General features: G+C 41.7%; 10 protein-coding genes across 16 annotated transcripts; 5 read left to right on the top strand and 5 right to left on the bottom strand.

Annotated features, from left to right (window-relative positions):
• The first annotated feature begins 12,485 nt into the window (after positions 1–12,485).
• LOC306710280 (aquaporin-3-like) lies at positions 12,486–19,596 on the top strand. Its single transcript, XM_079178714.1, has 6 exons — positions 12,486–12,646; positions 14,394–14,520; positions 15,759–15,896; positions 16,014–16,132; positions 17,975–18,192; positions 18,923–19,596. The coding sequence occupies exons 1-6, from the start codon at positions 12,539–12,541 to the stop codon at positions 19,098–19,100; spliced, it is 888 nt and encodes a 295-aa protein (XP_079034840.1). The 5' UTR covers positions 12,486–12,538; the 3' UTR covers positions 19,101–19,596.
• A 12,045-nt stretch (positions 19,597–31,641) lies between these two features.
• On the top strand, positions 31,642–36,295 carry arid6 (AT-rich interaction domain 6). Of its 2 annotated transcripts, XM_079179537.1 has the most exons (7): positions 31,642–31,687; positions 31,799–31,847; positions 32,663–32,819; positions 33,331–33,383; positions 33,548–33,645; positions 33,741–33,897; positions 34,774–36,295. In XM_079179537.1, exons 2-7 carry the CDS (start codon positions 31,836–31,838, stop codon positions 36,130–36,132), a joined length of 1,836 nt encoding a protein of 611 aa, XP_079035663.1. In that variant the 5' UTR covers positions 31,642–31,687; positions 31,799–31,835; the 3' UTR covers positions 36,133–36,295. The 2 variants fall into 2 exon arrangements, with proteins under 2 accessions (XP_079035663.1, XP_079035662.1); XM_079179536.1 differs by lacking the exon at positions 31,642–31,687 and having other exon boundaries at positions 31,711–31,847.
• Positions 36,296–38,426: 2,131 nt separating this feature from the next.
• LOC306710667 (rhotekin-like) lies at positions 38,427–47,906 on the bottom strand. The gene is made up of 12 exons (XM_079179309.1): positions 47,710–47,906; positions 47,159–47,205; positions 47,022–47,075; positions 46,703–46,820; positions 46,351–46,590; positions 46,162–46,256; positions 45,957–46,063; positions 45,725–45,853; positions 44,775–44,937; positions 41,148–41,246; positions 39,944–40,031; positions 38,427–38,547 (listed from the first exon to the last, which is right to left on the bottom strand). Exons 1-12 carry the CDS (start codon positions 47,868–47,870, stop codon positions 38,541–38,543), a joined length of 1,308 nt encoding a protein of 435 aa, XP_079035435.1. The 5' UTR covers positions 47,871–47,906; the 3' UTR covers positions 38,427–38,540.
• Positions 47,907–50,581: 2,675 nt separating this feature from the next.
• LOC306710666 (uncharacterized protein) lies at positions 50,582–63,342 on the bottom strand. The gene is made up of 29 exons (XM_079179308.1): positions 63,250–63,342; positions 62,197–62,390; positions 61,501–62,116; positions 61,276–61,379; positions 61,062–61,127; positions 60,513–60,692; positions 60,154–60,287; positions 59,948–60,042; positions 59,779–59,833; positions 59,531–59,665; positions 59,162–59,398; positions 58,948–59,011; positions 58,654–58,855; positions 58,466–58,569; positions 57,942–58,329; positions 57,615–57,749; positions 57,108–57,144; positions 56,894–57,007; positions 54,365–56,807; positions 54,082–54,236; positions 53,771–53,937; positions 53,225–53,288; positions 52,977–53,130; positions 52,762–52,891; positions 52,638–52,680; positions 52,436–52,543; positions 52,095–52,344; positions 51,604–51,916; positions 50,582–51,524 (listed from the first exon to the last, which is right to left on the bottom strand). The coding sequence occupies exons 2-29, from the start codon at positions 62,382–62,384 to the stop codon at positions 51,414–51,416; spliced, it is 6,792 nt and encodes a 2,263-aa protein (XP_079035434.1). The 5' UTR covers positions 62,385–62,390; positions 63,250–63,342; the 3' UTR covers positions 50,582–51,413.
• A 496-nt stretch (positions 63,343–63,838) lies between these two features.
• On the bottom strand, positions 63,839–72,985 carry dab2 (DAB adaptor protein 2). 5 transcript variants are annotated; one of them, XM_079179618.1, is made up of 15 exons: positions 72,812–72,985; positions 69,896–70,207; positions 69,669–69,808; positions 69,074–69,172; positions 68,837–68,968; positions 68,672–68,755; positions 68,341–68,367; positions 68,213–68,263; positions 68,064–68,126; positions 66,617–67,231; positions 65,944–66,073; positions 65,158–65,832; positions 64,901–65,067; positions 64,708–64,797; positions 63,839–64,605 (listed from the first exon to the last, which is right to left on the bottom strand). In XM_079179618.1, the coding sequence occupies exons 2-14, from the start codon at positions 70,035–70,037 to the stop codon at positions 64,726–64,728; spliced, it is 2,397 nt and encodes a 798-aa protein (XP_079035744.1). In that variant the 5' UTR covers positions 70,038–70,207; positions 72,812–72,985; the 3' UTR covers positions 63,839–64,605; positions 64,708–64,725. The 5 variants fall into 5 exon arrangements, with proteins under 5 accessions (XP_079035744.1, XP_079035741.1, XP_079035742.1 ...); XM_079179615.1 differs by having other exon boundaries at positions 64,708–64,800; positions 72,812–72,983; XM_079179616.1 differs by lacking the exon at positions 72,812–72,985 and adding an exon at positions 72,077–72,130 and having other exon boundaries at positions 64,708–64,800.
• Positions 72,986–78,754: 5,769 nt separating this feature from the next.
• c9 (complement component 9) lies at positions 78,755–84,583 on the top strand. Its single transcript, XM_079178728.1, has 11 exons — positions 78,755–78,839; positions 78,952–79,042; positions 79,521–79,671; positions 80,653–80,794; positions 81,213–81,351; positions 81,480–81,710; positions 81,795–82,035; positions 82,115–82,240; positions 82,877–83,052; positions 83,727–83,961; positions 84,057–84,583. The coding sequence occupies exons 1-11, from the start codon at positions 78,766–78,768 to the stop codon at positions 84,212–84,214; spliced, it is 1,764 nt and encodes a 587-aa protein (XP_079034854.1). The 5' UTR covers positions 78,755–78,765; the 3' UTR covers positions 84,215–84,583.
• A 6,750-nt stretch (positions 84,584–91,333) lies between these two features.
• On the bottom strand, positions 91,334–93,372 carry gas1b (growth arrest-specific 1b). The gene has a single exon (XM_079178666.1). It carries the CDS (start codon positions 92,981–92,983, stop codon positions 92,207–92,209), a length of 777 nt encoding a protein of 258 aa, XP_079034792.1. The 5' UTR covers positions 92,984–93,372; the 3' UTR covers positions 91,334–92,206.
• Positions 93,373–101,962: 8,590 nt separating this feature from the next.
• On the bottom strand, positions 101,963–104,640 carry LOC306710351 (fructose-1,6-bisphosphatase 1-like). Of its 2 annotated transcripts, none has more exons than XM_079178827.1 (8): positions 104,395–104,640; positions 103,694–103,856; positions 103,489–103,581; positions 103,140–103,280; positions 102,855–102,992; positions 102,583–102,702; positions 102,292–102,481; positions 101,963–102,190 (listed from the first exon to the last, which is right to left on the bottom strand). In XM_079178827.1, exons 1-7 carry the CDS (start codon positions 104,562–104,564, stop codon positions 102,293–102,295), a joined length of 1,014 nt encoding a protein of 337 aa, XP_079034953.1. In that variant the 5' UTR covers positions 104,565–104,640; the 3' UTR covers positions 101,963–102,190; position 102,292. The 2 variants fall into 2 exon arrangements, with proteins under 2 accessions (XP_079034953.1, XP_079034954.1); XM_079178828.1 differs by having other exon boundaries at positions 101,963–102,187.
• Positions 104,641–109,723: 5,083 nt separating this feature from the next.
• LOC306710665 (KN motif and ankyrin repeat domain-containing protein 1-like) lies at positions 109,724–117,337 on the top strand (the record flags this gene model as incomplete). The annotated part of the gene is made up of 10 exons (XM_079179307.1): positions 109,724–112,373; positions 113,081–113,236; positions 113,685–113,781; positions 113,874–114,050; positions 114,152–114,239; positions 114,893–115,112; positions 116,125–116,267; positions 116,682–116,882; positions 117,092–117,190; positions 117,275–117,337. The coding sequence occupies 10 exons, from the start codon at positions 109,724–109,726 to the stop codon at positions 117,335–117,337; spliced, it is 3,894 nt and encodes a 1,297-aa protein (XP_079035433.1).
• A 5,162-nt stretch (positions 117,338–122,499) lies between these two features.
• LOC306710664 (putative global transcription activator SNF2L2) lies at positions 122,500–127,655 on the top strand (the record flags this gene model as incomplete). Its single annotated transcript, XM_079179306.1, has 6 exons — positions 122,500–122,595; positions 124,418–124,647; positions 125,462–125,567; positions 126,916–127,017; positions 127,170–127,314; positions 127,537–127,655. The coding sequence occupies 6 exons, from the start codon at positions 122,500–122,502 to the stop codon at positions 127,653–127,655; spliced, it is 798 nt and encodes a 265-aa protein (XP_079035432.1).
• Between the last annotated feature and the right edge of the window lie 3,284 nt (positions 127,656–130,939).

The following is a 130,939-nucleotide window of genomic DNA, read 5'->3' as shown; positions in this document are numbered from 1 at the left end:
CTGCTTTTATACATTGTCATTCATAAGAACATGGGAGTGGTACGTGGCACCATCCTGAGGAGAATACTCTAACCAGCGTTTTCATCTTTTTTTTTATTTTGCGAATTTGACAAAGGCCTCATTGTAATTGATGTTGTTGTTCTGAACATGAGCCGGATCTGTTGGATTTGGTAACCGTCGCAAAAAAATCGAATCCTGCATTCTGTCGACTCTGGTGAACTCTGATGTTGCTGCCTCTCTCTTCATGTCTTCCCTCTCAATCTCAATATCCTCCCTTATTGTCTCCTTGTCTTCCCTTTCTGTCTGGGTCCTTTCTTTTACCCTAAAACATCTACAGCGAATGTCGTAAAATGGTAAATGGACTGTACTTGTATAGCTCTTTTCTAGTCTTTCCGACCACTCAAAGCATTTTCACATCACACATTCACCCGTTCACCCATTCACACACTGATAGAAGGGGCTACCATGCCACTTGCCCATCAGGATTTGGGGTTAAGTGTCTTGCATAAGGACACGTCGACATGCGACTAGTGGAGCCGGGGATCGAACCGCCGATCCTCTGATTGAAGGACGGCCCTGCTCTCCACTGAGCCCCAGTCGTAAAAGTCTTGTTAATTAATATGTTATTGTTGAAAAGTGATCAAATAATAGAGGCATTATTACAGTTTTTGCGGTTTCTTACGAACGCTTACACCAAAGCATCAAAACCTTCACTTGTGTAAGCGTTAATCAAAAGGCGCCAGTGCAACACACATGTGGCAAAACACGCCACACATAAAAACACTTGCGCGCTAATTGAACACAAAATCCATCTGATCCTTAGCACTACAGACAGGCATCAGGTAGAATAACCTTTTTGTCAGAACTTTGCAAACCTGGAGGCATGGAGAGAGAGAGGAAGCACAGTAACATTTTGTATCGAGTACCGTACTGCAATTCCACCTTTCTTTGTGTTTTTCTTGTTGTTGTACAAAACTGCATTAGCAAAACAAAACAGTAAAATCGGTTTGTTGTTGCAGCCGTCAAAGAGGAATTGAAATGGCGCATGTGTGCATCATTTTGCTGCAAAGATGCCACTTCGAAAACGGATTGTTCGGTTTTGATTGCAGAGATTCAGTGTGACATTAAAGTGAGATGTTGATCTCCAAGTGTTGTGTCTTATTGTGCCGTGTCGTGATTGGCTCGCAGGTCGAGTTTTGATACAATGAGCCAACTTCCTCGACACAATGTGTAGGCAATCGCAGCTAAACTGTATCATTGTGCTCAAGGCAAGGTCTATCTGTCTCCTAATCGCACTATCAATGTGCAAGCTCAGCAGACAGTTCGGATGATGCAGCTGTCTCCGAAAGAAACCTTTTAATGTAATTCGGCGTAAGTTCCATGATGTACCTTGAAGAAGACCATTGTCCACAGCATCTATCTTTCTCTTTATCCCACTCTCACTGGCATGGCCCTTTTATAGTAACTCTGTTGAACTGGGCCATTACCAGCCTGTCTGACACATCAGACAGCTACATATAGTATGCGCTCCTTCACTCTCTGGTCTGGAGCCTTGTGGTCGTATCTTGAATTGAATCACTGGAATCTGAATGAAGAGCATGCCATTGTCCGCAGCATTTCACATTTAAAATTAGCTTGGACATGGCATAACAAGAACGGTATGTACTTTGAAGATTCCTTTGTTTTGATTACCTTGGAATGGAGGACGGCACAGGGTGTGCGTTTTAAATCACATTTAATTATAGATCTTGTCATTCTTATGAATGGTTTACTGTTGAAGTGGGCGTGGCTCTTTTTCTTCCTTTGAACATTTGTGTTTGCTTGTAACTTAGCACAGCTAAACTTAAAATAGCGAATGATTTGGTATTTTGCAAGTCTACATTGAATAGACTTTTATCACACAAGACACTTTGATGGATTATTTTAAATCTGACAGACCTAAAACCATCATTGGAGACATTACTGACTTACCTTAAAGATGCCTCAGGTGAAAGGTGGCTCATCTCACTGCACTTTCTCCGACACCGTCCCCTCAGGCAGTGTCGGAGCGGAAAGCTCCATCGAACCCTGATGGCTCGTATAATGTGATTTCTCACAAGGTAAAAGCTTATAATCTATCCCCATGTTGGCTGAGGTCAGCCCTACACAATAGGGCTTTTCGTTTGCACCGCTCTCAGTTTAGTCTCAGTAACAGCATCTGAAACTGCACATAATGGAGCCACGTCGGACCATCTTCAACGCACAGGCACTGACTTTAGGTCGCTCTCATTGTTTTTAAATGCTGTCTAATGTTATGACATGGCTATCCAAAGGCTACTTTAATAAGACACACACCATCTAAAGGACCTGGGGTTATTTTTGATTTGTTGTACTAATTGATTGTATATTCATAAGTGTGATAACATTATGATTTTATGCTGCAATGGAAATGTATTGGTTTTGGCTTTTGTCCTTTTATATTCTTTTCTTTTTAGATTTTTTCTTTATCTTTTTTTCTCATAACTTCACATCTTAACTAACACAAATAAAACTAAAATGATCCTTTACAAAAAGCAGAGAAACTCGTTGAAGAGAATCATAGAGTCATAAAGCAGAAAGCAAACGAGAGGGTGACATGATAATTTCATTATGTGATATTTCCCTCAATTCAGATTTGGGTAAAAGGACACCAAGAAAATATCCAAAATAAAAGTAATATTTAAAAAAAAAAAAATGTTTCCGTATCCATACTGCAATTCGTTTGCAAAGTGATGTTCCCAACACATTTTTGTTGTTTTCTATCTCCCGCCCCGGGTGACGCCTGTGACAGCGACGGCTGACAGTGATGGATTGACATGGACAGATTAAACACTGGCTGTCAGACGGTCGCTTTCCTCTGCAGAAGAGCATCTATGCAGTGTTCTGCCTCTCTGCCTCAGTTGATTCCACAGGTTAGAGAGAATAAAACCTCTAAATGACTTCAGTAAGTGCGGGGACATGTTCAGGGGACATGTTCAGGCTGTCTTTGATCATTAGAAGGCACACAAAGCTCCGACACACAGAGGCTGAGCAGGGCAGTGAAATGATTTGGATGTCAGAAAGAGGTCATTCTCGGGCCCCCATGATGTTGGCTAACAGCTGGTCAGCTCTTCAAAGAGAATCATGCACTCGCTTTACCTCTAAAAGTTTCAGTTTGTAAAAGTATTGGAAGAACAAAATGTAGACTGGACTAGCGTGTGGTGGGCACAAAGTTTTCTACGGATAGGAAGCTATCAGAATTTAATCCAGGACAAGATGTGCAGTCATCAAAAGAGAATGTACAATGTTTGCATCCACAGTGTTGTTTGAAAGGAAAAGCATAATGTATGTTCTTATTTCAAAAGATGATGAAGATGGATTTTCTTAATATTGAAATTCTGGAAAACGCTGTATTTTGAAAGAACACATTTTTTTTATTTTGAAGTTTGGGAAGTATATTTCCGAGAACAAATACGAATTGGCAAATGTTTTACCATGTCAAGAACAAAAATAGTTTTTCAAAAATTTCAAAAATTTCTCAACCTTCACATTTGAACCCCTATTACTGTAAATAAGCAGGTTTATAAAATGAAATGTATTAGTTGTTTAATGCAGTTTCTGTCATGGTTGCTCATAAGTTTTATGAATATTCTTTAGCTTTTGAGGCAATTTCCACTCAAACATAAAGACTACTCGACGATGTTGGCGGTGAAGAATAACATGCCAGCCTGCTGGACGACAAAATCACAATATCCTTCAGAGAAAATCATAAAACATAGCTTCAAGGCCTGTGTGGATGTTTGAGATGCCTGCCAAGCAGCGAAACAATATGGCGGGACACTAGGCTAAGCACCGAAATGACACTGAGCCTCGCAAACAGCCAGACATTGTTATATACAGTCGCTTCTAGACAGCTTAAAGACTGCGAAGCAATAAGCATTGTCTGCCAGGAGGCAAAGCTGCTGTGCAAGTGGCAGGCGGACATGTAGCTGTTGATCCTTTTAGGCAGCAAAGTGGCTTGACGTGTTCGTTTGGCTGCCCGGCGCGCTGCCCCAGCATGCTTTGCAGCCTGGAAATGTCGTCACCATTACCGGGTTATGTGAGTTCAAAGTCTGGCTTATTATTATACATTGAAGAATCAATTTTTTTTAAGGGGGCTTTCGTCAAAATAATTGGATGTATCTCGTACCTTTTAATTATAATAACAGCAGCAAGAACGTAGAAAAGGCAAAGAGAGAACCTTAGACAGCAGCAGGATGAAAGGCTGACAATGAAAGTGTGTTACTGTGCTATTGGATGGAGGAGTCCAGCTGATTGACAGCCCCAAACAATGAGCAGGAAACTATAGGTGAAGGAATCATGTGTGAGAGGAGTGAATCCCAGGATGAATGAGAATTAGACTTCAGGCATTAGCTTACAAAATAATAGTCTTCCTGACTGAACTTTCGCTAGAGCTTTATTAGTATGTGGTAAAACATTACAAACATAAAAACACACATAAATGTATTCACGAGTCCATTTAATAATAGTTTGGTTATAATAGCTTTTCTGTCATATCGAAGTAAATGATTCAGCAACAAAAGCAAAGTGGAAAACCTTTAATAAAACATTGTTTCTGCATATACATCAGATAATAAATCATGCATGATGCCTAATGCAATGTCCTTTAATTGACCGCAAGAGGACTTTTTTTACTTACCAGGATTAAAAAAAAAGAAAAACACTGAGACAGGTCTGCCCTGCTGTTCCATCCTTCCTTTGTAGTTGCAGCCAGGTGTCCGTTAAAATGTGTCATCAGTGGCAGAGAGAGCCGGCTGGCTTCTTCTTTTGTCATCTAAAGTGGAAACTCACAGAAGCTGCGTAGCCTGCGCTCTCACAGCACTCTGCTGCCTACATGCCCTCACAGTACAGTATGTTAAATTCACAGGCCAAATGACTTAAATAGATGAAAACCTATTTATTCATCCCCCGAGGGCCGAATGAAAAGTAGGAAAAAAAATAAGTAAATGAATAACTATAAATAAATAATACCAATATTGTGACCTCAGCAATAAATAAGTTCGTATACATGATAAAATGCTAACGTGCTAAGTACTGAGCACTGCTGAGAGTTTTCAATAAGCGCCGGCTGCCGGCCAAACAGACGACTAAGCTCAGATTCAATGGCTGTGATTCGCTACATTTTACGACCACTCGGCTACATTTAAAAACAAAGCGAGCATGATGATAGAGAAACAAGTCACCCCCACATGCTCTATATTAGTGTGTGTGTGCGCTCAGCTGAGAGTTTGTGTCCTTGCAGTGGAGAGCGGAGAGTCCTGCTCAGTGAATGACAAATATTAGCAAAATAATTGATGACAAAACACAAGAAGAATTGCATTGATTGAACAGACAGGGGACATCCACGGTGTCAATAGATAATTAGAAAATAAACAAGGTCTAATGATTCTTAATTACAAAAGTTCTGATGAGTCAAGAAGAGGCGTAGTTTTGAATATGAATTGCTATTTCATGACAGTGTGGGCTTAAAATGCACAATAAGCCTAATTCTCCGTAACAACATGTTTACAGGTAAGCAACCTCATTAAAAAGGTCACCAAATTTGGGCCTTTAGGGCCTCTGGCGGGGGGGACATGCCTCCGGACCCCCTCAGCTCACCTTGGTTCTTACACATTGGCCCACTTAAATTCATATTTCTGTCTACGTGGTTGCTGCGCTCTCCCAGCGTTGGATGGATGCGCCTCAGATCTTTGAATATATGGGGCCAAATATTGCAATGGATTACAAAGTAGTAACTGCCACTACAGTAAGTGGTGTGACGTTTCCCTTTGTTCTACTCACACCACAAGACAACAACAACAGAAGAGCTGGAAACACGAGGGCTTTACCCCATTCTGGATGTTTCCCTGAACGGACCGCCATCAGCATATCATATAAAAGGTCAGCACACTCTCTGCTCATGAGTATATGCTGCTTTGCATTTCTGAAAGTTGCTACGCAGCAAAGATGCACCGATGCGGCATGTTTAAAATCGCTATATGAATGTTTTTTTTCTAACATGCCGAACATGCTTTACATGGGTACGGCGAAGGCGTTGCTTCGGCTATTCTCTGATTGCATTGCATTCTGCATGAGTTGCAAATCATTGTCTGCATTATACATGCATACTGTAATAGGCAGCCTATGGGAGTCAGTTAGGTCACTTACCTGCACCACATATAGTAAAGTGCTTCTGGGAGGTGTTGTTATACATGGACCATGATTCAACGCTAACGTCCTGTAGATCCTCATATTCTTCACATTCTCATATCCAATTCTATTCAACTCTCTGCGGTTGCTCCTATTAGTTCAAATGATTTGTCTGCTATATTTGATAAGCAGCAATGATGACCAGGGAATATGTGGATGTGCTGCTTACTTATTGTTTTTTATATTAAGGTAAAACTACTTTTTTTATCCCTTTTCCAGTTGCTTTTTGACTCGCAGTTTTTCACCACTGTCTTGTAAATGAGGTCAACTTTTCATGGGCTAACAAAAACAGCACCGTCTTCAGCTGTGTTTGAAAAGAGAGACAAATTCCTAAACCATGAAGGAAGTCTTTGGTTTATTTGAAAATATCTAAATCACCAAGTCTGGAGAGACATGGCGTACACATGGTCAGTGGCTGCATCAAGGATCATCATAGTTTTCCTCCACACTTTCTTTCCTATAATTTTGGTCAGAGTGAAATGATTGGACGACAGCCACAGATACCAGTTTTCCTTTTTCTTGTCAGAGCATTCGATTTATTGATTGCTGTCAGAATAAAAAGATACTTTCAACAAATATAACAAAAAATGTTTTTGAAGAAGATCACTTTAAACCCCTTTTTGACCGAGCTTCCCTCGTGGACTAGGAACTCATTGTGTTGGACAGCAGGGACCAGGGTCTTAATTAGGTTTTACCCATAAAGAGCATGAGTAGTGGGCACTACTGACTTTGTTTGTGGGGTTTGCAGGGACGACCGTCACTGATTGGTCAAACTAACAGCGTTCAACTTCAACTCGTGTACTGCTTTATTCATAGATTAAGGAAGTTGATTTAGAACCATTTAAGGACAAAGGTAAGAACATTTCTGTTTGTTTGATAATATTAAAAGCAAAGTAGAGCTTTGTCGGCTTCCTGACTCATTTAAAAAAAGAAAGAGAGAAAATGAGAGAGAGACAGCGCCGAGAGTAAAAGAATGTGGAGACTTTGCATGAAATGATGCGTTCGTCACTGTCACCTTTTCACCCAACCGTGCAATCACAACGGAGGAGGGGTGGATATACCACAAAGACCAGCCATCACATTTTACATAAAGGCTAAAAAAGCTCAACAACAATGGAGGATAAATGAATGCACATAAATCGACGGGTCCGTCCTCTCTCCTAGCCTTCCCTTCACCCTGAGCAAGTTCTCTCCTTTTCATTTTGCGGATACTCAGTGCGATCATTCTGTATCATCTGCATAACGCTAAACTGAGGATATATGAAAACAAAAACGGCAATAATACCACATACTGCGCTGTTGAGCCAAAACATTATCACTGCAGGGGGAATTCTTTCACTGCGACAGCCCCTAGTATCATTATCTTCCTCGGCATTTCATTCTTTACTTCCAACTTGCATCAGTAAATAATATGCAGCAGTAAATGTCGCAGCGAGACAAAACCCAAGGTTTATGTTTTTTATCATGTTATTTTAGCTGAAACTGCCAGGAACGCTGAACTGCACGCTGCAGGGTGTGCTTACCCCCCGCGACCACCTGCAGCTTCGTCTCACGTCATGTTGCTTTTTCGTACGCCAGCGGACTAATTTGCCTAAATCTTCGCATGTCTTTACATTGCTGTGGAACAATGGGCTGAAAGGACCTTTTTAGTAACTTGAAAAGTACAGTGGGCATCCCCTTTACCAGCCTGTGCACGGTCATTATTTACCCTTGTGGACAGGTGCATTTTCATATTTCTCTGAAAGTCCATTAGAGTGTGACTGCAGCGTACATGGGTATGGCTGATTGGTGGTAATACCAGATACCTGTATGTTTTAGATTCTGAGTGCCACACTTATATGACAGCAGGAATACTGATTAGCTCCATTCGGGGATGTAAGCTTCACATTGATGTTATGCTAATGCAGTGCCACTCTCCTGACTGTGTCCACACACACCGAGCACCTTCTAGCATTAGCCGTACATTTTCATACAATCCCCCCCGATAATGGAAAGTAATTTTATTCAGACGAAGCGCTAGAGGACACCATGCATAATCACGTTAATGTAAATAACATACCTATTCATTGTCTCTTCTAACTCATCCACATAAGCATGCAGCGCCACCCACTCCGGAAACACGGTAAACGTTGTCTCACAAAGAGCAATATATTATCTTCACTGTCCACAGAACGCAAATTAATGCATTATGAATCCAGCGAAGGGATATACGATATAAATCAGCATTAGTGTTACATTTTAAAGTGCAAAAAAACAAGATTAACCCTGCCCTCACTGTGGTTGGTGGTGGAAGGTCAATAACGGGGAGACAAACAACTGTAATCAGTATGACCGAAGCATCACTGGGGTAACCAGAGTGAGCATTGCTGTGATTTGTGTTTTAAAAATCAATTCATCTTGCACGCATGAGGCTCCAGCTAAACAAACCCAGCATTGTAGTAGAACTGACAGCCTGTGGGTTGGGACATGCTGCGCCTTATATGTCCTGATGGAGGACAGTGTGCGTCTGTGTGTGTGTGTGCGTGTGTGTTTGGCTGATTATTTGTGTGAGTGAGCCTGCCTGCTCAAAAATAAAGAACCCTCTTCCATGAAAATTAGCTATTGTTTTCACCTTGTGAGTGTGTGTGCGTGTGTCTATCCTCATGGCAAAACTGTAGCAGGGACTATACCTCAGAGGCGGCTTTGAGTTCTTTGCCAGCTGTTTATATTTCTGTCAGTCTGTGGGCAGATTTTGAGGCCATGATAGCGTCACAACCGTACAAGATGCAGTCACAAAATTATACAAATGTGTAGTTCAGATCAATAGAAGGCGATACCCATCTTTTTAGGATGGGTGCAGTCTGAGCATTACCCTTTACTTTACACTCTGGCCCGATTTGGCATCACAAAGCTTTGCAGGTGTGTAGTTTGATCAAAGCGAAGGGTGAGTTTGTAGATGGAAGTTGTCTTGAGCGAGGGCACTGGGATGGGAGTAGGGGGGTCAGAAGTGGGGAAGGCCCCCCGGACCAATTAAGGCGTACTTGGCTTGTGACTTCACTGAAGTTCTACCAGGGGGATACCATTTCGCTTTGGTTGTTGAAAATCTAAATGACTCATTTTAGGAAAATATTCATATGGCCCCTTATTCCAGAACACAAGATAAACAAGAAGCAGAAATAAAAAGGCAGCAGTCTGACGAGAGAGCACTTTGTGAAAACATTGGTCAGGAAAACAATCTCAGATGAATCGCTTCATCTCTAAATAAAATCAGTATTTGAATAAATATGTTAATTGGTATTATCATGGAGGTCGTTTTCTGCATTGTTCCAAAACAGCGAGTCAGTCCGATTTTAACTAACCTCTACGATAAACCATCAACGTTCTCTCCTCTGGCCATTCCCATCGCACTAATACGCTGAGCGAAGCACGAGATGTGAACATCCTAATTGCGGTGGACTCCGAGATAATGATAACACTGGCATTAGCCTGCTTGAACAAATGCAAGTGCACACACACACACACACACACACACTGAATGGCTGAATGTTACAGCAAGGTGAAACATCTTTGAGTAAACACTTCTTTGGGCTTTATTCCTGCTTTCTTCGTAGATTAAAACTGACAAGGTAATTTTATAACTGAAGGTTCAACACTTTAATCGTGTTACATCAAACAAATTAGTTGCAAGGTCAAGCTCAACCTTCATCACCACCAAACCCCAATTTTCTCCACAGATAACCATGATGTACACGGGCGGATTATTTGAAATTGGACGCTTATTTCCAGCCCTCTCTCTGTGTGTATATATAATCTGTTGCCTCCAAACTCCCATCAACTGCAGTGCACACCGCAGACTATATGCGTTCATGTTCACTTTGTGTCGTGGTACTTTGTGGTAATTTGAGCACAGCTTTATTGAGAATTTGTGCTGTGTGAGCACAATATAAACTGTACTGCACTGATTTAGCTTTTCACTTCCACAACACTGTCAGACTCGCGATCGATGGACAGTTTAAAAATCTAAATCGATGTAGCGGAATCAGAGATATCGTCTTCCAGTATTTCATACATCCCTCTTCCTTGTCAAAACCTGTATTACCCACAATGCTTCTCAACCGCTGACAGTTTGATCAGAGGAAATAGGTTTTGGTAGTAGCAGCTAATGTAGCCCCGAGCTGCTTGTGGTCTTCAGCCTGATCTAATAATGACTCAAGTGAGGTGGAAATATGCCAAGAAGGTTTTGTATGCAGCAGTGCAACTAATAAAACATAGTGGTCAAAATAAAACTGACATTTTTGGGGGAAAAGCGGTTGACTGTGTTGGGAAAAGCCTAATAATTGGCCCTGACTGGTGTCATCACACCAATTTAGAAACGCTAAGACAGCAACTAAGTCTCCAAAAGAGTTTCCATTCTGACAACATCTGCTGAAATGAGGCTTGCATTAAGAGAAGGGAGGATCAGAATGCCATGAGTGTGCAGTTCCTGACCTCTCTTAAGCACTAAAGAAAGGGCGATGTCCCACTCTGATTGGCCCAGAGGTGAAATGCACCAAGTTGCTCTCAATATTTAATTAGGAGCCAGGCCCCCACGCCCTGCGCAACAGGTGATCTGAATTATCTTCTAATCTACTCAGGGGAATTGTAACATTCAGCTAATACGTACCACACACTATACAAGACTTTGAAAAGACTTTGAAAAGACTAAGAGTCTAAAAACTGCGTTTCTTTTGAGATTATTTCACACCCTGCTCCTGGTGGAAATTTACAAGGAGAAAAACTGTTGGACAATGGAGCGGAAACAGAAGCAGCTTTCGGCCACAGCTGCCCTTGAGTGTGCAGTGACACAAGAAGAGGCATTCTAGTTCACTCTGTAACTCCACCAGTTTCTCCTTTCTCTTCCACAGTCCAAGAGAACCGAGACGTTGACCTCCGGCTTTACTGTCTACCTGGTTGTTCACGCCCTCTTAGCAACTTTATTTCCAAAAAGCAACTGAATTGAGTTAATTACTAGTTTGTACTGAGTACACAACCTAAGTGGGAAATATATTCAAACATATCATATTGTAATTCATTGCCATGCACACTACTCTAGAGTAATCACAGTGAATGGCTCTTCTGCCGACAGCTCAGCTCAGTAGGTGTGGAGCCGGCTGGAGGACGCCGCTCGCTGCAGGAGTGGGAGTTAATATAATATAATATAATATAATATAATACCTTCACCTTTATAGGACGGGCTGGAGACAATCCAGCCCCTGGACAATGTTTATGTCATCGGTCCTCACTATCTGCATGAGTCAAGACAAAGAACATATGATAATGTTAAACCTGTTTGATTTTATCAGAACGTTAAGATGAGAAAAGCACAAGTAACTACAGTGTAAACTTATTCGCATCATTGTGAGACGCTCAGAGACAACGCTCCGGGAGTGTGATGGCGTAGTATGAGTCGCCAAAGGTTTAAGGCCGGCATAAAATGAATTAGGAAAAGGGAAATGACAGCAAGTACAAAAGAATGAAGGACTGCTACACATTGTCATTAATTTGAAAATGTTTTGCATTTAGTGAAACAACAACACATCTTTTCTTCTCCAGTCCCAAAACATCGACACTCTCCTTTCTACGTGTATTATCATATTGGGTACAGTGCAATGTTTCAAGCCCACATTGAGCATTCAGCGTGGAGCTACTTTAGGTCTAAATGCTTTTAGGAAGAGAGGAATTAGTTCATTTACAGTGAGACATAACGAAATAGCTCTAACAGCTGCTTAAGCACGGCATCTATCAGTATCCATGGGGACGGATGCTTCCGACGGTTTACCTTCCTGTGAACACGTTCCTCCATGATGTGGAGTGTCTTCCGCAGCTTGTGCAGGGCTAGTGAAGAGGGATCGGTTTGGGAGAGGGCCTTCGTCATCCCACGTCCCTCAGGATGAAGTCCTTTGCTTGATGAATGTGCACAATTATGTACAGACAGACTTGCATTTTAATTGGGTGTAATTTTAAAGTAGGGCAGGAAAACGGTGAAAAACAACCATGCGTTAGCTACAAGAGTAAATGTGCAACTTTATAGCTTTATTTTTCATGTTTGGCTGCGCTGTGGTGAGGGAAATGCTGAAAGTATAAGTCAGAGCAGGAGTTCAGCAGCCACGAACGCTGTGAGGAAGAGATGGGTGTAAATGTGTTTGGGAGTGGCAGGGAGTCCAAAGGGAGGGATCCGATGGGAGACCCCTAAAAGCTGATGCACAGCCCGCAGACTCACATTGGATGTCAGACCACAGAGCCGACCTCAAGGTAATCTCATAATAACTGCATCATGGGAAACCAAAGAGACATTTTGGAGAAACTGGCGGGGACCTTTCGGATCCGACATGCGCTCCTCCGCCAGGCCCTGGCCGAGTGCCTGGGAACCTTAATTCTGGTGGTGAGTAGAGAGCGTGTAGCGAGTGAGTGCTGAGTGGATCATTGTAAACAAGGACAATAGACTAAATTGCCAGATGTGTACTGTACTCGGTACAAACTTGTTATTACCTCAATTTAAAATTGAATATGTGTTTTTCAGATGTTGTCTGCTACCATTCAATTAAATGAGACTGAACGGGAATGCAAGCTGTGCTGTTGTGCTATTTAGGAAACGGGGGGGAAATAATTGTACCTTTGGGTAATTCAAATCTGTAATATTTGCATGTTTAACATAACAGTTTGCATGCTTATTATTGTATTGTTTTTGCCATACTATGCTATTTTTCACTTAAAATATACACAACGACTTTATATTTGAACCGTGTGAGCTAGTTTGGCGTTTTGGTAAACTAAACACCTCCACCACAAAAAAATAATCGTAACTAATACCTGCGTGTGTGGATGACCCAAACATATATTAAGTCCAGTGCAGAGCATATAGAGATGTAATAACATTTAAATCAACACATTATAGTTTCTACTGAATCTGCCTGAAAGAGTAAGTGTGCCATTTGTGTGATTCAACAATCTAATGAATCCAGCCGACAATTAAAGATGTGATACGGCGAGCAAAGCACATCAGGAGAAACGGTTCACAGGTTGCAAGATTTTCTCACTGAGATATATATTCTGAAGCTTTCCAGCACCTTCAACGTGAGGAAAAAGAGAAAAAAAAGACCTTTTGAAAATCCCCCGGGGGATTCTGTCTCCTCGTCCAACATGTTTGTGTGGAGAGAGAGGTGAGGGTGTTGTGGGTGTCTGGCAAGAGTTTAGTTGTTTGTTGGCACATAATAAATACTTTTTGTTTGTTAGGTTCTCCAGGTGTCTCCTGTAAGACTGATTTGATGTTCAAATGCGACTTTTAAACTTGTGCTATAAGGTAAAGAAAGCTTATCTGCTGCTCTGCTCTCAGTAAATTGTTGCTTTCACAGATGTCGATAAAGCAAAGAAACACTGAATAATTCCAGCTATATTCCCAATTACTTTAACACCTTCATTAATTATCTTTTGTTACTTACTGACACGAAACCATATTATCTCATATCCTTATTCTTTGCTAATGATACAAGACTTCATACAGCAGCTGCAGTCTCCACGGAAACCTGTTTCAACACTCGAGGTAAGCCACGATACTATTTTAAGCCCCTAAACCTCCGCTTCTCACGGTAACACACAGACAACACAAATATCAGGAAAGGGCGCCGACGGTGAAACGCCGGGCCATTTGTTATTCTGCTGCCCAGCTGTGACTGATCTGTTAATTCCAGGAGACCTTTCACTCCGCTGGCAGCGTGGTCCCCCCACGGTGGTCAGAGCCGGCCCTCCGTGGAGGAAGGCCTGGCGGGGGGGGGGGGGGGGGAGATTGTTGTCGCCATCAATAGTGCCACACACAGCCCATCCGTAACATACACATGACCTCGTAGGTCAAAGAGACACACCCTGGAAAAGACCAAAAGCAAGGCTCGGCTAGACACCTGACCCGGGGTCAGGCCACTGTGCGGCTTTATTTTTCTCTTTGATGGTGTTCTACTACTGTCTGTCTACAAAGATAACTTAATCTTCACTGCATATTTTTAGGTTGGCGCTCCAAAAAAAAAAAAAAAAAAAAGTGGATGGTTTGGAAATTTCTGAAAGGCTTAAAAGGTAGATGTGTTCAGTAAATAATTCCAGGTTGTTTGTCTGAAGTATCGCCCCCCTCCTCTATCCAGATGTTTGGTTGCGGTGCAGTAGCACAGCTGGTGCTGAGCAGAGGCTCCCACGGCACGTTCCTCAGCGTCAACTTCGCTTTTGGTTTTGCTGTGACCCTGGGCATCCTCGTGAGCGGGCAGATCTCAGGTGAGGATATACTGCAGTGTATTTTAAGGGGTTACTGATCCTCCCACATCATTAAAGTCTAAATAAGTCTATTTTGATTTACTTATTAGAAACTCTGTCAGCAAATGTCTTTTAGGCACAAATATTTTTTTCTTACATAGCCCATACATACAAACATACAAAACAATGTAATGTTTCCTTATTTGGTGTAATAACAAGGCTTTGTGGTCAATCATGTTCATTAAATGTGCAAGCCCAGTTTGTGGAGAATAGATCCACCACTTCAATGCCTTTTCTATACATTTGAACGAGGTTAGAAGAAAAGAAAACACAGTTGATTTTGCAACTATCATTATTAATATATATTCATACATACCAGCCAAAGGGTAGACTGAGCAAAAAGGGAGGAAAACTTTATCTTCATCAAGTAAAAATCACACACAGTAGAGCTACAGTCATTAGCATCACTGTCATTCACAGATGCATCAGCATAACAGGGAGTCATTTTCATTGATGGCTTGACAGACACTAAATATCAGCAAAGGGTAAACTGGCAGTTATCTGAGACGCAGTATTTACCCCACTGTGTTTGCCTGAGGAATGACAGCTAGAGGCAGCAGGGGAAGCAGGACGGGAGGCAGTGGACGGAGGAATGCAAAGTTTAAAAGAGACGCACACACAGAAGGAGGGGGGCACTGAACTTAAAAACTAATGTGGTCTGTAATTGAAAGGAAAGTGAGAGAGTCGATCCTCAATCACGGTATCCTCTGTCAAAAGCAGCAGCACTACAAAGGGTTCCGCAGTTCACTCATACTCACTTCTCCAATGCCTTTATAATGAGGCTGTCCCCCTCTAACACACATTGCAGCTGAGAAAATAAGCTCTTATAATTAGATAGCTCCTACCCTGACACGATTAAGGTGTGAAGAGAAGCGAGGCGCCCACACGAGTGTGCCATCAGAGCAGTTATTTCCCCCTTCAAGGTTAGAAAAAAAGATACTTTTTCAGAATCTTTCCCTCCAATTTAAGTTGTGTCGCAGAGACCTTTCATCCAAACAAGACTTTACTGAGACACCATCGAAGGCCTACAGTAGGACTACAGCTCTCTTCTGTCTCACTGAGGAAAGGGGAGGGGTTGGATGCAGTAGAGATAAAACAGCCTCCATGTGTTTTTGTTTTCCTGGGTTGAATCACATAGAATCTGATCATAGATGTATGAAAGAACCCCAAAGTTTTAAGATATTTTTCCTCATCTTTAGGTGGTCATCTGAACCCAGCGGTGACCTTCTCACTGTGTTTACTTGGGAGAGAGCCTTGGAGGAAGTTCCCGCTGTTCTTTCTCTTCCAGACCCTGGGAGCCTTTCTGGGTGCAGCGATTGTCTTCGGCATGTATATTGGTGCGTGAAACTGAAGAGAAAGAATCAGATTAAAACAGATGTTTAACAGGACACATAGCTGTACTCTTTAGACAAATCAGGACTGTTGTCTACTGAATTGTACATTCTTCCCACCAGATGCATTATGGGACTTTAGCCCCGGGGAGCTGATTGTGGTGGGGACAAATGCCACTGCTGGGATATTTGCCACATATCCATCCAAACATCTCACCTTGGTTAACGGAATCTTTGATCAGGTAACGGTGATTTTCTTTTAAGTATTCCACCTCTACTCACTGTACGAGGTGGCTGCATCTTAAGCAGCACGCTCCCTCTTGAGGCCATATACACTCTAATTAATGTAATGGTACAAGTTGAAGCACACAGACTATTCTCTGTTGTGTTAGGCAACAGCCTCAGTTATATATGTTTAAAGTAAAAAAAGAACACAATCACAGACTTGAAAAGATGCTTGAAGTCACAGTGACGCATGTCTGGTGGCGCTGAATAGACCTCGTCTCGACGGGGGATTGAAAAACATGGCTGAGTGACGTTCATTGAAGACAAAGTGTACTGGACATTTCACGGCGTGGGAAAAGGCATTGGCTCCACTGCTGGAGCCCCAAACTCTTATTGCTACATGGAAATATGGCACTCCAGTCATGGCTTAACAGTAAATCCCAAAACGTCAGCTCCTGTCATCCTCTTTAACCATTTAAGAGCAGCACACGGTCTAATGAGCAGGACAGTGTCACTATCCATTTGATATGGTTGCCTAAACCTGGAATCTGTGTGGAACAGCTGGAACAGATGATTAGATCCCGCTCTGTCGGAAGATTCAAATAATTAATGAAGGTACCCTGTGCGTAAAATGACACACTGTGCATCAAAAGTCTGGACAATGCAGCTACAACGCAAATAATCCTGCTGCTGACGGCTACAGGTATTTATCTCAAACAGAGCTTTTATTCCTACAACAGGGGTGAGAAGTTTGCCGGTTTGTCTGAGCAGACAGAAATGCAAGTAAACAATCCATTGACAACACGCGAGGAGCTTCTGCCACCGCAATTCGTTCGTATTATCTGTGCTCTAACAGACGGGAAGACCATCAACAGCTGTATATGCTAGCTGTTGACTTTGTCACTTTATCCTTTCAAGACCCCCGCTGGCTCTGAAACAGCACTTCCTGCAGGCTGCAATGCAATCTCACAAGAACTGCAGTACATGTGCAGGCCAGGGTGGCCACTAGCCGGCATCATGTAGGTCCTGACATGTCACAGCATATGGGGTCATATTCTATACAACATCGACTGTCAAGTCCAGACCTGTGATGACGATGCAATCCTGCTAATTGAAGAAAACATCCAGTGTATCCAATGATGTCAGGATACTTTACATGGACAGTGGGAGATATGTACTGTTTTCTGATGAAAAAGTTGACAAGATTTCACGATTTGACATTTATTTTCCTTCAAGAGACGTTTCCAGTTTGACAGCTTGCCAACGTCTTCAGAACAAATCCCCTGTGAATATCAAAACTTCTTAGAGGTGATTAAACAAACCACACAGGAATTATGAGGCAATTGCATTCACAAGATTGAGTTTTGTGGGATGAAAGCCAGGTGTCCTCGAAATTATGTTCCCATATTTCCACACCCCGTTTTCAAATATGTTTCGAGGGAAAGTATTTTCTCCTGGATTATGTTACTTTTGACGTCATTTATTATTAACAAACCATGATCTTTGACTAAACCTAAACGTAATTTAGTTTTGAAACACGAAAGCCTAACAAGCAGTTAAAACACTACAACGTTGATACATGCGTATCTAGAAATGTTTCAATGATATGAAACCTATTTTTGGTTCAGACACGTCGAGTTTCAATGCATCCTTGGTTTGCAGAAATGTACAATACCCACATTTTATTCCGGCAACTCAATGGAAGGAATATCAATAAGCTGTTTGAGATGGATTTAAAGACTCTTGATTGTTCATGCATCAGCAGGAATATTGTCTTATCAATGAAAATACTGAAGGATCACATGAAATAAATGCAGCAAAAGGCATTCATAGATCATTCTCCCTGTACTGTTCCTCAGATTATTGGAACAGCTGCGTTGATCGCGTGCATCCTGGCCATAGTTGATCCAAACAACAATCCAGTCCCTCGAGGTCTGGAGGCCTTCACTGTTGGCTTCGTGGTGCTGGTCATCGGCCTCTCGATGGGCTTCAACTCTGGCTATGCCGTCAACCCGGCCAGGGACCTGGGGCCGCGCATCTTCACGGCTCTTGCGGGCTGGGGTGGAGAGGTGTTCACGTGAGTATAGCACAGGACTGAACTGCAGGGATATCACGGTGCATCCGCTTCGAACGTTATCAGCCCAATTGAATGGGAGTTAACAGTAGTTATCGGCCTCAAACATCAAACATTTCCACCAAAACACACAGTACAAATACAAATGAATACAAAAATACATTACATACACAAATTGTGTTTCTTAATTAATTGCTTTGTGGCGGCAGAATCATACAGCGCAAGTGAAACTGGAAATATTGTAGCAATTTAGCGTCGTGCTTTCATGAGGGGGAAATCACACGAGACAATATCTTTTCTTAAATCAATATTAAAGTAGCAGAGGCCAAGATGTCCTGACTGTTAGCCCCTAGATTAATAAAACGCCAAAAAACACTGGACACTACATTTCCCATAATGCCACTACGTAGCATCTTTCAACCCTTCCTACTTCTCCAAAACTCGACTCCTCCACTTTGTAACGTGGGCTCCCTCAGGGACCACAGCAGACAGGCAGTAGTTCTCCTCCCGATGAGTAAACCAAACTTAATGTGTAAAATCGGTGCACTGCACCTTTAAATATATTTAAATTAGAATTTCTCTATATTGACATGGTTCACCCGCTCTCTGACCCGTAACACTTCTGCTATGCACTCATATTGTATTACAGCCTGCTACAGTATAGGTGAATTGAATAAAAAATGTAAAATGACAACATGCATTACAGTATTTCTTCCCATTTATTCTCTTGCAGAGCAAACACCTACTGGTTCTTTGTGCCCATCTGTGCGCCCTTCTTGGGTGCAGTGGTGGGTGTGCTGATTTACCAGCTCATGGTTGGAAACCATTTAGATGGAGAAGTCCAAGAGAAGCAGAAGGAGGAAAAGAAAAGGTTCAAACTTTCCAGTATTACAACCAACGAAGACGCATGAGCACCGCTGAATTTCTTTTTTTGCGATTATAGTCGCAGAAAGATGACATTCTTGCCTAACAATTATATCTTTTGCCGTGAAGGAAAAGCTTTTTTGTTTTCACATATCTCTTTAGCTAAAATCAGCTTTTAGATCGCTTCAGCCATCAATCAATAATCATGAAGATATCTAGTCTTATGACATTTTCACGTAACTCCAGTAAGTCCTTCATGCTGCGTGTCGGACAAAACAAATATATCAGCTCACAGAAAAAAAGCCAAACAATTAGGTGTTTAAGATGAATCAGTCAAACTCACCCTTTTCTGTTACAAGTTCTTTCATTTGTAAGAATTGTGTAAAATGCCACCACTGAAGGGCTCCTGGGTCAAAGCGGTACATGTACTTCCTACCAAAATATAGATAAATCAACACAATTCATCAGAACTGTTACAACTTGTCTTTATGTGTGTTGACTGACTGGTATTTGTCTAATTCAAAATAAAAACATGTAACAGTGTGATCTTGTCTATTATATCTATATCTATATAATAAAATATAAATATATTCTGACTTGCAATGATTTTTAGCAATATTTACATCTCCAGTAAGCAACTTCTTATAGGCCCACTGCAAAATACCTCATTATCTTTTGATTGTTGACAACTGTTTCTTGGATTTTTCGATTGCCAAGAGTAGCTAAACCACGCAGACATGTGGTCTGTTTTGTCTAGTTCTATAGAATTTGTGCCTCTGCTTCCAAAGACCTCTGACAGTTCCACAACCGAAGCTCTGCTGTCACCGCTTACCACATTCTGCCATCGATGCAAAGTGCTGTCTGTGTGTAGGAAATTTGAGAATTTTCTGACTTTGGCGCCCCTTCGTGAAGGTCTAATACACACAGAGGCCTATTTTACACCTGGCGCAAAGCGAGTTTCCGACCGACGTGGTTGTCATTGTCACGCCAAACGCCCACTTTGTGCAAGTAGCTTGCGCTCATCTGTGCGCCCATTGGCTTGTTGGTCTTAAAATGAGGTTTGGTGCATTGCTATCTAGAGGCAGCAGAAAGCAGTTTCATTATTGACCAAAAAAAAGAAAGAAACTGTATTTTGCTTTTTAAAGGTCTAGTTATAGTAAGATAGGCCTTCATAGGTGGGTTAGGGTTAGGTTGATGAATTTTTCTGTGTTTATTAATTTGTATTGTATGGATGACGTTGCCATTGTCTCATTAAGGCAAGCCCCTAGAGATAGCATTTTCCTAAAAATAGAAAAAGATTGATCTATATATTTTCAAAGCCTTGCCTTTGAGACTCATGCAAATAGTGACATTTGCTACATTATAACTTTCCTCCAGACTGTTGCTATGCCCCTTTTGGTTTATAGTGCCTCAGGTGGTTATCACTGCTAGAAATTCGATCTTGGTTTGAAAGGGCACTGAGGGCAAAAAAGGTCAGGGGTATTTGCTCAAAATAACGCTTCCCCGACCATTATACCACACAGTACACACACACACACACACACACACGCGCACATGCACGTGCACATCTGAAGTTCATATCTTCCACAGACGTCCATCAATGATCAATTACCGTCAGAGAAGCAAACGCATATTCTGCATCAAAACATCAGTAATGACATTTTTGGTGTCTGGAAGAGAATATCAATACGTCAGATGTTACAAAGGCTTAAACTTCAGAGACGGGTGTTTGACATTTGGAGTCCCTCTTTGGCATGCCCTTTGCAGCAGTTCACCAGACATATCTATTGTCAATCTAAGCATTTGCCTCTGAAATTATAATTAACCTGCCGGCTGACTCGCAGAGAAAGAGATGCAGAGCAGCAGGATCATAACTTCAGAGAAAATCTGTATTCGCTCTTCATTTCCTATGCATTAGGGTCAGTCTTCTATGGGTGCTGAGGTAGAAACACGGCAGAAATGAAAAATGCTATTTGTGACCAGAAGAGGAAATCAGCAACATCAACTGCAAGAGTAATACCAACCTAAGAACCCTCTCCATGGTCGACACATTTGTTTGTTGCCTACCTCAGATCACTGTCAACATGTGCAGGCCACAATATTGAGGTTATATATATAAGCAGGTTTTCATTTAAGATTAAACACGAAGGATATGAAAAGCCATATTCTGCCTTACCTTCATGTCATGTCACACGTGGCATTTCAGTGCAGGCAAAGAAATATGAAAGTTTGAGCCACAGCTCCACTGTGTGGTGAGGTCAGGACACTTCAACACTTTAACCACTGCGTAGTATTGTCAGTAAACTATTGGTAGATTAGAGGGCCTGAAGTACAATCAAGCACAGCATTTACTCTGCTTGTGTTTTGACCAATGCAGTGCAACACTTCAATAAAACTAAAACAGATTTCCTGGCACGGCTTTCCAAATTCTAATAACCAGAAAGTGCAATTCATGTTCATCTCAGTTCATCTTGTTGCAAAAGAAATATCTACTTACACTGGGGAATAAAACATATTACAATCCCCAGTAACTGACTGCACTGGTTGCATACACAGACTAAATGACAGCATAGTGAAAGAATTAAAAGAAAGGCGCATTGTCTTCATGCTCATTTCATTTGATTTTCAGTTCCTTGATGCACCTTCCCCTTCACTGTCTCACATTGCAACAGGGCGGCCTATTTCTAGTCTGCAACAACAAGGTCCTGTAATGGAACACTACTCCGCTAAACACTGTGCATGCACCAGGAAACCACATGTTGCATGCACTTCATGGGATTAACCTGGTTATCACCTGCTGTGTTGTTTCCTGCTTCCGTGTCTGACTCACTCAGATGATTCCAATGAATTGTTTAGTCATTACATTTATTTTTAGTTCAGAGTTGCAGTGAGTGTAAGACAAAGAAATCTCTTACACTATGCACACGATTCACACAAACACCAGTAACGGAGTGTGTTATGTAGAGAACCCTGGATGATAAAAAATAGGATCAATAAGATGATCAGAAAGGCTGGCTCAGTGATCGGCCTTACCCCAGACTCACTTGATGTCACTTTAGAAAAGAGAACAAAGGCCAAGTTCAGAACGATTGTGTACTTTGAAGGCCATCCATCACACTGTGTGTTAGTGGACTCAGAAGCTCATCCAGAGAGCGGCTCAGGATGCCTCAGTGTTCTACTGAACGACTCAGAAGGTCTTTTGTTCTAGCAGCGGTCAGATATTTTAATGAACACTTTTAGATGTGTGGGGTTTTTTTTAGATTTAGTATCTTACTGATGATATTCATGTCTCAAATGGTTAATGGTGTTATTTAATTGTTGTAATGTGGTTTTATGTATGAGACAACAATAGACTGTTTCCCCACTGGGGATTAATAAAGTTTTCTAATCTAATCTAATCTAATCTAGAATGGTGGACTCCGTGGAAGAAGTCCCGCTTCCCGAAAATGCCTTTTTCTTAGCTAACAAAAAACGTAATGATTCTTAGTTTCCAGTGATTATGCACTGATTTAAACATAGTTATGAATATTGTATTTCATTGACGCCAATTAATCCCCCTAAATACGCAGTTCCCTTACGGAATGTGGTTAGAACAGTGCCTTATGAGGCGCTACACGAACTGAAGGGCAGAAAGTTTGATCACGCATCTGATCATCTTAAATAACTACAACTAATGAAGACAAAAGAAACAGTGACATTCGTAGCGTCCCGCTATGGTTTGAGATTATTCCAGCGGCGGGTCACGCCTCTCTTCCACTAAGGATTCACCTCACTTATAACCCCTCCAGCAAGCCACAACTGTAAAGGTCCTTCTAATATTTAAATTTAAAAAAAAATGATTTAAAGGAAGCTTTTAATAACAAATCATATTGAATTAATGAATGTGAAGTTGGATATGTAAAATATTTGTGTTTGTATTTTGTATTTGTAAAATAGTTTTGCATTTGTTCGAATTGGTTAGTTGAATTAAAAATGCAATACTCACAAATCATGAAACACATTTGTAAATCTTGGTATTATTTGTGGTTGCTGAAACATTTCATCCGTCGGCAGTATTAAGACTAATTTCTCTCAACACACTCTCTCAACACCTTTTGTTAACATAAGCCGATAAATGATCCTTTCATAAACCCAGGAGACATTGTGTTCTCTGCACAGCACTTCTGTATCTTCATTAGTATGAACACCAATTTCAACATAACCCACCAAACACCATTTTTCTATTCCTGTATATGTTATGACACTGGTTTTTCATCTGCTAACAACGCTATTAGAAATAAAAAGTGCTGAAAATTGTCCGCCTCTCTGACAGACACAGACACACCGTTGAGTGTGACTTTGCTCGTGTTTATACCCCACCCACACATACCTGCATTTCAAATTGCAGCCGTTCATTGTGACGAGTGTCATCTTCATAAAATAGCAAAGAGATCCCGACACAATGACAACCTGATTAGTACGTCAAAGAAAAAGGACAAACAGGGCCCACGCCTCAGACAGCTATGTCTGAAAAGAGGCAATGTGATACTTCAGATTACTTCATTGGACACATGGAACAACTGAGTGCAGTTGAATTTGAAGTGATGAACTATGAACTTGCGTGTTGCTACCGAAACTCAAACACATCTTAGCAGATCATATTTCTTATCCACAACAGCAGTGAGGTAAAGTTTACTGTTGTGAATCCTTCCTTTCATAACTAACAGTCACAATGTCGGGGAATGTCAACAATCCTCCTCCCTATGCGCAAATTCCGTGGACATTGATTAGTAAGGTATTTGTGAGAGGTAAACAACAATCAGAGTAGGGTGTGTGTGTGTAGTGCATAAGTGGAAAATATGCGTGTGCGAGTGTCGTAAAGGTGCAAGACAAAAACATAAATTTGGCCAAAGGCAACATAACAAAACCAAACAAAAGGACATGCAGAGAATCGCAGCCGACAAAGAAAGAGCGCCGCAGGAGCAGCCAGGACTTTATAGACTGGTAACAACGGGCCCAGGTGTTCCCAGTTGACCCTAACGATCCCCTGCCACCAGGTATCTAGAAAACATGGCAAATGACAGATTGACAGGGAAGGGCAGGGGTCGTCACACAATGATTTTTGAAACATGACAACCTAAAAACTTCAAACCTTCTATAATTGCTGATCTCTCTGCCTTTGTAAGACAGAACCACCGGATTTGAATACGCCTACGTGTGAACATCAATAAAGCTGTCCAGATGCTAAATTATCCCATTTCTCTTTCTATTCATGTGACAAATCCAAGAATTACCATTCTGAAAACAAACATGCGCTCCAGTCACAGTGCAAAACATCATTTGTCAAACGAACAGGTCTGCTGAGGGCGAGTTACACATTTCATGTGAACGAGGAATCTGGGATGGTTTCTTTTCAATGCGGCTCGTCACGGTTAAGTAAATGAACTAATTTGAAATCTTATCAAATAATGAAGACAGATGTTTGAATGCAAATAATCCATTAAAAGCTTTGCTAACAATGTAAACAGATTCCTTAAAAAAAATGAATTGATGTCAAATAATAAAAAATGCAAAAAGTATTATTTAAGAAATGGTTGTATAGCCCTTTAGTTCACAATGTTTCATTTAAACTAAAATCATCGCACACGTTTACATTACAATTTTCATGTTTTTATGAAGTTTTAAAACGCATAAAGAAGTTTTCAGATCAGGAAATAACTGGATCATCTGCAAATAGAATTCAGCATCATCACCAGGTACTAAAAATAACTTTCCATCCGTCATCACTGACTATGGCCTTCTTTGTTTGACAGTTCTCGTTCCGGGCTTTTATCCAACATCAATGGGAGTCCATTCACGTCATCATTAGACTCTCAAAGCACAGTTGTAGAATTAAGACCCAGAAGTCTTTTGAGGGTGGGAGGGAGAGCTGGTGAACTGATCAAACCCAAAACTTTTGTGATCCCAACTCGTCACACTCTGCGCTTGGTCAGGACCCATGCTACACTTTCTACAACACTAACCCAGCTTATCAAACTATGACACTCTTATGACAGGGGCTTCTTCTGCCCAAGCGGCGAAATGTGACGAGTGGGGACGAGGTTACGTTGTGTTTTAAGTCAGACTTGGAAAATAGTGAACCTGTCCTTTAGCTAAAAAGTCAAAGGGTGGTGCCCTTTGACTTTTAGGGGAAAAAAGGCTTTGTTATGTAGTTTATGTGAGATTGAAGACACAGATTTGATTTGCTGAGCTTGGGATAATAAATATGATAATAATGGTTTACAGTCATTGCATCATTTAAGGTCGGTCAAATCAATTGGTCTGTGTTTACTCATTTCAAAAACCTTCTATCTGGGCGGCAGAGTCAGATAGCTACTGCTGCTTCCTTAAATCAACGTCCAGTAGACTCAATAGTAATGCAAATTAAACTATAACCAAACTGTTCTTTCAAAAAAAAAAATGTTTCTACTTTCCACTTTCTAAGTTGCTTGATTGATCTGTTTTAGGATGAGATGTCTGTATTTTTAATTCTATTTTATCACGGCTGACTTCAATATTGGGCTTTACATGTCATCACTGTTAATATAAAGATGAAATAAAGTTCAAAACTTGTCAATGAAATAGAATACACACTACACAGCACCAGTGAATATATCACTCAAAATATTGTTTGTGATTTATGCACAAATTACACAGATCTCTGAACTCAATCCAACGGATTTAGACTGTATGATCTCTTACTGATGTTTATCATGCACTCTGTTAGGGTTAAACAGCTGTCATTTTTTTGTTTTTTATTCCACCAATGTGTCTTTTGTGCCAAACATCTGTTTTCGTCGGTACATCAATGATGATCATACAGTTTGTGATAATCATACAGCTCTCATATTGCTTCCAAATCCCCACATTTACATGTTGATCCCTTCTCATAGTGATGAAGTACTTCTATAAATGGATGGCAAACTTCTAGTTTTGTCTTTTCCGCGCCACACGTGTCTAGAAAATGGCAACTGGCCTAATTTCACTGCAGACCCGTAGACATTACAGGGACTGGTGCTGTCATTTAACATTGACGTGTCAGTTCCAGGGCCAACTATTCAATGCATTAAGAGCACCTGCTGCTGAACCTGTATTAATTAAAGTAATATACTGCTTGGCATTGATGAATGAATGTGTGCAATACACAAATCATACGTTGTGACACTGCAAAATGAAAAATGCTTTGAATATTCCTCTAAAGTTATACGAGACAATAGAGTTGAAATAAAAAGGTGTTCCTCTCGGGCAGACCAAAAAGAGTAAACCTGAAGGCTCTCATTCCTTATACCAATACACAATGTCTCACAGGAGTGATGATAGAATGGGATTAGCTCAGTGAGGACCTTCCGTTTTAAAAGAATTTAGTTGCGCAACACCTAAAGAACAATTTGGCATTTTGAAAGACCACTTTGTCATGAGCATCATGAACGCTAACATGAACAGACCTCATTAGTTTCCACACAGCAATGTGGCTACAGCACAGTACCATGGAGTACATGTACAGTCATTGTTATATTCTAAAGAATTTAAGAGGAGGATTTGAGGAAATGTTAAACCGTTTTTTAAGAATTTTGTCATAGCTGTATTATCGAGTCAACACATTGTCAACACATTTTTCTATGTGCATTGTCCCTAGCAGAGGTTTGCTGTGTGATTCTGAAACATGTCATGATTGTGTCACTTCTGGTTGCAAAACAACAGCCCAAAACAAGATGGCGACAGCGAATGGCGGACCGATGGTTGTGCGGTGGCCGGCGGGAACGGAGGGATGGAGACTGTTTGGGTGGCGGTGGTGCAGAGTCCCCAGTTGTTCCTGTAATCGAGCGAGAGAAAGAGAGAGAGAGAGAGAGAGAGAGAGAGAGAGAGAGAGCGAAAGAGAAAGAGAAAATTAGGGAGACAAAAAAAAAAAAGAAAACGGGGTTGGGGGAGGGATGTGGAAACTGAGTCAAAGAGGGAGTGAACAGGTTCGTTTTGTGCTTACATACCTGCACGGCGGAATTGAGCTGTGTTCTGGGGTCCTCGTTCCTGACCCAAGTTTATAAAACTCAATTGAAACTGGACGTTTAATATTCATCTCCATAACAGCCCCGGGTGGATCTGCCAGTTGTGTGCTGGGTGTGGTTTTACGATCGTTTTTGTTGCCTTATTTTTAGATAGGACCGATTGAGACTGTATGTACTGTTCTGTGTTGAGTTGAATGTTGAATGAGCCTTTGTCTAGCAATAAGCGTCCTATTTAGATATCCAAACTGGCCATGCATTTGAAGTTCTTTCTGTCGGGTATATCTTTAAACTGGACGTTTAATATTCATCAGAACAGCCCCGGGTGATTCTGCAAACAAAATATCTGTCTTTCAGATACTCAAATAATAGATACACTCACTGAACTTCCCAAGTCTCGCATTTTACTCTCTGCCAGTTGTGTTAGATAAAAAGGTGTGTGCTGGGTGTGGTTTTACGATCGTTTTTGTTGTCTTATTATTAGCCAGGACCGATTGAGACTGTAAAGGGGGAGGGAGCGGGGACATCATGCAGCACAGGGCCGCGGGCTGGATTTGAACCATGGCCGCAGCCATAAGGACTCAACACGTTCTGACAACGTGTTAAATAACGCAGCTTGGTCAATAAGCTAAAAATTGTGACGCAGCATTCTTTCAAATGGCGAGCAGGGAGATTGTTTATAATTCTCTGAGAAAGTGACTCTACTTCTCTCTTGATTTATCACCTCAGTAAACATTGTAAACGTGAGTTTATGGTCTCGATCGCTAGTCTCAAGTCTTCTTCAACACAGCATGATGTTCATTTTGTAAATTATGATCCATTTAGAGTGCAATATTAATAAAGTGTATGCTTTAGGGCCGAGCAACCTTGTGATTGACAGGTCTAGTTTGTTTTAGTTGTCTAGTCTGGGAGTCTAGTCTATATAACTTTAAACCATTCACATGTGTTTTCAGCTCATGAAAGTAAATTGTAGCCGTTTTGGTCTTATTCAATGTTCGGCTGTACTTCGCTCCACCCTCTTATGTCACTTCTGGTTGCAAAACAACAGCCCAAAACAAGATGGCGACAGCCAAAGTGCCAAACTCCAGCCGCCAAAGCAGCAGCCCACAAACCAATGGGTGACGTCACAGTGACTACCTCCACTTCTTGTATACAGTCTGCGGATGTGATCCAGTCCAGGCCTGCAGAACTTGACTCCGGTGTTGTAATGTTGATTCTGACATCCGAACATGCAACAAAAAGACTGAAACTCTTTTAATTCATTGTTTTAATTCCTGCTAAGTCGTCTGGATGGCTGGGCAAAACCCCAATTTCGTTGCCAAAATGCGGACGTTTTTAATGACGGGATTAATAAAGTAACTATCTATCTATCTATGTTGGCTGTAAAAGGGTCTGTACAAGGGGAAACCTTTTTTTATTTTATTTTTTTAAGTAACCATATTCAAAGTTAAAAGCAAACAAACAAAAATGGACAAAAGACAGTGGGCTGTTGCACCCAGCTCATCCTAGACTGGACCAAACAAAAATCTACTCCTGCACTACTGGTGATCTCCAACCCAAACCACAGTAACAAGCTAAAGTTGCAAAAACCCAAAACTTTAACCCATGCTGGGGGAAAACATTCTGGGAGAATACAAAGGGAAAACTGTGCTGTCGGCCGGTTGACCTCCATTTCTCTGCCACACAGGACTCCTCCAGTCCTTCATGTCTCTAATGATTCATTGATTTCAGGTGCTCCACTCCTACAGAAGAAGATAAGGGGGAGGGAGAGCACCAGCAAAAGAGATCGGTGGGGGGGGGGGGGGACTAAAGACACCCACAAACGGTGTGCGGTACAGGACATGCAGGGCCACACATAAGCACATTTCAGTAACAAGGCAATTGTCTTACATAAAACATTAAGCATTAAGCATCGAGACGAAGTGCAAAAGAACCACATAATACATTGGACATTAAAGTGCCAAGAGAATAGATCATAAAAACAAGCTGAAACAGATATGCAATACACAAGAACAAGAAGTGTCAGTGCAGTGTAAGAAATGAATGATTTGCTTCACAGGAAAGTCTCCAACCGTATTTAAAAGAGAGGGGAGCTTCTTCCAAATATATGGTTCATAAAACCTGAACGCTGCTTCTCCACGTTTTCAAACTGAAGTGGAACTTTGTTGTTCTCAGCGAGGACTCGAGCAGCGGCGTTGTGATTTAGGTGCAGCTGTCTAAAAGTTTCTTTAGGGAGACCTGTAAAGACAGCGTAACCGTAGTCAGGTCTACTGATAATGAATGCACGGAGAAGTTGTTACAGCTACGGCTGAGCTGGAAGTCCTTTAATCCTTCATACATTCTGAAGGGCTTTGCACACCAGGGTTGTTTTGTTTTTTTGTTCGATTCATTTTCACGTGAGCATATTTTTTTTTAAACGGTTGCTTTTGTCATCAGTACTTTCACACAGAATGTGAACATCACGTGGCGAAAAAGCAGTGTGACATTTCTTTACGGAACAAGGTCAATGTCTCTGAATTCCATCGTTGCATGAGGACACACTTGGAACCAACTGTGCTCTTTTAGATAAGATAAGATAATCCTTTATTAGTCCCGCAGTGGGGAAATTCCCAGGAATCTTTATCGCTTAAGTCTGCCCAATTTCAGCGTCCAATCAAATACGAGGATGCGAGGATTTGATTTCAATCCGTCTTGTAAACTGGTAGAGCGGACCTATGAAAGTCATGCTAATCCTCCTCAGCTCTGGTTGCCTTTGTATAACAGGAATTATATACCTTTAAACTTTATTTTTTTAAATTTTCATGCAAAAATAAATTTTTTCCTGTAACTGTACACCCCTCAACTATTCCGTTTCACTGTGGAATACCCCACAATACAAAAGCTAAAGACGCTCTGACTTTCGTTTCACCGTTAAGCTTGTCTGTCAAGCGGTAGGTAAAAAAAAAACACCTTGAGCCCCACCCTGGCCCCGCTTCATGGGGCTGCAGAATGATGCTGGGAATTGACAGCGATGTGAAGGAGGGAGGAGTCATATTTGAGTCATTATATATACAAAGTTAATGAAGTGTACAGGGAGGGGTGCTACATCCGAGCTACGCCTCCCTGTGCAGTGTGTACAGTGTGTACAGATCTTTATATGAATCAGTCTTTTCTCTGCTTGTACACTATTTGTGTTTGTTTGGAATCCGTTCCTGTTTTCTCTCTTTAGCTGGCGGACCTCTTTACTTCAGGAACTCACCCTCACTTCTACTAAATAGTGGGTCAAATATAGAGAAGTAAAGGTGTCGATGCTGTTTCATCATGTGATCAGCTGAAATCAGACGACACAGACATGTCAGCATGTTCCTCAACACCTCAGGGTGATTCACAACATAGAATTGCAGGAATCTAGAGCTCCAGAGGATTAACGTCCAACATCAACAACTTTTCCTCCATTTATCTCTTTCCCCCAATAAACATGTCAGGTTTCTACATTCTTATTCTTGCACAACAATGAGCTCATGGTTCTATCATATGCTGTGTTCTGATATGGGCAGTGCCACAACCAGAAAAACACCCTAAACCTGACCATCAACGTCGCAGACGAATGTCGTACTGTCATAAACCCAACAAGTTATTCTGAGATGGGAGAGCACAACCATCATTTAACAATAATTATAGTTTATGTCTTTTCTTATTCATTATCTGAGGCAACACCCTTGTGCGTTTTTAATTTACTTTAATCAGAACGTTTACCAACAGTGTGGACAGATGGCAGTTTATCTCCTAGTTGGACTCTTTTTTTATTTAATTGTGTAATTCAATATTATAGCCGACTGATGGCCAACATTTCTTTAAAAAAAAAAAGAAAATTTTGTTTTTTGAATGTTATAGGACAAAAGACTTGGTGATGATGCGATTTTGGGTTTGCCTAATTATGGCAATAAAACAGGACACTAAAGGTTAACGCAATTATATATTAATGGATGCCTGAAAACCCACGTCATGACTGGAAATAATAAAACTGAGCTAATTGTGACGATTGGAAGCTTTGTGCGGCATTCAAACGGTAACGACACATCACCTTTACGCAGTGTGTCCCCGACCACTTTGTACAATTAGACAGCCATCAAAATCCACATTGATAATTACTTGGCTAATTATGTTGCCAGTGTTCAACATACATGCCCAAAAAAGTACCTGTTGAGATTATAATGCACTATTATACTGAAACGCAACTTTACAACTTTACTAAAAAACACCCACAGTGACACTGCTGTCGTGTTTTTAGTAGGAAAATAATGTATTTGTTGTTATTTTAGTTATTCTTATTCTTATACTCATTTGGTAATGATGAGTAGCATCTGATGCATTTTAGGGGCTCTGATTGGTCTTATACTGGTTGTAAACCAATAAATATTCATACTTGACTCATTTGAACACAACGCCCTGCTACCTGAGCATTATGAACCCACATATTTCCTCACCATCCTGCAAATTTCTGTGGAATATTCCAGCGCACCGTTTCTGGAAACGTGCTTGAGAACAGGTTGAACTGGTCTGACGATAGCGAGCTCAGCAGGAAGACGTTGGAGTAAACACCCCCTCTGCCACTCACCCACAGATACTAGGGACAGGTGTGTGACTTGTCACATTACGAACTGGCTGCAGTGATTTCTGCTCTCTTTTACTACAGCGGGCGGGAACGTCAGGCTGTGAACTATAATAGCTTGTTTTCTGGTCATCAGGTCAATGCAATAATAGGATCCACACTTATCCCCTTTAATGGAAACACAGGTGAGCAACACTATTTCAGATAGAATCCAGAATGTATCTGCTCTATGATTTGACTCAATTGATACTTTTGCAAGTACTAGAATAAAACATTTTGGTGCCAAGATATATATATGGCCTTTGCATTTTCATGTTCAGGTTAACATGCATTTGACGCGCTTTTCTTAATCTTATTCTGCAAAACAAATCAGGGTAGGACAGTGTCTCAGTGTGCAGTTATTTTCAAAATAATGACCATATTCACAGCATTATATCCACATGTTTAAAAAAACATGAACATGATGATACTAATATAATGATAGTAAATGATAAAAAACACAATAACTAAATGAAAGTAAAGATTCTGAACTGTATTATTATATTTTGAATGGGACAGATACTCCAAGTGTGAGTAAACGTGTACTGGCAGGTCAGTAATTCATAACAGTTTTACTTAACAATGGAAACTAAGGAATGAAAGAGGGCATTGATGCCGTGTTTGAGTCTTATATTAACGGTATGTTGTCTCAAGGGATTGGGAGGACTCTGCTGTACACACATGGGGTAACACTTTGATTGATATATGGTAAAAAGAATATGACGTGTTTGTCAATCATCAGTCAAGATGATGCCACATCCAAACAGTGAGGCATTGTCAACGGAGAATGTTAGGTCTTGAGGCGTGTTTTTGTCAAGTAGCGCTGCACATCATATTTTAGATTTAGTCAACAACGCAACTGTGGTATGATCATTTCAAAAGACACCTAAATATTAAACATTAGTCCTGATAATCAGTGCAAACAGAAGATCATATTTTGTTGTTTTGCTTGTGTTCTCAGACACACAGGGAAATGGCCCAGGCAGAGATCCAACAGGAGAGAACCAAGAAGGCCGTGGAGGAGATGACAGAGCAACAATTCCTCAAAGACCTCTACGTGTTCATGAAGAAGAGAGATACACCCATCGAGAGAATCCCAAATCTGGGCTTCAAACAAAGTACTTATTATATTGTTCATTTGATACAATTTTGAGATGCAAGTTGTTGTCGTTTTTAATGCATTTCATTTGTTTAATGCACCAAACAAAGTCCTCTATTACAATGATATGGTATAATGATTATATATTATATATGTATTTGCCTATGGATATAAACTACTGATTCTAATAATTCAGATTTTAAATGATTAGTCAAATAATTGTTTCGTTGATTGACGTACAATCCAAACCTGTTAAAATCGATCAACCGTTTAATAAGATGAAAGTAATGTTTTAAAGCAAACATGACATACATTTAATCTAGCTAAGTTGCTGTTGTTGTACATTAAATATCGTTGGGTGTACTGACTAAGGACGTCACCTTGCACCCAATCACTATATTCTGATATTTTACTTAACAAACAAACCAATTAAGAAAATAACCTGCATATTAACTGTTGCAATTCTAACAGCCCTACATTCTAATAATGAAGTGTATATTAAGTTTTGTGTATCTTTCCTTTTTTTTCAGTTGATCTATTTGTGATGTTCAAGATTGTCAAAGACTTCGGTGGCTACCACCAGGTAATCCTACACTTCCAATTGAATTATTAGTATTTATTACATTGAGCAATTCTTTTCATTTAGTCATTAACTAATTAATACTCTCTCTCATACTACTTATAATAGTATTGTTAGTTATTAAATCACAACATTAAAAGCCACTAAATTGCCCTGCACTCTTCCAGGTGACTTCCCAGCAGCTGTGGAAACAAGTGTACAACACACTCGGAGGAAACCCCCGAAGCACCAGCGCAGCCACCTGCACCCGCAGACACTACGAGAAGTGAGTTAACCAACGCTTGTGCATTTGTCAGGCTGAGAATGAGTGCTGTGTTTTCTCAAAGCATTAATCTGATCCACGTTTGATTTGTGTATCAGGCTACTTCTGCCGTACGAATGCCACCAGACGGGCATATTGGTGAACGTGCTGCCTCGTAATCAGCCGAAGCACTTCCACTATGCCAACTACAACAAAGAGCGCGACGATGGCCAGAGGCCACCTAAACGCAAACTGGTATCGATACCTCTGCACCAGGTTGGTATTATTTTACTCTCAAACAGGATACCAATGACACAGCAGTGCTGCTCAACACAAACTTAGACTGATCAAATATATATATATATATATATATATATATATGCTTCATCACGATAAGTAGTAAATCATTGCATCTTGAAGGGGCTGTTAACTGGTATGATATGATACCTTTGTGATAATAACCATTTTATTCTGGTGAATAATCTGATTGAGGTGCAACAAAAGAACATAATTGAAGTTCAGCCAAAACTAAGTTGTTTTGTTGCATAAACCTAAGTTTCCTTATTTTAAGCTCAACCATAATGTTTTTCATGAACCTAACTAAATGGTTAAAACTTTTTCTTTGACAGTGCATTGAACAATACATTAAAGCAAAAGTTTGGCATGCTGGAAAATATGCTTATTCGATAAATATGTAGCTGAAGCCAGCCTCTGATTAGCCTAGCTTAGCATTAAGACTGAGAATGGGGGTGAAAACAACAGGGTTCTCAAAGGGAACGGATCTGCGTACCAGCACCTCTGAAGTTAACTAATAACACGATAATCCTGTTTTGTTTAATCCGTACAATTGTAAAAATGACAACTTAACTTCCTTTAGTCTCCACTGCTCTCAGTCAAGAACTATTCCAACACTAACCCCTCTCAAACCAACAACTTGTAGTTTTTAAAATGTGGGTTTTTTAAAATGTAATATTATCACTAGTGAGCTTCAGAGGTGCTGGAGGGCAGATTTGTTGTATATTTAGCATACAAAGAGTGGCATCTTCTCATCCTACTCTCTTCTTCATCTAACAAAGAAGGTGAACAAGGATGTTTCCTAAATATTCCCAACTACACCTTCAACTACTGACTGACCATTTGTCTTTCCAACAGAACCATCACAACCTCCCATCAGACCTACATGAGCCTGTCTTCCCTGTGACGCCCTACTACACTCACCACTTTCACCCCACCCACGCGGTTCCGCCCCCCCATGTCCCTATCCCCTCCACAGTGTTGACACCATACAGCCCCCCTGCCCCCAAACCCTGGTTGTCTTTCCCTCCGTCTCATCTAAACCCAACAGACAGTGCAAAGGAGCCGCTGGAGCAGTTGCGCTACCTGGCAGAACAGTACAAGACCACATCTGGGTTGACTGAGCCTGGAGTGACTGAGCCTTTGAACCTCAGCGTCAAAGCATCGCGGCAGGAAGCCAACAGCATTCCCGCCTCATCGTTCACCCCGCCTTCATCCAGCAAGAGCCCAAAGTTTCTGAACAAACCCTCCCCTCTGTACACTCCTCATCATCCGCAGATGGTGAGAGACGATGTGTGCGAGACACAAGATGGCGAAGCGGGTTTAGGAGACACGTCATATTCGCACCCTGTGAAAGCTAGTGAGGCGTATGCCTTCGACGTCAAAGCCATAACGGTCTCAAGCAGCCCCTCGTATGACTCTGCTCCGACACGGAGAACAGACGAAGGCGCCGCCACAATGCCGCAAAAAGCCAGCTCTCCAAAAACACAAACACAAACTATCTGGGCAAAAGAAGAAAGAGAAGGGAGTCCAGAAGTATGGGAGCTCAACTTCAGTCACTTTCTGCCCAGCCTCTCTCAGCAGAACGGCGGCAAGATGGAAATTGAGGTACCGCTGTCTGTCTTTCGCAACTGGCTCCGGCAGTGTGGGTCTTCAGCCGCGATGCTTGGAGAGACGCAGCTTCCTCATCTTCCTCCTGGCGAGGACACAGACTTCCTCCCCACCAACCAGACATTTCACATGAATCTCCAACACCAGAGCTCCGCCGAGGACCTGAGGCTGACGCGAAACAGTTTGCCAAGCCCCATACCAACCACCCAGACTGCTGGTAAACACCACAACGCGAGCCAAAATCCTTTCACCGCCTACAAGCCTTTGCCTTCAGGCGGTATTCTGAAAAGTGCAGTCAGCCAAGACGTCTATCCGTTTGAGATCAATAAATCATTCATCTCCAAACCCCTTTATTGCTGGGACGCATATGGCAAAGAGACCCAGGCCTCCCCCTTCCCAGTGAACATTGACTCTATTCCCCGCACAGTTCAGCAAGACATTGCAGCCTCAACGTCCTACAATGAAGGCACAGTCCCGGGACGGAAGGGGGGGTCAGACATGGGTCCCTCGGATGTACTCATGTCGAATTCCAGCTCCACATCTCTGTTGCAGCTCACCACCGAGGAAGTGTTGATGCTGAGGAAGATCATTTCGAGCTCCTCGTGAAGATCAGTTCAGATAATGACGCTCCAACACCACTCTAAAGCTTACCCACGTTACATTGCTCTTTCTATATACTGTGTCTTACTGAAGTTATGTAACAGCATTTATTTGTCTCTGTATGCAAGTGTGAAATAAGCAAATCTGTATAATCTGAAAACTGTTTTCTGTACTATTATAAAGTTATATAATTTTTTTTATGATGTAAATTTAAATAAATTCAAACATATAAAACAGAAATTTCATGGCTCATTTGTTGATTGTTTGATCCGGTTGTCTTCACGTCACACGGGGTGTTTTTACACACATCCAATCAAACCCCTTTCCCCTTTCACAGTTACATAATATGGAAGAGGCGTATTAAGTGCAAACGTCATTAATTACTGCACATGTGACTTCATAGAAAAGATTAATTACACCTTGTGTAGTCTCAAGCTTTTTTTAGGAGGAGGTTTGGCCGCCTGCGTCATTAAATATGTAAAAGTTATGCGCTCCTTCATTGTCCGGTAAACAAACAAACAACACGTTGCTTCCTGTGCGCATCAATAATTTATTTTCTGTGGGAGGAGAGCCTTCAAATGTTCTCTTCTCTCCTTGTTTAACAAACAGGGATACACTTTGCTTCTAAGCTTTTATATTCAAATCTTAAAATTGTTAACTTTGGTCTTTATAACCGTTTCATTAACAAACATTTATAGTAAGAGTAAAAAAAAACAGATGAACAGTGACGTCAATAGAGGACACCTCAATTGTGCCTTACTCCGCTTTCTTTGTTAGTTTGTTACGCATGTATGTGCAGCCTATTGTGTTATTGTTATTGCTATATTATTATTTTTAATTCAATACGTAATATGTGGCATCTTCAGGTGTGGAAACAGACACTCCCTTCATTGTATCTATAGACAATGATTATTGCGTGCAACTTTCTCATCACGAGAGTCCTGTTAAAACTATGAGCACTTATTTGCCCTGAAAAAAAGCATTTGATTTGAATGTTAACAAGGGGAGCCATGTTGAACTAGTCACAACTTTACAAGCTTATTCCACTTTGCTAGTTGTGTTTTTTTGTATCTCCCCTGTTTACCTGCTCTTTATCGCTTTAAATATATCACTGAGGTATCAAAGAGCTAGAAAAAAAACCGTGTGAACCTGCTCAGGCAAGTATTTGATATTGTTGGTTCACAGCAGGTTATTGCTTACCTCTGAGGCCTCATTGAGGGGGGGGGGGGGGGGGGGGGGGCTACTTGGTTATCAAAACAAGGAACACTGAGTTACACTTTGCCAAGAGCTTTTTAGTTCATGCATCATGCCTTGATTTATTCCCACAAAGCCCTTAAGGCATTTAGCAACACGGAGCTCGCACGGCGCAAATATTGTCAAGTAAAAAGGAGAATAGCCATTGGCGGCGTAGCATTCCATTGGAATTCATGCACTTAAAAACTTGAGGTTACAGTCTGAGAACAATTCTTAACATCCTTAGACACCAGACTTACCGGCTCAAGTTAAAAAATACTATTACTCGCACTGGGAATAATTCTCTGAACATCTCCGCAGCACTTTAGTCATTTTAAGACAACTGACCGTAGAACAGTTTTGAACCACAAATGACCCTGTAAGACAGTGAAACTATGTTAAATAAACGCAAAATACATGTATTGGATTCTGTAGGGTAAAATGAAGCGCGACTGAAATCACAGTGTATTTTGAAAGTGTTCACACCCTTTCAACTTTTCTGCATTTTTTATGTCGAAAACTGAAATTGTAGCATATAGGACTTAATTTATTGATTTGCTTTTTTGTAATCAGTCAATATGGAAAACCCCCGATTTACTGAACTATTGGACTGAACCAGAACCGTATCTGTGTGTCAGGCTTCCATGAGGCGTGAGAAGGGTGCATGACTCAGCTGAGAGGTGCAAGCATGCCAAACAGCTTCTGGAGTTTCAATACGCAAGCCTTTTTATTACAGAAGACAACAGTTTAATTGATCATAATTGAAAACATAGTCTTCATGATTGATGTGCTTAGTGCTTGTCTCCGCATGACTGTTCAATCATCTCAGATTCTTTTGTTCAGAGCTGATTACGGGTCAACAGAATCATTTTCAGGAGACTACTTAGTACGTGTACTGGTCTCTCTTTACATTAACAAACTACTACAACATTGCTGAACGATGGCACTGCATTTAAAAAGACCATACAGTCAGTTTTGGGTTGGTATTTCAGACTTTTTTTTTTTAATATGGCTGGTTGGGTAAAACAGAAGAATGAAAAATATCTGATACAAACAGTAAGTTTGTTCCCTGCAGATTTTGAAATAGCACCATTTTTCATGCCCAAGTCCGTTTCCTTGACCGCAAAACGAATGATATCAGAACGGCGTCTCGCTCCTCCGCTGCGACTGTGGAAGGCTCATCAATAACTGTAGAACAAGAGAAACACAGACAACTGCAGTACAATGTTAAAACAAAAATAAAATGATACTTTATCAGTTCCAGTCTGTAATACAAGCAAAGCAGGTATATCAAAATGGGAATGTGTTTCTCACAGGTCACACACACACACACACACACACACGCCCAAATTAACATTCCAGTCTGCACAGACAAGTACACAACACATCGTCAGTTATGACAGTTGAAATGATGCATATCTGTTAAAACCACAGTTTGAGCTCTGAGGTTGTCAATCTCTCATCTAGGCATTGGTTGGTATGAGGATGCTGTACTCTTACCAGTATTTCTTTTGTCTGATCACTTCGACAAGGTCATCAGTATGTACCGGTGAGCTGCCTTGCCTTCTAGGCAGGAGGAAGTGTATCTCACCTTTTACATTTGTTTTAGAGTGTTTCCTTAATCATTTGACCAATCAAGTTGATTCACAACAGCACAGCGCCCAGTCAAGTAGCGTTTTTACACCACGGTTTATTAATAGCTTCATGTAACGTGATTAGGCTGCTTGTAATCTCAAAACTGATCATAAACAACTTAATACTTGTACTTGCTTTGTAAAAAATGAACACAACAGTTGTATATTATCTCTGCAGGGTACATTTCAAGGCTTGATTAATAATTCATCACTAGTTGCAAATATTTTTTTAAGATTCAAGGATGCGAGATCCATGATTATGTCAAACTCTACATGCAAACCAGTGACAGTTTTGCAATTCGTCTCCATCAACAGGCCAGGCAATCTTACCACCATCTAAATGGTGTCTTAACAACTGCAAAAACAATACAGAGAGGCCTCACTCATTACTAGAATACTGAAGGAAAACAAACATTCCAGACCACTGTAAACACACTCACACACACTCAAGGCATTCAAGGTTACACAAAGCCGGCGGTGTGACATATTTGTCATCTTCTTAGCTTGTTACTTAGCAGACATCAGCTATCAGCAGCTCCTGTTTAACCACTTCTCCTGGACATCTTGACCAATCTCTGCACACAAGCCACCACAATACCATCTGTGGCGCCCCACACCCAGGTGCGTTAAGTGCAGACTTACATTTGTAACTTTTGAGGGTTTGCCATTCTTACAAGTCAAATTGTCTGGAAAGCAGTGAGTGTTTGATGGCATAGCCCCACATTGTATGAAAGAGCCATTATGTGTGTTGAGTCAAAGAGTTATTTATCTTGCTTGGCGGTGATGTTTAGTCATGTCATTGCTGACCTCATAGGTCGCATGAAAGAACAGCTCGTGCCCTACGTCATTGTCTGTTATTGCCGTTTTCCATCAGTGAACAAACTGACCAAATGCCAAAGGTAGAAATGTGAACGGCAAGAGGGAGCGTCTGCTGTGGCAGGAGAGCCTACCTTTCCTTGTAGTAGGAAGAGAGCAAAGTGCGGATCTCAACGGATAAATCCGGCACCACGAGACCCTCTCCGGGAGAGGAAGGTGTTACTGAAAGAGACGAGGAAGAAAAAAAAGTACATTTTCCATTTTAAAGATATAAAACTATAGGTCAAATGTTTTAAACACCTCTCTTTTTGACTGGAAACGTTTGTGGTTGATGAAGGGACACTTCTTATCAGAGTTTTCTTTCTTTCTTACAGCCTGTCTTAATAATTGGAATTCTTAAAAAAGAAATCAACATTTACCTACGTTGGTTGCTATCATGGAGCATAGCAGTAATTTCCCCGATCTACATGACTAATGTTTTTGTCAGCAGTTGGTGGCAACAATGCCCTATTCACTCCCGAGTGTCTGGCTCATCGTGCCAGGTCTTTGTTTTGGGCATTTTCTATCTTTTGGATCTCGCTATTTACTCAAACCCGTTTGTCTGCTTTAAGGCCTGGCGTCTCTCCAACTTTCTGCAGAAGAGGGCACAAGGTGTGCAAATAAGGCATTGCATTCCATGTGTCTATTTATTGTTGACACGGAGAGACAGATTTGGCTGTGAAAGTAGGCCATGGCAATCTGATCCATGTATGGATATGTACAGAGTGCACGTTTTAGCTTATTAGCTTCAAGGCGTGGCACATTTTCCCCGCTGTTCGAGGCAGCCATTAGTTTTTTTTCTTTTCCACGTGATAGGGAAATGAATTGTCACACTAATCAAACTTGCCATGAACAAAGGATCACATGACTGCTTGTATGTGAAAGTCACTGCTCCCTGTGACAGATCACAATCAGGCAATTCTGCAATTCCCAGCTCGAAGGAACTAATGTATTTCACATCATTGTGTTTGTGTTAACGCCGGCTACTTTGCTATTTCGGTTCACTCTCACTGCTTTCATCAGTTTAGCTTTTGGCGAGAGCGAGCAACTCCACAAATCCACAGTATACGACCTGCCCAGCGACAAACAGCAGACAGACAGAGTCAGTGACTACCTGGTGAACATAGTGGAGCATTTAGCAGCTTAACAGACAGATATTTCCCAGTATTTAAAGTAATGGGAATATTGGAATTACAATGAAAGATTCCAGAGTCCGCTAATAGATTTGAATACATTAAAATAATGAATGAAAACAAACGAAGGAGTGGAATTGCAGCGCGTCTGTTGTTGTCACACTACCTATTTCATGGTATAGCGATCCCTGCTTCACTGGAATGACTTTCTTGGAGCTCTGCGTTTCAATCTTCATGAGTCGATCACAACACTGCTTCCACTGGCCTGCAACAGATATACATATGCAGGGATTTTCAAAGCATGATACGGGTTAAAGCTTTTGTCAGTTACTTCAACAACAGCTTATGTCTCGCGGCAATGAATTATTCTGTGAAATCAAATTACCGACTTGGCAGCGTCTCAATAGAAAGAATACACGAGGCTATAGATACAATGTCATAGCTGTCATACCACACACCAGGCAACTCTCTCAATACATATTGAGGAACTAATTCTCATAATTGTCTTTATGTGCTGTGCTGGTGTCTTTGAGTCAATTTTGAATATGTGCTGCAAGCACACAGCTGTAAATATCAAAAGGTAATCTCATATCAAGGATGATGAGGACAAACCAAAGCTCCCATACACCCCAGAAATAACCCCTTTAACTGAAATTAAATTCAAATTAAGGAGGAGTTTGCAGTCAAACAAGAGAAGTGATCTTTGCAGCAGGAGAATAGCGGATAGTTTAGTTCCCACACATGTTATTTGTGAACGCCTGAGGAAGGTCGCTGTACTAAAACAGTTTGCATTCGGGATGTACAAATGATTTCAAAGTGAAATGATATATTGCGAGGCAGTCGAGCAGTAAACAAAAGATTGCTGACGAACAAACAGACCTTTGATTTTGTTTCCTGTTTATTTGTAAATTCTGTGTATGTAGGTCACATCACACATTCACTAATTACTTTGACAGACACATTCTCAAGCCTGTTCTCTCTGCAACAAGAGGAAATGAAAAAGATTTTATAATTGCTCCCTGCAAACACTTCCTTATTAAAGAAGATTTATTCCATATCATAATACTCTGGAACACACGGAGGCATAAAGAAGTAGGTACAGGAGCTCTTGGTTCAGACACTCTGAGACTTGGAGAAATGTGAACTTTTTTCTGTGTCTGTGAAGACGTGAAGTAAATGTTAATGTCTTCCACAACGTAAAGATTCACGGACAAAGAAAGAATGGGTTGCCGACATATTTGCCACATTCACTATAGAGGTGATAATAGGTCACTGTTTTTGTTTACAGCTTGTTTTAACTTTCCCCCAAGTTGCCAAAAAAACACCAGAGCCTTGCAGGTGTTAGACTACTCTTTGGTATGTCTGCCAATCCCTCATGAATCAGGTGATTCAAACACGCTGTAGCCGATGTTGGATGGGAAGCCAGCCAGGGACTCAGTTACACACAGAACAGCTATAAGACAATGGGAATTATTAGCCAATATGTAAAGCTGCCCTTTACGACACCGACATGATAGAACATTTTTGTTGACTTCTGAGGTAGTAATCGGTCACTTTTTTTACACAATTTGCTGCTCTGCCAAATTTGGTGAATGTTGAATCAGAAACATTAAGTTCAGAAAAACTTAAAATAAAAGAAACAACTGCTCCATGGTCTCATGGAGGTGCTTGGAGGCAAGATACTGCTTGAATGTACATGGAATAAAAAAAATACAACTCATCCACTGCATGACTCAAAACTGGAAGACTTTGTAACGTCTCAATACCATCCATCTGGCTAGAACATTATTATTATGTTCGGGTGTCACCATAATCAAAATTGGAAAACCACCACTCCCTTTAATCTTAACTTTAAATATGTATCGTACATTTACAATCATACTTCAGAAGATCACACGTCTGGAAGCTTGTAGCTGGCGCCAGCCTAATAGATAGACATTAATACTAATTAACTAATGGACAATAGAAACGTCACTAAGTTCATACCACACCAGTATGTCACCAAACTCTGTAATGACTTTTTGGTCATATTCAAAAGATGAGGAAGTATTGACAAGTAAACATTACTGACTCTGTCAGCCAGCAGACAAATGTTTTCTTTGTGACACATTCATAAAATGACATGCCTCATCCACCGATGCCACAAACATGCCATGAAAGAATGCCGTCTGGCAGGTATCAGCAGGTTGTCAGTAAAATAAACACCCAGCCTGATAAAGATCCCCTCTAACCATTCCGAAGTGAAGACACTTGGCAGAGTTTGAGTCGCGACTGCAGTCAGGTGGAGTTTTGTTCATCACTGACATTCACGTGGGCTGCCTGGTGTCCATCGCAGTGGAATGGGGTCAGATTGTTGTTGTCATTCCTTCCGTAAAGACAACATATCACTGGTAACATTTAAAAGTTAGTGTTTCACTCTGAAAAAGTCATCACAGAGAACTTTAAGGTATTCCGGTGCAGGTGGAGGGCTACGAAAGCAGAATTCAGGCTAACCCAGCACCGGGAGGTCCGTGACTGTTGTGCCCACATCTTTAGAGAGACCTGGTTTTACAGAGTCCAGGACTCTGGTGGGCCGAGAGGAGCCGGACTCGGTTTCCTCCAATGATGCTTGGTGCTCAAACACAGTCAAAGTTGATGCACAGGGGTTCCCCTGACGTCAAATTATTGAAGTTAAGATGTCGGCCATATTATTGACCTAGTTACTAGTTTTGTTGCTGCTGTTTGCGTTCCTCCTGATGAGAGTTCAAAAACAGTTTTTGTTTTGTTTGCTGTTGTTAGCAAATGGCTACAACAGCACTTTGTTGTGCAAGCTGGTCTTTTCAGATTGTCTTCGGTCTGTATGCTTGTCATTTCTTGTCATTTCTAATCTAGCCTCAGTATGAAATCGAGACGGACTCATAACCAGTCACAAGTTCTTCAAGGGAACTTTGAAGTGCCAAAAGTACAAGTAAGCTACTCATTATGCAGAATGGTCCATTTCATACAAGCTATATTATTCATGTATATTATATTATTATTGTATTTAAGTGTTCATTACTTTAATGTGGCGACTGGTAAAGGTGGAGCTAATCTTTACTAGTTTATATACTTAATAACTAGGCTATATATTACTTAATAATACATCGTACTTTAGTAGTTGATTTATATGTTCTATTAAGAACCTGAATCTGCAAAGTAGCTGGAAGACTAGAAGTATAAAGTTACATAAAATGGAGTTTCTCAAGTTAGGTACAAGTACCTCAAAATTGTACTTCAGTACAGTACTTGAGGGGCCTAAATGTACTAAATTACATTCCACCGCTGCCAGAGCACTAAAGTGATTACAAGAGCACAAAGATTGATTCATTTACCTTTAAAATGTACATTTGTTTTGCTGGGACACGTGCACCCAGACCTCCCGAGAGGGTCTGAGGTCCACCAGCCACAACCTCACAAAGCCCCGCGGGAAGGACTGAAGTGATTTGGGGTGAATGACTGCTGTGGTGTACCTTGGGTGTGTATTTAAATGCCGATCCAGAAAAATATCACATTGCAACTTCCCTATGATAATACTATTAATAAGAAGAAATGTAGAGGACTATGCCGTGTAAACTTTGAGTGCTCTCTAATATTAAAAACATGTTGATTCTCTTCAGTGCACATGTTGTTCCAGGCAGGCAGGGCGTGGCAAAGCACATTTTAATAAATAGTGAAGCTTCAGCAAACACTTATTTCTTGGCCGGTGGCCTAAATTCACACCTTTTGCTTGGAGCTCAGGATAGCTACAGTTCAGTTTTGTTTATCAAGGCCTCACTCATGTTAGAGACGTGTTGGCTGATGGCCTCGGTCCAGCGCTGCGTGTCTTCGGGTGCTTTCGTGGTTAGCGTGTAGGTTACATCCTCTCCTTGACGCTGTGTGCTGATATATATACTCTGGCAAAGGACCCGATCTCTCTCTGGCACGCACACAACGGTATCCTGACAGAGGAAAACAAAACACACTCGTTATAATTCAAAATAAATAATAACTCCTCATAACTGTCATCATCTGATAATCTGGTTGGAATTTTCTTTTATGCACTTGGCGAAGTATAAAAGGTGTTTTTAATTCGACAATCTGCCAACGGCATACTAATAGCTAACTTGTCTATTGACAAAGTAATTCAACAGCTTTAACTGCCGTCTGATAGAAGCCTATAGCATCAGAGTACATTTGAATATGACCCTACAATACGGACTATTGTACTTTTTAGAAGTAAAAAAAAAGAAATACTTCCAAGAGGTCACAAGGTAAATCTGGGTTACTGCAACAGGAAATCATTTTTTTAGGGCCTCTTCTTCACCACTGCTACCAAGTTGAAAAACATATAAAACATTTATACAGGGACACAAGCCAAAAAGGAGAAATAATACAATGTGTCGTACTTTCTAAGCCTTTCCAGTGTTGTGATGTAAAACCTGTACCTTGTAACAGATAAATGTGATGGAATAGAGTAGAAGTACAAAGTAGCATAACATGAAAACACCCAAGTAAAGTTGAAGTACCTTAAGATTGTAGAAATAGTAGTAAAATACTTCAGTAAATGTACTTGAATACTTTCCACGACTTACAAAGTTAAAAGTTAACAATATTTAAATAGTCACCATTACAGGTTTCCTCTTGTTCAGTGCCCTCTGTAAGCCTTGGCATGCTATTGTAATCAACATGGGCAATAGTGTAAATGAATCCATCTTTTTATTCATAATGTGCTCATTTAGAACAAACCTTTTTAATGGGGATTACTAGTAACGGCTTGTCCTCAGACTCCAGGTCTTCTTGATTCTGGTAGCAGAAAACACTTTGGCCCCTGAGGACGCCGAAGACATTTTCACAGCAATTAAGGTCCTCTCCAAGCTGAAAGAGAGCAGAGAATAATTTGATGCAGTGATTACTAAAGTGGATATATTATATATTTTTTTAAATCACAAGGCAGCATAATATATGAAAATAAAGTCACCTTAACCTCGAGCTGGCCACTTATGATTGGATGATTCATGCACAGAGGCTGAGCTACGAGGCGGCAGCACATATTGCCGTACAGAGGCACCCAGAATGGATTATCCTCTGGAAAAATAAATAGATTAGGGATTCATTTTCAGGAAAAGAGGAGGAGACAAAAAGAAGGAGAGGAAAACAAGTAGAAGAGAGGATCTGTAACTCGCCTGTTGCTGCTAGAGACAAATCATGCGTCTTGAAACCTTCCTGGACGTGTTCGATTCTCAGTGTTGTGTGAGCCAGCAGGTTGTACTTAGGCCCCCTGCAGACAGAAAGCATTGCGCAAAATCAAAGTGACACTCAGTTACACAATATGTCCCTATAGTGGGCCTTTCAGGGAGACTTGTCATCCTCACAGTGCTGACGGGTCTGGGGATAAAGGAGGCGACACACTTGCAGGTGCTGCATTTCCTCCACTGGATCCACAAACGGCTGCAGACTCAAACGCAGCTCGGATCTTTTTCCCTGAAGAGCATCCCACTGTGGCCCCCAGACAGCTCACTCTCCTGGGTCCTAGAGCCCCCGGGGAGAAGTCCTCCACCGCACAACTGCTGTACAGCTCAACGCGGAGCTGAAACCCTGGACCTACCTCGTTGCTGCTTGTACACATTTATACAAAGACAAACAAAAAGTGTCTCTTTAGTGGGATTGGACAAAAACTGAACCTCTTAAAAAATTTTTAAAAAACTGTCAAAACAAGAGACTTACAATATGGTCGTGCCTTCAAAACAAATGTCAGTTAGAGTCCTGTCCACCATCACCAGATCACTTTCATGTATGTCTGTGCCACACTGAAGCAGGCAGAACACAGCACAGCGCTGTAGCTCTGCAAGCAAAAGCAACTGATTCTAAAGGTCTTGCTACATATTTATCTCCTCTAATGATTCGTACATTCATGCAGGTCTTTTTCCAGTGCACTTTTAGAAACGTTTATAAAAATGATGTCTGGCATTATGGTGAGACAAACGAAGCTTTATTCATTCACATTTGTGCAATCAGTTCCCTTGACAACAGCATTGTGACTCACCTCCTTTGTTTTTGAAGTACTCGGAGTCTTTCCACATCAGTGGGATTCGCAGGTCTGCAGAGTGAATATTATAAAGAAGTATTCTTTTATTTAAAAAAAAAAGAAAAATTGTGGCAAGATGATTCGTCAACACCCACCTGAAAGGGATATTTTTCCCAAACATGGCAAAACATCGTCAGAATGCCTGCGGTGAAAATAATAGATCATGAGTTTTTAACGATTCACACATACCGTACATACATGCTGCACAGTACCGTATGTTCAGTAGCACCTGTGCCAGTAAAAACACAGCACAAATGACAGAGTCAACACGTCGGTTATGCAATCTCAACAAACCTGAACATAGATAACATTTGTATTCTATTGTATCGTATTGCATTTGATTCAAATCTTAAGTGTCCACCTACTGTTACATGCATAGCGTGTGCTTGTAAAGTCAGTGTGCATATGTGTAATGCTACGTCCACATTAACAATTCATTAATCGGGTAAATACACACATCTAAACTAAGGGTTGTTTTGGAATTTAGGGTCTCCAAGGTTTGAAAAAGTGAACTTGTCTGACCTCTAGTGGCGGGTAGGAGGCATGAAAATGTCCACAAACGCTTCCGAGTCTTGTATGCCTCTTCACTGATGCTATTTATCCACATATATATATATATATAATACATCATTGCACTCCATCTGACCTGCGTCCCACTCGCTGTAGGATTTGAGCTTTCCTCATCTTCTGTAGTTGGCTGAGAAAGGCCAGGATGCGGGCATTGCAGGTGAGCAGGCTCTTGGAGGCCTCCAGGGCCTGCTCTCTCCTGGAACAAGCTGCCAGGAGCTTACTGGCCCCCTCCCGCATCCGCACCTCCCTCTCAATCTGCTTGAGCACCTCTCCGTCCTGTCCGAGATATGTGGGGAAGAAAAAAGGATTTTTCTTTTAATCAAAACTATCAATATTCATATTATTTTGACTAAAAAAGGCCGGTACTGAGAATTATCTGACGTCCATGAACATAAGAGTCAAACAGTCAAAGCATGATTGCATTGCATTTTTAGTCACGCTGGCCACGTTGGCCCAGACTGAGATCTCTCAACAACTATGGTCTCCAGAGGATGAAGCCTTTTTACTTTAATGATGCCTTTAATGAGGTCTTCATTTGGCCACCGAAACAGCTCAACATCTAGTTGACTTTGTGCTCAATTTCCATGGTTCCCAGACAATGCATCCTAAAGATTGAACCTCTGACTTCTCCTAAATAAATAAATACATTTACCATGTTGTTTTTAGAGAAATATATTGACAACTATTGGATGGATTGGCCATGAACTTTGGTACAAACATTCATGTTTGCCTTTGAATTCATTTGAATGACTTTGCTGATCTCCTGACTGATCTAAATGTCATCATCACTTCAAAAACGTACCTTGTCCAATACTTTGGTTTACGACCGAAACTCTGCAAAACTAATGACGGTCCCAGCAGCCTCAGCTGTACTTTGTGTCGAGTACATACCTACACTCAAAACTGAGATGGTAAAGATTACACCTGCTGAACATATTCACGCTGACGTAACCATTTAGCCCAAAGCACCACGGTGCCTGAGCGCAGCCTGGCGGTGGAGCCGCTAGCAGGGCGTAGACTGGTTATTGGATGTGTCACAATGTGAGTTATGAGTGTGATTAGTAATTCCAATGTCAAGCCGTTAGACAGCTAGTAACACACGTGACTACCACAGTATATCAGGTTGTAGTCACTACATTCTTGTAACTTGAATGTAACACCCTGCTGATCCGTCTGGCAACACGTCTTCAAGCACACTGACCCAGGCCCGTTACATAAGAGCCCAGACCCCAGAGCCCAGAGCCCAGAGCCCAGAGCCCAGACCCCATGGGGCGACGGTGTTAAATTAGTGCATCACATTAATCCCTGGATGTAGTCCAGCTGTCAGAGCCCCAAGACTTAACGCATTTCAGGTGAGCAGCGACAAGGCGCATGTTGCTGGAATTTAGTTCGCCACAATAGTCTACAATAGCCCTTTGTCTTTGTCGAGGACAACAGATGTAGTTATTCTTTGATTAGAGGGGAAAAAAACAGCAGTGGGAAAACTCCAAGCATGTTTCCGAAACATTTTTTCTTTTTATAAGAGTCTCTTGTTGATAGTGCACCTGTAGAAATAGCCATGTAGATGCGATTAGTCTAGATTTGTTATTACACATATACTTATATACAATGTGGTCCTTTGAATGAACGAATCAGAGAGTTGATACACTTCAGGTGATTCTTCTATGGCAACACTTTTTCCCCCCCCATCATAAATATAATGAGCACAGCTTGAACATGAGCGATATACAGGACCGTCACTGTTACCGGTTGGTTCACTGGGCAGTTTTTTGGAGGTTCACCATACTTTCCCACGCCACATTTGTGAGGTAAAGTACAGCTTCAGGGATCAGAAGGTTGTTGCATAATTCAGTCATGTTTTCTGAGCCTAAGCCATGGTCATACATTGAGATTTTCCTCTGATCTTAAATCATTTCATAACCTGTAGTTATATTAACTGATTTAGCAAAAACCTTAAATCGTTCATTTGTGCCATATTACAATACCTTTCAAATAGCATGAAGAGCAGACTGGAAACTGTTGATTGACTTTACGCAGCGTTTGTGTGAAAAATGTAGATGACAAAGTACATTTGTTAACGAACCACCGATCATTCAAGATTAGTATAATCTGAAGGCACCACTATGTAAAATAAAAAAGGTATATTTGGTACATTTTGTAAATAAAAAAAACTAAACTCCCCTCACTTACCTGGGTGTTTTCGCTCATGTTCCCTCTCTGCAGTGCCTCAGAGGTCTGCTGCAGTCTCTGTGCAGTCAGTTAAGTGAGTGGAGCAACTAATCTCACAGCTGACTGACCGAGTGTTGGAGTGGACCTGCGGACAGAGCAGTCAGTTACTCAACAGAGAGATCAAAACAGTCTTAAGCCTCACTACAAGAGGTTGCAGTATGAGGGATTAGAGACTCAAGCCTTCTATTACGCAGTAGCTGTATCACATGCACTCATGAATTCCTAAATAGTGATTCACAAGAATGCTATATATTTACAGTATCAAAACACATTAATTAAAAGCAGACAATTATTTAGGCTAAAAAACAACCAAAGTTTAATATTCAATACAAGCTAATTGTAATAAAATAATGTAATGCTACAAAGACATACAATACTAGAGTTTCTATGAATCTGTACATAAATTAAAAAACAGACATTTGTGTGAAAATGTTACATTTAGCATATAAATTCTTGAGCTACGGTCAAAAATAAGTCTTGAGGTCAGTGACCTTGTCCTTTCACCACCAAAATCTGATCAGTCCATCTTTGGGTCCAGCTGGATGTTTGCGCCACATTTGAAGAAATTCACTCCAGGCGTTCCCGAGTTATCGCGTTCCTAAATATGGATCGGACAGACGGACAACCCGAAAACACAATCCCTGCAGCCACGGCTACCGCCGGCACAGAGGCACAAGGACTAGCAAAGTAGAGATAAAAGACTGAATCAAGCGGTGGTGGAAGAATACATTTTATTAATATCTTACAGAGTTCCATGTTTTACTTTTAATAAACCGATGAAACATTTCAGGAAGAGAACACATGATGTGTTTTGGTTTCAAGTATCAAACATAGTAATATGAATGCTGTGAATCTGTACAAGGACCTCTTTGAACACTGAACTGAACACTATATACAGCACAAGGAAACGTCTCAATGAAAGCTAGCTGATAGAACATTTTCCTTAAATAGAGTTTGACTTCTTCTGCTCTGTATTTGGGGTGCATTTACAAGATATAACGATGCAATATAAATAAATTAAATCGGTTTTCTTAATAAAAGCCAATTTTAAGACATTGCTTTTTCTCAAATACAAACAAAACTTAGCACAAAAATACATATCGTCGTTTGAATACGTTTTCCTGAGACTGGTGTTGCTGTCGGTATTAAAACGGAACAGATATGGAAAAGAAAAAGATCCAAAAACCCTATTTGCTATTATACAATATTTAATATTAGGTATTTAATAACCAAATAAGGGAATCTGAGGATTTCAACATAATGAATAATTGGGGAAATGCTTCCGCCTCTTTGAATCAAGTGATTCACCAGTGTTTTGGTTATTAATGTGTACATCGTTTGTTCATAAAATAAAAAAAAAGGTATTTCACTAAATGGAAACTACTAAATATATACAAAGTGCTTGTGAAAGTATAAGTTTATCTTCCCTTAATTACAACTGAAAGCAACAACAACAAAAACAAAACAGTCTTTTGGTCACAAATTAACCTACAGACATAACTTAACAATTGTATAAAAGGCAAACCAGTTCACTCCACCTCTCTACAGCTTTCATCCCTCTTCCACTTCTGTAAAAATGTCACATAAGAAGTACTGAGACACACTGGTGGGCTCCTCTACAGAGCTGCTCTCCACGGAGACACTCGGCTGAGAAGCTGAAACCTGCAACAAAGAAGAACAAAGAATCAGCTGTGATCAACTCCATGTGGGTGAATAGGAATTCCACTTGTTCCCTCCTTACCTCAGCTGGACACAGAGAAGTGTTGGGAGTTGTGACTCGGCTGTGCTCAGAGGTCTGTTCGACGTCCACCTCTGTCTGCGTCGGTGAAGTGGCAAAGGACGTTGAGTGGGTGTCTTCTGTCGGCTGTGTCGCACTGCGTGTGGGAGCGACGTCACATGATGTTGAGGCTACAGGCGCCGGCGTAGATCGTTGTCCAGCTGCACGAGGAGTTCTGAGCTTCGGGCCCTTGGAAGCTGCTTTTCCAGGTGGAGAGTCGCTTGCGGGGGCCGTGTCGTTTGTCTCAGAAATGATTGGGGGGAAGCCTTTGGGTTTTCTGTCAGGTATTGGAAAATAAAAAGGACTTAACATTTAACAGGGTTCTCACTGTTTTCTAGAGATCACCGTTTAATCCTTAACCTACAATAAATATTTAACCAATTAATGGTATTAGTTAAGAAGTTTAAACAGGAGCAACATTTCAATGAAGGATTTCTTTAACCGATTTTTCTCACCTATTCCGACTTCTAGTCACCCGAGTCCGAGTAGTTTGTGCTTCTGAGCTGCTATCCTCAGGGTGGTCCCCACCTGTCAGAGTCTCCCTTTCAGCATCTACATGATCACCACTTCCTTTCTGTGGCTCAGTGACAACGTCATCAAATGCTTTTGGCTGCAGAGAAGGCCCAGGAAGCTCTGAGTGCTCGGTAGCGAGGGTCTTGCTGGCTTGTTTCCTCTTTGAAGTCTTGGGCTTAACCTGCACTTTGCCTGATTATAAGACAAACGTGTACATGATGAGAAAGAATTGCTCAATTTGCTGAGAGTGCATGTGATAATTAAGTATTTATGTCCTGCATACCTCTTCTTCTAGTGCCCATCAGTCCATCAGGTTTAATAGGAGGAATTTCCGTCTTATCATTATTCTCTAGAGTCTCTGGTAATTTAGATGGATGGACTGTAGTACTCTCTGTTCCACAAACACAAACAATCAACACTTACTATTAGTATTATGACATCAATCATTAGTTTACATAAATGACAGTGTAACACAATCACTCTACCGTGTGGCTCCACTGGATTCTCCATGATCCAATCCTGTTGTGTCTGAGAAAAACAAAACGTAAATAAAAATGCAGACATTTTATCAGATTGCAGCTACACACGGTTTCTTACAACTTCACTTACCACATGTGCAGCTGGGTTAGGCCCAATATCCTGTACACTGACGAGGCGGCCCGTCTCACCACTGTCCTCCAGGGATGCAGGCACAGAGAGAAGCCCTTCTCCTGCAGCTGTCGAACTCTCTCCAGGAACGCTGATGAGGAGCGAGGAAAGTTGTAGAATCAGACAAAAAAAAGAAATGAACGGGATGACCCTCTGATAAAAAGGCAGGCACTGACCTTTGTTGCTCTATTGACGCATCAGTTACAGGAAGATAAGGGAGGGGTTCAGGCACACTGTCCACCGCCTCGCTTAACGGGCAGACTGGGATCTCAGTCAGAGAGAGGATGAAGAACGGTTCATCTGGATCTGAAGGCTCCTGCTGTGACAGCACTGAGAATGAAAGTGAGAGAAGTTTTACGTAAAAACCTCGGTGCATATACTTTAAATAACTCACAGGACAAAAATCAGCTGAAATATGACTTACTCTCTGGAACTATTGAGAGACTTGGAGGATTTTGGGTCTCGTCTGTATTTGATGTTGATGCATCCTGTAATTGTGAAGGGAGAGAAATGAGACACATTTCAGGCAGAACATGCTTGAGAAAAACTGCCTTAGCGAAAGACGCCTTAATCAGTGCAATGACTGGGTGTACTAGTTGTGTTGGGACTCAACAGCAGGTGTTCCCAAACTCGTACCACATAGGAGTGCCTATGCCTTCCACCACTTATCCATTACTTTCATTCGACTGCATGTAATGTTCTGTTGTTAAAGCTGACTCAATCTTTTCACACACCCACTGGCAACTGCAGAAGTGTACCTGGTGTACAATTAACGATGGTTGGGAATCACTTCCATACAATATAAACTTGGTGGTTATTGGGCACATGGTAAAAAAAAACAACATATTGCTATGTGTTATAAACATGTTGTTACATATCTAGCCATGGCCAACTACTAACGAGCTTAACACAACATCATACATGTAATGCTCACAAGATACACTCCTAAAAATATTTAACAATATCTTACCCGAGTACAATTGTCAATAACTTGTGTCAAGCTGCCCAGCGAGGACCCAGAATCCTTTGGAGAGGAGTTTTGGTTACTGCATTGTTCAACAGCTCCCTCTGCTGGCTCTGGGATGTCAGGTCGGAGTTCAGACACAAGTTTGTGACAAACTGAAGCATCCTCACCTTCTGAGCAAGCACCACAAGCGGTGGAAAAAAAGAACCATTAGCGATCAACACGGGTACTGTAGGGTCATAGATGGCAGTGATTCTGAAGAGCTGCTCAGTATTCTCTCAGGTTCGGGAACTTTCATTCTAAAAAAGGAGTCAAACCTTTTTCTGCTTGTTTTGTATTCTGAACTTGTCGGGGTTGTGGAGGTCGGCTGCTGCGAACCAGTCTGGGTTTGGGTTTAATAAGCCGGCCTCTACGAGTCTGTGGAGCTGTTCTTGAGGGGGAGTCGGTTGGCTCCGACTGATTACCATCAGTGCTTTAAGTGGAAAACACACTCTGTTACAATAATTCATTTAAAATATTAGGCTGTAAATGAGACATGACAACAGTATTTATATTGTCTTTTTGAGGACAGAATCAGGACAATATGGTTTAATGTCTTACTTCTGGGCAGCTGTTTGATTCCCTTCAGAACATTGTTGGACTGCATCTGGACTCTGTGCCTCACAGTCATTCTCTGGAAGTGGCTGCTGAGAGCTTTCTTTTGGATCGACTGTGGACTGCGTCTTAGTGGGGAGTGCTGTATCATCTGTTGGTTGGGTATTTGACTCTGTAGCTCTAATGGACATGTCCCGTTTGCGGTCCCATTGTGAGACAGGTACAGCCACCACATTATCATTTGTGCCGTCTAGTGTCTTCTCTGACTCTGCAGGTGCTAACTTTGTTGAGCTGAAAGGTTCTGTACCTAATGAACAACGTGTTGATGTCAAGTGCTTGTCGTCTCTCCCTGTGAGGTCCTGCTCTGTTTGTGCATTGTTGTTGTCCGCAGGCTGTTGTGAGGTTAAAGAGGCGTCCATGTGGCACTGTTCTGGGGGTTTACTGGTGTCACTTGACTGCTGTTTTGCGCGTGTCGTTCTTGGGGACGATCCTAAATTGGGTTTGACCTTAGGAAAGCGTGGCCTTCTTTGAGGAACATTTTGTTCTGAGCCCTTTGAGTTTGAGTCAAGTCCACGTCCAGCATCCGTCTTTTGCTCTTCAGCTGAAGACATTCCCTCTATGGTTTTATGAGGAGAGCATAATTCCATTGATGGTTCTGGCACTGAAGCAGTGCTGGTACTTTGGCTTGGTTTTTCAGGAGGGGTGGTACTGCAAATTGGGTGAGCCTCTTCCATTGCTGTTGTGTTATCAGTGGATTCAGGCCTTGAAGTCTGGCTGGAGGGTGTGTCCGCATGCTGTATGGGTGTGACGGGGGCGTTTGTGGTATCAGCTTTAGACCTCGCAGTTCTTGACGTCTGTGGTAAGTTGGGTTTGGGTTGGACTTTTTGAAATCGACGTCTCACAGACTGGCAAGTAGATGTAACTTCTCTCTCTTCTCTCTGACTGGCAGGTAACTCCTCTACAGCTGTGACACATGGAGCAGGATGGTCGCTGCTCTCTTGGACTGGGGCTGAGTCTATGTTTGACCCTTGTCCAGTCTGGGGTTCTGTGACTGCTGAGTCGGATGTCAACTGTGGATCGTTACAGCTACTCTCAGCTGCCCCAAAATTAGCCATCAGTTTCTCATCTAGGGACTCCAATATGGGCATTGTATCTCTTGTGGCCTGTTCCCTCCTTGGTGTAAACTGGGCTTTAGAAACATTCTGGTTTTCTGAGACACTCTGATGTGATGTCACTGCATCTGATTCTACCTGACCAACAACTTCAGCGTCTGTCTTTTTCTCCTCAGTTGTAGACAGTTCTTCTGTGGCTGTGAGAGTAGTCCCTAAATCCACCAGTGGTATCAAATCTGAATTAGTTGGCTCAGTTTCCACCTCTGCTATTGTTTTTTCATGGAACTTGGGGTTTGGAGCTGTGTTGGAGTCTTTCACTACGGTGACTTTTGTAGTTTGAGGTTTAGAACGCCCGGTTCTTGATGTTTGTGCTAAGTTGACTTTGGGCTTGACTTTCTGGAATCGACTCATCCTGGTCTGGTGAGTAGATCCCACTTCACTCTCTTCTCTCTGACTGACAGGTAACTCCTCTACAGCTGTGACACATGGAGCAGGATGGTCGCTGCTCTCCTGGACTGGGGCTGAATCTATGTTTGACCCTTGTCCAGTCTGGGGATCTGTGACTGCTGGGTCAGATGTTACCTGATTATTACAAATACTTTCAATTGTGCCAACATGAGACATCAGCACTTCATCTGTGGACCCAGATGTTGACCGTGAGTCTCCGGTTGCCTGTTCCAAACTGGGTTCCAACTGGGCTTCAGAGAAGTAGTGACTCTGGTTTTCTGATGCACTCTGATGTGATGTTGCTGCGTGGGATTGTCCTTCACCAACAGACCTCTTCTGACTGCCCGATGGCTCTTCTGTACTTTTGACTTCAATATAAGAAACTTCATCTTTTAACATGTTTTTACTACAATCTGCTATCTTAGGGGTTTCCTCTGCAGACGATAGTGTCTCTGTGGTTTGAGTAAGCTCAGGAGCAACTGTGTGGCTCTTCTCAGCTCTCCTTAATGTTGATGTCCCTGGTTGGGATTTTGACGGAGTGGTCCTTGAGGCTTGGCCAAGGTTAGGTTTTGGTTTCACCTTGGATGTGCGTCCTTTCTTGGTCTGTGGAGAATTTTTCTTTGAGCTCTCTGGACTTTGCATTTGAGAGGTTGGGTCCATATCAGAACCAGTCCTCTGATCAGTGGATTCAATAACGGAAATGTCATCGTTGTCTGTTGTGCTGTTTAGTAGCTCCACAATGGTAACAGCTTCTGATGTTTCTTTTACTCCATGATCAGAAGCTGCAGACATAAGAGGAGCGACGCTGTCTTCCTCAAGTACAGCAGCCTTTGATGCAGTCTCTTCTTCCAGGTGTTGGCTGGTTTCATTCACATCGGCTAAAGTTGTCCCTGCAATTAAACATAATGGCACATTTTAAATTCACTGTAATTTGATCTGAAAGGAATGCAATCATTTTGGCCTCTGCGTCTCTAACCTGTTTTATGATCTTGAATGGCTATTTGATTCTGCGCTGGCTCTGGGAGGGTAGCCAGGTTGCCGATGGTCAACAGGGTTTGAGCGGCCTCCTTGTAGCTCTCGGCCTCAGATACTAAAACAAAAACACCACAAAAAAAAAGAATGTATGAGACTTTGAGACCATATAATTATAGAGGCCACTGGGAGCTACTCAGAATATCTCTTTAACATACCTTCTGTGGGGTCTGAAGAAAGGAGGTCTATCACATCCTGGAAGGGAAACAAATATATTGTAAGTCACGTAAAAAAAACTTCCCCTGTAGGCTAAACTAAAACATGAGCTGTATATGGAAAACCTGTATTACAGAAGCCCCAGTTACACTTCTTTGAAATGTTCAGTCTACGTCTTTTGTCAGTTGTTTACATCTGGACACCAAAAAGGTTGCTTTGAGCTCATGCATGCAAACAGCATGCAACATTGCCTTAACTAAACGACTGTCTTTTTTCATTTAAATTAGCTAAGTCACAATACAAGTGTGTGATCAGACCACAAACCAAATACATGCACTAAAACTTAAAAGAGGGAGATATTTGAAGAAAATGATAAGGCACTTGATCAATGTTGGCCCTTTAGCTGTGGATAGATCACATCAGAGCTTTGACATGTTATATTAAATCAGTGTAATTGGGGTTAATGATTTAATTTCCCTTGTACTATATTTTCGGCATTAAACACTTACAACAAGCAGGTCCAACTGATGGTCACAGGGTTCAGCTGTGCCTGTCTCATTATGTGCCCGCTCGCAAGAGGCCTCAGGGCACAGTGCATCTTGGGAAATGCCGAACACATCAGGCATATTGGCCAAGATATCAAGCTACGTGTGAGATGGGGGGGGGGGGGGGGGGGGGTCAGAGTGGAGGGTTTGAATTATGGAATGAAAAACGAAAAACCATGCACAAAGAAAAACTAATGCGAAAAACACAAAAGACTTAAGTAAAAAAAATGAATGTAAATGAATGGATGGTGTGCATCTGTGCACGGCATGATAGGAAACAGTTTCACATACCTCCTCCATTGTCTCCTCCACTACTGAAATCACAGGCCGCGGGGAGCGCAGGCCGGCAGGCACAAAGACAGGGGCAGTGCTGTCCTTACTGGAGCTACATACAGCGGGCTCCTCCTCCTCCTCCTCCTCCACATCTTCTTCTTTTCGCTGCTGTTCCTCCTCATCATCACTGTAGTCTGACTGAGAAGCCCTGAGGGTGACTAGTTTAGGCTTTTTGGACTCTTGGGATGATTGTAGCTTTGATAATCTTCCCCTCTTGGCTGTGCATTTGGGTTTAGGCCTGGCAGCAGAAGCGGCGGACCCCTCAGGTGAGGCAGGAGTTGCTTCAGATGCAGCCTCTTTGGCGGGATAATTCAAGAGCTTGATGGGTTTAGGCAATCTCCCATACCTATAAAACACAAACACACACTGATGAAGATGAAATGCTCCAATACTAATACATCCACAGTCATTTTTTTGGGAGGGGATAGGAATGTTTCTGCTGCAGTGTTAAAATCATGTCATGAAAACATGAAATGCTGTACCTGGTAGGCCTCGGAGGTTGAACGGTGGCATCCTCTTCTTCAGAGTCATCATTTGCTGACTTCTTGTTATCCGCTTGACTTAAAGGTGAGGCATCTTTATTTACCTGAAAAGTTTGCATAGCTTTCAGTAAGTCAGAGTAATAATGTTTAGAAATATCTGATGACTGTGAAAAGAAAGAAATAATAACCTGGTCTTCAGCACCTCCGTCAATTACACTCTCCTCCCCTTTATCGGACGCGGTGTCGTTGGTCTTTGTGGAGGGTGGCGGGGGCTTTTTACCCCACTTCCGGCCCAGAGGCAGTAGTGGTTTTGGGCCTCGGCCTCGTGAGAGTTTAGCTGGCTTGATTTTGGCGTCCTTGGCTTCATTCACACTCTCGGTCTTTTCAGATCTGAATATTACGACAAAAAAAAAAGAGTGTTCGCGTCAAACGAAGATGCGAAATGTTCTCTCTTTAAAACAGAATTTTTCAAGTTTAATTACATGTCTGATGTTGGACAGTCTTCAGGAAGTGCTGCCTCAGAGTCTCCAGGTATGTAGGCCTCATCTGAGTATATAAAAGCAACAAGTTGAAGTATTACTTTCCCGAGGATCATATGCAGTACTTTTCTAGAAACTATTTGATAACCTACATTAATAAATCCACCAATTGTCATCCAGAAATGTTAAATAATAAATGAACTGAATGCTCCTGTACCTTGTTCGTTGCTCTTTTCACCCGTTTTGTTTTTCTTGTCATTTGGTTCCTCAGTCAAGGCCTCCTCTCTGTTCTTTCGTTTACGTTTCTTCTTAGGCTTAACGTCATCAGTTCCTCCCTCGTTACAGAGGTCCTCGTTCTCTTTCTCCCCCTCCTCCTCCAAGGCAGCAATTACCTTCTGCTCTTCCTCATCTTCCTCCTCCACAACACTCAGCTTCCTTGCAGCTTTTTTGCCTGCTGAAGGAATTCAAACACACAAGGACTGTTGAACTCAAGGCGAGCAGTTGTTAAATCTCGACCCTAGAATAACACGCTATGAGGCAATAACACACAACTCACTGAGACTCACGCACGGAAGGACATGGTTACCTTTTGCCTTTCTCATGGTGTTCTTGGGTGAGTTCTTCCCAGCCAGTGACTTCAGCTTCTTCCTGGTTTTCTGAACTTCCAGAATCTTCTCTAGTAGCTTAGAAAAATATTCTATGTCCAGTTTGCGCCTCTCTCCTACAAAGTAATGGTCAATGAAAATTACACAGAGATTGCACAAAGAACATTGGTCACTCACTAATCACTTAATATTATATACAACTAGCTAAACATACTGTCTGAATACTTACGGAAAGCTTTGTCGACCCTCCAGGAATTCTCTCGCTCTTCTTTTTTAAATTTGTTCTGAAAGTTTAAAATGAATACAGACAAGCTTTTCATTGTGTATTTAGTGAAGCAATGTGTTGCTTCTTCATATCATATTCTATAAACACATGTGTGTCTGTATTCATCACTCACCTTTATCTCGGATCGAGCTCGGAGAGGAAACAGTTGACAAATCATGGAAAAGTCTGTCCCCACCATGCTAACTGCCAGGAAGAACATGTCCGTCTCTGATGGAACACAGCAAACAACCATGACGTTAAAAAAACAACATGAGCAAAATGTGTGCTGTAAAGACGTCATAATTCATTATCTATATGTAGTATCCATATGGGTTGAACCTTCGCTGGACCAGGGTTTTGTATAGGTCCCTTTCCTGAAGCTCGAGTAAGTTGTAGTGGAGCCACGCTCAAAGATGGGGTCCCGATCGTTGGCTGGATTTGGCCCTTTGGCTCGCAGGACTTCCACCGTCAAGCTGAGACACAGTTTGAGAGGATATGACAATAATGTAGCAACGTTTAAATTAAGAGGAAAAAGCACATCTCTGGAGGAAGTTACCGATGTTTTGTAGACACCGTTAGTCAGTTCCTATTAAAGTAATAAAACACTAAGGTGGTACATTTTATCTACAATAACCGAGCTACAGGAAGTAGATAAACATGAAAGCATTCATTTTTAGAACCCGTAGAAGCCCACTGACCTCTCTTCATCAATGATCAGCGAGCCATCCTCGGCTACTTTGACCTGAGGAACCATCATGCCGTCTTCATCCTCCTCTTCCTCCCCCTCCTCATCCCCCTCATCCACCTCCCCCGGGCTTCCTAATTTAGGGAGGACCACAGGTTCCTGCGCTCTCTCCGGTGAACTGCAGGGTTTACATCTAAAAAACACCAGGCAGAAGGAAGAGGGTTGGTATAGACGCAACATGATTGTTTCATTATGCACACTGATGATGGCCAATGTCAGTTTTATTAGTACTTGTTTCAATATACAATTATTTTCTATAAATTTGTATGAATAACTGCAGCAGCTTTTTACGGCTCCCGCAGTTATTGAATCATTTGAACTTATTTTTCAAATGACAAAACCATGTTGTATTTAATTGTTGTACATAACAATATCGTATGTATTTTTACCCCCAATTGTTTGGATATGAAAAAAGGAAAGTCAGAAAGAATTTAATGCCGTATGTATCGTTTGTATGATCATATAAAACTATAATGGAATGAGATTTTAGGGATAAACTTACACTTCTTGTCCTGGAGAAGGTGGGAGCACAGTCTCATTCTCTTGAGCCGATTCTTCTACACTCGAGCTGAAAACAAAAATGCAAATTATAGTCGCGTAAGACAAGAAAGGAACCACAAAAAATAAGAACCAGAATAATCAATAGAACACATCTTCTGTGGAGATAAGGATTAAATGTGACACAAGCTTGACTAAGTTGCAGCAGAGACACTTACGTCATGGGGTTGGACTGCGGTAGATAACGGATAAGGTCCCTCATGGTCATTTTGGCAGGATCTAAGGTAAATTCCTTTGCACGTGTGTTTGATTTCTTGAGTTTCTGCAAAAATCAAATGATAACACTCTTTTAATGTAATGACTCAAGACGATATATCCAACAGTTTGTATCTAATAAATGTGTTACTAAAGCAGCAGTACACTTACGAATAATACGAGCTTACCTTTTCTTTATGCATCTCCTGTCGGAGCAAATCTCTGAGTTTTTGGGCTTTTGCAATCCTCTGCAAGTCTGACGGGTCATTCAGGAGTCTACTCAAGGACAACGCTGGTGCTGAGATAGAAAGCCCAGTCTTAGATGACACCAGGGTCTTGGCTTTCTCTGATAACTCGATAGCTTCTTTGTCTGGCAGAGAAGGAGGGACTTTATCTGGTAGTCTGGAAGGAACTCCTTTGACTTGACTGTCTGAGGCGCTTTCTAATGCCTTGCCACTGTCCGCCGGCAGATTTGTTCCAGAGTCAGCTGAAGGTTCTGAACCGTCAGAAGGCATGAGGGTCGGTTTAGGTTGCGTTTTGGGCTGCTTGCTCTCTTCTGAAGGCCTCCGTCTCCTCGGGGACTGGAGTCTCTGAGGGGCGACTGGAGTCCCAGTTTGGCTGGACGTAGTTGGCTTTTCGAGGTCTGAGACGGGGACTTCAATCGGAGTTTCAGAGACAGCCTTCTGCATTCGAGCAACTGTGGAGGGGCGGCCTGGGGCCACTTTGGGCTTGATGGAAAACCGCTTCCTTCTTTGGACCGCTGCCGAGGAGCTGGCACCTTCCCCATTTTGGTCATTGCCATCCCTAAACAGTAGTGAGAATAGTTATACATTTGTTATACGTAACACGAGTAGCAATCATGCTATTTAATGCTCGACACTCACCCTGCGGCTGTAGCCTTTTCTGATGGGGTCACAACAGACTGGTTGTCTGTCACTGCAGCAGCAGCGCTGCTCTCACCAACGCCTTTGGGGGTCTCACTGGCCTCCTGATTGGCCGAAGGGGCTTCCTGAGGCGTTTTGCCGGCCTTAACGACATTGGGCCGAGCACTAAATCTTGACCGACGAAACATTTCGCCCTGAAAACACACAGGAGGGTGCATCGGTATTACATCCAGCTCAAAGGGAAATATTACTTATAGGGATATGAGCAAGGCTGCGTGCTTTACACAAATAACAGATTTGACTGCAATAATTATTGTTCTTATACCTGCAGAATATTAAATACAGGATAGAAAGCAAACACACAAACCTTCTCCCAGAATGCAGTTTGGCAGTAAGGGTTTCAATGTGCTAAACTCTCAATGCAACGAGCCACATGTACACTCACTCATGTGCTCGGTCCTTAGAATACAAACACATAATCACATCAGCACAAACACTTCTCATTGTTTCATCGTTTGTGGGGCAGTATTACAGCATCATTGCATCAGCACTGAGGCACAACAAGCTGTGGACTCCTGTTTTGATTGAGTTTATTCAACGATGAGTATTTTAAGTATAACGTTAAGTACTGCGACATAGTACTTGATGCACCAAACCATCGGTTATTGCTGTAGTAGCGTTAGCGAGAATACCTTCTTTTGTGAAACTGGCTTTTTGTGCAGACCTAAGCTAACGTTATCCTTTCAGCTGACAGCACCAGCCACGTTGACACTGGCCGAGTCTTAAATCTGGCCGTAAAGAAAAAGAATACCACCAGAGGTTAAGTCGGCTAATAAGGTGCATTCATACCAATGCAAAGCAGAAATGCGTCAATAATGGTGAAAACAAGTAAAAAAGCGCAAAAAGCTGAGCTCAAACTCGCATGATAACACTTGTATAGTATCCGTGTCTTCCTGACTTCGGACCGTCCTGTTGGTAATGCTGTGAGCCGGAGACAAATACATTTGTAATTTAAATACGTCTACATATGTTGTTTATCTGTTAACAACGTACCTGTTCAAGAATATGTCGTTTGTTGGGAGAAATAAGCGTTCGTTTATCGGCGACGGGTAGCAAGTAGCGGACCCCATGAACACACTAATCCGCCATGTTTTTCATGACGCAAAAGTTTCGTGCGTAATAGGGGCTTGTGGGAAATGTAGTCGGATTGCTGCGAAGAGGTGGATGAGGCAAGACCAAATGTGTATTGTACTGTACAGTCTGCAGTAGGCTTTCAAAATAGTGTCTGTAATACTCAGTGATGTAAAAATATTTAGATGTTTTTTTTAAGCAGGCCTAAAAGTAAAAATACACCATTACAACAATTACACCAATCTAAAAACACTAGTACAGAAATATTAGCAATAAAATGTACTTATGTACTTAGTGTATATGTAATATATGTCGATATACATATATATATATATATATGAATAAAATGTATATATTCAATTAAAGATGAGTCCAATTAAACATGTTTTTCTTGTGTAAACGTCCTTCAGTCCTTGAATATGTTGAGCAGGAGTATTAAAGATTAGAGTACTAAAGCGCTGCAATTTGAAGATACTTTTATTGGACTTGATTAGTTTCATTTAATGCCGATTTATACTCAAATGTCACGTTTTTTTTTTAGCTCCACAGCTTTTATTTGACGATTGAGTTTGTAGATTAAAAGTGCAAATACAAAAACAATGATGAGCTTATAAATATGATGCATACAAATTGAACAACCCAACTGTATATAAAGTATTATTTCAACCTCAATAAGCTACATAAGTGATTAGTGGTTGCACATTCATTAATCAGTCATATTTAATGCAATACAATAATTACAATAGCGATAAGAATACACTGATGGTACTTTTACTTGTAATATAGCATATTTTTCACTGTTGTATCTTTTTTAGGTTTCTACACTCCATTAGGTGGCTATCAAACATTTGAGTAATCAGACACATAGCTTACAGAAACATCTATATCTGTTTGACTGTCGAACCTCCAGTGTCTGAAGAAGTAAAATGGACTTGACAAACCTTGCTGCTTTATGATTGAATTATTTTATTTATTAAAACACAGACAGCATCAGCAGTGAACCTCTTTGGATGCACCTTCTCTCACACACACCACATTTCTTACTTCAGCCGATCAGGACATAACATTTACTTCTTAGATCAGTGGTCTTTAGAAATAAGGAAACTACTGATTGGATAGAAAAAAAACAAACAAACATCAGAGGTGGAGGTGTAAACAAAAGGGTGGGTCAGGGACAAGAGTTAGAAAAGTTCATTTTTTGGATTGTCTCGCGCACGTCGTAGCAGCTTGTCCCAAAGATGTTATTCCATGTGAAGATCTCCATTTGCTCCATCTTAACTGCGAGGGCAGAGAGAAGAGAAAAAGAAAAAAGTTAAAATAGTGTTCATTCTGTATAGATGTCGCAAGTTAAGCAATAATCAAACATGAACATATACTTACTTATGCACAAAGTTACGATCAAGCAAAGGGATTTCCGAAAGGATCCCCAAAAGCAGCCGTTGAACCAGAAGACTGACCAACTGCAGCAGTCTGCTGTAAGGTTGAGGGACAAAAAAAGCCCAAACATTACAAATGATTTCTGACTTCTGATGCTGGATATGGTTTAATTATGCATCTGCATAAATCTCTTTACCATGGCTGCAGGCGGTGCTCCAAACAGACTGGAATCTGGGGCCCCAAATGCTTGATCAAACATGTCATGATTGGGTCCCTGGGCTGGTGCTGAAGAGAAGGCGGCATCGAGGAGGCCGGGGTTAAAGCTCGGAGCTGCAGCAAGAGCAGGCGCTGGTTTAGGAACATCTAAATCGGACACATTAAAACGGAGGACACAATCAGTGACAAGTCACACAGTCAAGTACATGTCATGTTGCAAAATGTTGGTTGGTTTACCGTTAACAATTGGTGACATTTGCTTGATGTCAAAGTCGTCATGATCTGCGTTATCCTGAGCCAGGCCCACTTTGCTGTTAAAGTACTGATCGAACGCCCCGGCTTCGTTGCTTCCGGGGGCCGGGGCAGAGTTGGACACTAGCTCCCCTTTCCTCGCTGGGATGGCAGGGGGTTTGGCAATCTGGAAGTCCTTGAACATGTCCTTTCCAGCCTTCTTCTCTCTGTCTCCAAGGGGGTCCAAAGCTGTGAAGGCGCTGTTCTCTACCTTCGGAGGGGCATCCTTAACAGGCGGCCGAGGAGGGGGGCGTGACGGACCTTGCTGGTCACCCATTCCAGGGAACATGCCAGGCTGGAAAGGATTGGTCGTGATGGGCTGACCCCAACCGGGAGCACCGAGTGGCCCAGCTGGTGGAGGCTGGGCCCAGTTGAGGTGGGGCGGAGACAAAGGCGCGGCACTAAACTGAGGCGGCACCTGCGCACCCCAGGCTGTGGGCGGTATGGGTAGGCCACCAAAGGCAGATGGATGTGGGTAGGCAGATGGATGTGGGTAGGCAGGCCTTGGCCCTGGAGCCGTCACTCCTGGCATAGTGAACATCGAAGGTGGAGCCATGGAGGCTCCCCACATGCCTGCAGCGGGGAAACCTGTGGTAGCTGGAGGACCCAACTGAAGATTCCCTGAATATAAAGGAAAAAAGGAATGGGAAAGTTTAAAGGGAATGGAACATAAAAGACAAAACGACATTGTAACATCCGGAGAAGACACAAAGTTCCCCTCCTGTGTATTACCCAGAGCAGCTATGGAGGAGGGAGTGGAGTTCGCAGGTGTACTGTTGAAAAAGTCCTCCGAGGAAGACGACCCTTCAGAGTGAGCCGGAGCAGAAAATAGCTCTGCTCCAAACAGGTCACTTGCTGTGGACTATTCACAGATAATAGAACATAAGTATCATATACACAATATATATATATATATATATATATATATATATATATATTGTTGCAACTCATCCAGTTTTATACATGATGACTCATAAATACTACAGTATGACATTAACATTGACTGATATGCATGCTTTGCCACTTACCAGTGCTTTTATCACTGAAGCGTGAACGTTAGAAAATAGATTTAGAGCAGAGAAGATAAACAGGTACCGTCCATTGTTCAGCAGCACAGTCAAAAGTGTCATTTATTCAAGCCAGTTAGAGAAGCAAGTGACCGCCAGTGCGTGCATGCATGAAGACAGAATGGATCAAACCCTTAAATGCAACTCTAAATTACAGGCCTTGCATCTCATCTTAACAGTCTTGTGGCATATCCCGTCAGACACCAATGCATAACACCCAAACGCTGAGAAAGGGAGATGTTAGCAACCCAAGTATGCTCTGGGAAATGTGCATTAAACCCATGTTCAGGCATCACACATGCAACTCTACAATGCTTCATCTAGCTATGGAATTTCACCTTTGCGCTCCTTCGACCTCGTCCAGCCTTAGAGCTCTGCGGAGGCGGGCTTATGACAACTGAATCCTTGCTATGAGTCACTGGGGGTTGCGGGTGAAGCGTTATGCCATTAGAGACGGGGGACGTTGTCAAAGGCGAGTCAAAAAATGGGTTTTTGGCTGTCCCAGATTCATTCCCGTCCATCATGGTAATAGTGTTGCCCTGGGTTATTGTGCCCCCTAGTGGCCACTGTCCGTTACTGAGAGCGAGGATCATTGTCTTACTGGATAAGCCATTTATCTGCTCACTGAGGTGTTCGGAGTCTCCATTCAAACCACCGTTAATAATTGTCTTACAAGTGTTGCCAGCGGTGCCGTTTAGGCGATTAATGGCGGCGATTGAGATCTGTGGATTATCGGGTTCCGACCAAGCGGGCGAGTTAGAAAGGGGGTCATCTCTGAAAGGGTCACTGTCTGGGGTTGGAAAGTAGCCAAATGTCGAGGAAAAGGGATTCTCTGTCTGGGGCGATGCCCTACGGTCAGGGCCACAGGAAGTTACAAAGGAGTTTCCCTTTATGCAATTCTGATTGCTGTCAACTTCAGCGGAAAAGTCCAGCAAGAGAATATCATTAGAGTCCTGGTTAACATGAGAGGGACAGAGGGAGAGATAAAAAAAAAAAAATAGATTTATGAGTCAGTTCTGCAGAAGGAGAAAAACACACGTGTTAACAAAATGAAAAATGAATCACATGGTGTGAAAAGACGTTTCAAAGCTGCTACCTGTAGAATAGTTAACTCAAAATATCACTGACATATTAAATTCCATGGTAAAGCAAAGTCTAGAGTCCATATTCCAACTTGACAAATGAAGTTGGTACTAAATTCTTGCTTGCCTTGGACAACAGCAAGTATTTAAATATGCTGAAGTCAGCAATAGCTCGTTGATTTAAGACCCAGCTAGTGAACTGGCCGAGCAACTGATGTAACACACTAATAAGACTGCAGATGTCAGCAAAGCCAATGAAAATGTCTCTTTCATAGCTTCTACTTGTGGCAGCTTTAAAAGGGTTTGACAAACAACAATGAGATTGGTACACAAAAGGCATGAACTCAATTCTTAAAAGTTAATTTTTGTGACCTTGTAAAAATTGAGTTCATACACATGGAATGATCTGGGAGGTGCTGATGTTATTCAGTGAAGCCATTGTTTTATAAATCAAATCTTAGAAACATGTTTTTTTTACAAGTAGCAGTATGTAGCAAACTTATTACTTTCAGATTTTTCATTAAATTACTATGAAAAAAAAGTGGATAAAAGTCTTCTACAGCTAACTACGATTAGCAAGAAGCCTAAAAACGTATACACTCGTAAGTATAATGCTGTAAGTACCCAGCTACACCTCATTGACTAAGCATACTTCCACTATGTTCGCCCAGATAAAGGGAACATTTTATGGCAGCACACTTACATTTGGAGACTGGATGTCTGGAGGGGTCGACATGGCTCCAAAAAGGTCAAGCTGCTCCACTGGCTGGATGTCAAAAAGGAAACAGAAACATACTGTATTTATCCAGCCACTATAAATCAGTGCGTCATTTAATGTAGAGAAAGACTTACTTGAGCAGCTTTTACTTCACCACCCGTACCTAGCAGGGCATCGCTTCCATTCTGAAAACAAGCAGAAGGTTTAGGAACGGAGTCAGAGAAACTGTTTGAAGAAAACACAAGCGCTTCCAAGTGCTTACCTCAACTACAGCGCTGCCATTTTCCCCCTGGAAACAGAGGTAGACTGTTAATGACTATACTTATTTTCTTAATTCACCGAGGCATGTGTCATTTCACATCATTTCAATGGAATGTCTCAGGATGTGATTCACAAACAGAACACAGAGAGGCAGTGTTGAAATTCAGGAGGCGCACAACAGTGTACACCACACGTCCCAGGTGAACACACCAAAATGCTTTTCTTTCAGGAAAATAAATGTTCTCACTGTCTAACTTCTGAACCCCCCCCCCACACACACACACACACACACACTTTTCCAGTTTAAAGTCAACTGCTTCTGAACCAGTTACCTTCTGTGAGGCCTCTACCTCTTTCTTCCTCAGGTTGAAGATGACCTGGAAGAGATCTTTCAGATCAATGACCAGGGGCTCTGCCTGTAAGGGGACAGAGGGACATTGACATAGTTGCCCATTTGACTCCGTTGTTCGGTGAGCCTGTTTATTTGTGAGTGTTACCTGTTGCGCCGTCTTGATGGCGAAGAACTGATGCTGCCCTTCTGCTCCGCACACGTATCCAAACGCCCTGTTATCCGTTACATCTCTGGCGATGAAGGAGATCTTACTCACCATATGCTCATGTTCAATCACCTGAGTTATAAAAGAAGGACAAAGACTCTGTTAGCAGGCCAAACACAATCAAATTAAACTCCTCAGTGTGAAGTGACAGCAATGGAAGGAAATGGCAGAACTCACTCCTGATTTCTCATCAACGATCTTGATGCCCGACATGGAGATGTTGACCCAGATCCTCTGTTTGTGTTTGCCTTGGGAGCGAGCAGCTACTGCCATGCCCTGGTGTCAAATAAATAATACATACGGTTCAGTTTTTCTTTCTTTTGTAAGTAAACAAAACATGACCTGTGATTTAAAACTAATAGAGTGCTGCAGGGATGAGCACTCTATTGAGCGCTCCTGGTTCCCTCGCCTTAAAGTAAATGTATTTTTTGTTTAGGTTTAAACGTGGTTTATAGCCTAACGTTTGCCACAGAGCTTAATTTCTGCAAAAATCCCAAATTCTATGTTAAAATTTCTTTGGCTTTTTGTCAAGGGAACCAGCGCGATGCTAACTTCCGGGTAGGCCGACAAAAACAAGTCATCCTCAGAGCACTCTACACGCAAAAGTTTGTGCACAGTGGCGCCCTCTGCAGTGAGATGCAGATAAGGTAAAAGTGTAACCACACAGATGACTTATTAATTGAAAAACAGAGATAGCATCTTTAAAAATGCCATCCCCTTAATATTTTCAATGAACTATAAATATAACAGGGCACAACGTCCTATGTTGCACCTTCAGTTTCATCATGGAGTCCTGGGACATCTTGTCTCCTCTGGCCTCTTGCACATCATCGATGCCAATCAGCTTGGCCTTGTATCTCACACCATCACCTTGAAACCTGCCCAGCAGGTACTCATCAGTCTTCTCTGGGACTGCAAAAAAAAAGTCATCAAGTAAATTATCATTTCTACAAGATGAGACCACAAACATGTCTGTCTTGATCACAGCATGATCGTCACCTTTCTTCTTCTCTTTCTTGAATGGGACCTTGGATGTGGCTGTCGCAGGGGAGGCGGGAGGGGTGCCGGTCGAGGCTGTAGCCGGGGTTGCGACGCTAGGATCGGCAGGGACGGCAGCGCTGTTCTCCACCTCGGCAGACATGGTGTGGAGCGAGCCTCACTGGACAAGTGGACAGTTCGGGGAGTAAAGCAGGCAGCAGCACCGTGTTCAGGGGCAGCGAGGTCAACCGAGCAGATGACTCAACACCCACACATGCTTTTCTTGTTATTTGTCTGGAGCAGAAAAAGTGAAGTGCGTGTGGCAAGGGAGACCTAAAAAAAAAAAAAAAAAAAAAAAAGGAGAAGGTGATAAAAAGTGAATACGCACTCTTTCTTTGTGAAACTGCAAACTAAATATTGGACTATAAAGGGATACAATTAAAATGCTTTGTCACCGCTAAAGAGGTTTTGCACGTAGCGGCTGAAAAGGTGTTATGCACACCATAAACAATCAAATATGTTAACAATACACAGTAAACATTTACAACCGCAGGAACACCCTCGAGATGGAGAGGCATAGGAAGACATATGACCCGTAAAACATTAAGGACGAGAATCCAGAAAACACACACTTTAAACCTGCTTTACACATGCTGTGTCACTTGTTCAGCCCTGTTAAGGAGTGAATTATCCGAAAGATAAAGACGGTCCTTCTCACAGTCACCTCTTAACAAATAACTTGTTCTCCTGCCTTCAGGAGGGTTTATTGCAAAGAGAATAACTGCTCAGATGTACAGACCCTTAAAAATGCCATCAAAAACCAGCGTGCTGAGCCAACTATGGCTCGTCCTATTTGCATGTGGTAAATAACATCATAGTTTTGTCTGCCAAACACACTGGACAGTCACGAACAGCTCTGCACTTACTGTGCAGGAAACCCAAGGCAATGTCACATGAGGCAGAAACAACATCTCAGTGGATTACAGCGGACGACTCAGCAGCTACCTGCATCTCCTCAACTATGTTGAGTGGAACACACACACACTCTTGAGTCACCATTGATCACTTAATGACTCAAACAAACGAGACAACGTGGTAACAATCACAGCCAGACATTCTGCACAACCAATGCAAAACACGGCTGTGTGTGGGACGTACATACCTGTAGGACCGGCACCAGAGGCTACACTGGCTGCACACCGAGGCTGTGAGTACTGTAGGACAGACCAAAGGTTGGAAGTGGGCAAAGGTTGAGCAATTACCCGCGGTTAATGTTACGCTAGCAGAGCACAAGATCTCGTGATGCCCAGCTAAGCAACTACGAACGGAAATAAGAGCCTTTGGAGTGATCGTTCACCCACAACGATGTTGGGCCGTCTCACGATGTGTAATCAGGGTCAAGTGATCCGCAAAAAAGGGGAACAATCCAAATCCAGAGTGTTTTCATGAAAAGACAGTAAGGATGCATACAAACAGTGTCAAAGGTGATGTTTATGATGAAATCAATCAGGCAGGTAATCTGTAAGATTCATAAATGAGTTGGAACTTAATGACCTGATCTCTTATCTCATCCTGTATGGCTCTCATTTCCTTTAGATGGATAGATGGATGAATAAAGTATCTATCCAACTTTCTGGTCATTGAGTGCCAACTGTTACATCTCTATGAAGCACATCAGAGATTGACACAAGCATAAACAGATTCTGTAAATTAAGACTTATTCGGAATGGTTGGATTTTCAAATTGAGCATGTTTCCCTGTTCAAGAATATTTTAAAATTGCGGTTAGAATGACGGTGTAATCACACAAGAGCTGCTGTACTGTGCAGCTGTAAAGCAATAAAACCTTCATTTCATCCACCAATACCAGTTTTGAAGTCAAGGAAACAAGCAGGCCACATGACGTTGGTTTGCGTTTGGTTCGTCCAGGTGACATTCAAATTCCTGCTACCGCACAGAGACACACACACACACACTGTTTTAGTTGCCGTGCGAGGAAGTGTAGAAAAACAAGACACATACGCCTAAAGACTTGTAGATGCCACGGGCTGACGCTCCATTTACAAGAGTGTGACACATGATTGCACATGTCCAGTAAACAGTGGTGTCAGAGTCCCGCTAGCTGGAGGAAAGGCTAATAAAAAAAAATTTAAAATGTCAGCAGTGCAGATATGAGTTAAAGGATTACATTTTAACAACTTACTTAAATACTACCAGATGAACGACGAGGAGAAGAGCTTTGTTTTACAGCGTCCACCAGTGTCACGACACAAATAACACATAGCCACAGAAACACAAGGGTCATTTCATATTCGTCAGCAGAATAACTGCAGTGCAAGGGCAGAAATGTCACAATCCTGGGCCGTCAGGAAACGTAAACTACTGCACATCTGGAGGAAATCAGGGAATGACTCAGTCTGCAAGTGAGAGAGATGGTGAAATACCACAGGCCCAGTGTGAACACAAAGGCCATGCAAAACACTTTCCGACTAAATACAAGTTGTCTTGCACTGAAACTAGGATGTATATATACACACGTATGAGAGGAGATGCGACATAAAAACAAACAAAACTCAAATTAAATATTGTCTCAACATTAAAAAGATGTTTAACAGCGGTGCAGCAAGAAGAGCGTGTTCTGGAAAGAAAACGTAAGAAGGACAAACGTGATTCATATTTGTTTGTTGTAATTGTTACAGGACAGGAAATGAGTACTTGAAAACATGGAATGAAGTTTTTACCTCCCGCAGAGAAAGCCAACTCAGTGTAGGTTTGTTTTAGTCTGAAGAGCAACTCTCACCAACCCACAGCTAGTTATTATCGCTGCTTTCAAAGGCGAACTCAAATACCGAGCTGGCTTTAACACGACTACCTGCAATCCTTCGGTGGAACCTTAATTAACGCACGGATGGAAAATGTTACCAACGCGTGGACGTACCTGTTTGAAAGCGCGCAGTAAGATGTTGATCTCCTGCTGTCGAAAACGGGGACTTTTGTTTTCCCCGGGATGCCTCCGCGGCTCCAGCACAACCAAAAAAAAAAAAAAAAAAAAAAAAAAGAAATGAGAAAAAGCCAAACACAGCTCTCGGAAAAACGAGCAGGAGTCAGATGTTTTCCGCTAAATGCCGTGGACAGAAAGGAGAGACTGCTGCAAACTCCCCGTTTAACCCTTCACGCGCTGACTGACAGGCATAACTCGCTGCAGATTTGTTTAACTAGAAAGAGGGGGCGGTCTCTTCACGTGGAGGAGAATATCACCATCGCTCTTATAGCCCCGCACGGTGAAGTGGTCATGCAAAAAAAAGAAAAACTGCGTCCATAGTGTTGTAAAACATTAGGCTTTCATCATCAAGACAGAGTGACTTTTGTCACAAATTTAAAGCAGCAATAATACATATATTTTAGAATAAAAACAAATCAAATGACTTAATGTGTGATGTGAAAGGGGTTGCTTTATGAACCCACATAATTATCGTCCGACGTCTCAGCTCTGTGGAGCTTTGTAGCGTCTTTCAGCTCATTGTTTTGGTTTTAGGGCCTGCAACTGTTCTCCTGTTTTGGTTCATTCTCAGCGCTCTCATGGCTCAGCAAGCAGCAGTCAGCTGTTTTCAACAAAATAGCCCTAAAACAGCAACACAAAACATCAACCCTGAGTTGGTGGAGACCAATACAGATATATTAGTTAGAAGTGAAGAGTGAACATTGGTGGCCATGAGTGCTAGTGCTGCTCCATCAAGTGTGCTACATCAGCTTAAAGGCGCAATGTGTAGGATTTGGCGGCTGAGGCGGTGAAGTTGCAGATTGCAACCAACTTAAAATTGCTCCTGTGAGCAAAGCGTGTAAGAGAACTACTGTGGCCGATGCGAAAACATCTACAGTTCAGTTTGTCCATGCTGGGCTACTGTAGAAACATGGAGGACGGCTCTGTGAAGAGTACCGATCCATCTAGATATAAAAGTCTCATTTGAAGGTGACGAAAATACGACGATCAGGTGATTGTACACCAAAGACAACTTTCTTGTTAGTGTTTTGTTCCATTGTTGCCAATATATCCTCCTAAATGCACACTGTTCCTTTAAAAGATGATATGTTAATGTTGTCTTTACAGCTTTTTTTCTGCTTCCCCCAAGTGGTCAAAAGATAAATGATAGGAGCTGTAATGTTCCAATATATTGACCTCCCAAATAAGTCCCTGCTCCCAAGCCTTTAGGTAATGTCTAAAAACAGGCACAGCTAGCTTTTTATTGTTTTTCAAAACAGCATATATTTCACTCTTGTTTCAGATGAAATATGAAAGATATGACGGAGATGGCTGAGATGAAGCAAGGATTCCTTGTTGCTCAACAGTTGCGTCAGAAGTTCTTCCTCTGTGGAGAAGGTGGATCCCCGGCATTGGATGACTTTCAAATCAAAAAGCACATTCATATCATCTTAACAGTTTGTACACTCAGCCTCGTATCATTACATGTGGAAGGAGTGAGTGGAAAGAAGAGTCCAAACAAGAGAGCAAAGCTCCACTGTTGCTTACACAGCACATTTTTTTGGAAGAGCAGCAGGCACTACATTTCCTTTGCCATGCACTAGTGTTATTGCAATTACAGTCAACCGATGGCTGAAAATGGGTCATCAACTTCCTCAGTATAAATGTCTATTTTGCTTTTCTCGATACCATACAGTGATTCAGCCGTGTAATGACCGCTTTTATATTTACTCTTCTAAGCACTGAGTGCCAGTTGTGATATTCCCAGAAAGAAAATCCTCAAGTCGCACAGGAAGTGTTTTGTTCCATGTTTGCAGAAGCATTAATAGAGGTTTGTTTGGGATAATTAAGTGAAGAACCAGGTTGTTAGTGTAAGCAGGGATAGCCACCATTAAAAAGACAAAGAACGTCAGAAAAACAAAGACATAGAAACAAATTATTGGGAAAGGAAATCAAACATCACATATATACAACATATACTTCAACACTGAGATGTGCACCAGGATGATGTCAGTGTGGTTGTTTTCCTGACATGGACTGACAGGTTTCACTTCTGTAAAAAATGTTTTTTGACAGCACAGTTGGTTTGTGATAATGTTACAGTTGGCACTTGGCAGCAGTGTTGTAGCACTCAAGACCACTCTTTGAAGGTCTCGTCTAGGAATCCGTCTTGTCTCGGTCTCAGAGGACTCTATTTCAAGCATTGTCTTGATTTATTTGTTAACATCATTACTGGGGTTGCTCATAGAAAACAGGAAAATCCCCACGCATAAAACTTACCTCTGCAAGGTCTTTTGAGACATTTCTCATGGTACACTCACACATACATGTGGATGAATGTGGATCTCTCAGATCAATTTGAGGAGTGACAAAAGTTTGCATGTGCCACATTTTGCTGTGATGCAGTGGGACTCGCACTGGTCTGGTCCTGGTCTTGTCACCGTCTCGATATATACGCTGGTCTTGCTCAAGACTTGGTCTTGGTTTCGGTGGTCTTGACTACAACACTGCTTGGTAGTATGCTATAGCGTTTATTGATTAAACATCAATGCTGATAAATACTAATTCATAGCCCATGTTGGAGACACACGAGAGCTCTCATGATCATAACTATTAGCACGACCAAAGCTATTAGCATGGTCAACCAACCACCACATGAGTACAGCCAGATGTAACATCTGCACCTATATCTTCAGCCCAGATAGTCATATGTAGTATTTATACAGTATATTTATGTAGTTCTGACACCTCAAAAACTGCAAACAAAAAGACATTATTTCGCTTGGTGTTAAAGAGACGTACGGTATTCTGTATGTTGCATTGCGAGCTGAGAAATGACAGAGAAAGGGACAGAGGAAGGACGTGCTTCCTGCCTTTGTATCCTGTGTTCTGCTGACGGAGGCTGCTTTTTAGCAGATGAGCTCCTCAGAAGCCAGATAACTGACTAGCTGAGAGTCTGTATTCCCCTTCAGCCACCAACCACTGGAATGATCTTTTTCATAACCTCTTATTAAACATTTAATACCATCAGACTCTTGTTTAGATTTGCAGAACGCATGCATCTGTAGGAATGTCGCTGCATCCCATCTGGCATTTGCAATTTATACTGTGCTGTATGCCTTTTATATACAGTATATCAATGCAACAATATGCATACACTATATAATAAAATCCAGGATCGCAAATGTAACCTTTTCTCGTCAATGACGTGTCTCTCTGGTTGTGCATCACTGTCCGATGACGTTAGGTTAGAATTACGGTTCCCTTTTCTTCTAAATGTGATTCATTGTTTGGATCGGTGGCACACCCAATGACAACCACGCACTTGCATATACAGGAGGACATGTTGGATGCTACTTGTGCTACTCATGTAAAACACTCTGGTGGGAAAAGGAAAAAGTATGGGAGTTCGTTTTTTCCAGAAACAGACTACAGATGGCACAAGTCAGCACATACACATTAGAGGGTTTATTTTTGTGATAGAATGCTGACGGAGACGAACTAATGGGAAGTGTCCTTCCCTCCGTATATTACAGGAAGGCCACTATCCAAACATGCAGCGTTTTAGGGCGTGAATCCTGGAACCGGCTGCCACCACAACCAGAACCTAAGATAGCCACTTATCTCCAGTCCATAATTGAGGTAGTCTTAGATTTTATCCTCTCTGTCCGACTCTGTTCTTTTAACTCCCGACTGCCTTCACGTCTCTTGAGCATTTCAGTCTAAAAATATAGCATAAATCAGTGGGGCAAGTGGCAATGTAGGAAGCAACGTCATCATATTCTGCCGCACACGATGACAACGTCTATGTCGTGGGTAAATTACAGTAAAGCCGGGCAATAGGCTGTTCCACAAGTGTTTCCACAGTTTCCCCCCCCCCCCCCCCCCATCAAAAAACAAAACAAAACAGGAAGTCTTTCTACTCAGGAGAAATATTGGCCAAGCACCTTACCTACCCTCTGGTTTCCTGAGAAAGCTGGGAGGAAACTGCCGAACGTTGTAAAAGTGGTGACCTCAGCACATATTTGTGCCTCTCCAGCGGGCCGTGACCACATAGCCCCGAGACTACCCCAGCTCTGCTTGCAGATACACGGAAAGACACGGGACAGGGCAGCCCCCAGATTGACTTTGGACACATCAGGGAATAGTCCGAGTGTGTTTATTTAAGTCAGCAGAAAGTACCTATCAGCATGCTGAATACTGCAGAATTTAACATCAGTTTTACTATCTCAGATGGATAAAAGCAGATGATTTGCTGCCAAACCTCTGTGTTCATGAATAATGATTCACCTGATCATTAGCTAACTTGATCATAATCCTAATAAGTCCACTTTTAAATTCACTGCTGCTTTCCTCCGTCTATTCTGACTATTACTTTGTTATTTATGCACACTGCCCTCCCTCCTTTTGTAGAACAAAGTACTGCAGACTCAGCAGAAGCCACTCAGATCACATGACAGATCATTAGGTGCAACAGTCTAAAGCTTCCTGTGCATTGTGCAAGGCTTGTTTTGATATTATTTATTAAAGGAAACAGTGTTTGACTTGTCAGAGAAAGAAGTTAGTTAGGTATTTTGAATAAATTCTTATAGTCCCCATGTTAAGTGTGTCCCGTTGGCCTGTAATAATCAGCACGTGAACACACCTTAAGACTAGGACACAACATCTGCTCAATGTTGCCATCTTGTGGACGAAGAGTTGCACTTCAGAGACAGAATCTAATAACAGTTTAGCAGCTATAGCCCGCGTGATAGTTTTGCCATTCAATTTCCCAATCTGAGACGGTGACCTGAATGTACCATGGACATCAGCCTCTTTCAAATATTTGCTCTGCTTTCTGTGGACCTGCCTGAATGATTGCATAATCCTGGAAACACAGAAATTAACAAATGTTCACCCATTAGTACAAGCATTCTTAAAATACAAAAATAGTATAATAAATTACCTTTGACCTTGTGTATAAACAACAGTGTGTACTGGATGCACTAAAAGAAAGGCCAGACTTGAAACAGCAGTGTTACGAGTGTTTGTCAGCTTTGGTGTGCAGCCCCAACTGTTTCACCCAGTGCATGCTGGGATAGTTTCCAGCTTCCTGTACAGGAAATATACAAATGACCAAAAACATGTGAAAATATTTACAATATTATATACTTCCAGGTATCGCAATGACGATGCTTCAATATTTGTTTTATACTTTCAAGTCTTACATCATGTGGTTCTAAGAGAATTAATCAATAATTAAAATGATGAATAGTTATAAAATATATCATTAAGATAGGTACTAGATGGAATGCTAAAAATTAAAATAAAGATCCACAGAGTGCTGCCATTGTTATTTATTCGTTCCACAACGTCAATATGATTCCAAATCGGACACCAATTTGTTAATTTTGTTTTTAAGTAGTCTTCTTTTTAGCAGTAAAAAAAAATGTAACTGTTATCATAGCCAACTAAAAACCTAAATATATTTTGCCAAAAGTATCTGTTATAGAGTTGTGCACATCTAGCTGAGTGTGAGTTTATTTGTTTTGTTGGCTTTTAGTCAATCATTGTGCATTTCAACCAATGGATAAACGCATAAAAGTACAGTTAACAGTTCAAATTTGGTGAGAAGAAATTAATAATCGTACTTATTATGTTTTTGGAGAGGCTTTGCTCACACAGTGAAGAACTAAATATACTGACTGGATGAGTAAGATGTTTTAATTCAAACAAACACTTTAAACTTTGGTACTTGGAGTTTCCGAGCAGTGCACTGAATCAATATGGCCTTACCTGAAATCCAAACTATTGACTTTGATGATGACAACAACATGATCCTTTTGCACTTGAATAATCATTGACAGAGAGGCAGCTTAAAAGACTTAACAAGGACAGACGCACAGCACCATTTGTCTCTTCAAAGGTTCATCATGAGGACCAAAGCTGCTCTCCAGCTGGGCTTCTGCAGCCTGTGTCTCACTTTGACGCTTCTTGGAAATGGAATGTATGTATATTGCCTATTTCATTTTCACAACAGCAAGGATCTTATTTATTTGTTCACTTACTACGGATTTTGTGCTTCAAAATAGTCGTATCACTTAATATGTGTATTTCAGGGGAGAGGTACTTCCTGATCCACCAGCAGTCAACTGTGTTTGGAGCCTCTGGTCAGACTGGAGCTCTTGTGATAACTGCACAAATGTCAGGGTGAGTCCATTGAAACTGTAGACAGTGACTACAAAACTCAATATTCACACTTAGTCTATTCACAATACAGAAACAGAAACAAACCGACTCCAGCTTAGGGACATAGCCTTAGCTAAAGTTTAATAACTTAAGGAGCTTTAGTTAACTTTTATCCTATTTCATGTAGATGAAAAGTCACAATCTTGATGCTTCAACAACTTAGTAATTGAGAATGTAAATAAAGCAGCTAAATCTAATCATATTGGATAGAAAAGTGGTAACTTCCATTACACTATTTGATGTGGTTGAGCTACCTTTAAACCAGATATTTTAATGTATTTAATTAAAGATACATTTATTAAATGAAATAGTTTTTTGTAACATTTAGGTTTTTACACCTGCTGTATCTGTTGCACAGTTTGGCAAGGAGACTTAACCGTATAAACCCATTTTCTGCCTTTGATGCTCAACAAAGTGTGATTTCATTCGTGATCCTCAGAGACGTTCTCGAAGTGTGGACGTGTTTGGCCAGTTTGGTGGTGTGGCCTGCGAAGGATCACTGGGGGAAAGGCAGTCCTGTCGAACGGATGCTGGATGCGAGCGACCGCCTCCCCCTTTATGCTCCGACTCAGAGTTCCTGTGCGAGACAGGTACTTCAGCTTCTTCTGAGACTGCATCCACACTAATACGTTGAAAGGTGTTTCAGCCCCGTTATAGAAATAAACATCACATGACTATGTCCTTCAATCAGAGGATCGGCGGTTCGATCCCCAGCTCCGACTCCACTAGTCGCATGTCGATGTGTCCTTGAGCAAGACACTTAACCCCAAAATTGCTCCCGTAGCTGTGCCTACGATGTATGAATGTGATAGAATCTGAATTGTAAGTTGCTTTGGATAAAAGCGTCTGCTGAATGAGTGTAACGTAATGTTGTCTGTGCTCACACTCGTAGCTCTGCCAGATGGCTGGAAGTCCCCGTCGTACTGGAGAACATTTGTGCTTTTGTTCGTTTACAGTTTCTTTGTGAACTTCACAATAGCTGTGCAGAACAAAATAAGCATTGAAAAGAAAAGGAAAGTCCTCTGTTTTGTGTCCATCGCTTTCCTCAAAGACGCAAACCGTGACTTCAAATGTTCGCTCCGGAGGGTTGATAACGCTGCTGGACACGGCGCTCGCTAATCGTTCCAATAACGGCTTGCTTCCTCCGCATTTTGGCAGTAGTAGCATTATAAAACGCAGAGTTTAACTTCACAATAGCTGCTAGTATAGATAACAAGGTCAGCAACACCTGCAATCTGTTATACATGTTGAATTAACCACTAATAGTCGATCGGTAATCGAGGCTGTTTGTTTGTTTTCTTCGTGACGAATCAGGAAAGGACACGTCGTGTCTGCTAAGAACCAAATCATTTGCAAAATCATAGTTTTTTTTAAAAGTCCCCGTTTCTGCCCGTCCACACTAAAATGCAACATTTTTCAAACTCACACGGCATCGGTAGGGTTTTTAAACCTACCGCCTCCGTTATGGGCTTTTTAAAACGCAAACGTTGTCGTGTGGATGTAGCCTTAGTCAGCTACAGTACCTCTCTGTTCATTAGAGCCTCATCGGCTTCACTCCCGTCTGTACGCAGGTTCTTGCATCGCGAAGAGATTACTTTGCAACGGGGACTATGACTGTGAGGATGGAACAGATGAGGACTGTGATGCTCTTCGTAAACCATGTGGTACGGATATCCTGGATAACAATGAACAAGGCAGGACAGCAGGATATGGGTGAGTGCGAGTTATTAAAGAGACAAGTCAGTTGGGATCAAAGAGTCAATATATGAAATGGAGGCTTTGTCACAGTGGAGTGCACTGACATCAGGACTGCACATTAGCCCATTCATTGGGACCATATCTGCGAGAAATATTACCAAAACAAAATGATCTGTTTTGTACTTGAATAGAGTACAAATAATACTTTGACATTTTGGAAATTGCGCTTAGTCACTCTGTTGCCGAGTTAGATGAGAACATCAACACATGCACTCCCGTGTCTGAAGCTAGAGTCAGGGGACAATTAGCATAGATTAGCTTAGCATGAAGACTGGAGGCAGGGGAAACAGCTACCCCCCCCCCCCCTCCTCCTAATTTTCAGCTTAGTAAGCATGATACTGTTTTAAAAGTGGCCTCTGTCTCTTTGCACCAGAATCAACATCTTGGGTTCAGATCCTCGAATGAACCCCTTCAACAATGACTTCTTCAATGGGAGGTGCACACGATTGAGGAATCCATACACCTCGAAGACTGACAGGCTTCCCTGGAATGTTGGCGTGCTCAACTATGAGGTCAGCTCATGCGTTCACTATGTGTGTGTGTGTGCATTTGTGTGCGTGTAAAATGATGACGAACATACAGTACGTCGGTGAGGAATGCCGAAAATTCCGTCTTCTCTTAATGCTCTCCATCTTTCCAGACTCTAGTGGAAGAAATTGCCTCTAGAGAAATCTATGAAGACACACACGGCTTCGTGACAGAATTGCTGAGAGAGATGAGTGGGAAAGTTGATGTCGGACTTTCCTTCAAATTCAGCACAAGTGAGCCTTCCATGTCTAAGACGACCGACGATTCTGCAAAGATAAAATTCAACACTGATTTCGAGAAGAAAACAATGATTAAGACTCTCTCAGAGAAATCCAACATTAAGGTAAAAAACAACAACATGGTGTTCGTCTCAAATGAACCCAGACCATCTGAATCTGTACTGACTAATTCTCTCCTGCACACTCAGAACAAGAGCTTCATGCGGGTGAAGGGCACGGTACAGCTGAGCACCTACAGGATGCGCTCTCGTGAACTCAAAACGGCCGATGAATTCCTGGAGCATGTCGCATCTTTGCCTCTGCAGTATGAGAAGGGGATTTATTTTGCCTTCCTGGAGGACTACGGAACTCACTACACCAGAAACGGGAAGACTGGCGGCGAATATGAGTTGGTCTATGTTCTCGACCAGGACACCATCAAGGCGAAAAGTATGCGTATGCCCCGGTCTCTTTTCAAACTACTTGCTCTGAAGTTGCTCTCATCCTCTGTACCTAATGATTCTTGCAGATCTGACGGAGAGAACGGTTCAAGAATGCGTCAAAATAGGTATCACGGGAGAGTTTACAAGCGTGTCTACGGCCGAGGGACATGTGAAGCGTGACGAATGTGATAGCGTGACAAAGAAAGATCAAGGTTTGCTTTCCCTGTTATCTTACACAAAGTTACACATTTTTCATGCATATTCCTACAAAAGCCAGCAACACGTGTCAATTTCCGCTTGTTGCATGCCTTCCGTCTTTTCAAAATGGACTTCCGTTTTCACAGGAAACAACAGTTAGGTTCAGGCAACAAAACTACTTAGTCAGGTTTAGGAAAACATCGTCGTTTGGGTTCAAATAACCTCGGAAGTGCCGTTACTGAAGTATGCAAATGCTTAAACGTTGACTTCTCGTTTCACACAGGGAACGAACAAAGATCCATCTTTGTTCGTTGGATCCATCCAGCTCCCCTCTCGCCGGCTCTACGGTGCTTTAGCGGCCTTACTACTTCCTCGTTCATGATTACGTGCATAACATACAAAGTTATTTCGTGGGATATCTCTGATTTACGGCATATTTTTTGTCGTAGGTTCAGCTACGAATGCTGGATGAGACCAGTCTGAAATATGGAAGATTACATTGAGATAGACTTGCAAAAATCCAATCCAAACCTCTTAAACCAAACCTTATCAGTACATTGTGCACAGATCCTGAGATAAGTAGGAATAAGGTTTACAGTAATGTATCAAGTGTGTAAAGTCACTAAACGTTTTCCCCTGTTGCTGCACAGCTAGTGTTGATGGGAAAGCAGCGGTGGACGAGGTGATGACATCAGTCAAAGGAGGTACGCTGGCAAGTGCTTCTGCTATGCGGGCTAAATTGAATAAGGACGGAGTGATGGACATCGCTACGTATCAGAACTGGGCCCGGACCATCGCGGACAACCCTGCGCTGCTCTACAGTGAGGTAGCTATGACAGCTGGATGAAGCTACATCTTCATAGGTGTCCCCGCTATGATGACAATGTTTGTAGAGATTGCAAACGTCACGGCAAGTCCACCAAGTATCGCAACAGCTATCAGATCGATTACCATGAAATGTTGTGCACTGGATGAATCCTTAAGACTTCGGTGATCCTCTGACTTTTCGTTTAGCGCCTCCATGAGGTTCACACTTGATGTTTCAAGTGAAATTTCATAACATCTATTGGATGGATTGCCATTCAATTTGGTGCAGACATCAATTTGCCCCTTGATTTGATGATTTCTTATAACGTTGGTGACTGACTTTTCATCAGTGTCGTCAAAATTGTAATTTGTCCAATACTTTATAACCAAATGTTTATAACTTATAACTAATAACACTCGACTCACCCTCAGCTTTATTTTACTGTTAATTATCAAATGCTAACACTAAATAAAGGTGGTGAACATGGTAAGAATTATACCTACTAATCATCAGCATATTAGCATTATCATTTAGAGCATGCTAGCATTAGCATTTAGCTCAAGTACGCCCTCACAGAGCCAGTATAGCTGTAGCCTTTGATAGAAGATACGAGGTGAATTGAATATAATTTTTCTGTTATCATATTACGGCAAGTGAAATGGTGCACTGTTTGTTTTGGGTTTCTTTGACAGCCAGAGCCCATCTATATGTTAGTTCCAATCGAAATGCCAGACGCTAACTCCAGGATATCCAACATGAAGCGGGCCACCGCAGACTACGTGGCAGAGTATAACGTGTGCAAGTGTAAGCCTTGTCAAAACGGAGGCACTCTTGCTCTGCTGGATGGGAAGTGCTTGTGCCTGTGCCCTCACCTGTATGAAGGCATGGCCTGCCAGAATAGCAAGGCCGCTAAAGCTACAGCGCCAGGTAAGAGTAAAGAAATACATCAAAACGTGGAGTATCCAAACATACCAACAAGGCCATTCTTATCACTTTAGCTCATTTTTGACAATGTTTTGCAGGTACAAGACCTACTGTTAATCAGGAAGGTAACTGGTCCTGCTGGTCTAGCTGGTCCAGCTGTAGCGGAGCGAAACGCACCAGGAGACGCAGCTGTAACACGGAAGGGCTCGTGGGAGCTGTGTGCAGAGGAGACACCAACAGTGAAGAACACTGCTAAGAGGATGCAATACATCTCTGACACACACACACACACACACACACACACACACACACACACACACACACACACACACACACTTTGTCTGAAAGATAGAAATCTAAGGATTTAAAGTCATCAACATTTTAGTTTTTACATGTTTGTTAGGAGAACAGAGCCATCTTGAGGTCCGTAATAGATAATGCAGTTTTTTTCATGCGTAGATAGTATTTTTTTTGGTGATTTAAATGGATGAAGTTTGAGTATACAATATCAATTGTAAATATGTACACATATGGATTTAGCATAAATAAGATCTGTTAAACAAGAAATCGCACTGCTACAAAACAAGTGTCAGGCATAAGTTGTATAATTTGAATAAAGATGTGGCACCACAGTTCTGTATACTCTACACTTTGATGTTTGCATTATGTCAACACCGGTGCTGATGTAAGTGCCTGAACCCTGTAAGTTCTTTTCATTTTGCAATTTTATAATAAGTCAAATTAAAGTGAATTCTTTAAAAACCTCTCATTCAAAAGTCGATGCTGTCTATTACATCACTAAAGCACCCTGGAAAGAAGAAAAACAGCATGTCATGTTAAAAGGTGCAACGGGCAAGATGTAGCCACATGATCCCAAGAAATAAGGGGGCAGCATTTCAACTTCTCTGGGTCCATACAATTCAAATGTACAATCATCGGTAAAACAACTAACTGACAGCCGGGTAAGAAAACACTCAAACACTTAAAATCTTCACGTGCGGCGTCGGCCTATATTGTGAAATGAGTCTTTCGCCCCTATACCCAGGTCGGACAACCGATTTGCACTTCAGGACCTTGTACGTTATAATACTTTATATATTGGAATAAATATATATATATATATATAAAAGTGGCAAAAAAGAGAAAACAACGACTAGTATTTTCTTTTCGTCGCCGTGAGGATGGGGAGGAAGGGGCTGGCTGAATTGTTCATTTCAGTGCACAATACATAAACGTCTTTGACATAATGTCCACAATGTAACCTCTCGTTCAAACCCCAAACAATTGACATCAACATTCATTTTTTTAATGTTTTATTCTGCCAAGGTCTTACACATTGCATCCTTCATCATTAGATCGTTCTTACTTTTAAATCGAGAAGAACTTCGACTGCAAACAACACATTCGTTGAGTTAAAGTAGTGTTGGCCGAAGTATGTATTAATGGGCTAATAACTCATCTCTAAAGGCACGAGCACATTCCAGCAGGCTGTGCTGTGCAAATGAGAACCAGATGAGTAGAAGCAGGGTGGAGAGAGAACTGACAGAACAAGTAGAGTTTAAGGTGTTTGACATAAACATGGCATAAAGAGAAACATTATATGTGCGTTGTATTTCTATTTACAGTTCCTGAAACCGTGTTCACACATGAACTCATACATGTTGTGATGATTTTCCAACAGGTGTGATTTTGGGAGGAGATGGAGTCCATGTTCTTTCATAAAGTGAAACTCTTCAAGTGGAAACAAGCAGCACCATAATACATAAAGACACATAATACAAACGTGTATCTGCTTTAAATTAACTGAATCTCTGTGATGGTATGAGGGGATAAATCATTCAAGTTATTAAAAACAAGTCAAATGACAGCAAAAGCAGATTAAAATGCAGTCTATATTTTACATGTATATGTTGGATTTACATGGAGAGACAAATACCAAAAGCACAGCTATAAAGGATACAATGTCTGCTGAGAAAAGGGTCTTTAAAAATCATTTCCACTCGTGGATTTTCTTTTACAACGGCCAAAAGGGATAAGTGTCATGTTTGCTTAGCTTAACAGCCTTTGATTACCATGTTTGCTCATGGATTTAGTCATTTAGCGGCAACACTGCAGGCATGACTGGAGCTACTCGTGCCAGAGGAGGCCTTGTTAAACAAACAGCAGTACCAGCGTACTGTTACAGCCTTGCACAATATTTAGGAATGTGCACAGAGCTGTAAAAAATGACATTTGCTTTATTTCTGCTTATTTTAGAGGAAACTGAAGTAAAATCGTTGGCCACTTGTTCTCAATCCTACAGATCCTTATTTAAAGTGTCAAACACTGGACTGATATTGAGCCCTGTATGTTATTAAAACCCTTTACAGTTTTTAATAAAGGAAACAGAGCACATAAGTCCTGGATATAGTTTTGGACTTTGTGAATTTGTTTTTCAAATTACCTGAGCAGCTTTGGATCTCACATTTTAGTTCATTCTTTCAGTACGCTTTCTGTGAATATTGCCTCCTGTCATCACTTAAATAGAGAGGAGTTTAAGTCCAAAAGAGTGTGTGTGTGTGTGTGTGTGTGTGTGTGTGTGTGTGTGTGTGTGTGTGTGTGTGTGTGTGTGTGTGTGTGTGTGTGTGTGTGTGTGTGTCTGTGTGTGTGTGTGTGTGTGTGTGTGTGTAGTGGGGGGTGATGAATGCATACTTGAGAGGTAACCACTGGGGGTGGTACCCCCTGGCCCTTAGGATGTCAGCATAATGGAGTAAAACTTTGGGACCTTATTGAGCTCCAGGGAGACCCCATTCACTCCGGACAGCAACCCGGCCTCAAGCCATTATCTTAGTCTAAAATGTTTTGTTCTTTCTTCAGCCCTCAACAGAACAGATAGCACAAAATAATGAACCCCTCTTCGTCGATAGACTGCCCAATTCTCTTTTTACTAATATTTATTCATACTAAAAACTGCGTAGCAATCGTACATGAAGAAACCCTCCAAAACAGAAATGTATGACATTTGTATGTAATAGGTTATTTGTAAAATATACTTCATTATGTGAAAGATACACATTTGCCATCAGGGAAAATGTGCCATCTCAAAATCAATGCCGACAAGGTTATTTTGCAATTAAAAAGAACATCTGGGGAAAAACATCTTCATGGCCAACTGCACAACGTACAGCTCGAAGACATTAAAAACACGATACTTTTCAATGCTTAAACAGCTCCAGAGAACAAAAATAGCTAAGGCAAACAGAGTAGTTCATATTACTTCATAACAACTTAAATCTACAGTTATTCACTCTGCGACGTGGTTCCCAGCTAGAAAATGAATTTGAGGTTGCTTTCAAAATGTGAACCATTGTTGTATCGTCTCATAAACACATAGTCCTCACTTTCAATGGAGAAGAGGTAAGGGATATTTTCTTTTTTTTTTTAACAAAAGCCCTTAGAAGGGTGTGAAAGGAGCCCCCCTCGCACTCCTAAACGCCTGGACACAGTTGGAGGTGCCCCCTCCCCACTTCCCTGGGTCACTAAAGGCATTGATGTTTTAGAGGGCTGCTACGGCAGATTACTCCACACAGCTGTCCCAGCACCGTGGAAATGAAGTTATGCCCCTTGTCAGCTATGTTTTGTCCGGTTTCTCCCCGACCCCCCCCCCCCCCCCCCCCCCCACCCTCCCTGTTCTTCTCTCACTCCTTTGCACCACTGGTGCTCTTTGGCTGCAGGAGGGAATCAGGGGAGGCACCTAAAGGACAATCCCTCCAGCCACGGCTAGATAGAGAGAACCTATCCGATTGGTTGATTAAATATTCCTTCTGTGCATCATTATACAGAGAGGCTTGAAATCCCTGACATTCAACCCAGTGCAGCCCCCTCTACCATACCACTCCCTTCCCCCATGAACCCTCAATCATAAATCAACCCCTCCTCCCCCTTTCCCACCTCTCTAAAAGCTCAGGGTGCTGCCTTCCTCAAGTCCACCCCCCCCAAAACCTCCAATTATTGTGGGTCACTGGGGGTTTCTCACTTTGCTTTTTTTGCAAAGTTTGTGTATTTTTAGTCAAAACTGAACTGTAACCCAAATCCCTCGATATGTTAAAAAGTGTGAAAATGCAAGCATGTAGAATACAATTAACAAGCAATAAAACTCACCCTTTTTGAGTATTCAATATATTCAAAAGTGTTGCTTCTACAGCCTGACTTGGTTTAGTAGGACCAGTAGGACCTAATATTAGCTAATGTTAGCTAATATTAGATGTTGCTGTGTAACTGACATTACTAAAATCGGTTTGGTAAATTCAGTATCGGTGGCTCCTGCGGTCTCAGTGGTCGCTGTTCAGCTAAAGTTAGTCTCGCTTCAAGATATTTGGTATATGGAGCGTATCACAACAGCCAAATATATTGGAATGTGTTGTATTTTACAGCTGCTACAAATGATTATTTTCATATTTATTAAATAGTTGATCTGTTATCTTTTTGATGACTGCACTAATCATTTAGTCTATATAGAATAAAAAGAAATAGAAGAAAAATGTTTATGACAAGTTTGGTGAGACTAAAGGGAAGTCTTCAAATTGTTTGTTTCATCCGACCAAAAGTCAGAAAGCATTACATTTATAATGATGTAAAACAAGTAATTAAAACGAATAACAACCAAATGAAATGTCTTTTCTTTGGCTGTGCTCAAACAAGATACTGAAACAAAGCTTAACATCACATGTCACAACTCCTGCAGTGTTTATTAGATTGCTACTCTGCTATTTGCACGAAAGCGAATGTTGTGTCCGTAGTATCTGATCAAGTAAGATGCTTCAACTCTGCAAAAAAGAGAGTTGCAGTTTGAACTTAAGTTGAGAAAACAATCGTACAAGATTGATTCGCTTTTAAAGAATGAACTGTGGACCTCAGCAGATAAGGTTTCTAAATCACAATTACTTGTTAGATTTGCAGAAACACGACTATATGATTTTTCAGTGTGTGGCATTTAGTGCCATCTAGCGGTGAGGTTGCTGATTGCAACCGGCTGAAGACCCATCCGCTCACCCCTCCCTCTCCGAGGCGACGGTAACATGAGCTGTCGAGTGCTAAACCGCGGTGACGACGTGGTGCCACGGTTTAGCACGCGGTGGATCAAGATTTAGTAGTTTCACAACTGGCCTACGGTGGCCAGGTAACGTGAAAGCGTGAAAGGCTCCTCTCCAGAGCCATAGCTTTGTTTGTCTGTTGTGGGCTACTGTAGAAACATGGCGGATTCTGTGAAAAACACAACAGTTCTTAGTCTGAAGCGATGCTACACTGTGAAAACAGTTTGAATATTATATTCCTTTTCTTCTAATAGATTCCCCTCAATCCTACACAGTATTCCTTTAAGTATCACCGTCTCACTGACTCCATCTCACTTTGGGATCTCATGAATCAGACCCGAGTGCAACTGAATTAGAGGCATGTCTCTTTATTCCATCACTGGCAGTTTCAAAATAGGCTCAACAGGAAAAAGCCAGTCTGGTAGCTGAGCAGTTTTTAAAATATTATGCAAAGTTCCTCTGGGACTTTAAGAGTAAGGGCGTTATTGTGTTGCTACTGCACTAACCAAACTTAAGAACAGTGGAGAATAGGCCCAAGTAAATCCTCTTTCCAAAACCTTTAGTTTTAATTAGATGGCCATGTTATAGTATACTGATGTATTGGGGAAATTATGATTCACATTACGCCAGTGGCTAATAAAGACAATACATAAAATCCAGCTAAAGTAAGACCGCCTGTTTGCGTTTCCTTAGTGTATCCGAGAGGAGGAGGGGTTCAGGGCGGGACTGAGTGGAGGTCGGCCAAGCAGCAGTTTGAGTTATGATGAGGCAATTTTAATGATGTTCTGGTCCCTGAACCAAAAGCTCTTCTGTTTCGGCATGGGAAAAACACACAACATTCCTATTTTTCTCTGGTGCCAAAAGTTAATTGAAAACATTTCAGGGCAAAGTATGGTCTGGGGCCCCATATGAAACGCAGCCCTTCATTATCCCCAACAATGATAAAGAAGGCATTACAATTATTAATGGTTGGAGCAGAGGCCTTCCCTCTTAAAGTGACAGTACCAGGCTTTTTGCTTCTCATAACAAAAGGCCGTGAAATGCCTTCACTACATCACTTTGTTGGTATTTTTTTAACAATCGCTGCTATTGTTGTCTTTTTTTCGAAGACTGTTTAAAGCCCAATGATAGCTTGTGTTTCTTATTTTCTTTTTCATGATTTAAGTCATTGTATAATCAAGAGTCTCAAACTATATTAATGTTATCCTCATAGCTTCAGAGAGACGTTATCAAAGACCACATCTAACTGTTTTGCATTAATGAATGTATCAGCTGGAGTTTGACCGAGTAATAAAGCTGAACTTTCTCACATAACTCCTCCGTCTTCCTCTGGGATAGCTGTCTCCTCGTGCTCCCCCACTCCCTGAAAGAGGTGACAGAGTGAATGAAGTGCCCCCACATTGTGCCGCTGCACCATTGTGTATTTTGCATCTCCATAATAGAGGTGCCACTCGACTTTGCTTCCAATCAATGGGCTGGAGGGCCCATCTCTTTTCCTTTAAAAGCAACATGGCTGCCATCAATAGTTTCAAGAGCCATTATCACAAGTGAAGGAGGAGGACACTGGCTTTTTTTGTAAGTATAGAGAGCTGACTGTCTCATAACATGAGTCACAGGCATGTAAACAGACGCATGTACCCAGCACCATCACTGCTATCACCGATTATAAACTGCATTATACGCCGTAAATAGAAATTCTGTAGTCAGATTACGACATGATGTCTTCTAAAACACTGTAAACACCTACTGAGCTTTCCAACTGTTGATTTAGAAAACAAAAAGTCACTTGAAGGTGATTTACAAATACTTTAAATACTTTTAAAGCAGGTATAAGCAACTATTTTTTATTGTTTTAAGGCCCATAAGTCTACTTAACATAATGCATCTCATAGTTGATAAAGTAAATACAAAGAATACCAAAAGAGCTGTGTCTGGAAAGGAATCATTTTGGCAAAGGCATCTAAGCGCAACGTGTTAAAACCAAAGTGAAGCGTTTCTGAAATTGATACTTTCAGTGACATCCGGCGAATAATTGTGTTAAATGCCTTCAGAAAAGAGTGAAAGTAGTAGTAGTAGTAGTAATAATCATGAAAAACAAGATCAGTTTTGGACTTTTTTCAAATTATTTATGTAATCTGAGGTACTTACATTTGACAAAAAAAAGAATAGAGATTACTGTAGAATCACCAACATTTCTTTGCACTCTTTTAATTGATATGTAAAGCCTACTATCAAAAAAAAAAGGAATTGAAATTTAAAGACAGAGCCACACCGCTTCCAACTGAATCGTTTTAAAACTGGTCTTTATTTAATGTGCATGTACATTCAGAGGAGTGTGTTGGGCACTTAATATCTCCACCCACCCGCACGCAGACATCTTTTATTTTCTCAGAGGATCTTTTGTGAAGACTTCTAACAAACACACGGGGTGAGGATAAACAAACTGACCGAGCAGCTCCTTGGCTCCATTTGTGCTGCAAATCCCCGAGAGGAGGAGGAGTTCACCTTCCTCTCGTCTGTTTGAACAGTTTTACTTTAAACCTTATGCAAACATCCACGTTTACAAGGTCAAGTGTATCACTTTTGTATCTGTCCTGGGATTTAGACACATGTCAGTGGCTTACATCAACTTTGGCTTTTAATGAAGGGGTTGTGGGGAAAGTCTCTGTCCAGCTGGTAAAATAAAACTGCTCAGCTTTCACAGCACGCCTCTGATATGGTCACATCATGGTGAATTGGGCCAGTTTTAAGACTTTTAGGCACTTTCAAACAGTTTCCCTTCCTGTGTGGCCTTAATGCAGGGAACGAGTGGGACTCATCAATTCATACAGTGCAAATCTTTTATCAATCATAAAGATATATTCTGACAAAAATAAAATTTTATACAATATACTGTACAATCTATCTTTACATAGCTGGCATACAAAAGAAAATAGGCTCCTTCGGCATTATCAGATGAAATATAACATTTGAGTGATTTACAAACAGAACGTGTCCTGAATTGTATGAACTTGTGCAGATCAGAAAGTTTAGTGTTGAATTTAAAAGCCCCACATGTTAGTTTAAGGACAAACAAATGGCTGATTACAACAAAGCAGACAGATTCTAGTGAGTTGATTTTTAATTCCAACAATGAGTCTCTGGCTTTCCAGCCGCCACTGATGGCAGCAGCCTTTTCAGATAAATTTGGTTAAAACCAAAATGGTGGTCAGGACATTTAGGACAGTCTGACAAGGTGGGGAGTCACTCGAGTTTTCCACATATTGATAATCCTCCTGGTCGAAGTAATCGTCTTCGGAATCGTCCTCGGTGTCCGAGAAGCCGCTTCCCGCGAACCTATCGCTCGAATCCGAGCAGAAAGTTTTCATGCTGACTTTGATGTACTCGCATATGTTCCTCTCCGTGCCGTCGCACACACAAGTGTCGAGCTGCTGCGCCTTCGGTATGGAGCGCATGTCGGCGATCACTCTGCGGCAGCCGTCCGAGCACCTCTCCCCTCCGAACAGCTTTCGGCAGTGGAATAAGTATTCCTTCATGGCAGAGCTGCACGACTGGTCCATCTCGCACTGCCGCCGGGCCTCGGTGCAGCCCACGGTGCTGGTCCGCGGCAGGCACGGCTCGATGGCCTGCTTGGTGGCCCCGCAGACCGGGTCCACGGCGCAGTCGCAGTCCTCCAGACCCGGGCCGCTTTGGGTCATATTGAGCTGAATGAGAGAGGATATGCAGTGGCTGGGACACTTCTTGCGGTCCCCGTTGAGGACAGACGCGCAGGCATAAAGGTACTGGTCGTACGCGTAATGGCACTCCGGCTCTCCGTGGCACTTCAGGATGGCTTTCCAGCAGACCAGCCGACGGCTGTGGTTAGGAGACGCGACACATAGACCAAAGATTAGGATCAACACACCGCTTATCAAAACCGCCGTCCGACCCATCAATATGGCACGACTTGCCATTTCCAGGAAGAATGAATCTTAAAAAAGTTAGACTTCATGTGGGCTTCTGTAGTTCCATCGCGCTGCGTCAAAACAACGTTCCTCCTAGATGGTTTCATATCCTGTCACAGCTGGAGACGCGAAGTCAACGAGGAGCCGCAAAGCGAGCTGGTGAAGGGTGACCATAACAAGACAATCGTGTTAAGGTCAGAAAAACAAGTCAGAGTTGCGAGAAAAGTTTTCCCGTTCTTCGCCAGTCCCCGTCCGGTTTAGGAAGACTTCACGTGCGGTGTGTATCAGACTGTCCAGCACCCACAAAGACGAGTCAAGGTTTTTCTAAACTTAATCCCAAAACTTCTCCCAAAAAAAATGTACCGAGATAAATCCGTGTGCTTAAAGTCACTCATCCGCTTCCACCTCCAGCCCGCATCCACTCGAGCTGCAGCAGCTTTGTGATGAAGGCGGTGTGGTGATGGGCTCATTAGGTTTCTGCGAGGAGCCGCTCCGATTGGTCCGATCAACTCTTGAGATTCTGTCGTCACAACGCGGGCTGTGACGCAAGCAGCTGTTTTTAAACAGAAGTTAGAAAAAATAAACTTTCTGTAATTGTACTATTTGTATTACCTTATAAAGAATAAACTAAAACGTAAATGTATTTCATGAGAACACACATGAGGTGCTATTATTTGGAGTCCATCTAGGAGTTTATAACTGATAGAGGTGGAAGAAGTACTGAGATCTTTTAGGCTAAAAGTAGAAATACCACAGTGTAAAATTTGACTTAAGTAAAAATACAGAATTATAAGTATCCAAATATACTTAAAGCGCCAAAAGTAAAATTAGCCATTATGGCTGTATATGATATTAATGGACTATGTTAGGCTATTGATTCTTTAATGTGTAAACCTACATCATTTTAATTTTGCATCTGGTAAACAAGTCTTATCTTATCTTATATATTTTGTATTAATAATCTGATTATGTTCAATAATGTATAGTACAATGTAGTGGGGTGGACGTATAATGTAGCTGTACTTAAGTATCTTCTGTAGATGTACTTTGTTACTTTCCACCACTGTTTTCCTCGCGGTGGTGAAAGGTAGATCAGTTTCTCACACCTGCATTGAGCGCCGTCGTATCTAATGAGGCACAGCTCCTTTAGAAAACACTGGGATTGTGTTGCCTCCCCGCAGGAGGAGACGACAGCTGTTACAACACATGCAGAAGCTCCCGTCTTACACTTTTCCACCATGAAACGTAACAAGCCTCGATTGCAGCTGTGACACTGCGTACCCGTGAACACTGCACACACACCAATAAAGACACGTCAGCTTGGAGGTTGAAGACTTGTATGGTTTCCAGAGATGCAGCTGGGAAAGCACCAGGGGCCTTCACACGAGAAAAGTAAAGGAAAAAAAACACATTTGGCTGTTTTTTACTGCCTATTCTGCGCAAGTGTAAGCAGCGGTGTGAAGTCCTAATGACCCAGTACTTTACCTTTTGGTAAGGGTATTTCCTATTTCCTTACAATAACACTTAACAAGAAAAAAGAGAGTGCGAAGAGGAATAACAACTTCAGCCGTGTAAACAAACACCGAGCATGAAGCCACTCGGAATGAAAACAGAGTGTGTCTGTTGGGGCCTCGAAGGCCGACGGAACAGAGCGTCGAAAAGAAAACCACTCAGTCGTTGGGATAACTCTGTTCGTCTGACCCCCGTCACATCACCACACTATGACCACAAAGATCTGGCAGCTCTCAGGGGGCCCTCAGACCCCCTCGATTCCAATTAGAGAGATTAGACAGGAGTCAAGACAAGTGCAGAAGAGTTTCTTAGCCAAACAACCCCAAAACAGCCCCCCCCCTCCTCCAGCTGGCATACCAGAGCAACAGGAGGACTGCAGACTTAATTTAGAGCGACATCAAAGTGGAGGTTAGAGAAAGCCCAAATGGTGGACTGCTCCAAGGGTCTGCATTAACTACAAAGAGCCTGACATCAGGCCAAAGATGGCTCTTAACAGAGATAGATATGGCCGCTGTGTCGCTCCCGAGGACGCGACTATTCAACTTGTGTTTCTACTTTTGAGTTACTTTTCCCCTTTGTAGAGCCACACACACACACTCCGATGCACAAGGGCTGTCTTTTCAACAACAAAAACTAAAGAACACACCCTGGGCCACAGTTCACTTTTAAGGAGGAGTTCATAACACAGAGCAGAACCAAAGTCCCATCGGTGTTGGATGGCGGCCAGATGAGAACAATGGCCAGTAGCTCTGTATGATGGAGCAGGCAGCTGCTCTCCCTCAAACTGTGCCTCTTACATTGCTCTTATACATCACTTACATCCTTTAACTTGTACACCAAACTTCTCAGATTGTTCCGAGGGAAATGTGCGGCCAGTGTCCTTTGCATTCTTGTCCTAAACTTATTTCGAACGAGTACTTCCGGATATGCGTCCTGTAGGCCTACATGCGGTTGTTCACGGCGACTTGCATATAATAGTGTTTCCAGAATTGGAATGCGGGTTCCCGAGAGTGGATTTGCAAATACTCATGCAGAGACAGACATGCTCTTCAGTTTGTCTCCACTGCTGTCAGAAGTCATTACACACAAGCTGCAGTGCCAGAACAATTCACTGAACTTTGTATTCAAGTGCTTTCAAGCCCGTAGAGAGGCAGAGCGAGAGAGAGAGAGAGAGAGAGAGAGAGAGAGGGGAGGGAGGGGAGAGAGGAAAAGGAGTCAATATCAAAAAGCTGCCAAGTGTTTTTCTGCCTGCATTTTTTCATTTCTCTGTGGTTCACGGAAACTTCTCAGATGTCCGTCTTAGACGTGCTGATATTTTGTCTTCATTCTTTTCAATGAAAGAGAGGAGTTTATACGCTTTTTGCTGAAACCAAGAAAATCACTGGCACGCAGTCATGACATTTGTCTGCAGTAAGTGTCATTTTGAATCAAGTCAACAACACGGCACTGGAGTGATTCTGCTTTCTGGTATGTGCCTGAAAAAAAATAGACAAGCCGGATCAAATCACCTGGATCAAAGTGAGTTTAGCCACAAACAGCCGCATCATGTCGGTATGTCGGTCAACTACCCATGACTGGGTCGTGAGTGTGCATAGACATTCATGATCCTCAGAGGATGAATCTTAGAGCTTTTGGTGATGCTGTGAAGTTTTTGTTTTTAGGGGCTCTGCGGTTCCGTGGCATGCAACGTAACTACTCCTCTACCAAGGCGCTCCTTCATTTGTTTTTGTTGTGAAATCTAGCAACAACTTTGAATGGATTGCCATCAAATTTGGTACTGATATCCATGGTACCCAGAGGATGAATCCTACCGACTTTGATAATTCCCTGACTTTTAATCTTGCGCCACCAACAGGTCAAGTTTTTCACTTATCAAGTGAATTATCTTCATTGCTACAAAATCTCATTTGGACGTTTTTAGTTCCAGATCAATGCTTTCGAATGACTTTGGTGATCCCGTCTTTTCCATCTATTCTATGGATTGCCATGAAATTTGGTTGACATTCGCATCATGAATGTCATTAGCATTTAGCTGAACAGCATCATTTTCTCTCCCAGTGTTGTAATTTGTGCGTGTTGGCACTCCCCATACTGTTATCACACCAGAGATGTTTTAGGATGGTACCACATGTTCTGAGAGTACATCCCTCTGGAGGAAGCCACGCATTGCGGCAGGCAGGAAAAACATCTGACTTTGAACTCACAAAAGAGAACAGAGCCACAAGTTCAAACGTGGGTCACTGGGGCTGTAAAGTAGCCAAGAGCACTCAGAAACTTGGAATCTTCGAAGCCAAAAGATTGTTAGGTGGTGTGATGCGAGGATGAACAGATCAATTGCTTTGTTGGTTTCCCATTAGCAAGGCTTTATAGATTCTTTTGACTTGTTTTACAGAGCAGATTTATACCACGACAGGGAGTAAAGATTACATTACAAAAAGCTTCATGTCAGGGTTGATATTGTTTCACTCAAGGATTTTGCAGGAAAGCAGATGGGGCTGTTAAATAGATTGGATCAGATAGTTAAACTCCAGACAGAGAGGTAGAGGCTGGCTTCGCCATCACAAAGGATGGTATTCGATAGTGGGTGCTGTAGTAGATTGATGACACTTGCCGTAAAATCTGTGCTAGGAGGAACAATGGAAACTCCCCAGAGTTGCTTGGCCCTCCAGTATAGAGACACTTGGTGACAGTGGTCTGGTAATGATAAGATAACGGAGCCATTTCTCTTCAAAGAGGGGAAGATAATAAAGCCACACAAATTTCCCGAGAGGTAAAGAGGCTATCTGTGTGTAAAGCTGTTACAGAAGGAAAAGAGAGGGCAGACGAGGGCGTTTAGTATTTGTATGAAATCTGAATTCACCTCTCCAAACTCTGGTCACGTTTCTCTTTAAGTGGAAGTAGCTCCTCAGAGACAAGAGGCTCCTTCATCGACTCCTGCGAATAAGTTTTAATCAGCGCTATATTATGTTGATGTAAATGAATACAGACAGTTTGATCAGGCAAAATCTCCATGTGACTGTGTAATGACTACTTATGCCAACCACAATGTTAAGTGTTGGGGATTGATGAGAAGCTCGATGACACTTTCATATCCGGAAAAATGTAGGCTAGACAACTGGGAGTTGTCCGTGTTTTTGTCTTAGAAGTTCAACCCTTTCACAGCGTGTTTTCAGAATGTTAATTGGAACATTTTGGTCAGCTAAAAGCATTAGTTTGTACATTTCAGTTTGCAAAGAAGAAAGATGGCGACAGCCAAAAACCAAGATGGCGAAGTCCAAAATGCTGGTCTTGAGGCTTCAAACCCGTAGTTTAAAACCATTGGGTGACGTCACGGAGACGACGTCCACTTCATTTGGACAGTCAATGGGCTACAGCTAGCAGCCTGTAAGCTAAGCTTAGCACAAAGACTGGTAAAAGGGGGAAACAGTTAGTTGGGAACTCTGTCAAATGGTAACAAATTACCCCTCATAACAACAGTATTTCTAAAGTTCACTAACACCTTATATTTCACTCGCTCATTGTCATGTTCGGCCAAATATAGTGATTTCAATCTATTACTGTGCTTTAAGCCAGCGTTACTCTGCATGCACGTACGCACACAGCACAGTCCTGTACAGCAGAGCTGGAGAAGCAGGATACAAGATTGCCAGTCTTTCATTTCCCTGGTGCATTCTGTAACTAAGTCCGTCTGGCATCCCGCCAACATAGGGCGAATTTTAAGCTCAATCTTTAAGGCGTAGCTGCTGTTTCAAGAGACAGAAAATGAGATGTGACCCAGGCCTTCCCTGACATTTGCCCGAGTAAACACAATGTTTAAGCAGAATTGAAGACGCCGTTTGAAAAGCATTGGTCGTCGGTTCTAGATCATCTTTCTGTCAGCCTCAAAAGTATTCTTAGAACTTCAGGCTGGACTCTGGAAGCCTATGGGCTGATTTGTTACATTACATGGTGAACAATTGCTGATGCAGTTGACAAAGGAGTGTATCATTCTAGATCCCTGGAAAAACAGCCCCAGATACACGATAACTGCAGAGTTGTATTACATGGAAAGAGTGAAACTTCCCTCCATGCAAAAACAGCCAAACAAATGCAAAGATACCCAAGAGCTTCCTTTTCTGTGTATATATTTCCATTCATGTGGATGTAGAGGTCTGTAGATTGGTGGTTAGATTCCTTCCATATATAAAACTGTTATTGTTCCTAAACTTTAATAGACACGTATTCTACAAGTGGAAAAGACTCTGGTGGTCAGAGCCCAGATGATGCTGTCACTGTGACAGTAACCACATGCTTTTAATCTAAACACACCACCCTTTGTAAGGCGCAGCACCAGCGGTGGTCTGGTCCAACTGTCCCGATCCTTGACACCACAGAACAAATCAAGATAATCTGGACTTTTCCCCTAATTCCATAGACGAATACCACAAAATAGCCTGGTTGCTAGCCTACTATATTTGATACACATTGAATGAAACAAGAACCAGGACTTCTTTTGTGCCGATTGATCGCCAGCTAGTTTGCTGAGATGGACACTTACCCTACAGGAGTAGTTACGAGCATAGGTCTCACATGCATGAGCAGATGAATATTTAATAATAAGTCATATCAAATGTTGCCTAGTAACATAACTTTGGACAAAACATTTCACTTCTTTGCCATCGGATGGTTTCTCCCATCCAACTTGGCTTCAGTAGAATCAGTTTGTCTTAAACAAGAGTCAAGTGAGAAAAAAAAAGCTTCGACTTGGCTCACTCAGCTGTCGGTCTGAATTTGGGAAATTTAATAATGCAGTCTTGTGATGTGAATCTACCAAGGAAACTTGGACTGTTACTTCCAAAATAAGAGTATTTTGTGGGGCGGCATCGGGGTGGGCGGCATCGGGGATGCATGAAGTATCAGGTACAAATATGGGCCGTTTTCTGGGCGAAGGTTGAGGCAGTATTTGGATTAGCAGTTAGCTCCGGTCAGGGTGGTCTGGGATACGGAGTTTATGTTGAATTTAAACATAGGCTCTCAGAGTCTGCCTACTGTCACTGTGCTGAGAAAAGCCATGCTGATGAGTCAAACAAGAGGTGGGATGGTAGGTCTAATGTGTAGTCTGATGGCTGAAGTTATAAAACCGTCTTATGTTATACAACCTGGATCTTGTTTATAGTGGAAGTCTCTGGCTGAATAGATGTATAGATAGATTCATCTTTTGCTGATGAGCTACTGTTGGGGACCTGCGTTACATGTCTTTCCCAATCTCTGTATCCGCTCATTGCCTTTTAACTCTCTGTCTGCTATCCAATAAAGGAAGTTATTGGGAGATTAAGGGCCTACACTCGTGCTAGCAACTTTGTGAGACTAAATCAAAATTACATGCATAAACCAAAACAGCGAAAACGTGTCCGCAATTATATTTCAATAAAATGTAAAGCTCTACAGGCAATGTTTGCTTTGATGGTGGGGTCACCTTTTCTCTACTTTTGTACAGAGATGTTGAGATATTTCACTAAAAACCACAAACGTCAACCTCATGGTAGCACTAGAGGAAAAGTCACCGAATCATCACAGAGTAGGCCGATTGATCCTCTGGAGACCATGATTGTATAACAATCCATCCTTTAGTTGTTGAGATATTTCAATCCGGACAGAGCCAGCGAGGCTTCAGAGAGCATGCTCATACATAAATTGGAGGATCTATTGTCTTTGTGACTTTCCTTCCATCAAGCAGCTAAACTGAGATGCGCTGCATGGAGGGAGGTTGTCGAGTAAGCTGTCAGCTACAGACACAGCACAGACGCACCGCTATAACGCTCTTCATCAGAGTGTAAAGTAAACAGAGCCTGTCTGGACACGGGCTGGATATCAGACAGACAAGGAAGGGCCACAGCAGAAGACTAGCAGGTACTGACCTGTCATGGTTAGACAGAAAGAAAAGGACAAAAACAGGGTTGCAAAGATCTGAATTATTGTTTTATAGTATTTGTTATTCATTTAAATAATCAGTTTGGCAGAAGTAGCCGTGACAACATGGTTTGACTAAATATTCTGCTATCGAAAACGGTTGTTTCAAGCCTCAGTTTTATGATTTTAATGTGTCATTGTTCTGCTTTTGTCTGAGAACAATGTATAGTTCGACAGGGATGCAGCAGAAGCAAATTCCTAAGACTGGATTCAACAATAATGCTTACAGTGTACCACCTATTTTGAATACTTATTTCGATGGTATAACTACGATTCAAACCAAGATGTCATCTCATTTTGTCCTTTAACATGAGCACACACACACACACACACAGTAGCAAGGGGAAAATAAACAGGCTGGGTTTTGCTTTTCCTGCTGAATCTAAATATTGACTCAGTAACCTATAATCATACACAGTCTGAACAAAATGGAAATAAACAAGTGTGCCTGTAATGTGTAAGTGTCGTCTCATGGGCACTGAGGCCCTTGAATGCTGACACCGACAAACGCACATAAAAAAGAGGAAGCGGTTAAGTTTCTAGTGAATACCAGACAATATGGATTCCATCCAACACTCTGGAGCTACATCAATTATTTTATATTTTCTACAAACACAAAGAGGTTCTATTGCAAGCCCTGAGCCTCCAGTCTCGGATCAAACATCTGCTATCAATTCACATGATTTAACTTTCGTATGACTCACAGGCAATATTCAAGGAGGCTTTGGATTGCCAAGATGTCCCCAAAGAATTCCATTATGCTCTCGGAGAAGCTTTTCGCTTCAATGCCAAGTTTCCAAGTGACATCAGCAGCCAGAGATCCACACAACGGTGTTATTATTGTGCTGCAACGTTATTAAAAGCTTATAAAGTTTCACATCAGATTTTCAATCTATTCTTTTTGGCTTTGCTCGAAGCTGCGTTACAAAAAACAACAAATGTGTGGTGACTCGGTCGGCCTCGTTGTCCCTCGGACCATGAAGACTGCTTTCCTAAATAAGCTTGGTTGATTGAATGAGGTTTTGGTATTAGCATACCGTGTGATCTTGTGGTATGTCTCCGTTTGTCTTATGGCTCATTGGTGGAGTGGCTGAAACATTTCTGGCTCTATTATTAAGGACTGCTGCTGATGCCAGAAATCATAAGAGGCCAACAAGGAAACACAGAGTCTGAGAGGAATAAAAGTTGTTAATAGTCTTGGACTAAAAGGTTTGAATGAGGGGATTGATACCACTCTCTTATATGTCTGTTAAATATGAAGCTGGGCCCAGCAGGCGGTTAGCTTAGCATATAGAATGGAAACATGGGTAAAGAGTTAGCCTGGCTCATGTGTCTCCCAGTTGCTCTGTGGCCAATGGATCAGACTGTGTACTTTGCAGCTTCCAGGTGTGACAGTGGAAACATCCCGTTACCTCAGCCCAAATTGTTCTATCAGGCCTCCAATTTTTCAGCCATTGGAAGAGGCTCAAATAGTTTGAGGCGGATGAGCTGTGGTAACAAAGAATACAACAAAATGGCCAATTTGCATCTTGTCATTCGCCTTTATTTAAAAAATACAGGGTCTCTACAAATAACACTTACAGCAGAAAGATGGAAGTAACATAGAGTGAGGCAGACTTATAGGCTCAGTGAGGTTCCCGGTTCTTTCATCAGTGCAGTTCAGGGAATGAGTAGAAAGCACGAAACAATGAATGTCCAGATTGAGCCTCTTGATTGTGCCGTTAGTCCTGCTTTAGGTTGCTCAGCACAAACCTGCTGAATTTAAAAATAGAATTATACATTATTCCAGACAGTTTGCTAATTGATGGACATTATATATATCCTGGGTAAGGTGGATGCATAACGGAGTTGAATACCTCATTTCTTATGCTTCTTACAGATGGAAATATACTCCTGCACGTCATCAGGGGATCCCAGGACCACGGGAACTCGCTCGTGGATGTTGGTGGGCTGGATGTCCAGAACATTCATGGTTCCTGTGGTGGCCATGCCTCCTGCCTGCTCTATGATGTAGGCCATGGGGTTGCATTCATACAACAGCCTCAGCTGTCAAGAAGCAGAAATAAGAAATAAGAGTGAGAAGACGTAGATGTAAATTACTCCAAAATGAAACATGTCTGTCCATGTGTATGAGCTCCACTACTCACCTTGCCCTTAGGACTCGTGGCATTAGCAGGATATAAAAAGATTCCTCCATACACCAAAGTACGATGAACATCGGCTACCATTGAACCAACATATCGACTGCCATATGGAGCAGAACCATCCTAGAGACACAGCGGGTAGAGTCAGTATGTCACCTTCATATTCAGAATCCAAAATACGTTGCATGTTTGTAATAATGGCCACTTATAACCAATTCCACATTAGGCCTTTGTAAAGCAGTAGTGTTTAAAGGCAACAGTGACCATACACTTACCTCTGGGAATTTCTTCTTTTGCAAGTACTCGGTCACGTCCGGATAAAAATGCTTTGCATATCCCTCATTCAAACTGTAGATTTTTCCCTTTTTCTTAATCTTCACGTCTCGATCCACCAAGATGAACTCACCAATTGCCTGAAAGAGAAATGCAAGAAGATAATGAAAAACATATCAGAATGAAGAAACAAATACCAACTGAGATATGGAGCATAGCAACAAAACAGTATATAAAATCAGGTAACAGTTTTGATGCCACCTATGACAGTAAAACCTTTGTCTTACGGGGTCAAGCATGAAGCAGTCGACTCCTTGACCAGTGGACAGGACCATCATGGTGGCACTGCCGTACAGAGCATACCCAGCTGCTACCAGGTTCCTTCCAGGCTGCAGAGCATCCTTCTCACATGGCTCATCCTCTGTGGTCTATGGAGCAGCACAACATAATGTCACATAAACACGAGAGAGGCATTATGGAAACCAATACGACTGTTGACACTGCAAGTTGAAAATGTTGTCTCTGCTGAGGACACAGGGCAGGAGGACGCAGTACTGGAGGACACTGCAACATACGACTTCTTTTATAGATTCAGAACATCAGTGTTTTGAATCAGCATGCAGTGTCGTTGCTGACCTTTTTGTAGATGGCGAAGATCGTTCCAATCGAAACAAGACAGTCGATGTTTGAGGAACCATCCAGTGGATCAAAGCACACTATGTACTTTCCCTGTGTGTTGACAACAAATACTAATGTCAAAATCACAATAATACCGGATACAAACTTTAGAAAATCTACAGAAAAAGGGACACGTATATCTATACATAGTGTAGACAGATACCCGCTTGTCTGGTTCCACAATGATGGCCCTCTCATCTTCCTCTGACACCAGCACACAGGCGCTGAAGGAGGACTTGATCATGTTGATGACCAGGTCATTGGACAGGATGTCCAGCTTCTTCACCTGGTCCCCCGTCACGTTGGTGCTTCCAGCGATGCCATATCTTCCGAGAGAGGAAAGAGGAACAGACTGAAGTGATCAGAACCGGAATAAAAGCCGTCCATTCTGGTGCAATTTGAAAACACAGTGGAGGGAATGTTTTAATCCCTTGTAAACTGAGAGAAACGCCTCTTAAATGTTTTGTTATTTTTGTTAAAACCCCTGAGAAAAGGTCTGAAGAGGCCATTATCTCCTTGACCTCTGGCCTGGTGGAACATACACAACATGTACAGAGTTTACCTTTGGCCGGGGCTGAAGTTAGAACGGCTTAGTGATTCTTACTGCATGTAACTAAAACAAACACTTTTTTACAGTTAAGACAGAAATCTAACGGAATGGATTAGAAACTTGCTAACTAGCTAAAAAATAATGTCAAAATAAAAGCAAATGAAAGTCATCAAATAATAGTAACCTTGATTGATTTATAAATGTCTAATAGGGTGTAAACTATAGCTCCGATCCTCATTAATATGTCTATTGAGAATTGAACGGCCTTCATCTTCAGATGCATGTTTCCTTCCATTAAAAACAGAAATACTCACAGGTTAGCGATGCCAGCCTTCCTGACAGCAGTTGAAATGGCCTTGACGGCGGTGCAGATGGAGTTGAGCAGGTTGGTCAGCTCACCTGTTCCCTGGGCCTTTCTGCCCTCCTCCAGAACAAACCTGGTGAGGGTCAGCACATTGGTGTCGAAGGCTCCTTTGTCAGACATTTCGCTGTCAGGCGTGGGACTGGGACTGGGACCTGATGCCTCGAGCGCAATGGGTGAGCGTGGACCCAAAGTTAACAAAAAGTGGACTCTAGAACTGAGATAGGGGAAGGGACGGGGGGTGTGTAACTCTTCCAACCAATCAAAAAGGGTCCTTTCACACCGTCAGGGGCTGGTTTGATCACTTCTTTAACTGTGGGTTTTAAAGAGCAAAGTTCAAAGATAGCGGTTTGTTTTAAAGTGACAATGATCTTAGCTCGATTCAACCTCCTGGTCACCTTGATTAGAGATTTTGTGTTGTTGTTTTTTTCAGTCTGTTTAAGGTTCTGCAAAATAGAAGTCGTTGGCATCATTTTGTATGAATAAAAATCGCCTCATTAAGTCAAAATTGAGTGACACTTAAAACCGCACAATTGGATCTTGTTGTGTTCATGGTGAAGTGCAGAATTATTCAAAAAGCTTTAAACAGAAGCAATGTTTCATCACCTAGCTTAATTCTCATTTCCTTACAGGACATCAACAAATGCTCAATGCTTTGTTTTGTTTTTTTACTTTCAGTAGTTTAGTGCCACAAAAAGTGCCAAAAAATTAACGAGATTTATAAAGTCCCTAACATTCATACATTTTCCCTGCAATAACCACCTTTTTGGAACAAAATGAGAGCACAGCTTGTACTGGATATGTCTAACTAGCACTTGTCTGGATACACTAGAACTGCTGCAACAACATTCCTTCCCTGCATGATCCTGAAGAGGTGTAAAGTTCAAATCATGGGACTCATTGTCCTTGCCGACCCTACCTGATTGTATACAACACCATTCATATGATGCTGATAAAAACAGTCGTACACAGAAGCATTCAAAGTGCATGTTGTTTCCGTGTGTGACACAAACATGGAGGTAAGAGTACTACACACAGCTTACATGAAAAGTGCCAAGAGACCTGTTTCACAACAGAACGATGAACTTTGAACACAACAAGATACGCTGCATGATAATAGCCTCCACCACGAGTTAGAGTACGATGGTTAATCACAGACCACTCACAGCCGTTTCAGGTTAATGAGAACAATGTAGCTGCAAATGCAGAACATCATGTGAGAGCTACACAAAAAAGCTAACACACACACACACACACACACACACACACAATAATCCAAATACAATTTATATATGATTAGTCTGCAAATTACAGAAGTTACAGTAAAATTTACTTTTTCCTGGTTATTCTGCTCAAACTTTACAAGACCTCAGTTGGTACTGATTTTGCACTTATTTTATCTTATTGCACTTATTGTATTCGAAGTAGTTCGTTGCACTTATTGTAATCGTAGTAGCTCGTTGCACTTATTGTATGTTTGTTTCTGCACTGTACGTTTGCCCTGGTTTATGCTCTTAGATACTTGTTTAGCAAAGGATATGCACTTATGACTTCTGGTGACTAGTAGTTCTCTTGAATACCGATGTTGAATACACTTATTGTAAGTCGCTTTGGATAGCGTCTGCTAAATGACTGTAATGTAATGTAATTTAATGTACTGCTAGTATAGTGTAGAGTGCAAAATGCATTTCTCCACTTTGTCCACATGATGTCGCTGTGCAACTTACACACTGTTGAATATAAATGAAGTCTGGGCAAAGATTCAAGTCTAAAAGGAGCAGCAGGCCATTTCCTGCTGGTAACTGCTGTGTCTTAAATCAGTTCCATTGATGCATTTCTCTGCATATTAAAAAAATGCACTCGCTTCCTTCTTCCCTAAACTTTCAGCACCATGTGCAGGACTGCAGGGTGTGAGGCTGACCAACTTATTTTTGTCATTTGTAACTACAATTTAATTTGTGGACTACTATAGTTAAATCATTGTAGAATATTTAAACAAAGAATATGAATATCATGTCATTTTTTTTGGCTTTAGAAAACTTTAATTGGCTCTCCCAAATATGCCACAAGAGGGAAAAGTGGATTAAAAATGTATTTTTAAATATTTTTAAATTGTTTGCTTAGCCTTTTACAGTAAATATACACCAGGAGTTTGTGTTAATATAATGAATATATTCAAAAAAATATATAACATTCATGATTTAGGATTATCATTGGTCAAAATATGCATCTTAACCAGCCCATTTTTGGGTTAGAGGCCTGCAGAAAGTTGTAAGAAAGATGCCTGAGACACAATAGAGACGAACATAAAATCATGTAGTCATAGAAGAAAGGACATCATCAATATTTTACCGAGGACTGTTCATCACCTGACTTGACTCGGGGGCAGCTGCGGTGCATGTTGACAGCTCTCCGCACATGCGCAGTAGCTCTCCCACTGCTGCAGAGTGGAAACTTATCGTTTCAGAAACAAATAGGAAATAAAAGAGCGAAAAAGGAGGAAAGAGAAGCTCGCCTTAGCAGTAATGTCCAAACAATGCGATTCGACCGTTCCCAACTCACACTTTGAGACATTATTTTTTAACTTCATCACCCCATCTTGTTGTTACCTGCTCCTGCACAGGTGAGTGGCAGCCCATCACCATTGCAAGCTAGCTACCGTTAGTTGACGTACGGGTAAAAGCGGGCTGAAAGAAAACCCCCGAAACATTCTGTTCACCCTCAGAAAGTCAAGTAAGAGTTTTGCACCAACATCACATCATAGTTTAAGTTTAACTTCTCCCACCGTGACCACAAGGCGTCAGGCTTAAGCAACACCCAGCCCTGCGAACTAAAATGACTAAATCGAGTCAATATTTGTCCTTTTTTTTAAAGAAACATTTTGCAATAATTTCCTCTTTAACTGGAGAATATCTTATTTTCCAGGAGCACATACCTGTTGCAGGAGGTTGTGTGGGTGTCATAAGGTGAGGAACATGATAATGAGGGCTGTCCACCTGGCTGCAACATTGGGAAAAGGGGGAAAAAACTTTTGGTCTATTCCACAAAACAGGAAAACAGCCTTTCTAGACCCAACCACTTTGACTTGTGACCCCTTAAAACAAAGCAGTGCCCACTTGACCTCTTTACTGGAAGCTGTAGGCCACATGTTCACCAGTTATGGTCATGACCAGTTCAAAGATTTTCCTTTTTCCATTTATTTAAATGTTTAGAGTTTTAATTATCTACTAATTTAGAAGAAAACAATTGAATTTGAGGAAAGTCTGAAAATAAAACATTTGATGAACGCTAGACTATTTGACTTTATGATACTGCATACCAGTGAAACAGGTATTTTAAAACACTTAGAGTGTCTCAAATAGTGATAGAGTAGTAGTGGTGGTCTAAAGCAACCCATTTCTGTGGGGAAAATAAAAAAATAACGAACTTTATCTGTTCGTTCTAAATCTGTTTTTCAAGCATTTTTTTTCTCTCTATTTAACTGCAAAACTTGACTCTGCTTCCCTACAAGGAGTTTTCCCAAGTCACTCTGTCACATTCGTCTGAAAGCAGCAGAACATAGTACTTTCGGTCACTGTGGCCGACTCCAAAGAGAGCTTGCTAAACTTATTGGAGTTATTGCCTGAGGCTTGTTGTCGTGTGTTCACCCAGGCCTCAGATGAAAATATCAGTGTTGAGACAGCTTGAGTTTGATGTTGAATATATATATATATATATTTGACACATACATGCAAAATGTTTCATGTTAATGATTCATGTTAAGACAGCAAAGGAGACTGTTGATGTTGATGTTGAAAGCAATGTATTTTTACATAATTCTTTATATACTGTGACATTCTAGCTCTATTTCCACATTTTTCTCATACTTTCCTTGTTTGTACATTAAATGTCCTCTTCTCTGTTGAGTCGTGATGCTTTTGCTGCAGGAACAGACTAATTCCTCCTTACCTATCTCAAGTAATCTTATTTATACATAAAAACGCTACTCGACTATTCACTTGACTTACAAGTGTGACCCCTATGAGGAGGGAAGTATATGTACTGAACAAGACACTGACAGAACTGTGTGTGTGTGCTTTGCTCTCCTTCAACCCCCCCCTGTGCTGAGAACAGAAGGTGCTGCTTACTGATGAGAAAGTGATACGGCATTGTGATGCGGTGAGTCACTGTTGTGCACTGAGGCTTAGCCCTTTTGCTCACTGTACTTTTTGCAGAATTAACTATAATATGTCATGGCCTGGTATTGCATTTCCTGTATGTAAGCATTGTAAGGTCAGCTGTTATTGATTGCTGGACCTGGGCTGGGAGAGAGAGAGAGAGAGAGAGAGAGAACGAGTGATGCAGTAGGACAATACACGAACAGTGAAAGCTAATTATCAAGAAGTGAATTATAGTTGCTACAATGCTCCGTAATTGATACTTTGTGACTCATATTCATGGCTCAAGGCCGCTACATCTTGAGAAATATGACAGGTAACTATTACTTTTACTTTTCAAATAGCTTAAATGCTAGTTTTTTCTTGATGAGGATTTCAAAACTGGATATGTATTATGTGTAATGCATCAAATATAGCATTTTAGGGGTTATAATGGTATTTAAAAATAGCGAAATACTGGAATATTTCCATTAAACACAGATTAAATTTACAGTTTAAATAAAGTAATTACTGTTACATGTATTACAGTTTTTATTATGCCAAGCATTTGATAAATTAAAACGATTTTTGTTGATTTTTGTGTGTTCACTGAATGGCTGAAATACTTGGAAGATGACTGTGGTTGAGAAAACCTGCCAACATTTGGTGAGGCATTTTGAGGGAGAGTTGCATCGTAATTATAGAGTGGGTTCAGTCTATGTAGAGAGACATACCATTTGGAGGGAAGTGACTACTGAAAACAGTGTCTACACAACTGCTAAATCCTCCTCTGTCCCTCCTCTTCTTGTGGGACAGCCTAAAAGAGTTTATAGTCAAAAACATTTTGAGGTGATAGAAAGGAAGGCTCTAGACCCGAATAGAAACGGTCGCTTATGAGAGCGTAACACTAAGGTAAGGAAAGAAACTAAGGACATAAAGTATATAGCATGAAGCTTTATAAAGCAAAGAGAGATTTAAGTTTCAATTTTATATTGTTTTTGTTTGTGATGGGGTTTTTTTATAGAGAGTTAAAACAATTTCTATCCTCAATATCAACAGTTTGCTATTCTACATTTAATGTGTAGTTTTGTAAGTTTTTAACTTGTTTTGTATCACATGCAATAAGGAACATTTTGTGTGGTAAAAATGTTATACTCAGCCAAAAGTACTAAAATATGGTTTCCCACTGTTGGTCTAACAGGTCAAAACACTGAAGAGTGCGTTCCTAACTATCTGGGGATTGGCTACGGTTATCCGTCGGACGTGGACTATCTCAAGGGTGTGAACAATTTCCAACACAGTGCCACCATTAAGCGGCTAAGCCTCAAGAGGAGGCCCAGGGTGGCCGTCAATAATGAGGAGAACACACAGAGTGGCATTTCATCCAGCCAGTGGCATTCAGCAGAATCCTTGTCATCATCAAACAGTGATGATACAAGACTACTGGGCATGTCTTCTACAACCAGAGGTCGACCTCCTCTTCCTCCACCACATGGTTCCTCATTGGATAGCAAACCCTCCAGGAATGAAGGACCAGCGACCTCTCAGATACCCAATGAGTCAAAGCCTCAGCCTGCTGCAAGATCTCTTGCTTTACAAAGACAAAGCCCCATAGTGGAAAAGACCTTAATGGAGACCCTCAAACACTTGGATCAGGAGGTGACGAGGCAGCCTCCACCTCAGCCCCAGCCCCGTCGTCGACTGGCCAGCTTTGGAGGGGTAAGCTCCCATGGGTCGCTCTCCCCCTTCACTGGCCTGGGCGCATATAATCAGAACAACAATGGGAACAAGCCTACTGGCTCAGGAAGTGATGTGCATGTCCACCGTAGCTCGTCCCTGGGCAGTAGAGGCAGCACAGGATGCCTCAGCCTGAGTCCACAGAGCTCTGGTAGAACCAGCTCAGTTACAAGTCTCGGCCCCACGCACCTTCAGCATGTCCGTGACCAGATGGTGGTAGCTCTGCAGAGGCTGAAGGAGCTGGAGGAGCAGGTCACAATCATACCTATCCTCCAGGTAAAAATCGCAGTCCTTCAGGAGGAAAAGAGGCAACTGGTCTCCCAGCTCAAGAACCATAGTGGCAACGAGGATGTGAATGATGTGATCTGGAAGAGAGCATGTAGCATGGAGAAATCTGGCATTGAGAACAAGGTGAATATGGAGGAAGGACTCGAGGGCATAATGAGTAGTGACTGCACCGACCTCAAGGAGTTCAGGCAACTGACTGAAGAGATGCAGGCATTGGAAAGAACCATCAAGGGCAGGCATTTGCAAGAGTGGCATGGAAAAGACCAAAACCTTCTGCATGACAAGGCTATCAAATCAGTCACAGTTGGAACTGATAAACATATCGATATAGCTTTGTCTAAACCCACAAAAGAAAACAAATATGTGCACACTGATCATGTAGACATGAGGTCAATTGGAACAGAAGTGTCTGAAGTTAATCTTGGAATTTACACAGAACGGGAAGCAGAGATTGATGCCCAACAACTAATAATCGGGGCCTTGAAGGAGAGAATTAGTCACTTAGAAGCCGAGTTGAAAGAATCCGTTCTCCAGACAGAGATGAGCCGTCTAAAAATGGAGCTGCAGGCTGCGGGAGCGAGGAACCGAGCTGATAAAGCCTCCTTTGCTAGACCATCCACTGTGAGCACAGGCACCGAGGCAAGGCCTCACACCACAAGCCAGGGAGTTGGTAATCACACAGAGCTCCGAGATGCCAGCACAGGGGAAGCAACAGAGGTGAAGACTGTTGGAATATCTTGTTGCAGGCCTGAGCTGAAGAATGTTTGCACAGGACCAGATATACCAATGAGCCACTGGGAGGTCAGGGAGCGAGTGGAGACCACGGAGAAGGGCGTGGGGATCCAAGTCTTAACAAACACACAAGGAGTTGGGATGGAGATAAAGTTATGTGATGCAGAAACCAACACAGAGGTACCAGTGGAGAATCTGTTGTCTCAGAAAAGAAAGACTAAGTATCATTCGGTGGGTTGTGGGGACTGTTCTGTTGATGTGATCATCTACGAGGCAAAGGAAGTAGTTTCTCAAGGTATTGCCACAGACCAAGTCAGAGGAGTGGATCTGGGAATCATGGCTTCACCCCAGACAGCTTCACAGCGTACCAACACTGTATCCAGTTCAGTGTCTCGCTTTACCAACACCAGACATGCCTTCAACACTGACTCCAGCACTAATACTGTCCTAAGTACCCAAGACAAGCACACCAACACCACTCAGACTGTTACTAGGACAGTGTCAGTAGGCAACAGGGTCAAAGACGCCAAATGCACCCCAGAGACCCGCACGATTGGTGTAGGAACAGCAAATCTGCCGGGAAGTGCCTTAAAACAAACACCAGGGACAGTCAGCAAGGTAACCCGAGACGCTGGCGTTGGATTCACGAACATTAATGAGCATTTCCTGGTTGGGTTGAAAACTCGAAATATGGCCTCTGGACCCTCCCATCTCCCTGACCCCATCAAGACAAGGAGCATCGGTGTAGGGGAGGGGAGGATACGGGATTTGTCAGCTTCATCCAGGGCACCTGGCCAGACAATCCAGCAATGGTCACAGTCCAAGTGGGACCCCGAGCTGAACCACTACATAGAGAAGATGCATTGGCTCCTTAGGGAGCATGGGGACCTGCTCACAGAAGACCACCACGCTCAGCAGAGGGATGGGTTTGTCCAGCAGCACAGTAGCCGAGGAAGTGCCAGCTCCCAGCTGTCCTGCAAAAACAAAGCTGCAGCACAAGGAGGGACAGAAGTCCACCGTTTAGATTCTCAGGAACCAGGTAACACTGTAGATTTAGTTCATGTTAAAGGTACCCTGTGGAGTTTTATGGAAAATAAGAAGATACATTTTAATGTAGCTTATACAGTCAAAGCATTGTGTGTTTACATCCAGGTTTACGTTGGCTAGCAGTCTTCTTTTTTAGTTCTTGTGTTGGTACAATGCTTTGTTTATTGGCATCTTACGGCTACTAGTTCTCAGCCAGTGGAATGGCCAATCAACACCATATAGCTTGTTGAACCTTTGAATTAGGGCTGCCTTCTCTTAGTCATCTAATCAGTCATTTTGGGCTTCGTCAACTAATATCTCTTTAGTGGATTAGTCGTTTTTCCTGACTGACTTATTTCCAAAACACATCTCTGGTAAACACAATATTTAAGTGGAGCTTTTTTGTGATTCTTTGGGGAGAACTTAATTTCATTAATCAATAAATGATATGCGTGTTAGTCGACTACAAATTTCTTTGATGGAGGACAGCCCGACTTTGCATAATTCAAATGCGGACCATGAATGTGTATCACATCACCCAAAATGGGGACCCACTGATCAAAACGTTGCTCCACAGTGCCACTACTGGTCAAAAACTGCTTTAGGTACCTCCAATGGTGGATTATGATTTCTATCATGTAATATACTGGTTGTAATATCTGTAATGCCATGCTGGTACTACTCAAAAATCGTCACTAATATCCTCTTCCTTTGTCGCAGTCAACAGAGAGTTTCAGTCACCATCTCAACTCTTAGTTGACTCTTCTAAGTGTGACAAAGCCAACCAAAGAATCTGCCAACAAGGTGGCAGTGATTCAGACGTGAAAAGAATGATACAGATGTTGGAACAACAGACATCCTCAGCAGCTCTGCAAGGTAAACGTGTGTGTGTGTGTGTGTGTGTGTGTGTGTGTGTGTGTTAATGTGTTATGAGAAATACTGAAAAGAATTTGGTGGGTAAGAATTATGTCTGTGTGAAAGTAAAGTTTAAAAATAATTTACTTCCAGACCGCCAGCATGCCGAGTTTAAACTTGCGTTAGGCTAAGAGGAAGTGGCTGCCTTTGGCTCGGCATGTTGGCTTTCAGAGGGATACACTTGTAATGCTTGGAATGATATGTGGTTTTGGAGGGCGCCTCATACCGCATACCAGTTTGTGGATGAGGGTCTAAAATTGAATGGCGTCGTAGGAGGAGCTGGTGTCAGCGAAAGCCTTCTTGTTTTCTCTTCCTGCCTCGATTGACCTTGTGGGTTTCTATATGTTTCTTTAGATGTGTTTAATTTGAAATAAGTAATATGTTAAGATTGTTGATTGATTGCTTCCAGACAGGTCAACTGACGCCGCTGTAATGAAGAAACAGAATGGGGACCAAGGCTGTAGCAGCAACAGGAAGAGCATGAAGTTTATGAGGGTGACAACAGGGTACTCATCCTATTTCTAAACTATTATTTCACAACAAGACTTTAGTATCTTAACATATTCTCAGTGTGTTAACTCCTGTGTTTTGCCCTTAGATTGGACCCCATGTCATCTTACGAACTCTCTGCCAGTGAGAAGGACAACTCTGAGGTAGTGGAGAGGAGAGGAAGCAAAAAGTCAAAGGAAGCTTCTCAAGATGGAACGCAAGGAAGAAAGGGCAAAGGTGGCTCCAACAAGGGATCTAAAGGTTCTGCAAAATCACAGACACAGAGGTAATGTAGTCCAGAAGGTTTTCAACGTTGACATTCCACAATGTCAGACAAACTTTTTAAGATTTCCGCTCAGATCTGAACCTGCATTTTATTCCTTTCAGGGGCAACATAAGTGAAACGATGTTTTCTGCCTGTCAAGCCTTAAAGATGCATCTGAGTGATAACACGGCTTTATCCAGCGGGGAACTGGTATGTTTTGTTCATTATATTCAGCATTAGAGCCATTGACGGCCACTGTGTGTGCGTATATGTGTGTGAGCGTGCGTGTGTGTGTGTGTGTGTGTGTGTGTGTGTGTGTGCACGTTAAATGGTATGTCACTGAATGGGTGTGGAGAAATGCTGAGGCCGGGTGTGTTCAAGTGTGCCATTTAAAAAGAAATGTCTTTGGCAATGGATAGAAAAAGCACGGGAATGTGTCGGCTCTGTAATTTTCTGTGATGGCATTTATCCTGAACTTGAAAACAATGATACTTGTAAGTTATAGAGACTATTCACTTTCACAATAAGTTGGTACACAAATAGAGAAAAATAAGTATATTGAGTCGGTAAACCAAAAAAGATTTCCTATTGAGACATTCTCAATTTTTGTATGGATTATATGAAGACAGAATCCTAAACCTCTTCCTTTATGATATATTTGTAGACATTTTAACAGTGAGTGGTTGCTTTGTGATGCTCTTTGTGAGTTCTTTCAGTCGCATCTTTGTAATAACAAGATGCTCCTTTGGATTCAAACTCCAAAATGTCTTTCCACGCTGAATTATGGCAATTTGCAAGGCATTTATGAAAGTATACAAACACAGTGATGTTTTTGTTTCTTCCATGTTGTTTGTCCCTTGCAGAATGACTGTCTACAAACACTCCAGCAAGAGTGGTTCTCTGTGTCCAGCCACAAGTCAGCTGCTGCTGACCCTATGGGGGATTACTTGTCCACGTTTCGGGTCATTTCACCACAAGTATTGCAGCATGTAGCTAACATGGCCGACGGCAATGGCAACACAGCTCTGCACTACAGTGTGTCTAACTCCAACTTTGGCATTGTGAAGAAACTGCTTGATGCAGGTACAGTAATACTCACACAGGGAAACTAGAGGTCTTTATGTATTCAACATTCTGGCTCTGTGCTCTGGTCCAGTGTCGCCTGTAGACATTGCTGTGCTCCACAATAGCCACTAGGGGGCAAATAGGCTTCATTGTGTGGTTGAGGAAGATACTTTGATCATATGGTAATGTGCAGTCTACAGACAAAAAATAAATGAATTTTAGAAATCCACCTTATAAAATCATAATGAATTGTTTCTCCAGCTGTGCACAGGTCTAAAATGGATCAAACGTTCAGAAATATAAATTTGGGCCAGGCCATCCAGCGGCTTTAATCAATAGAAATTGAACACAGGCAAACGTTAGATCTACTCTTTCTTATTTTTCATCCAAACGCTTTGCTACAGCTTTCACCAGGTGGAATAGAAGCATATAATCAACTGAAAAGTAATGAGCCTAATCCACTGTGACACAGAAATATTATGTTTGCTATGTTGAAAAAAATGGAAATGGAAAAAAAAAAACATGACTAATGCCTCCTGGTCCTGAAAGGCAAGTTTAACTCCTGAACGTCTGTGTACTCTATATCAGAGAATTAAAAAATAACAATAATCGAACCCCATTTGTAAGAGTAAGTGAAAGTAGTTTGATGCTTCACAGGAGAGTGTTTTAGCAGCTCATTCTTATTGTTGCGGAGTCAAGCTAGAATACAAACTATGTTAAATGTTAGCTTTCACAAAGCACCTGCTGATAAGAATTAGCACTGCAGCAATGAAGCCACAGTTATTTGAGGACATTTTGAGCGAGGCTAAAATGTGTTTGGATCACTGCTGCTGTGCTAATAAAGCATCGCTTTTGAGAGGTCTAACATGAACATTTTGTTGAGGTATTTCAACGTGAAACTTGAGTCAGTATAGGTGGAAAGGGGTTTGCCAATAAAGGAAGATTTAAAACCTCTTTCTTCCACACATTGTTCTGCTTTCCTCTCATTTGTCTTTTCTTTTTTCCGGCTAATTGACCTCCATCACTACAGAGGTGTGTAACGTCAATCAGCAGAACAAAGCGGGTTACACGCCCATCATGCTGGCCGCGCTCGCTGCTGTGGAGATTCCAGAGGACATGAGAGTTGTGGAGCAGCTCTTCACAAAAGGAGACGTCAATGCCAAGGCCACCCAGGTCAGTCTGTTCAAAGGTAATTGTAGTGAGGGAGGGGTGTCCCGCTGTTTCTGTATCGTGTCCATATGTTGCTTTGGGTACGACTAAAACTGCTTCTCCTCGATTCTTTAATACTATATATTTAGATGTGTTTTATTTCTGTGGGGCTATTATATTTGTAGTTCAAATCTGATGTTTGAATGTCAGAGGTTTTGTTTTTCTGTGCACATGTGATGTAAAAGTACAGATAAAATGAAATAAAGATATAAGATGTTAGTCATTAATTTATTTGAATTGCCTGCATTTAGCACATGCATATCTTCAATGATGGTGTGATCCGTCTGATTCTGCAAACAAGCTATGATTCTATACGTGAGAAGTTTAAGGATTCTGCATCATTAACCGTACTTCCTGCGTTTGACGCCTGCCGTCCAGGCCGGGCAGACGGCTCTGATGCTGGCTGTGAGCCACGGCAGGATGGACATGGTGCAGGCGCTCCTGGCACAGGGGGCGGAGGTCAATCTGCAGGACGACGAGGGCTCCACGGCGCTGATGTGTTCAAGCGAGCACGGCCACGCCGACATCGTTAGACTGCTGCTGGCACAGCCGGACTGTGATGCCGGCCTGACTGATAGTGTACGTGAGTCACTGCTGCGATGTCAATGTGATGGCGTGAAGCTGTGACGCTGAAGCATTTCAACTTTGTTTCACATGTAGAATTACGAAAGCAAAAGAGTGAACAAGATTTTCCATTAAATACGTCAGGGAAACAAATGCGCAGAAGTTGCATGTAATTAATAATGTACAGTATGTTTTTTAATCTAGCTGAGTTTATGTGTTTACAGGATGAAAGCACAGCCTTGTCCATTGCTCTGGAGGCAGGACATAATGACATTGCAGTGCTCCTTTATGCGCATGCCAACTTCTCCAAAGGACAGACAGGGGTATGCCGGTCAACATTTTCACATTCATTCAAACTATATGTGCGGGTAGTTCTACAACAACATTTTGTTTATTTGTCATAACAGGCAGCTGCTCGTCCCAGCGGCAAGTCTCTCTCCTCTTCTGGTGGCAGAAATCTCTTTGAATGAGGCGATGCCCCAAAACCTGAATGGATGCTTCTTGAATCGTATTTATGTGATTCAGCATCGAAGCCTTCACATCAAAAGGGGGAGATTTTAACAATGTCAGTTACAAACATAGTTGTCAGACAATTGACTGAATGTTGGCTATTCTCTGCATAACACTGCAGTGTGTACTATAATGTAACTCAGCAGGTAATATATGCATGGCAGAATGTTTTATTATTCTATTAACATACAATGACTTTTAATTCTTTTAATCATTTTTATTATATTTAAATGCAATATTTTATAACTGCAAAATACAATATGATATAAAAAAGTAGCATCAAAATCATTAAGGTTTTTAAGTAAAGATGTAAATAATAAATATGATAATTTAATATGATAAATAGTTACAAATAGCCTTGATTCTGTCAATTATTCTGAAAAAAACATAAAATCCTAAAAGTATGTGAACTTTATTCATCCATATTTTTATTGTAATGTAAAAAAAAAAGATGTATTTATATTTATATGTTAATACTTTTGCTTTATACGGCTTCACTAGAATAATTATGGAGCATTATATACAGTTTATTTGAAACATGGTTGATTTGATCAGTTTACCCCTAAAACTACAGCTACATGCAACTACAAGCAACCGCAGCGCTTCTGTGTCTAAGAATCATGGGAGGCGGTGTTGTTGACGACATGTACTGCAAACAAAATATTTCAACATTTTGGGAAGTATACACGTCTTTGCTTTCTTGCTTGCATAACAGGATTGATGCAATTTAGGTCTGTGGAGCATGAGGTTCTGTTTTTGTACAGATCAAATTAATTCAATATATTGTGTTGTGTCAGTGAGCTTTACTTGTGCTTGTTAGAGGACGTCTTTTGACTTTTGGACAGAGCCAGGCTAGCTGTTGCCCCCCCGTTTCCAGTCTAAATGCTAAGCTAATTGGCTGCTGGCATCAATCTCATCTAACTCTGCAAGAGAGCAAATAGGCCAAGTACCCAAAATGTCAAACTTCTCATTTAAGTGGTGTCTACATTATAATATATAGTTCTGACTCTGATGAGAGCTGGAAAGCCGAATGTGTTCTTCTTCTGTGAATAAAGCTTATCATCATTGTGTCATCTGTCATCATGACTGTATAACATTCTTTTCAGTTGAATTTAAAACAATCTTTAATAATTTCTGTACACATTTACAGTATATTTTGTAATAGACATTTAATGTGAGTTATACATTTATTATATCGGTTTCTGGGTAAGATTAGACCTAAATTGTTTTTTCCAGTTTATTGCTTTTGTTGGTCGCTGATCAAATGAAGCAAAGACACTTCCAAATAAGTGAGTAAAAGCTTTTTTATGGAGCCAGTTTATCTTCTTTTCATTTTACAGCAGGTTTCAATGTCACCAGGTGTCAGTGGGCGTCTCGGACAAATGTTTTCTCACATCTCTCGGTGACTCAACCAATTGTGGAAATAAATGCCTGTTGATACATCAGTCAACACCTCTATCCCCCATTTCCTGCCTGGCAGATACCAGTTTGATTCCCCCCTGACACCCAGCACTCTGGTCCTCCACAGAAACTCTTTTCCTTTCACCTCAGTTGGAACCAGTTACTTAGTTTCTTTATTAAAATGTGTGTTGGTTTTTGGTATTGTCCATCCTGTCCCCACTTGTTTGACCATTCTTTTTAGGATAGGGCAGCAAGATACTTTGCATTTTAAACATCTTTTCAAAAGACTGGTTCATTTGTAGAGGGCTTTGTGACCTGAAACAGCCTGATCGAAGTATGTTTGCACTCCTGCAAATTAAAACTGAATTTCACCTTTGAATGAGCGATAAAGAATATATTAAACATTGAGAATGTGCCCTGATACAGTCCAGGCTGTTTGAATTAATATTCCATATAGGACCCAGCTGGAGAAAAGAGAGCTTGTGGGGCGATGTTGTAATTAAATGTGCAACAGTAATTCAATTCTGCATCAGCCCTCAAACGGAGACTATCACTATGTTTCATTTTGTGATATTTTGATTTTGTGATTTTGTTATAAGGTTAAGAAATCATAAACATTAGAGAAGTATTTGCCAAAATGAGTTAGTGAAACATGCAGTGACTTATTGGCTTGTGTATCTCTCCCTCTGCATTGGTTCTCTGCATGATTTACCTTTTTGCACATTTGTAAAGGTTTTAGAAAGTGGTGCTCGGGTGTACTGCTTGTCCCATTAATGAGAGCTTGTGCATATGTAACTGAGAGCACTCTGAGTCATTTTACAGCAACAGCGATAAAATACAATGGTATACAAGGTCCACCATCAAAATTTGCAGTTGCCATGGTAACGATCGGCGGGTTTGAGCAAGTGGTTCTCGGGAACGTATAATACTGAAATGATATCTCTCATTTCATCTGGGGTAGCTGACCCAGTCACTTTACGTTGGCATACTCTGCGAGTAGAAGCTTGATTGCACCTTATTATGTATTAGAATAGATTTTCATGGAAGCAATCTTCAAAAGCAAAAATGAACGTAATAAGGGCTACCTTGTTTTTTTTAAACATGTCATATGAAACGTGCAAGCAGAGCAGAATCCCCCTGTACTCTGAGCCAATAAATACCGGCAACATAGAGAGTTGTTTCAGTGTGCAGAGGACTACACTTTACAGTACAGGTGTTTGCATGTTCTTGCCATCTGCTGGCTAACGATGTATTATTTCAAGCCTGCGTGGTGGTGTTGTGTGTATGTTCGGGTTCCTGCAGTTAAATAGTGGTCGTATTCCTCTGCTCCAAAACATGTGCCTCTTTAAGATGGAAATACAACACACAATGCATCCTCCTCACCATATCCCATTACAGTTCATGTGAGCAAAATAATCTGATATTTACCAAAATACCATTAGCTCTCCGCTGAAGGAAAAAGCAGTATTTCTGATATTATTAACAATACATTTTAAGTGATGCTGACAAAAAAAGTGGCAACTAAATGCGATACAGTTGGACCTTTATTCTAGTTACTGGAGGTTATCAAACTAGGCAAACGATTTTATTGCATGTATTTGAAAATGTCACATTATGGAGCTGACATTTTCTCTTCCAATAAATGACAGAATAAAACCTCCAAAAAAGTAAGTTACATATTGATAGAAGAATCTGTTACAGAATTCATCTAGTCATCAAACAAGATGTTGATGAACTCATGTTGACATTCAACATTTCAGTTGATGAATTATCAGCTGGTAAATGAAGTTCTGGCATTCTGAAAATACATACAAACAGAATGGAGAGTTTTAAGTCTGGAAGAGGCTTCAGAATGAGCTGCAGCAAGTGGTCGCCATAAGATTTACTGTCAGAGTCACTTAAAGGCCATGCAAACACATTATCCTTTCATGCAGCATCTATACCAAGAGTGATGCTGCCCTACATGAACACACCATTTTTGCCAAAGTGGAAACATTTTTGGTTATTCCACACGTTTTTGTCATGGACCGAAGTGGACGGGGCTTAGTTGGAAAAGTGTGATGTTGCATATTTCTTTGCACCAATCAGGATTTAGTAATGTCTGGCTCAAGCTCAGGTTTGGTGTTGACTCTCAAAACATGATAACCAAGGATTTCTTTCCCCCAAACTTTAATTGGGATTTTTAAACTGAAAAAGCCTAAAACAATGTTTTCAGGGGATTTGATATAGAAAGACGCGTGTGTCTACAGATGTATTCAAACTCTCTGCTTAAAGCATTTTATGTCGGCATACATACCTTTATGGTACAAGAGTAAGAAACACACTCTGCAATTATGAGAAATGGTCCATTTCCAGCTGCCAGAAGATCTGCGTGGCATGGCAGCACTACTGTGGATGTCCTGTTCCGCTCATGTGCATCATGAATCCTCTCTGGTTTCCAGTCCGAGCAGCACCAGTCTGCATTATAACAAAGGGCAGCGCTCTGTCATTGTGCGTTTGACCTGATTTAAAGAACTATCCTGTTTTCTTGTGGTATGAGTTCTGACATTGTTTGCTGCATATGTGGAAGGGGGGAAGAAAACGAATGGATTTACAGAAACCAGATGTGTTCGAAAATCAGCCCAAACTAAAAACAGTGCACTGTTATTGTTGCAATTCTTTACAGCTCAGCAGCTCAGTGTGGCTGAAATATCTTTCCTTGCTGTCTTGGCACATAAATGAAGTGTAATCTGAGTCAATGTTATTTTCATTAATCACCCTACTGGAATTCTGCGGCTAAACACAAACAAGGGGGAGACATTGGGGGTTGAATGTAGCGAGGGATACACACACACACACACACACACACACACACACACACACACAGAGATATATATATATATATATTTATTTTTTTTCTTCACTGGTTGTTAATGTTGTTCATTTGGTCCTGGTATAGGCCTATTCTGCCATACCAGAATCAGCAGGTGGTCTTGTCTCCTGGACTGGTCTGGAAGTATAACTACTCATCTCACCGGTCAGTCTGGCACAAAGTCTGTGCCAAATGTGTGTGGATGTTGGAGCGTTGCTGTTGGAGCTTTCGCGCGCCAGACAAAATGTGCACATGCATGTTTTTAGAGCCATGCACGAGCGTTTGCGCGTCTTGATCAACCACATGCTACACAGTTTAGTGGCACATCACATAACAACTAGCCTACAGACCCAGTTTTTAAAAGGCATTTGACTTAGTGACACTGCTATTTTTGGTGAATCTGATGACGTGTCTGGTCATTACAGATAATGTGTGAGGGGGGGGGGGACTTGACCCCAAGTCCCTCGTGGCGATTACGCGCTTTGCACCATGCACCCACTATGAACTGTCCTGTGTTGCTGCAGGTTGGACTAATATTTCCAAGATCTCCGCAGTAGGCTGGTTGACACCACGTTCCCCATTGGAATTGCATTAAAAAATATATAAAAAAATAAAACAAAAATGGACCCGATAACTTTGACAGCAGGGTGGGAAAAGAGAAAAAAAGCCCCGTCTGGCAGCAGTCGATATTAAAAACATGCAGAGGGAGACAAGCTCGGGGCCTTCCAGAGTCAGGAAAAAGACTTCGGAGAGCTGCAGACAGGAGATGGGTATGGCATTTCTATTTTCCCCCAGCCCATTGATTTGTATATGAAAACATAGCGCTTTTATTCTCCCCCCTTCTGGGCTCTGCTTCTGAGTGATCAGCTGATGAAGAGACTAGCGGCTCGCCGCTATGCTGGCTTGCTAATTCTCTCCCCCACAGCTGCAGCCGTTCCCGATAGCCAGCCTGCAGATTGCAGTCAGGTAAATATCCTCCTCCATGTCTTTCTTCTCAGACTCAGGATTCAGCCGGGCTACATCGCATGGGAAGAGAGGAAGAGATGGATAAAACGCGTGTGTGTGTGTGTGCGAATGCCTGTGTGTGCGTGTGTGCGCGCCAGGGAAAGAGAGCGAGTGTGTGTGTGTTTGTGAGTGAGAGCAGGGGGGGAGAGAGGGGTGTAGGTGTGTGTTGTAACAGATGAGAGGGGAATCTTTGCCAGATTAGTCAGGAAAGAGGCAGGCTTGTTAGGAGATAGCACAGGCATGGAGCATTACATGCACACACACACACACACACGCACACACACACACACACACACTGACACCCGTCCGCTCACACATGTACAGTGTACCAGGCAGCTCTCAGCTGTGTTGTACATCGTCGAGGATTACCCTCCATCCCTCCAGTATATTCCGCTGGAACGATCGCAGCCCCTTAGAGAGAGCAGCGGGGCTTTTAAAGCCTTCATTTGAGCCGAGCGATGATGAACAGGATTTCTTTTGTTACCTCTGTAGTGTTGTTGTCTCCTCTAACTCAATTCTCTGCTATGCATTTTGGGTTCGGATGTTGTGCAAGCATGCGTTTTTTTTATGTTAATTCTTTAATTTTTTTTGTCACCATCAGTTCTATTTTTGTGTGGCTTGGGTAATTATTATAACTCTGCATGGTGCATGGTCCCTGTGCCTCTGACCAGTGTGTGTGTGTGTGTGTGAAAATACAATATTTCAGCATGCTTTCATCTTTTGTCCTTGAGAAATACATTTTCTCAAGCGCATGCTTTATGATATGATTTGAATGCTGTTGTGTGTGTGTGTGTGTACTGTATGAGCCATGTGTGATTGATGCATCAATGATATGTTCGGATTGGACGGCATGCTTTCTCAATTTCCTCCCTCTCCTCCCCAGCTGGGCTGCTGCTGCTGCTGCTGCTGCTGCTAGAGCTGCTCTTGCTGCATGCATACTCATGTTTCTGGCCTCTAATTGCCTTTGTGAAAAATACAGTGGTTGCAGCAGTTATTGGAAAAAGGAGCGATGAAATGGTTGAAAATAACTCGGCATGCAGCAGGCGGGCACCCTTCTCGAACGCCACATCTCATCTTTGTGCAAAAAAACGAAAAAATATGGGTTATTATTTCTTGCATTATTAACATTTTTAGGTTCTGTGCTTCGGTATAACACGGCTTCTTCCAATCTATTCACAATCATTGTGCATTTTTAAAAAAGAATGCTGCCTTTCCCTCGATAATCATCTGACATCAAAGCCTCCGGATAAAATAATCTGTCCTAAATTTGCAGAGACAGCGGTTGAGTCGCTCCAGTCCATGCAAATTCATATTGTGATGAATAAATAAACGCTCTTTCATTTGAATACAAAAAACACACTACAATTCTGAAAGCTTAAACGCCAGTACTGCTAATAAACTGGAGACTGAGTGTTGAATTGGATGGGCTTTAGATTTGGATTCTATAGATTGCTGTCTGAAGTGCTTCAGGTTTCTGTCTCAGTGGTTAATAAATGTTTGAAAACATGTGTTTGTACCAGTTTCCAAGCATGACAACTGTCACATGAGGAAGAGTTCAGGTGAACGGAAGAGTTTTGAATGGAAATCGGTCACAGCTCTCCTTCTGTCCTTCCACTCCCCAGTCGTTCTTGTGATTCTGAAGTATAAATTGAACAACACAGGAATGTGACAGGCTCTGTGTGTACGGTGTATACAGTTTACATATTTCTATATCACAATGTGTCATTCGCCTTACTCCACTGCTTGTTTGAGTTTGTTTGATGCCGCTTCCCTCTTCCTGCAGCCTGAGGCAGGAGAGAACGGTTCCCCGGAGGAGATGGAAGAGGACATCAGTCTGAAGAAGCGTAAAAGTGGTCACCATGGGGAGAAAGAACTGCAGGCCGGCCAGGAAACTGGCGAAAAGGTCAAAAGGAAGCGAGGACGCCCACCTGCTGAGAAACTGCCTCCGAACCCACCTGAGCTCACCAGAAAACTAAGCACGCTGGTAGATATGGTTACCAACTACAAGGACGGGTGAGGGCGCTCAATTGTTTGTGGACTGTGTCATGACACTGTGATGCATGTCTGCAGAATCCAATGCAACTTATTGTTTATAATGATCTCATTAACATGAACATGAAATCATGCTTTCAATATCCCAAAACACTGAAGAAAAGCTTCAGTTTGTTTCATGCTTGTATTCATTTTTCAAGCCGTTTAATCCCATAAAGCAAGTTAAAGTTAGAGTTAAAGTTAACTCAAAATGTCCAATATCTTTAGAAAAAATAGTTTGGAGCAAATGGTCTATGTGGTGGAATGTAAGAGTGCACCGTGCTGTTAACAGCTCTGTATGGCTGCACTTAAAGGGGACATATGATATGTATAATGTCATCAAGACGACTCTTTCAATATGCAGAAAACACACAGATTTGGCTCCAATGTCACATGCAGGCTCATTAGAATATAGCGCCCCCTGTGTGAGTCTCTTCACCCACGGCTTCAGAACTACCAGGTGTGCCGTATGTTTCATGTAGCAGAAATGGGCTTTTTCTGGAGGTGGGTTTAAAGAGACAGGCGCTAAAGCACAGCGTTGCAGACAGAGGGTGAATACAGGTATATTCAGACAGGCAGTGTGAGAAAAACAATATAGCATGTAAACATGCTCTGGTAGAAACCCAATGTATAAACCTGAAAATGAGCATGATATGTCCCCTTTAGGCACAGTGGTGCTTTGAGCTAAATGCTAACCTCAGCATGCTAATGCCATGAATGTCAATCATGCTTGCATGTTGATCAAACAGCTTCTTGAGAAAATGACATTTTGCAAACTGTCACATTGTGCTTCCAGTTTGGGTCGACAGATCAGCAAAGGCTTTGTGCAGCTTCCCTCTAAGAAGGAAGTGCCCGAGTACTACGAGCTGATCCGAAAGCCTGTCGACTTCAGAAGGATCAGGGTACGTGTCACTGAACACCCTCAGAACTCACAGACGGATATCACCGTTATCTTATCTGCTGAGGGAAACTCAAATAAATGGAGATGAAACGGCAACTTTGAATTACCCTCTTTGGATTATAAAAAAAAAGTGTCTTCCGAGTTTAAAAGGGAACAGTGTGCAGCATTTAGGGGGTTCTAGTGGCAGAAATGGAATATTTAGTGTATTATGCTGGTTCGAGATGAGCCAGTCCTGCGTAGAATTGTTGACCGGCGCTCGCCGCACAATGCATGCCGGTTAGATTTGTGTCCGACTTGATCCCACATAACCCTCCTACAATGCTTGTTGTGCGACAGAAGTTTCTGTTAGTTGCAATATGCAACTTCACCGCTAGATGCCGCCAAATCCTACACACTGGTCCTTTAATTCTAAACGCCAACATTACATTGTGAATTGTACTGTATGTCATTCAGTTCATCCTGACGGATGTGGGTGTCTGAACCAAATGTCCTGCAAAACAACAAATGTCAACCTCATGATGGTTCTGGAGGAAAGGTCAGGGGATCGCTTCAGTCTTTTTTGTGACTATAACCAAGTCTCGTTCGGAAATCACATTTCTCATCCACATTGTCAAAATCAGTTAAATATGAAATATATAAAATCAGATAACACTAAGCTACACTAGATAAGACTGGCACTCCTCTCTCTGCAACTCTCACTCACGCTTCCACCGCTGTCATCAGCCAACAAGTCACATGACACAATAACAGCCCGGATCAAGAGAAAGGTCAAGAAAAACGCTTTATTTCTCTGTGGGGTTCCTTCCATAATGTTTTGAGACAGCTATAATAACAATTTCAGCCTGTCAGTGACACAAACAAGCCCTTTTAGAGTGAGAAATTGCACCGAGCGATTACATTGCAGCCGGTTTAGCGTCTGCCGTCTGCAGCGTTCTCGGTCAATACTGGACCAGTTAAAAAAGTTGTTGCAGTGAAGTTGACACAAAAACATGGAAAAATAGGGTCTCTGTTGAAAAGCACCAAAGTGACCCTTTAAAGCATGCACTCTACTTTGTGGTCCACTGGAAAACAACTTCAGACTTGACTTGATGATTAAAAGGTTAAAGGAATAGTTCAGTGTTTTGGGAAACGTGCATTCGCTTTCTTACTGAGAGTTAGACAATTGGTGCCACTTTTGTACACTAGAGTGGTACAGGTCTGCTCATCGAACTCTCGGCAAGAAAGAATAAAACATATGTTCGAGAAGAATACCCTCTCTCGGACTGCTTCTTGTTAAATGCTTAATTGATAGCTGATTATTTATTGCAGTGGTCACGTTGAGGTTTTGATAGCGACCCTCTCTTTCACAGGAACGTGTGCGTAATCACAAGTACAGAAGTGTGGGGGATCTGGAGAAGGATATCTTCCTCCTGTGTCACAATGCTCAGACCTATAACCTGGAGGGATCTCAGGTGAGCCCCAAGACGATCTTTCACTTCCATCCTTTCAGCAACTATTTATTTATTTTTCAGTCTCCATTCTATATTATCGTAGTTGTAAATGATCTTGGTGTCGTGAAGAACACCCTGAGCTGTTTATGTGTGTTGATGTTGTACCGCCGCAGATCTATGAGGATTCGATTGTCATCAAGTCTGTTTTCGAGAGCGCGAGACAGCGAATTGTCACAGACGAGGAGCAGAAAGAGACGGTTAGCGCCGGTCACAGCGATAATGGCGGCGGAGCTGAAGACCAATTTGTTCCATCAGCAGGTGAGAGTTAAAAAACGGAAAACATCAAGAGGGGTGGTGTTTTCTTTTTACAAGTGACCGAATGAAAGCGATAGTAAGATGATGACACATACTCTGTTTAAAAATATATATATTTAAAATGATTGTCTGCTGGTTGGTCTAATAACTTGACTTTTGAATCACAGCAATTGAAAATGAACTTATCATACTCTCTGTTTTTGTATCCAATGAAACCATTACCAGTCCAGCTAAAAAAGGGGAAGAAGGAGGGAAGAAGCAGAAATACCATGGCCAAGAGGCTCCACAGTGATTTAGACAGTGATGAGGATCTAGAGGACAACACCACAAAAGATGAAGGTTGAACCGGAGGGCCCTCGGTTTTTGTTTTTTTTGTATTCTGGTTCATGTCTTATTCTCTACCGCACCCCTTTACATTGGTTTCTTCATTTTCTCATTGGTTTCTTCATTTTCTCATTGGTTTCTTCAAAAGAAAGCAAGACCGGAAGGACCCCTCAAAGAGAGCCACTTATGGAACAATGCGTCTTTCTTTTAGATGACTCAAAAATGCTTTTTGCTGCACATAGTGCTGTTCTTTTTCCTTTAGCTGTTCTCTTTTTATAATTTCCCTTTTATCTGCTTTAGTCTTTGTGGTTGCGTTTGCAAATATGATGTAAAAAAAAACTGTTTTCTCTGACTGTTTTTAACCAATATATTTGATTGTCTAAAAATGACTTCATAGGTCTTGGATCATTAATACGTAAATCTCTCCTGAAGCTGGCTCGATGACGAATTGACGAATACCAGTTATTATACTTTTGTGTCCATTTCTGATTCTGGATGGAATAAGCTTGGGTCTAATCAAGGGTACTCCAGTCGAACATTTGTATCCCTTGTGCTACAGTATATCCACATATTGTACAGTTTGTGTGAAAATTAATGAAAAAAATAAAATTACTTTCTTTTCATTTACTCTCTTGGTTGTTGGGGGGGGGGGGGGGGTAGGGGGAGGGATACATCATTGTAAGGACAATCCCTGGAAACATGTATCACTTAAACACTTGCAAAATAAATTTGACCAAAAGTCCCCCTGGTTGGTGATTATTATCATTATTAGCAGTGGTAGCAGTAGGAGTCATTGTTTTAGTACTTGTAATAATCATAAAGGCGTGTACACTCAGAACAGGGAAGTAGTCATGAGAGGATAATAAATTAATCTTGACATTAAAGCAGGAGATACTATCAGAGTCAGCATTAAGTCGTGTCTGTGATATGTACTTTTGACAATGAGCCAATAGGTGGTGCAATAGAACTGTTCGATTGTGTCTGTATTCATGTTTGCCACGTGTTTTCTTTAAGCACATGAAAAAGTGTCACCTTTTAATTATGTCTTGACCCATTTCTTTACTTTATGCTCAATGTTAAATGCAGCAATTGATTATAATGTGTTTTTAACACTAAACACATATTTCAGTAAGATTATGCTCACCAAAAAAATACAAAGATTCAACTCCAAATTTGTATTTTTGATCACCACCACTGTGTGATCTGGGGCACTGCATTTAGCAACTGAGACATCCTTCCCTTCGCCATCATTCTAAAGTAACGTCAGTTGAATATGACGTGTGGCACAGTTGTATCAGCTGTCCATTGTTTTGTTATCCCGTTGTATTTCATGATCTCTGTCAGGGTTAGGGTTAGATGTCATATACGTACAAATGTTTTTTTAAATATAATATATAGGTATAATATTAAGGGGAAATGTCGATAAGGTCTGCGGTTAGAACAGAGCCTTACGGGGAACCACACAAACTGTGAAGTGCAGAATGTGTGATCATCTCAAATAATTTGCGAATGCAAAAGGAACAGTTACATCAGAGTGGCGCCATTGTCTTAGATTATTCCAGCTGTGCGTCGTGGCTCTTTAAATGTCAAAGGTGTCGAAAAGACTGTCGGAAAGGATACCCCACTGATCTCCGCTTACAGCCCCTTTGATCTCAGAGATGTGTTTTTGAATTGGGAAGTCCTTCAAGACTGAACACTGAGATTGATTTCTGGGGTCACAGCCCAGAAGAGCGAGGAGACAGAGGCACAAAACAGAGGCCCCATACATGTGTTCCTGCTCACAGTGTCAAGTGTTTCCAGCTCGTTGATAGCACGCTGGTGTCATTTCTTTCACAACAGATCCTGACATGCAGGTCCATAAAAAGACATGAGCATCCATTAATTGCACTTGCTGCTAGAGCCCTTGTCATGTGTGCTCATGCACTCAATTGGTAGTTGACCTTTGATGATCATCTCTCATAGCGGCCTCTTAATGTCATATGTCACAAGGGCCAAGCCAGCCACCACTTGAAGGCTTTCAATCCTGGTCACAGAGGCTACGAGGCGCCAATCAAAACCCAAGTGATGTACTTTGAAGTTATATATGGGTGACATGGAAGCCATCACCAATTCACTCGATGGAATAAGTGACAACAACCTCTGATGCCACCACGATGTCTGGTTGTTACCAAGAAATGGCCAGGCCACAGTTTAACCTGATCTTTGATCTTTGTCAGTTCACAACAATTAGTGACTACTGGTGGTTCTGTATACAGTGCATTCAGAAACCCACACTTTTTGCAGCCTTCTGATAAATTAATTTAAATGTATCCCCCCTCTTCATCAATGCAAAGTAAACAGCCTACAATGACAGAGCAGAAAAAAGATTAGAGATTCTTTTTTTTTAAGAAAAAAACTGAAATATCACAATCAGACCATTCACTCAGTACTTAAATCACCATTGACAGTGATTACAGGGTCTTCTTGGGTGTAACCCATATTATACACCTGGATCTGGGGATTTTCTGCCTTTCTCTGCAGACTTTCAAGCTCTGTGGATGGGGGCCGTCTGTGGACAGTCATTATCCGGTCTCTCCAGAGCTGTTTGATTGGGTTCAAGTTATTAGCCTTGCTTGTCTTGTGCTATGTGCTTAGAGTCATTGTCCTGTTCAAAGGTGAACCTTCGGCCCAGTCTGGGGTCAGTTTGGCTGGGCAAGTCAGCGCTTAGAAAAAAACCTGGTTGTTCCAAACTTCTTTCATCTAAGAATTATTGAGGCCGCTGTACTCTTGCAGAAGAATTTCTTCGTAGCCGTCCTCCTAATCTGTGCCTCAACACAATCCTGTCTCTAAAGCTCTGCAGGCAGTTCCTTTAACCTCATGTCTTGGCTTTTGTCTATTGTCAACTGTGTCAACCTTATATAGACAGGTGTGTTCCTTTCCCGATCATGTCCAATCAGTTGAGTTGTTCACAGGTGGACTCAAATCAATGCGTTGACGAATCTCAAAGATGATCCAGAGAATTGGAAGGGGCCTGAGCCAAATTGCCCAAGTGTTTTAGCAAAAGGTCTGAATACTTATTTGTTTTCTTTTAAATAAATTTGCTAAACTTTCTAAAATCCTGTTTCCACTTTGTCATTATTGAATGTAGGTTATTCACAGCAATTAAGGCCTAGTTTGGTGAGCAAGCTCCTGACAAAAAAACATTTGGATCTCTTTTCCTGAGCAGATATTCAATTCAAAATTAAAATACGTTAACTTTGATTCTCCACCGCTTCACACTGTTAAGGAAGCGTACAAAGAACTTTTGTGAGTATGTTTGACAGCA

The sequence above is a fragment of the Pholis gunnellus genome (assembly GCF_910591455.1).
Source record: "Pholis gunnellus genome assembly, chromosome: 18".
NCBI lineage: Eukaryota > Metazoa > Chordata > Actinopteri > Perciformes > Pholidae > Pholis > Pholis gunnellus.
The sequence above is the reverse complement of the archived record's forward strand: the minus strand, read 5'-3'. Positions and strand labels throughout refer to the sequence as shown.

Excerpts from the sequence above, each read along its gene's own strand:
- LOC306710280 (XM_079178714.1), top strand. The coding sequence starts at position 12,539 with ATGGGAAACCAAAGAGACATTTTGGAGAAACTGGCGGGGACCTTTCGG. Across the intron at positions 12,647-14,393 it reads TGGGAACCTTAATTCTGGTG|ATGTTTGGTTGCGGTGCAGT; the intron begins GTGAGTAGAGAG and ends TCCTCTATCCAG. Across the intron at positions 14,521-15,758 it reads CGTGAGCGGGCAGATCTCAG|GTGGTCATCTGAACCCAGCG; the intron begins GTGAGGATATAC and ends CCTCATCTTTAG.
- arid6 (XM_079179537.1), top strand. Across the intron at positions 32,820-33,330 it reads AAATCTGGGCTTCAAACAAA|TTGATCTATTTGTGATGTTC; the intron begins GTACTTATTATA and ends CTTTTTTTTCAG. Across the intron at positions 33,384-33,547 it reads ACTTCGGTGGCTACCACCAG|GTGACTTCCCAGCAGCTGTG; the intron begins GTAATCCTACAC and ends GCACTCTTCCAG.
- LOC306710667 (XM_079179309.1), bottom strand. The coding sequence starts at position 47,870 with ATGCGGGAGGGGGCCAGTAAGCTCCTGGCAGCTTGTTCCAGGAGAGAG. Across the intron at positions 47,076-47,158 it reads GGGAAAAATATCCCTTTCAG|ACCTGCGAATCCCACTGATG; the intron begins GTGGGTGTTGAC and ends TTCACTCTGCAG. Across the intron at positions 46,821-47,021 it reads GTACTTCAAAAACAAAGGAG|AGCTACAGCGCTGTGCTGTG; the intron begins GTGAGTCACAAT and ends TTTTGCTTGCAG.
- LOC306710666 (XM_079179308.1), bottom strand. The coding sequence starts at position 62,384 with ATGTTTCGTCGGTCAAGATTTAGTGCTCGGCCCAATGTCGTTAAGGCC. Across the intron at positions 62,117-62,196 it reads GAAAAGGCTACAGCCGCAGG|GGATGGCAATGACCAAAATG; the intron begins GTGAGTGTCGAG and ends ACTACTGTTTAG. Across the intron at positions 60,043-60,153 it reads AAAACCCTGGTCCAGCGAAG|AGACGGACATGTTCTTCCTG; the intron begins GTTCAACCCATA and ends GTGTTCCATCAG.
- dab2 (XM_079179615.1), bottom strand. The coding sequence starts at position 70,037 with ATGTCTGCCGAGGTGGAGAACAGCGCTGCCGTCCCTGCCGATCCTAGC. Across the intron at positions 68,969-69,073 it reads TCGTTGATGAGAAATCAGGA|GTGATTGAACATGAGCATAT; the intron begins GTGAGTTCTGCC and ends TTTATAACTCAG. Across the intron at positions 66,074-66,616 it reads GAGGTCGAAGGAGCGCAAAG|TCCACAGCAAGTGACCTGTT; the intron begins GTGAAATTCCAT and ends ATCTGTGAATAG.
- c9 (XM_079178728.1), top strand. The coding sequence starts at position 78,766 with ATGAGGACCAAAGCTGCTCTCCAGCTGGGCTTCTGCAGCCTGTGTCTC. Across the intron at positions 82,036-82,114 it reads GGACACCATCAAGGCGAAAA|ATCTGACGGAGAGAACGGTT; the intron begins GTATGCGTATGC and ends TGATTCTTGCAG. Across the intron at positions 82,241-82,876 it reads CGTGACAAAGAAAGATCAAG|CTAGTGTTGATGGGAAAGCA; the intron begins GTTTGCTTTCCC and ends GTTGCTGCACAG.
- gas1b (XM_079178666.1), bottom strand. The coding sequence starts at position 92,983 with ATGGCAAGTCGTGCCATATTGATGGGTCGGACGGCGGTTTTGATAAGC.
- LOC306710351 (XM_079178827.1), bottom strand. The coding sequence starts at position 104,564 with ATGTCTGACAAAGGAGCCTTCGACACCAATGTGCTGACCCTCACCAGG. Across the intron at positions 103,281-103,488 it reads TCTTCGCCATCTACAAAAAG|ACCACAGAGGATGAGCCATG; the intron begins GTCAGCAACGAC and ends GCTGCTCCATAG. Across the intron at positions 102,482-102,582 it reads CCACGAGTCCTAAGGGCAAG|CTGAGGCTGTTGTATGAATG; the intron begins GTGAGTAGTGGA and ends GCTTCTTGACAG.